Below are 142167 nucleotides of genomic sequence, written 5' to 3'. Positions count from 1 at the left end.
GATGGTTGGGAGAAGTTGCTCTTGGAGGAAGTTTTGGTACCATTCATGGCTGGGTTCTTAGGCAAAATTGTGAGTGAGCCTACTCCCTTGGCTGTGAAGCAACCCCACACATGAATGGTCTCAGGATGCTTTACTGATGGCATGACATAAGACTGATGGTAGTGCTCACCTTTCATCCTCCAGATAAGCATTTTTCCAGATGCCCTAAACAATCTGAAAGGGGATTCATCAGAGAAAATGACTTTACCCCAGTCCTCAGCAGTCTAACCCCTGTACATTTTGCAGAATATCAGTCTATCCCTGATGTTTTTCTTAGAGAGAAGTGGCTTCTTTGCTGTCCTTTTAGACACCCGGCCATGCTTCAAAAGTCTTCGCCTCACTGTACGTGCAGATGCATTCACACCTGCCTGCTGCCATTCCTTTGCAAGCTCTGCACTGGTGGTGCCCCAATGCCACTGCTAAATCAACTCTAGGAGATGGTCCTGGCGCTTGCTGAACATTCTTGGGCGTCCTGAAGCGTTCTTCACAACTATTGAACCTCTCTCCTTGAAGTTCTTAATGATCCGATAAATGGTTGATTTAGGTGCAATCTTACTAGCAGCAATATCCTTCCATGTGAAGCCCTTTTTGTTCAAAGCAATGATGACTGCACGTGTTTCCTTGCAGATAACCATGGTTAACAGAGGAGGAACAATGATTTCAAGCAGCACCCTCCTTTTAAATGTTGTTTTTGGGATAAAGTTCATTGTCATGGCATAAAGGGACTTTGAAATCAATTGCAATTCATCTGATCACTCTTCATGACATTCTGGAGTATATGCAAATTGCCTTCATAAAAACTGAAGCAGCAGATTTTGTGAAAAATAGTATTTGTGTCAAAACTTTTGGCTATGACTGTATAATCCATGGGAATCACAATCTCTAATCTGCATTCAAGGAGATAACGTATAGAGTTCTCTGTTCAGCGCTGCTGAATTAGTGGAGCTATATAAATAAATGGTAATAATAATAAAAAACACACTATAAAAATGCATTTATGTGCATATGTTCAGTCGGATGTACTAAGTCATGCAAATAGATGTCTTATTGTGCCACAATTATATGAACACCCCCTTATTAAACTTCCCCCTATGCTTGACTCCCTGTCTGCACCTTTCCAGGCATCAAGAGGTGCAAGTCTACCACACAAATCTATATACAGACATATGAATACGCATTTGCAGTGCACATGTGAAGTATGGAAATATGTATATTATAAGATGTCCATAAAACCACTTCTAAATGAGGTCTAATATGAGCTTGTGACAGGATGAACCTCCTATGCCCCCCTGTCTGTTGTATTTCTGGGGACCGACTGGGCTGGACTTGCTACTGTCCCATTAGGATGTGGCTTTTGCTGCTGCCATCACTAGTCTCCTTAGTGGCACCTAGAACTGCATCTTTCTGGGTAGCTCTCGCTGCTAGTGTACCTTCTTGCTGGTACACCTTGGCTGGTACACCTGACCTCTTGCTTTCAGATCAGGGTTGCTGTGGATGGTTCCTCCTGGTCTATCACACTGGCCAGAGCTGCAGGGTAGCGGGCAGAGCATTGGTATTAGACACTGTGTTCCAACCTCAGACCAGCCGAATAACGGATTAGATTTGGTCTAATCTGCAGTTCACAATTATTACAGCAGGTAACTAGGCGTAAAACAGCCTGGAGGGGTTGAACATCATTTTACATTGCTGCTAGCGGCACCATTACTTCTGAGAATTTCTATTGAATGTTTAACATCAGGATATGATAGTTCTCTAATCGTGCTTTGAGCGCAATTTAACTTAAAAAATTCACATTCATCTGTGATCACTTGTATAGAGAGTCTACCAGCAAGTATAATTACCTCCTCCTGTCTTTCAGGCTTAACAGACATTTTGGTCACTCAGCGATGAAAAAGTCTAATTAACATGAGATTACCTGTTTCCAGACAGTTCCAAATTCCAAACATATTACAATAGAAATGGGCCTTCCCCAACCTGTTGCCACAAAGTTGGAAGCATAGCATTGTCCAAAATGACTTGGCATGCTTAAGCATTAAGATTGCCCTTCACTGGACATAAGGGGCCTTGTCCAAACACTGAAAAACGGCCCCATACCATTATCCCTCCTCCACCACCAAACTTCACAGTTGGCATAATACAGGCAGGCAGATAACATTCTCCTGGCATCCGCCAAACTTAGATTCGCCTATCTGACTGCCAAACAGAGAAGCGTGATTCGTCATTCCACAGAACACGTTTCCACTGCTCCACAGTCCAGTGTCGGTGTGCTTTACACCATCCATCTGACGCTTGGCATTGGTCTTGGTGATGTGAGGCTTGCATGCAGCTGCTCGGCCATGGAAACCCATTCCATTAAGCTCCCACCGCATACTTTTTGTGCTTACATTAATGCCAGTGGAAGTTCGGAAGTCTCCAGCTATGGAATCAGCAGATCGTTGGCGGACTTTACGCACCATGCGCCTTGGCAGTCGTTGACCCCACTCTGTGATTTTACGTGGTCTTCCGCTTCGTGGTTGCTGTTGTTCCTAAACGCTTCTGCTTTCTAATAATATCACTTACAATTGACCGTGGAATATCCAGCCGGGATGAAGTTTCACAAACTGTCTTATTGCAAAGGTGGCATCCTATCACAGTACCACGCTTGAAGTCACTGAGCTCTTCGGAACGACCCATTTTGTATCACAAATGCTTGCAAATGGAGACTGCAGGGCTAGGTGATTTGATTTTATACACCTCTGGCAATGGGTCTGATTGAAACACCTCAATTCAATAATTAACAGGTGTGGCCAAATACTTTTGTCCATATAGTGTATTTTATACTATAAAAATGGGCATCCTTTTTTACTTTCATTGTATATATACAAAACTGTATCTGAGAAAGAGTTATCAGGTAGTCATTTGAAACACAACACACATCAAATACACAAGGCTCATCTCTGCACTGCAGTTCATTCAGATGTATATTTTATATCTCCAGTTATTTCAGATGCATGTGCAGGCTACTTGTATTCAGAATGTCATACAACTTTTATCTGGACTAATTGCAATGTAGGATATGGATATCACGTGTCCACTTTAAAATGGCTAACATGGAAAACCTAAGCCACGGAGAAGGGGACCGCGAGACAATGAAATGCAGTTTGTCAATTCTGTCAGATGACAACAGATAGCAGCAGCAGAGATACAGTATATCCAAAGTCTTTGTGTAGCAAAAGTGTCAATTACCTTTTTATTTTATCATACTATCATATAGTTCATAACACTTATCATGTCCAGAACTGTGACAGTTAAGAGGTTCTGTGGCAGCTGAGATCATTTTAGTTAGTTTAGAAAGTCAAGTGATTGCTTTGAAGAACTAGCACGTGAGAGGAGGCCAGACATTAGCATGCCTGAAATGTGCAATCCAGCTGCAGACACGCAGTTATCAGTCCATGTCACAGGACAGGTTGAGACTACTTTGTTGTCAGCACAGCCTGTGTGAAGGGCTTAGGCTGCCCTCTGAGGTGAAATTATTACCGTGAAAGGACACAAAGCCCGAGCAGTGTTACTTTGATACAGAAATAGACAAACACAAGAAAAAAAGGAATTCATGTATCATTAATAGGATGATGCAGATAATGCATATGCTTTGGGTTCTGGAAAACTTTTATTATTAAAAAAAACAACAAGTTGTATATGCAAGATGATCCTCGTATCTTGATGGTTTTGCCTTCGGTCAACTATGCAATGAATTTAAAACTGAATTATGATTATGGCCTGATAAGGCAGGCACGGTTTATTAAACACATGAGGTCAGATCTAGGAGCAGATGGAAAAACAGAGCTATGTGTGGATGTATTCTTACTGATTTGCAGCATATTACCTATAGTAATTATAAAGAGGAGGGCCAATTTCCCACATCAGATGCCTTATTTAGAGTTTTGTAAAATTTTGGTGTCAAAATTGCAGTCAAAACTGTGGATTTTGAGTTGTTATGTCAAACTACAGCAATATTACAATGTCAGTTGCTCAAATAAACTTGCACCCAACTATAGCATAGAGATGTGGACAATGTTAGTTATAAATAGGGATGTTCCCTTAACCTGGTGTTTTGGTTTTGGTTTTGGCAAAACTGCCCTCACGTGTTTTGGAACTGCATTATTTTGCAAAAATTACTAAAATATGCTAAAATCACATAATTTGGCTCTTTTTTTTGTTCCTACATTATTATTAACTTCAATAACATTAATTTCCAGTCATTTCCACTCAATTCTGAGCACCTCACAATATTATTTTCATTCAGTTTAGGCCAAAGACTGCAGCAAGCTGGGTGGTTACTGAGTGACAGAGCAACGTCACAAACACACGGCAGTTTATATCACATCTATGAAGCATTGCCACACAGCAGGGGCAAAAAAAAAGTGGTGCAAGGTGGAATTGTCCATGGGGCCTTCCACCCACCCTTATGTTGGATATTAAAAAGGACATGTACAGTTTAACAAACCAAGCACTTAAGCGACAAGGACTGCCACTTTTGTGGCTGAAGTTCTTGGTTTGTTTGGGCTCCCACAAAACAAGCTACCAATGGGCTTAAGGCAGCTACAGTGGCATGATGTTGTTGTCATCATCCTCATCCTCACCCTCATCATTGTGTTCAACATCCTCACACGATATTAATTCATCCCCGCTGGAATCCACCATTACAGAAGTCTCTGTACTTTGATGTAATTTCCGGTAAAGGCCTCCCTCACGGAATTTGTAGTTCATTTTGATGAATGTCATCTTTTCCACATTTATAGGAAGTAGCCTCCTTCGCCTATTGCTGACAAGGTTCTCGACTGTGCTGAAAACTCTTTTTGAGTACACACTGGAGGTTGGACAGCTGAGGTATTGCAAAGCACATGGCAGTTTATAACACATCTATGGAACATTGCCACACAACAGTGGCAGAAAAGAAAAGTGTCGCAAGATGGAATTGTCCTTGGGCCCTCCCACCTACCCTTATGTTGGATATTAAAAAGTACATGTACAGTTTAACAAACCAAGCACTTTAGCAACAAGGACTTCCACTCTTGTGGCTGAAGCGCTTGGTTTGTTTGGGCCCCCACAAAATAAGCTAACAGTGGGCTTAAGACAACTAAGCTAACAGTGCTTTCAATGAACTCTAAGACTGCAGCGAGCTGGCTGGTTACTAAGCGACAGAGCAACAGCACAAACACACGGCAGTTTATATCACATCTATGAAACTTTGCCACACAGCAGTTACAGAAAAGAAAAGTGTCGCAAGATGGAACTGTCCTTTGGCCCTCCCACCCACTCTTATGTTGGATTGACATAACATGAATGTAGACAGTATTTATTATTTTGACAATTGAAATGTAGACAGTATTATCCCGTACTCTAACCCTGTTCCTATCTCTAGACCTGTCCCTAACCCTAGACCTGTCCTTATCCATATCCCTATCCCTAGACCTGTCCGTATTCTTATCCCTATCCCTAAACCTGTCCCTATCCCTGACCCTAGACTTGTCCTTAACCATATCCTTAGCCCTATAATAATACTGTCCACATATGAATAGTCTAACTAATCATGCTGTCCACCATGTGAATTGGTGACCTAATAATACTGTTGACACCTGAATTGTCCACTGTTACACAAACTGTAACATAAACCAAGGTCAAAATGCAAAACAGTGCAAGATGGAATTGTCCTTGGGCTCACCGATCCACCCATATGTTAAATATGACATATACAGTTTAACAATCCAAGTACTTCAGCAACAAGGACTGCCACTTTTGCAACAAGGACTGCCACTTTTGTGGTTGAATGCTTGGATTGTTTGGGCCTCCACAAAACCAGCTACCAATGGGCTTAAGGCAGTTAAGCTAACAGTGCTGTATCACACGCGGGACCTCTCAGCGGGCTCTCTGCTGTTCACGATCCCTGTTCACAGTCACATCAGCAGTGCTATAATTAGCACGTGGGATGTGAGGACAGAATGCGGATGGTCTGTGGTGGTGAGAAGCTTGGTGCCAGGATAGCCTGCATGTCATTCTGGCTATTTGCAGAGCTCTGGAGACAACAGTGCAGCACCAGTGGTGAGAGCTGGTGACAGGGACCACTGATGATCAAACATATCCACAGCGCTTGTCTTGTCTTTTACAGGGGGTGAGGATGCACTCAGCATATAAAGGTGTCAATCACAGCAGTGATAGAAGCGGCGGTATACCAGCCCACTTTGAGCACAGATCTAAGATTTTCTTCATCAAACAGCAAATTAAATATGTCCAGAAGTCTGGAAACAAAAAAGTATTATGTTTTTAAAAATAATTCAATTTAGAGGCCATCCAAACCTGAAGTCTTTGCAATTGAAAAGTAATCACTTAGTCCAGCAGTTCCCAAACTGCAAACTGTGCGCAGCGGCTTCCTAGGGTGCCGCGGCAAGGTCCAGCAGTGAGCCAGGCAGACAAGGCTGGGGGTTCTAAGTGCTCCCCTCTGAATGCCCCCTCCCCCCCCCGCCCCATTGTCCACTGGACAGGCAAAGAAAAAACTTACATTTATGGCGCCTAACTGCTCTTCCATCTCCACCCCCTCCCTGCTCCATTCTCCTTGAATGTCATCACACCCAACATTTTCAGTGAAGAGCGAGGCAGTGTGAAGCCTGAAGATAGACGACCGAGGAGAACACAGAAGAAAACAAAAGACAGACGAAAGAAGGGCAAGTAAAAGGTAAGACAAGGAGCACAGAGTGAAATAGACAAGGGGCACAGAGTGAAATAGACAAGGGGCACAGAGTGAAATAGACAAGGGGCACAGAGTGAAATAGACAAGGGGCACAGAGTGAAATAGACAAGGGGCACAGAGTGAAATAGACAAGGGGCACAGAGTGAAATTGTTAAGGGGCACCGGATGAAATTGAGAAGGGTCACAGAGTGAAATTGAGTATGGACAAAGGGTGATATTTTGAAGGGGCACAGGGTGATATTGAGAAGGGACACAGTGTGAAGGGGACACATGGGATATTGCGAAGTGGACATTGTGAAGGAGCACATTGTGATATTGTGATGGGACACATTGTGAAGGGGCACTTTGTTATGGTGAAGGGGTGTAGTCAGGGTCGGACTGGCCCGCCCCACCGACGCCGATGACTTTGCCCTATTTATTGGTGGGGTGGGGTGGGGTTCTAAAAAAACCAAGAACAACAAAAAAACTTACCTGATCGCAGCGCCGGCGCCCCTCCTCCCTGCTCCGGTCACAATGAATTTCGAGCATGACGTCATCACGCCCGTCATTCAGTGAGGAGCAGCGCAGAGAGGAGCTAGCAAGCAAGAAGACAGAAGAGAATGAGAGAAGAAAAGAGAAGAAAGAAGCCAACAAAAGTAAGTAAAGGAAAGGAGGCAAGGGGGGAAAGCAGAATTGCATAGAGTGATGAAGTGGGCGGAGCAGAATGGCACAGAGTGATGCAGGGGGAAGCAGGAAGGCACAGAGTGAGGAAGGGGGGGCGAGCAGTATGGCACAGAGTGAGGAAGGGGGGGAGCAGGATGGCACAGATTGAGAAATAGAGGGAGCAGGATGGCACAGATTGAGGAAGAGGGGGGAAGCAGCGTGGCACAGAGTGAGGAAGGGGGGAGCAAAGACAGCATGGTGATGATGATGATGAAGATTACATAGATATGGATTTTACTGTTGACACAGTAGCAGTGGGTGTGTCGTCTGAATCCCCTGAACCATTTCCTTGAACAACTATGGCTGGAGAAATAAAGAATGATGAGGCCAGAAGTGTGGCTCAAAATGATGCACCTCCTCCCGAGGAAAGAGATGCTGGCGAACAGGTTGGGAGTATGCGTGATCTTGAAGTGAAGAAAGATATTTTTGCCTCTGAGCACTTTAGTAAAAGTTAGAAGAAATGTAAAAGTAATTAATGGGGAACATGTAGATTCTGACAGCAGGCTTGCGTACCCTTACATGGCAATATGACAAGATTTGTTGTAGCAGGTGACAAAAAATGTGGAAGACATTGTAGAATAACTGATAGTTTGTAAGCAATATAGGACAACCGTGTAAGACCTGGCTCATGGTCACATAACTGCAGGACATTTAGGGGCAGTGAAAACATTGCAGAGAAATTTACAGGAGTTTTTTTTGGCCAGGGGTTCATATTTATGTGAGTGTTGTGCTTGCAGTTCTTAATTCCAGTATCATAACCCCAGGCCACATTTTAGGAGTCCACTAGTCCAATTACCCATTATAGGTATCCCATTTGACAGAATTGCAATGGATCTTGTTGGGCCACTGATAAAGCCTGCTCAGGGTCACCAATATATTTTGCTTATAATGGATTACACTATCAGGTATCCAAAAGCAATCCCATTACGCAATACCTCTCTTACTCTACATTTATCTTAACAACATTTTTGTTCGGTGTGAGGATAACAGGTTTTCTGGCCCAATTCTATCCACTTCACTCTAGCTGGCCACCCATGGGTGCCTTCTATGCCAGGGAAGACTACCCAGTACCTTCTAAGGTTCTTATTAGTCACTCAGGCAAATGCAGTTAGAGAAGTACAAGGGTACATTTATTTAATAAAAACAACAGTAGAATATTATGTACACACAGTAAACAAATGCCAGGCAGGTTTACCACCTCATCTGTTCCTTACCCCACTAGCTTAAGGAGTTACAGACATCTGGCTGTCCAGAATTGACGACCCATGGATCTGCCGATGTATTTCACTGGTAGATAACGGCAACTCAAAAACCAGCTTTCAGCCATCAATTCCCAGAATGAACACCACTCCCCCCCCCTCCGGAGTGGCTCCTTATATCTAGGGTCAAATTTCCACAAAGTTTTCCCCTCCCTGGGCAAACTCTGGGTGAGTCCTGGACTAGGGGGTTAGAGAGGTCAGTGGAGATGAGCTGTACTTCCGCAGAAACTCCCCTGCAAGATTCTAGACAAAATGTCTGGACTAGTCATGTTGAGAACAATGGATACTAATCGTCCTCCCCCCTCACATGTATCCTGCAATCTGACCCTTACCCATAACCCACCTGGCTTCACTTTAAGCACAATGAATAACAACTTCACTGCCATATCAACAATGTACAATAAACAATATGCATATTTACAATGAGCTACAAAGTACCCTTATCCACATGTAATTAGACACTGCAGTTGCACTCTGTTGAGCTGGGGAACAAAAGCAAGGGCTATAAAAAGTACATGCCACAATCCACATATTGTGAGAAACGAGGGACAGGCTGGTTAAGGTGTTATGAAACTCGTTTCATCACATACGGTTATACATTTATGTAAATCTAAAGCCATGTACCTTCTAAAAGTACTAAAACCAATAAAGTATTCTGATGTTAGAAATGTAAGAACAGATGCTGTGTGGATTGCTGTGTGGACTATCTAGAGTAACTCACCTGATTCAACACCTAAAAGCAAAGCCAAGAATTCACGACAAAGATTAGCTGATGCTACAATGGACCAATCCCAGCAGCGCATCAGTTCAGCTAATAAGCAAGACAACGCGTTTGTTATCTTCTCTGAAGAAGTTGCAGTTCACAATGAACCAAGGGACTTGTAGTTCAAACATATTGGGATTAATATCCCTAAATCAGGATCTTTAATCATTGCGATATTATTGGAATTATAATTCACTAAACACACAATCAGAGAATTGCTTGTCGCTGACATAGGATATAAACTGTTTTGTAATAAGTGCAATCACTGTATGATATATTAAGTTTCCATTGGTAAATGTTATACTGATATATATGCCTGAGGGATTCATTTTACATTGAAAATGAACAGTACCGTGTAGAGGATTTGAGTCTACTTCACTATGATAGATATGTTTTAATTAACTGTTTTCATTATTCTTGTTGTGGATTAATGCATAAACTTATCTTTTTTTATCCAATGATATGTGGGAAACATATTATTTTTTAGCTCTGTGTGTTATGTCCCATTATGTTCTGTAAAGTGTATCTTTCTCTCTCATATGTGTGTATATATATATATATATATATATATATATATATATATATATATATAGGCAAATGTTCAGAGAATGATTACTGCGCTCCAATCAGGAGTGTATCTAACCAATTCACTGCCCAAGGAAGCAACCAAGATGTCTGCCTCCACACAATACATCATTCTGCTTTCATTCTTTATATTAATTTGAGGAGAAGTAGACAAATAGACAAGATGCTAAAAAAGATTAAGAAAGTCAAGGAGCATATAAGGGACTTTGTAACGGTAATTACAAAAATGCAAAGGTGCAAACCCACAGCACAAAAATTCCTTTTCTAGGGTGATAAGGAACAGGGGTGGAGCATTCCTTGCTAAGTAAAACTTAGGTGCACTGTGGTAGAAAAACAAGTTTTAATTTTGCAGGATAAGATTATTTAAATTAGATAAAGGGGTAGAGAGGGAGCACTTACGGTAAGTATCTGTGTGGCCACTAGAGTGCACTCTACATTGTATATATTTCCATAGAATACTATCTGTTTTGTTTGACTGTAACTAGTTTGTTTTCTGCATTGTAAATCTTCACTGTATTCAGATGTTCCCTGTTTCCAGATGTCCCATGTGCCACACTCCCCCTCCCTGCATCCAGACACCCCTTGTGCCATACTCCCCCTCTCTGCTACCACACTGATCCCTGCCACCAGTCACCCCATGATACCGTTGGCCCCCTCAACACATTTGTCTTCCCTTCTGCTAGACATCCCCTGTTACTATCCCTCACCTGCCACCATTCTACATACAAGACTCTTGGCTGTCTTCCTGCACCGTTTCATAGCTGCACAGGAGTGATGACAGAAGAGAGAGAGAGCAAAAGAAAGAGAAGAGATTACATTAGTTTTGATCTAGGTATGTGTATGTACAGTATATTTATTGTATATTATTGTTATTATGAATATATTATTGTTTTTATATTTTAGATTTAACAAACAGCCTTTTAGGCAGTGGTTGAAGTGGAAATTTAACAGTGGCAGTATTTTTTTGGTATTTAAACTTATTTAAATGAATTAAGTTTATCTATTTCTTTTGGTACTTGTTTATTATATGGATGTCACTTGAACTACTTTTTTTCAAGTCCCTCTGCCGGCCTCAAGACAATTAGTCATCACATCAGCTAGGCAGCAGATGATTTGAAAATACAAGTTCAAATGGAAGTGCTGACAACACCCCCTTCTAGTGGCTGGTCTCTCCTCTCTTGTGGCTGGACACACCCTTTTTTGGTGGCATGCACACACTATTTCATTGGCCCCTACCATTACATGCCCCAGTCCAACCCTAGCTACTACCAACAGTTGCAAAAGCACTTATGGAGCAGGTTGAGCTCAGAACAGTCTTTGCAAGATTGATTTTCCCCAGGTTGGTAACACCATTTTTACAGACATAGGGCCTGATGCTGATTTGGAGATACGCCCATCTGTGTAGCATAAAGTCTGAAGATTTGTACTGGGCTTATCCACGCAAAAAAGCTGCACACATATGCATGTATGCAGATTTGCTTGCATCTGACACTTGTGCCTGCTTGAGATTGCAGAGGCGGGATATATATCCTGTGAGTAGCCATATCAATTGTGGGTGTCTGAGGTCCTGTGCAAATAAACACTGTGACAAAAACACTGCAATAGTGTTTTTGAGCAGATATGTTTGTCCCATGTTTTAAAAACTTTAAAACTTGTTTGGTGGGGGAACGAGATTCCCAAAGTGTGTTCAGCTTTAGAGAAAAGCTAGTAAGGGTCCTGGGGTGTAATTGGAGAGAGAAGGGTGGGCTCCATTTACAAGGCCTATTCCGGGTCTTCTGTTCTGCCAGTCTGACAGTTGCACCTGAGCGAGGTGTATAATAGGATGTCAGTCTCAGTCTGACACGCTGCTCTGCCTGGAGGAAGGAACTGCAGAGTCTCTAAAAGAGAAAGCCTGATTGATTGTGAGTGACAATGTGCTGGAATTTCTTATGTTTTTGTTTAGTTTTGATAGTCGGGAATGACATTTGTTTAGTTAGTTATTTTGAAGTTTTCTTTATTTGTTTCTGCTTAATAAATCTGACTGAGGCCAGTTGTACCAAAACCTTGTACTTGTGTGACTTCTCTGGTGCTGAGCACTACCATCTACCCCAGGAGATGGCACCTGTTCCCCTAACCCAGTTACAACACTGATGATGATGACAGATTCTTCAAGTTGACTGATTGTGAATTCACCTCTGAAGCTTCTGTGGGCATATGATAAAATTAACTTTCTTGCTACTTTCATTCGTCGTGATAAGAAATATTTCATCTGCTGTATTATATATTTTTTTGATGTAAATCAAACCAAAATAGCAAATGTATTTTATGCCTTCAAAACAAATGTTCAAAAATGTTTCTTCTGCTTATGACCTGATTGTGTGTAAAAATACATCTTGCAAGGCGTACGCCTTATCATATATGCGTAAATACTATATTGTCACAAGCAGCTTTTTAAAGCTTAATTTTGCAGCCAATTCAGCATTAATACCATAGTATCTGTACATACATGAAGACACAGTTTACACATTATAATTAATATATTCATATTTGTGAAACACAAGTGGTGAATTTGAAGGAGTGCGGGTCCCGACGGACTTAATCTTTATTCCCACTAGCGTGGGAAAATCACCTAATACTATAAATAGACCTAATGCAATGAACTAAGCTCATTGTGTATCGGAGCTTCTACTGTGTAGAAGCTGTTTGCGGCGGTCCTGCACTTTTTTTATTATTCTTCAATCAAGCAAGAAGATTAGGGGATGTTACAAATATGGGGCCCCCTGGCTGAAGAACAGAAGACTGCAAGCAACAATGCCCCTCCCCCCCCCCCCCCTGGGCAGAAGAACAGAAGACATTACAAGCAGGACTTTTGAAATTACAAATTACAAATTTATTTTGGACAAGCATGGACTATTTTGGACTTTGGTGACAGTCATTTTTGGATTGAAAGCTGCTGACAACAGAAGAAAACTTCATTGGTGAGTATATTGGGGATTTATTATTTTTAATAAAAATATGTGGTGTAAATGAGGGTGTTTACTGTATTTATTGTGGGTTTATTATTTTTAATAAATGTTAGTGGTTGTAATGAGGGTGTTGTTATTTTGTTAACATTTTGGTTTGTAGAACTACAGGTTCCACCCAGCTGTGGGTGTCAGGGCATGTTGTCACTTGTGGTTCTCCAAGTGCCAACATGCCCTGGCTGCCGTGGGTATGCTGGTGCTTGTAGTTATACAAGTAGCAGCATGCCCACACTATTTAGGGCAACCTGGCTGGCTAGGACTTGTAGTTCCACAAAACAAAATGGTGTCTGTTTGTTTTTTAAACACTCATATCCCCCCTATTATCCTACACCCACCGCCCAGGGGTATAGGAAGTGCCCTAGTGCTATCAGCACTGGGCTGGGTGTCCCTAGGGGAAGGGCAGCTCATTTTTTTTCGGCGAGCCCCACTAATAAAGCCCAGCGCTGAACAGCTTGGGGTTGGTTAGTCATTATGGCAGGGTGACCCCTGCCGCATGTCCCCCTGCTATAGTGCCACCAACCCTGTTTGACATGGTTCAAATAGAGTTTGAGAAAGTCTTCTACTCAATACAAATTATTCGCAGAAAAGAAAAGATGTCCAATTCTGAAGATACAGCTTGTGAGTTCCAACCATGTAGTTTGCACCTCTTTATATTGGTCCATTCAAAATCTTACAGATTAATCCAGTGGCTGCTAAATTGAATTTTCCTGCATCTTTACATTTTCCTAATGTGTTTCATGTGTCTCTCCTAATGCCTCTAGTCGACCAATTCTTGGAATCACATAAGCAAGGTACATTATTTTACAACCCCGTGATGTACAGCCTTCAATTGCTGTATGGCCTCATCATTATACCACCATGCTAAGACACCATAATCTCTGTATGTAAGAAGGGAACATGGTGGTGCATCTCAAATGGATGTGTTTTTGAGAAGCTCCTATACCATGGTTCTATATTGTTAGCCATTCAGCTGAATTCTACAGCAAAGAACTTTGGTAACTGGGCAGAGGCAACCAACAAAATCATTCTGCACCAAGTGGTGCTAATAATGCCTATAGGACACTTTTTTTTATCCTGAGGAGTCAGCCCTTGATAGAGTATAAATAACCACCCAAACACAAAGGGTACCAAAATCTCAATACGAGAAGGTCAGACCTTCTCAGAAAAAGAGATTGATCCTCCGTAAAAACTGAAACAGTCCTATAATCTATCAACATTATCTGCGGGATTTCAGATGATTTTTAAGGCTCAGCAGGTTGGAGGCAGACAACCACGAGACATGGAGCGGCCTCTCCCTTCCCTGCTATTAAATCCAGACCAGACATGGTTGCCCAAAAAAATTTCATACAAAACTCACCTGTAAAATTCTACTCCTGTAAGAGATTGGAACAGAGACATAAGAGAGATGCAAATACTTGGCTGGGAATACAAGCATATTCAAAGAACAGGATGTACAGCATCTGCGCTCCCAGAGATGCATCTGGATTAAGGCAGCAATGCACTAGCAGAATCTTACCGTCTCAAGAGACTGGAGAGAAGGTGGGTGGACAGGTGCAGCATTCTAGCAAGAAGCCAGATGAGAAACCATTTTAAAAAAAAAGCATGAGGGTGGTTGCTATTAACACTATTAACCCTAGCGTTGCCAACAGGGCCGCAATCAGGGGGGTACAGGGGGTACTGTTGTACCGGGCCCGGGCTCACCAGGGGGCCCGGCGGCGGCGCAACACATTCTTACCAGGGGGCCCGCTGTCTTCCAGTCTCCGCTGGTCTGCACTGCCGTCTGTTGCTGTCTTCAGCCTGGCTGTCAGCGTGACAGCCAGGCAGCAGAATGCGATCGCAGGGGTGGAGGAATCATTGTGATCTGCCTGTGACAGCCAAGCAGCTGCCAATCATGATCGCAGGGGAATCATTGCTCCGCCCCTGCGATCATGTGATGTTTCCTTCACACTGATCCCGCTGCCGCAGAAGAAGAGAAAGCAGCTGCAACATCTCTGTAACTGTAAGTATATTTTACATGTTTTTTTCCAGGTTTTTCTGTTTGGGGGAGGGGGTGCTCATCGGGGGAGGGGCGTTCATCGGGGGGGGGCGGCCCGGCACGCGTCATTTGTACCGGGCCCCAAGATATCTGATGGCGGCCCTGGTTGCCAAGGTAAATAAGGTTGTAGTAACAACCTTTAGTAATAACAAGGTTAAATAAGTGTTGAACATTGTAGAGCCACGGGGTCCTCGCGTTGCCCCCTTAATGCCGGCAATGTGACTATTGCTGTTTTAAGTTCCGACAGTCACACTGCTGGAATTTTCTCCTGCCGGCGTTTATACCAGGGAGGTTGGAAATGTTGGCTGTCACTTTATCAGGGAGTCTGTATTTCCTACATGTCGCTATTGTAGTGATCGGCATTTTAGTGTCACTAACTGTTGTCGGCTTTGTGGTCATCGGAATGATGACGACCAGCGGTTTAGGGGAACCGTAAATTGCAAAACAAGAAACTCTTCCTCCCCATCAGGAGATTAATTCATTTGCACTGGGAGCAGTCATATTGCTTCAATTTTGTTTTTTCTTCTATGGATTACACTGGATCAAGAAATGAAGATGGTAGATAAGTATATTGTACACTACTATACAAAAAAACAGGGATATTATTTATTATTATAATAAAAAGGCGACAATATTTATTACTAAAGGGGGCACCATTTTATTCTTAATCACTAAAGGGGGCATAATTTATTATATAGTAATAACGGGGGCACAAATCATAAAATCATATACTATACACATATTTTTTTCCCCTGGTACTCACCGGTCAGGGGAACCAGGAGGGTATTGCTACTTAACATTGGGTAGGGAATACCCCTAGAAGACCCCAACCAATGCTAATTAGCATGGCCAATAACTGAAGGGGAGAGAGGTTTTTTTTAACAGATTTTTGTTTCACATTCTGACAGGTAACAAAGCTCAAACCACCTGCAGTCTCTTTTCTCTTTTTTTTTGCTTTTCTCTGGTGGGTTTTCAAGCAGTTTATGAACATGCAACTTAATAAATCTCCCAATTTGTATCTTTTACATCATTTTAAATCAGGCTGGTGACATGTAATGTGGCGCTTTGTAAAACTTTTTTGGTTTCTGGTGCTTTTCCAGCACTTTGGGATTAAGTTAATTGTGTGGTTTCCAAGCCAACAAAAATTGCCCAAAAAACAGTGTTTAAACAAAACCACTCTTTAGTAAATCTACCCCTTAGAGTCCAATACAAAATGCTTCACTGAGTTAGAACAAAGAACTAGTGATAGAGATGATTCTGTTTATAAACATACAGAACTTAAATAACATTCAAAGCACAACCACATCTTCTATGCCAGAAAAGATTGATGATTTAGAGAATAGGCACAGACATGATAGCCTTAGGGCTAGATTTACTATACTGCGGGTTTGGAAAAGTGGAGATGTTGCCTATAGCAGCCAATCAGATCCTAGCTTTCTTTTATTTATTGCATTCTACAAAATGACAGCTATAATCGGATTGGTTGCTATAGGCAACATCTTCACTTTTTCAAACCCGCAGTTTAATAAATATATATATAGATTCACTGGGGGTTCCTGAAGATGTAAAAGGTTCCGATTTAGTGGATTTTCTGATTGTCAATTTAGATAATATTTTTGTCCCAACCACAAATTGAACAGTCCAAATAGAGGGAGCACCTAGAATGGGCCCAGAAAGTAAGTCTAAATGCAATGTCCAAGACTTGGAATAGTAACATTTTTAATTTCAGGGACATCAGCTTATAGAAAGGTCTGTTCACTTACCTGTAGAAATGAGAAGATCCTGATTTTTCAAGATTTCTCTAACATCGCTACTCAGAAGAGGAGAGAGTTTTCTCCAATTTGCAGGTTATTATTTGAAAATAATATTAAATTTGCACTGCTCTACCCCACAAAATTACATCTTGCCATAAATGGTGCAAAGGTCACATTTAATAATCCTATATTGAGAGCCCCCAAATTCGTAATTTCTTTGCAAAAAGACCACTTCTGATTCCCCAAATCCCACATGAGGTCTACATTATATAACATTTCATACGCTGTGGTCCTACAATTAAGTAGTTATTGCTAAATAAGATTGATTGATGATGTTGAACACATATGTTCATCATAGTTTAATATGTTTTGTGTCAACTATTTGTTATTTTTATTGCGATAAAGCTTTATGCAGGTTCATTCCAACAATCAGAGCTGGATGAAGGTGGGGCCATTGGGGGCACGTGCCCCGGGCCCCCCCCCTCACTCTGGGGGCCACCCGTAGCCTAAGTCCCGCTGCCTGAGACAGTTATTAGTCTCAAACATTTTTAAAAGCGTGATGTCAGTCTTTCTGCACAGACTCCTCGGAACGCTCAGTCATAAATGCATGAGACTAATAATTGTAAGTTGGGCCATCACATTTGTCTCACCTGATAAAGCAGGATGGATTAAACACTGACGACTATAACATTGTCAAAAATGACGTGGTGCCAACCTTAACCAACCTATGTCAATCAATTCATAAACACAAGATTGCTTGTTCATAAATTATTTTAACTTTTAGGGGCATATTCAATTGTGCCATTCCCCCGCCGCGTAAAAACTACTACCGTTATTACGGCTCAGGGAGCTGCGAGCTGAAATCCAGCGAGAAAATTACCGTAGTAACGATTTTCCCGCGCACTATTACCGTAATAACGGTAATAGTGCGAGGACCGCATGATTTTCGGCGTTCCCGCTGACAACTGAATACCCCCTTAGAATCTAAAAAGTATCTTGAGTTGGTGATTTTGTACAGACCAGTTTCATTATTAAATCAAGATTTCAACTATTAGAGAAAATAATAACCAATTGATTACAAGTGCTTAAGTCCCAACTAATTAGACACATTAGGACATCATGTGGTTAAGGTACAAAGCTTTGCAAAGTACATTGTCCATGCCCATATAGTTACATTACTTCTTTCACAGCACCGATAACAGCGTTGCGGTTATCGGTGACGTCATGAGCTGGCTTCTTCGCTGATGGCGATGACTTCCCCTCGGTTTACACAGCAGTCTGGGTGGGGAAGGAGCCCTTTGATCTGAACACGTCGTGGTAAGTATTGTCAGAATAATGACTATCATTATTTCATACCCAACTCGCAGCCAAATACCAATACACCTGGCCGTATGGTGGAGATACTGGCAATTGACCATTGTGTCGTTTGCTGGAAAAGAGCTTACAGAGATGGGTGCTACAAGCGGATCCACAGTCTTATGAGGAACTCGCTATGGCGATAGACCATTATTCAGCACTATTCAGCACTATGACAACACATGTCTAAGGCTCCAGAGGCGAAAACAAAGCTATTGCTCAAGCCAAAGTGGACACCGCGGCTGGCGGAGCCAGTAAGAAAAGTTTCTCCACCTGTCTGTTTTGAATGTAATGAACCCGGGCACTTCAGTGCTGAATGTCCAAAGCAACAGGAACCAATGGACTGTACTATGGCTCAGCGGAGGTCAGCCTTTCCTAATTGCTGCGCTATGTCTCCCTCCATGGGGAGTCCTTCATCATTCCAAGTGACTATCCTGGTGAATCGTCGTGCTGCTCTGGCCCTGGTGGATTCGGGAAGCGAGTTGAGATTAGTCTCCAGCACATGGCAAAAAAGTCCTAATCACTAAGGGGATAAAATATGCAATTTTGAAATAGAATCCATACAAGTTGTCACCCAATTCCCCCCACCAGCTATTTATTTTAAAATGTCCTGACAAAGTCACTTCATGTTGTACAGCGTACCTGCAACATTTCTGACAAAGTAGAAAACATTTGATTTTGTTGTCATTGTTCTTTAGGCTCCATTATATAAAACAACTTGCAATGTAACTATTGCTTTATTTTAGATCTCCGAAATTCCTATTCATTGTTACTGTCCTTTTAAGAACCTGCAGGTGGGCTATGAACCATAAATAACAATGTAATGTAATAAAAGCTTCAGATTTCAAAAAGGCCGGGGGCGATTTGAGAATGACATTCAGATCCTGCTTTAGCCCAAAGTAGGAACTGCACAAGCTCTGCAGCTGACGTCTTTAGGTTAAGTAACATGTTCAGATAATGCTCCGTGCACACTATGTTACGCTGTGTGTTTATACATCCAGCGTACAATGTCTCACAATCCCTCAGGCTGTATAGGTTTTAATGCGCACCACCATAAAAGGCAGATAGAACAGAACAGTGACATCTGAAAGAGATGTGTTATTGTTAGGATGCTATAGAAACTAATCTTTATATAAAGGAGTTATTACAGGAAAATAAAAGCACTTATCCCTTGAAACAACTTCATTGCATAATTTGTGACAACAGTTTCATATTAACAGCCCTGCTGGGGCCGTTAGAGGATTGTCTTGTAATGAAATCCTGCTGCAATAAAACAGAGCCAATTAAAATATATATATATTTTTTTTAAATATACGATAATTGACTTCAGCACGTTTTACGACAAGTTGGATAGTTTTCATTGTTTGACTTATTGTCTTGCATTTACTTTAGTTGGCGGCTACAACTTTTAACAGAACAAGGCTAATAGGTAACACTGGGGCAAGACATGCACTTGGAGGGACAGAGTTAAAACAACAATGATATAAGATTAGGCTGAAGATGATTACAGCTGAGTCTCAGGATGAGATGCGTCATAGTAGACATCATTTGGGGTGCAGTTGCATAAGCAAGGTGACTTCTGATTGGATGCAACTTTGTCTATTGAGAAAGTCGTTTGGGATGGGGATTTGGCAGAACGTGTAAGATGGCATCCTAATAACCTGTTATTAATGGGCAGCATGGTGGCTAAGTGGTTAGCACTTGTCTCACAGCACTGGGGTCATGAGTTAAATTCCCAACCATGGCCTTATCTGTGTGGAGGTTGTATGCTCTCCCCGTGTTTGTGTGGGTTACCTCTGGGTGCTCTGGTTTCCTCCCACACTCCAAAAAAACAAAATGGTAGGTAAATTGGCTGCTATCAAATTGACCCTAGTCTACACTCTGTGTGTGTGTGTGTGTGTGTGTTAGGGAACTTAGACTGTAAGCTCCAATGGAACAGGGACTGATGTGAGTGAGTTCTCTGTACAGCGCTGTGGAATTAGTGGCGCTATATAAATAAATGGTGATGATGATTATGATGATTAATGGCCACCATTGCATTTCACGTGTAAAGTGTAAGACGCGGACAAGTGAATCTTATGGTCAGGAAGATTATGACAGTGGAGGGTGCATGGTTTTATACATAGTTGTGGGCAAGGTTGACTAGGGGTCATGTGCGATTGGTTAGGGTCACGTGGAGGCTGAGCATTTTCTGAGCCATAATTCATTGTGGTTGACCCATGTTGTCTTTTCTTTTTTCATTTGTTCAGCTTGTCAACTGCAGAAATACATTCATAACACACATAATACCACTTTTCATCAATACTCTGGGGGAGGATTAGAACACCCCAAATCTGCCCATCCCAACCTAACCCACACACATTTTCCAGAAACCATGGGCCTGATTCATTAAGGATCTTAACTTGGGAAACTTCTTATTTCAGTGTCCTGGACAAAACCATGTTACAATGCAAGGGGTGCAAATTAGTATTCTGTTTTGCACATAAGTTAAATACTGACTGTTTTTTCATGTAGCACACAAATATCAACTTTAAATTTCAGTGTACAAATAAGCTATCAAGTATTTGTGTGCTACATGAAAAAACAGTCAGTATTTAACTTATGTGCAAAACAGAACACTAATTTGCACCCCTTGCATTGTAACATGGTTTTATCTAGGAGACTGAAATAAGAAGTTTCTCAAGTTAAGATCCTTAATGAATCAGACCCCATGTCCCTAATTCAGAAGTTCTGTCCTCTTTGCCACCATAACTGGGACTATTGCTGCATGTGCAGAAGTCAGAGTCTGATTGTTTGGTATGAGTTACAGGACATTCATTTAACAGTTATTATATAGCAAGTACATTTTACGCAACTCTTTACTTAGAATACTGCCCTGCCCTAGTTTGGTTTGCAATCTATATTCTCTGAAGGTTCATTTTGTCAGAAGCCAATTTACTTACCAGTATGTCTTTGGAATGTGGGAGGAATCTTGAGCACCCTGAGGAAACTCACGTATAGGGAAAATATACAAATGCCACACAGATGGGGAACAGGATGGAATCAAACCCATGACCCCTACACTATGAGTCAGCAATGATAATCACTGTGCCACTGTGCTATTCATGTGTGTACACTGCTTTTAAATAAGCTTCAGTATTGCACTATGAGGTATATTTATGAAACTGGGGGTTTGAAAAAGTAGAGATGTTGTCTATAGCAACCAATCAGATTCTAGTTATCATTTTGTAGAATGTACTAAATAAATGACAGCTAGAATCTGAATTGAATCTCCAACTTTTCAAACCCGCAGTTTAGTAAATATACCCCTATGTCTTTTTAATCAGTCTCTTTTGTTCCGTTATTCGACAGGTGAATGGAGGAGTGATCAATGATAAAGGTCAGATAAAGATCACAGATATCTATTGAGAAACAGTAGTCCACTGCACACAAGCCCTTACTTGCCTACTCTCCCGGAATTCCCGGGAGGCTCCCGAATTTCGGGGAGTCCTCACGAACTCATGGAAGAGTAGGCAAAGTTCCGACACCACATTTGCAGAAATTCACTGCATTGAATGGAGGAGGTGGGGCTTAATTGTGTAATTAGGCTCCACCCCCTCCATTCAATGCCGTGAATTTCGACGGGGCCATGGTGACGCGACAATGTCACCACGCCCCCTCCTACCCCATGTCACATATGACTTCTCCCCCGAATCTCCCGGGGGAGGAATCTTAAAATCTTAAAAGTTGGCATGTATGCACAAGCCCTTTACCAAATCACGGGCAAGGAAAAATATGGTCTACTTTCTCACACCCTGCTCTATAACTTGCTTTGGTAAATCAACAGTATGTACCGCACAGGAGTCTGTCTATGGAGATCAGGGCGATCAGTGATCTTAATATGAGCGTCCATTTCACCTCATTCATTCGAAAAACAGAACAGAGGACAGATGACCTCAGGATTTTAATCAAGTAGAAAGTAATAGAAACATTACCTCCCTCAAACCTTCTCACCCACCGGAAGGGGAACAACAAGTTACAGATGTAGTATATTTATCTACAGGAAAAGAACAGTAATTAGTCATCTGGGCAGTGCTGCGACTCTCCACAACCCCCCACCCTACGTCAGTGGTTTCACAGCTATAAAATAGTAAGTTGTATTGGGGTAAACCATGGTGGGGGTAGTGGTGTAGGCAGCACAGATGAGTAGGGATGCTACTTGATAATCCTTTTACTAGGCAAACTGTTTTGGGGAGGGGAGAAAGTTTCGAAAAGTCTCTATTCCTATTTCTCTGGTCCAGTTGCTGAAAAGTTCTGTATAAGTAGATCTGTATGAAATTTAAAGTGAAGTGTCATAATACTGCTAAGTGGACCATTTACAAATACAAGGGTGCAGACAATACAAGCTGGAACGTGTGCGTTATTTGCCAGCCATTGCAGAGGTCTTGAAACATGCTCCAATTTTACCACAATTTCGGCATAGCGGTAATTCAGTACTTTCAGTGGGACACCATTTACTCATTGAGTGCCTGATTCATTAAGGGACACATACACCCAAAATCACCAAATAACTCCTAAATCAGGCTTTGAATGAGAATTATCTTTACAGAAACCAATAGAATTGTAAATATAAAATTAATAAATATGACTCTTGATGTAAAGGCAGCCCCAATGACTCCTTATTATTTGATACTGAGAATAAGCACTAAATTCAAAGGACAAATTAATTAGAAGAGAAGTCCAAGGGGTTTATTTATTAAACTGCGGGTTTGAAAAAGTGGAGATGTTGCCTATAGCAACCAATCAGATTCTAGCTATCATTTATTTAGTACATTCTGCAAAATGACAGCTAGAATCTGATTGGTTGCTATAGGCAACATCTCCACTTTTTCAAACCCGCAGTTTAGTAAATATACCCCCAAGTGTGCATTTTCAGAAGCTCACAATATTCCTAATGACAAAATTGGGACAAATCAGAACACACACTGATTCAGCCAGACCACTCCCCATCCACCCATTCAACACACATTTCCAATGAGGCCGCGCCACCTCTCTGCCTCTGAAAATGGGAACTGTTGAGTGAGATGATTTAGGCTAGGATTTGCCACGTCAGTTTTATTTTTATAATACAAAATACCACTGAGTGCAATGAACATGCAAATGGATCAGAACAAAGAGTAAATCTATAGCTCGCTGGGGCATGACTGAAGAATGCCAAACATGCAAACCCAGAAATAATCGTGTTAATCAAAACACTGCACCATTCTTTTGTACATGGCCATTAACATGTCTTAAAAAAGCAACTTGATTTAACATGTGACATATAATATTATACAATATAATAATTTAGTGGCTCAATCATTGTCTAAAAAGTATATATAAAGCATAGTAATCCTGAAATGCTTAACATTCATTTGTGAATTTGTCTGTCTCTACATTTACATGAAGCAAAGAACTACTGTATTATATTGTCAGTTGATTCTCCATGAACCTTTTGCTAATATTGTATATTAGATACCATCTGAGTTTGTAGCTATAAGAATAAGTAGTATATACTGGTGTTTTATTTATAGATTTCAGATAAGACACTTTTGCCCACAGCTGCATTTTTATGGATGATTTATATTGAACAAAGGAGCTTCGTTCTATATGTTTTATTCCTAACAACACATTTGGAATTATTGAATTAATACTGAAGACATGAGTAATAATTACTGAACACATTAGTAATCCAAACATTGTTACTCGATTTGCTGATAACATAGCATAATATTTAAAGAAAGTTATACAAAAAAGATTTTTGGGTCACTCAGATTATGAAAAGCTTGGTTAAGCCATCATGATCAGATTGCTCACCAGCAGTTCATAATAAAAATAACAAACAGCTGCATTTTTTGCTAACGTTATTTTTGATGAATTTGGATATTAAAGTTGGAAGTGTTGAATGTTAGATGTGCTTTTCTACTTTGATGTTCTAAAAATGTTTATTTTGAGTTATAATCGTTACTTTTAAAAAAAAAATGTAGATTTACATAATAATAAACTTATTATCATCATCACCATTTATTTATATAGCGCCACTGATTCCGCAGCGCTGTACAGAGAACTCATTCACATCAGTCCCTGCCCCATTGGAGCTAACTGTCTAAATTCCCTAACACACACACAGAGAGAGAGACACTAGGGTCAATTTTGAAAGTAGCCAATTAACCTACCAGTAAGTTTTTGGAGTGTGGGAGGAAGCCGGAGCACCCGGAGGAAACCCACGCAAACACGGGTAGAACATACAAACTCCTCACAGATAAGGCCATGGTTGGGAATTGAACCCATGACCTCATTGCTGTGAGGTAGGAATGCTAACCACTTAACCACCGTGCTGCCCCATTATCCTTATAACCCATACTTACTGACTTTCTTCAGCTCTCTTCCGGGAGCCAGCCAGTGGAGGTGGGCGTGAGGGGGCGGGGCAGCCAAAATCGCGTCATTTCGGCCCCCCGCTGCAAATGACGCGTTTGCGTCATGACGTCGCAGGGGCGGGGCCGAAATGCCGCGATTCACTGGGAATCGCGGCGTTTGGGATCTAATTCTGCCCACTTCACTAGGAAGTGGGGCACTTCCTAGTGAAGTGGGCAGAATTCAGGAGATTGCCACAGTCGCCCGGGAGTCCAGGAGACTCTCGCAAAATGCGGGAGTCTCCCGGACATTCCGGGAGAGTTGGCAAGTATGTTATAACCTGTATTAAGGACCTCATTGAGAGATTTTGTGTTTCAAATGTGTATATGTTCTGTCCTATGCATCTCTATATAGATTCAACTCATTTTCCAAGTTTTGATTAGGGAAGTACAGATCCCTAGCGACTGACAGCCTTGCGCTGAAAGGTTTTGTTTTATATTGATTATTTCAACTCAAAAACAGCAGTATTTCTGCATCAGGTATAAAAAATGAGTATAGTTGTTTCCCACGATAGTGTAGCAATGTGACAGTGTTAGTAGCAAATTTGAAATGTGCTTTACCCTATTCATTCACAATATAAATTATTTATTATCATTTATTGATATAACAGCAATTATAATACACAGTGAAGGTCAGTGAATATGTAGTCAATCGCATCAGTCCCTGCCCCACTGGAGCTTACAATCTAAATTCCCTACCGCGCACACACCAACACGGCAAGGGCAAATTAACCTACCAGTATGTTATTGGACTCTGGGACGAAACCCATGCAAATATGTATCTGGAGATGCATCCAAATCTCCTTAGGTACCAACTTCATGGAGAGTGCTACAGTTACGTATACACTCCCTTACTATACCCATTACACTTATACAACCCAGTTTCACCCGTCCAGTTCTAAAAATCTAGGTACAGGTGCATTTTGGAACCGTTCTGCATGTGAACGTAAATGTATAAATTTACACAACAAAAATTGAAATGCACCAAACTGTGAAAGAGCCTCTAAGGGGTAAATGTATCAAGCTGCGGGTTTGAAAAAGTGGAGATGTTGCCTATAGCAACCAATCAGATTCTAGCTGTCATTTTGTAGAATGTACTAAAGAAATGATCATTAGAATCTGATTGGTTGCTATAGGCAACATCTCCACTTTTTCAAACCCGCAGCTTGATAAATTTACCCCTAAGAGTGTAGCTCTGTTAGAATGACCCCATGTGACAGCATTAGATCAGATATTTCATAATAATTTAACATTTACATAGCAAAATAATTTCCTATAGTGGCAAATATCTCAAATCAGTTTTTAGGTCTGACCGTCCCTTCAATTGCAGTGTGTATTTCTGTTTCCATAGGTGAAAAAACTTTGTGCATGGATTTGTTTAGATTGTCCTGCCTGGCACAAGTGTAAATGGAAAGACAATTGGTGAATATTTATGGCACGGACGCAGAAGGACTAAATTATGACTCTTTCAAAACATGAGACTGTATAAGGGATGCACCCACAAGAATAGACTTATGTAAATCAATATATCTAAACATACATTGAGAAATCTATGAAGTCTCTCTGTGGTTTCTTCTTACTTTCCACTAGATGGCGCACTATAAAGTTCTTCTGAACCCTGCTTATTCCTATTTGAATGTTGCTTCTTGTGTGTTTGGGAATTTAACCTTATAAGGATCCCTGCAGCCTTCTCCCAGCTTGGTCGGATTCTTCTCATGTGAAAGCACAGCCTAGTCCCAGCAGTGCAGCCTTTTAAGGCATATAGTGGCTGGCTGTTTATTGTTCCTTAGGTGGCTGCCAGAGAAAGGAAGCGTTGGGGGAAGCAGACTCTTCTTTTGCCTGGAGGGGGGTGCAAGTAGAGCCATCTCTAGCAAATTGTTGCTAAATGTCCCAAGGAAAAGTCAGACTACCTCCTGCACCCCCACCCTGTATTTCTGTCTCACACACTGAACTTTATAGTTTTCAGAGCCAAATCAACGTCTCTTTCTGTCACAAATCCAAAGGAAGCCTACTCAGATCAAGCTCTCAGAAAGTTTTTCCACTAATTGTTAATTGTTAAGTGAACATGGCAGAAAAGCTGACAGGTACACACCCCTCTGCACGGATGAAGCTGAGGAAAGCAATAGAACTTAATAAGCAAAAACTGTGACCTGTATCCCTAGCAAGAGTGACTGTTTCCCTTTCATTGACCCTTTTACAAACATCCTTTTACAGATTAAAGCAACATGTGGCTCTCTGTTTGCTACAACTCCTATCACATTCTGCTCCATCTCCTATCAGATTTTGCTACAACTCCTATCATGTTCTGCTACAAGTCCTGTCATTATCTGCTACAACTCCTATCATCTTCTGCTACAACTCCATCATGTACTTCTACAACTCCATCATGTACCTCTACTACTCCTATCATCTTCTGCTCCAACTCCTGTTGTGCTCCTACAACTCCTATCATGTGCTGCTACAACTGCTATCATGTTCTACTACAACTAATGTCATGTACTTCTACAACTGCTATGTTCTACTACAACTATATATAATAATATTCTACTACAACTACTGTCATGTACTTCAAAAACTACCATCATGTACTTCTACAACTACTGTCATGTACTACTACAACTGCTATCATGTTCTACTACAACTATATATAATAATATTCTACTACAACTACTGTCATGTACTTCAAAAACTACCATCATGTACTTCTACAACTACTATCATGTACTACTACAAACACTGTCATGTACTACTATAACTACTATCATGTACTACTACAACTACTGTCATGTACTACTATAACTACTATCATGTACTACTACAACTCATGTCATGTTCTACTACAACGTCTGTCATGTTCTAACAACAAAAGGTCATATCTGGTAAATATCTGGAGCCATCAGTTTTCACAACTCATCTTAGTATGGCATGGCTATAAATGTAAGTTTTAGCCAACTGGGAAAAGTATTTTGGATACCCCTTCTGACAGATGAATTTTCCTCTTTTAGAAAACACCCTCTTGAATAGATATCTTCATCCTTCAAGATTTGTGAGCATGAAAAACAAAAAATTCAACAAGATTCCAGGGCTGACATTTTATTTTCTCAGTATTTTCTAAGTTTGGATACGCTAAGCTTAGATGTACACACCCATGTGTTGCAAATGGCTCATTTGGGAAGTTATGTAGCTAATAAGAATAATATTAATATTAACTTATTATAAATAGATCCTCCAACTTGACCCATTTCATATCATGCAAATTGTTCTCCGCCCAAACAGCTTGTTATTGCAGCGCTGAATTAATTGATGTGATGTAATTGATTATTTCAGCACAGGTAAATGCAATAGTAAATTAGGTAGCAAGATCAGGAGCTGCATTTTTTCTGCTAGTTGTTGGGTCTGTAATAATAATAATAATAACAACAAAATACATGTGATCTTACGATTCATATATAGTACTAAATTGTTACAGTTGTTTAGATGTTTGTAGGACATTTAAACAAACTATCAACATACCCTGTCACATGACCCCTCCCACTGGGCTCTGAATATTGTGCTCTCAAACTTCCCACTTACCGTATTTCCCCATGTATAAGACGCACCTTTTTCCCCAAAATTTTGGGTCTAAAACCTGGGTGCGTCTTATACAGGGGTAGCGGGGATGCAGGGAAGGGGGCAGCGTTACAGTGACAGCGGGGGGGATCCAGGAGGAGGGGGACAGGCACAGTGGCAGCGGGGATCACGGAGGAGGGGGACAGGCACAGTGGCAGCGGGGATCACAGAGGAGGGGGACAGGCACAGTGGCAGCGGGGATCACAGAGGAGGGGGACAGGCACAGTAGCAGCGGGGATCCAAGGGAGGGGGGGGACAGAGGCACAGTGGCAGCGGGGATCATGGAGGAGGGGGACAGGCACAGTGGCAGCGGGGATCACAGAGGAGGGGGACAGAGGCACAGTGGCAGCGGGGATCACAGAGGAGGGGGACAGGCACAGTGGCAGCGGGGATCACAGAGGAGGGGGACAGAGGCACAGTGGCAGCGGGGATCACAGAGGAGGGGGACAGAGGCACAGTAGCAGCGGGAATCACAGAGGAGGGGGACAGAGGTACAGTGGCAGCGGGGATCATGGAGGAGGGGGACAGAGGTACAGTGGCAGCGGGGATCACAGAGGAGGGGGACAGAGGCACAGTGGCAGCGGGGATCACAGAGGAGGGGGACAGAGGCACATTGGCAGCGGGGATCACAGAGGAGGGGGACAGAGGCACAGTGGCAGCGGGGATCACAGAGGAGGGGGACAGGCACAGTGGCAGCGGGGATCACAGAGGAGGGGGACAGAGGTACAGTGGCAGCGGGGATCACAGAGGAGGGGGACAGAGGTACAGTGGCAGCGGGGATCATGGAGGAGGGGGACAGAGGTACAGTGGCAGCCGGGATCACAGAGGAGGGGGACAGAGGCACAGTGGCAGCGGGGATCACAGAGGAGGGGGACAGAGGCACAGTGGCAGCGGGGATCACAGAGGAGGGGGACAGAGGCACAGTGGCAGCGGGGATCACAGAGGAGGGGGACAGGCACAGTAGCAGCGGGAATCACAGAGGAGGGGGACAGAGGTACAGTGGTAGTGGGGATCACAGAGGAGGGGGACAGAGGCACAGTGGCAGGGGGGATCACAGAGGAGGGGGACAGGCACAGTAGCAGCAGGAATCACAGAGGAGGGGGACAGAGGTACAGTGGCAGCGGGGATCATGGAGGAGAGGGACAGGCACAGTGGCAGCGGGGATCACGGAGGAGGGGGACAGAGGCACAGTGGCAGCGGGGATCACAGAGGAGGGGGACAGAGGCACAGTCAGTGGCAGCGGGGGGGATGGTGGTTTGCAGGGAGAGTGTGCGTTTTGGGGCCAAAATTAAGGTGCGTCTTATACATGGGAGCGCCTTATACATGGGGAAATACGGGTAATTTACTCTGCAGTTTCCTGGGCTGACTTAATGGATCATGATGCTTTTTTTTTTTAAGATCTTAATGAATTAATTCAGCACAGGTGACGGCAACGGTAAATTAAGTGGGGAGTTCAGGAGCATTTAGGAAGATGTGCAGCACAGTGAGTTTATCAGTAAGAAACAAATGGTTTTTCACATAATATCCTGCATCACTTATGTCTTTCCACGTCGTCACTTCTTGTTCCACTTCTAGAAAAGGAAGGAGACGGCAAAACAATGTTCCACTGTTCAAAGTTATTTGGGATTAGAGAACCGATGACGTCTTAAATCTAAACAGACTAAAACCGACCTCTCATATCAGCATTTATAATTGGTGAGTGCAGGTCTCTCCCTTTATATATGGTGAACCTATACGTTATAATGCAGTACTCAGGAACCCTAACAGTGCAGGTGTTCACTACCATGGAGCACAGGTGTATTCATTACTGTCTGAACCACAGGTGGTACCTATTACTTCACTTGACACCTGGAAAACTGCACTGCCAGTCAGTAATGACTTCACCTCTGCTCCAGCAAGGAGATATGGAAAACATGCACTGTTAGGGAGGTCTAAGGACTGGGTTTAGGAAACACTGTACTTATAAGGTACAGTATAAAGTGAGGTGGGTCTATCACAGTGTTTCCCAAACCCTGTCCTCGGAGTCCCCTAACAGTGCAGGTTTTCCAGGTGACAAAGTAATTACCACCACCTGTGGTTCTGCTACAATGTATCAGTCAGTAATAACTACACCTGTGCTAAAGCAAGGAGATATGGAAAACATGCACTGTTAGGGGGGCCTGAGGACTGGGTTTGGGAAACACTGTTATAAGGTACAGTATTAAGTGAGGTGGGTCTATCACAGTGTTTCCCAAACCCTGTCCTCGGAGTCCCCTAACTGTGCAGGTTTTCCAGGTGACAAAGTAATTACAACCACCTGTGGATCTGCTACAATGTGTCAGTCAGTAATGACTACACCTGTGCTAAAGCAAGGAGATATGGAAAACATGCACTGTTAGGGGGCCCTGAGCACTGGGTTTGGGAAACACTGATATAATAGACAGTATAACTTCAGGTGGGTCTATCATGAGGCAAAATGACTCACTGGGGCGTTTGTTTAATAAGCAGATGCATCATATTATTAAATAGACCCAAATGTAGGTAGCAGGATTTCTGGGGCAGCAAAATGTAAAGAATCAATTTATATATTGGAAATGAGCCTCTTGGTAAATGTAATTATGATTAACCCCGTCAGGACCTTATGTGTATTTCTCCAGACCAATTTTCATGCTTCTCTAGAAGATGTTTTCACTGGTAATCCCTTTTTATATTGTACTCTACCCAAGTGATTTTATGTATCTGGATATCACCTGGGGGAGGAGGGGTGCACATTTCTACATCCTTTGCTATTGTTATGCAGTTCAAGCATCCTAACAAATATATTGCTGCCTCAACTCTACAACTTCTGATGTTTATAGGATTACCACATATGTGTACTTTTATTAGAGATTATGTTTAGTTTATAACCCACTTTATTTATTTTAACCTACTCCGAGGAGACAATTTTTTTGGTGTTTTAAGTGCAATAGCTTGCGTTTACATGCAAAGTCATAGGCTTCGGTGTCACAGACACAAGTGCAGAGTCTGGAGAGCCTCTTGGTCTTACTAAATCGAGAGGCTCTCCCTCCTCTATGGAAACTTCATTGATGACTTCACTGAGGGGAGGAGTGACCTCTGCCTGTACAGTGTTCTACATAGAATTCTGTGCAAGGGTAATCTTACAGCCATGAGCCATTTGTTATAGTTCTTGTCTGTTACACAGGAGCTGTACTTGACTACAATTTTGATTTTCAGGGGCCAAAAGGATTGTGGCCTCTTGGAAAATGGACATCTAAAACAGGCCTGATTTAGGTGGCGTTTAGGCAAATCAGAGGCCTAGAATAATTATCCTGTTAATTCTGAGGGGGGAATTCAATTGGCCATGTTAGTGTTAAAGTAATGCGGCATGCACACTATTACAGTTATTACGGTAATAGTGCGCATAATTACCGTCATTACGGTAGTTGTAACGCCGGCTTTTTGCTCACAGCTCCCTGAGTTAATATTCCAGTAATAACGGTAATATCTTTACCGAGGCGGGACTTCGGGGAGAATTGAATTCCACCCTGAGTGACATATATTGTAGCTGCAGTTCAATTTAAGGCGATTGACAGCACTATGGGGACAATGTATTAAACTGACATCACAGTGATAACTGTTCATTTTTCATGCTAGCAATTTACCAATATCTATTGCTCAGCGATCCTCATCTGCCTGGACGGAAGCTATCCAGAGCAATAAGAGTTACTTAGTGCTCTACTGATGACATCATTAGTGTTGCTGATTGATGCCCTGTTATTATGTGAATGCTCTTATGATGACCATTTAGAAATGTTTATTGCTTTCTTGTTTATTATGATGATGACATTAATACCTTTAATGTTTTGTATATACTTAACTTGCTTCTGTCTTTGAATTCCGGGTCAAAGGGTCAAGGCTACCTAGGTCAAGAGGTGGATGCGGAGAACACTTGGCTTATGTCAAGCTAAATCTGTATAGACAGGAGTGTAATTGCAGAATTGTTTCACTAGCACAGAGAGGATAGCCTGCCCTGCACAGGCAGGGGGTTATAGTGTCCTATGACTACCAATTCCCCCTGGGCACCCTCACTTAGCCTCCTGGAGGACAGAATTTTGCATCCTTGCTGTCAATACTGAAACTATAATTTGCACCTTAACATGGAGTGCTAACAGTACAGTATATTCAGCTTCAATTATGGCAATATATGAAGTAGAGGCATCTGTTATAACATCACAACACCTATTTTTTCTGCACCTCATGGCTGGTAATTGCCATTGGCTCCAGCCTATATATTAGGTACTTGGCTGCTATCATGACTTCTTGTGGAAGTGGGTACAGTAGCTCTTATTAGGATGGTGACACATTTATATCTGTTCAGTGGAGGCACAATATTTATTATATAACAGTCATGTTTACATTTGGATAGGTTTAAAGTGAACTATAGTACTTCGCTTTTTTTCTATCGAGGAAAAAAAATTGCGCACATTTTATTGTAGTAACGCTAAAAATGCACAGTTCGTCCTCAGAACATCGCGGCTAATTAAATTGCCCCAAAGAGTAGCCCCCTGTTCTTTAATGACAGAAATGGGATGAATTTTTTTTTTTTTTTGGGGGGGGGGGTTTGCAATGTGCACATTGTTGATTCAATGTGTAATACAGGGTGGGGTTTGGGGGGTGTAAATTTATTATTTATGGGGAAAAATAAATATTTTTATTGTTAGTGCTAGGGGCATAGAAAACTTTTAGAAAGTTTTAGCTTTCTTGTATTGTGAGTAGCTAACTTATCAGAGACACATTAACACTTCACCACCATTTTGTGTGTTGGGTCGGGTAGTAGGGGGACAAATACCGCCCACCCCCCCCCCCCCCACTTCGAGCCGGGTATAGGCAGCCACATTGCATATTACTGCATAATTAATAGGGGCGTATTCAATTGTTGTCGGAAACGCAGAAAATCCCGCGGTCCGCGCACTATTACCGTTATTACGGTAATCGTGCGCGGAAAAACAGTGAATACAGTAATTTACTCGCTGGATTTTACCGTATTAACTGTACTAGTGTTAACGCCGCGGAACTTTCGGATAATTGAATATGCCCCATAGAATCCACAAGCTGTAGTACAATATTCTATTAATAGATGATGCGCCTGAAATGATTAATAGTAGACTACGGGAGCCCTGTAGTACCAAATTACAGGGCCTCATTCCCTCCTCACTCTTCACAGTGAAGATCTGCGATGACAAGAAAAGAAGAACACAGAAGAACACAGAAGAAAAGAAGAACACAGAAGAAAAGAAGACCATAAGAGGATAAGTAGAATAGAATGGTGTGATGGAGAGGGCAGAAGTGTGATGATAGGACAGCCATACAGTATCTGTTATTGGTTACTCTTATTGTTGTGATTTTATAGCTATATAGTGTTATATACCAAAATAAACAGGCAATAATATTGCATTATTTACTTTCATTGTTTAGGATTTGTCATTTATAATAATAATAAAGTATCACTGGGTTAAGTAACACTAAAATAGGCTCTTTTTATATTGATAAATATGTATTGTATCAAGAACTGCCCTTTAAGGATGGGCTGCTACTTATGAGCCAGAACTGTGTGCTTGCCCCCCAGGCTAAAGTCTGCCAGCCAGCCTCTGCCCTTCACCTACTCACCTAATATTTTAGGGGAGCCTTGATATTTGTCACCTAAATAGTTAAGTTTCGATCACCTTGATTTCCCATAGACTCTCTAGGTAGATATATTTTGTTGTGCATTGCTGTATGGAGACAGATCCTGCTATTGATGGCTATATATATACAGTATATATATATAAATATATACCACCTCTGTATAATAGTGCCACCCGCACATTCCATTGATAAGACTTTCAACACTCTGTGGGATAAGGTGATTCGTGAGCTTCACGAGCCCCTGTTCCCGTGGTGTAGCCAGTCTTGCTCCCTTTGCCTTCTTGGTCTCTCCTTGGACCTGTTGAAAGCATGACATCAATTCACAGGCCAACAAAAAAAATAATTTTTAGTTGATAAGGATATTTGAACGAGTTTAGGGTATTTTGTGGTTGCTGAATTAAAAATGAAAGTATTTTTTTCGAATTGGCTCTTGTTTTTGAGATAATGGGTACCCTCAATTAATAGGGAACTAGTGCAGTTGTCTCAGTTGTTAATAACTTCTTGGGTAACCACAAAGCAGACAATTATGAAGAACTGGTGCAAAACATGCTCACAAACTTGAGTACTAATATGAGCATAAAGGTGCGCCTTCCCCATGGCTACTTACACATTTCCGGATAATCTTGGTGATTTTACTGAGAAACAATGGGAAAGGTTTCATCAAGTTATAAAGGTGATGGAGGAAAGGTATCAGGACACATGGGGCAGACACATGATGGATGACTATTGCTGGAGCCTCCGTGATTGTACTGAGACCCTAAACTTAGGGGCTTCTTGTTCTCAGACAATACAGCGTTTGGTGTGAATACCAAGTTTTTTCCCACACGTTCCAGCACTGAATCCTGAAGTCATCTTCCTTTGCAAGCTGATCCTAAGTTGGGACTCCGCCTAGGTCCCCGCAAAGAGTTAGCTTCCGGTGCTATATATCACTCTCAAGGGTGGCGTACAGGGTCAGGGTATCTTAACCCTTCTCTTCGAGGGATCTTCGAGGGTTGGCCTGTCTAAACCATCTAATCTAGTCTGGGTGATCAGAGCGCTTGTTTTGACCACTTTTGACGTTCAGACAGGGAAAATATGTTAATCCCAGGGTAGGGTTGCTCCCTTGGATATCGCCCCTACCTGCAGGGGTTCGGTGGCATTGTGTGCATTGCACCCCGACATTTAACTCTTCCTGGAGGATATAGAAGTAGGTCACTCCAGCCAGGTTTGCTCCAGAGGATAGTATCTGTATTACTCTTGGTTTTAGAGCTTGTAGGCAAGCTTGTAATGCGCTCTCCTTTTGCGTGTGACTCTCTTCTTTGAATGCTCATAATTTGTGCTCTCCTATCCATGAGACTAAGGCCTCTTTGTCCTTTTGGACGTGCAATAGCGGGGCTGGTCAGTTCCCCAACATTCTTATGCCACTGCACCCCTTCCACCATTTGGTGGAAATATCAGCCCCCCTTTATCCTGTTCTGGTGACTTTACAGCTCACTCTCCGGGGCGATTGACGTTTCTTAGATGGCACGTCCAGGTGCTTCAGTAAAGCAGTCATGCTGGTGTACATTGGCTGGTACTCCTGACCTCTTACTAGCAAGTCAAAAGGTCTGTCTGACATGAATACCTTCTTCAGACAGTCGCGGAATACACATTCCCACAGAACAAAAACCCAAAACAAGCCATTTCCCCCATCACAATACACCAAAGTCTTTGTAAACAAAGGCTCATTGTATCAGATATATACATCAGACACAATGCATTTCCTCTAGAGAGGCTAAACAGAAAAAAACACATTTTCTACCCTGGTCTCAAAATATACACAATATTAAAAATAAGTGCATTAGGAATTTATATAAATAAGCGCCCCATGCTATTTTCTTTAAATAAATTCATACCATAAGTTATTTATATGTGATCCAGTCACACTCCTCCCCCCCTTGCCCATACGGCAACCAGCATGCCATGTCGGACGATTTGGCTCCTGGTCTGCAGTCCACTAGGGTTACCGGAGTTGACCTGGAGGATCCGGCTCTTCCTGCCGAGACAGTCCATCAGCATTGCTGTGAGCCTTTCCTTGCTTGTGAATTATGTCAAAATCATAAATTTGAAGTGCAAGGCTCCAGCGCAACAAATGTCCATTTTCCCCATAGGTGTGTTGTAGCTACTTTAAAGGATTATGATTAGTGGTTAGCACTTCTCCCTCACAGCAGGGTCATTGGTTCAATTCCTGACCATGGCCTTATCTGTGTGGAGTTTGTATGTTCTCCCCTTGTTTGTGTGGGTTTCCTCTGGGCGCTCCGGTTTCCTCCCACACTCCGAAAACCATACTGGTAGGTTAATTGGCTGCTATTAAATTGCCCTTAGTCTCTCTCGATCTGTGTGTGTGTGTCTGTGTGTGTGTATGTTAGGGGATTTAGATTGTAAGCTCCAATGGGGCAGGGACTGATGTGAGTGAGTTCTCTGTACAGTGCTGCGGAATCAGTGGCGCTATATATATAAATAAATAGATGATGATGATGATATGGCAGTAGAAGGGGGTAAATAGTGGAATGGATTCTGTAACATATCTGCATGTGAATATCTTATTTTTACTTTAGCATATGGCCAGTCCAGCATACTGAGATGACTGTATGGTAAATCTTGCAAATCTAAGCACTGGATGTATTTATGCATCACTGTCCCACAGTAAATATCTTAAAATTGACATCTTTAATGCTAGAGGAATGGATAGCAGCATGTGTGCCAGTGTGGGCTGTTCAACTGGACTTCAACCACCTTGCTAAGTTAGGCTCATTGGGTTGGTTGTACTATGAAATATTTTCCGATCAATCCACCTAATGATCATGTAGTGTATATGATTTTCCAATTGATCCACGACCAAGTGCCTATAGTCCCTCGAACTGCGACTCCTTTGGGGGCGTGTGTGTATGTTAATTTCTGATGCCTGAACCAGTCCCACGTGGTGTGGTGTTATTATCAGCCCCTTATTTAAATGTCTTGGGGATATCGTTACATAGTCGTTTAAGTGGGTACAAATTTCTAATCTTTGCTCATGACAATATGACGGTGAAAAGTCGTTTCCCAGACTAAAACATTAATCGTCTAAAACATAACTATTGTGTACACATTAATCGTCCGAGCAATCGAACCTCCGGTCGAAGGGAAAGTCGTTGTAGATAACACGTTGGTCGAAAAATTCTTCAGTGTGTACCTAGCCTATGCTCAAACACTTCTCTGCATTTGCACAACCTGGGCACCTGGTTAGGTGACACCTTCCCATCAGAACTGTATATTGTTTCCTGGAATCCCATCCACACCAGTTCTAATGTTCTATTTATATCAGTAGGACAGCACAGCTTAATTTGTTGTTAGTGTCCTGTCTCTTTTAAGAGGACCTTATCCTTGTCTGTCTCCTCCAATGATTGATAGGGAAACATTATGCGTCTGTCCTTCATTGTTTTCCTATGCAGTTACAATACCTCCCTTCCCCACTGAAATCCCCTCCTATCCTATCATAACAGAAAGCTAAACTTCATTCCCACAAAATCATTTTGTGTAGAGCAACATGGCCGAGCAGGGAAGAAAATAGACTGTGGGCTGACCCAGAGTATAAATAATCATAGAGAGAGGGGTAGAGTTACTTTCTGTGCTTATCTCCTGCACACAGACATAAATATTATGTTTATCTCATGTATTTATGTGGCACAGACAGTAAAGAGTAAGTGTTGTTATTGGTGATGGAGAATGAAACAAAACATATTGTGGTTGGAATAAGGTTATCAGAAGACTATGAGCACCACGTTCAGGAAGGTGCACTGGCTGACTGCCTAGACTATCTGTGCTTAAAGACGATATGAAGCCTGTAGGACTGTCAAGGTCAAATGCTATGTCGGGCTTAACCTTCAATGGGGACCTCTGGACAAATACAACCAGAAAGTCCTGCATGCATATTGGAAGAAATTATATTTTGTATTATAATTGATGTTGATGATGATGATAAATGTTATCATGTTAATAGAGATACTTGCTGGAAGAGAGTGGGAGAGAGGGCAGTGTAGCAAGAAGGCCGCATAACTTTGCAATGGGGAAGCACTGGAGTGAAATTTTCAAAGTTGATGCTCGGCTTTACAGGAGTATAATTCATCACCATCATCAACATTTATTTATATAGCGCCAGCAAATTCCGTAGCGCTTTATAATTGCAGGTGGAGAGGAATAATAATACAGCGCAGAGCGCAGTCTACGCATACAACCAATGCAGATAAAATATCAAATTACTTTTATTAGTAACATTATAAGGGGCATATTCAATTGTTGGCGTTACAGCCAAAAGTAACGCGCCCCGCACACTATTACCGTCATTACGGTAATAGTGCACGTAAATACCGTTATTACGGTACTTTTCACGCTGGATTTCAGCTCGTGGCTCAGGGAGCCGCGAGCTGAAATCCGGCTTAGTATTACCGAAATAACAGTAATACTTTTTCCACGGCGAAAACCGCCAACAATTGAATATGCCCCTAAGATCCTTAAAAATATAAAATATCACAATATATAATATCACTGTAAAATAATTACATTCACATTATCCCAATGAAATAGCATAGATATTGTTTTAAATCTCAATTACTTCATAGGATTGTAAGTGACAAAGTTAACCAAAAACAACAACATAGGAAGTTGGTTATTTAAATCCAGGGTCAGGTCTCAGTTATCGCCCTGTTCCTCGCGCTCGATTAGGTAGAATAAGTTGACATATACATACCGCACTGACTCAATGTAGAGATATGACTCAATTCATGCTGTTAGCCTTATAACAAGCCAATATTTCCACACATTTGAGCATGGGTTACTATTTAGAAATCAATCACGAAAGGTAGACTCATTTTGCGTACAGCAGCGAGAGCCAACAGCTTATCCCTACGACCCGTCATCAGTTGCAGAAATGTTGGCGGTACCAAATATCCAAGTGATGATAAGGCCAATACACTGGAGAGACTGAGGGGTATATTTACTAAACTGCGGGTTTGAAAAAGTGGATATGTTTCCCATAGCAACCAATCAGATTCTAATTTTCATTTATTTAGTACATTCTTCAAAAAGACAGATAGTCTCTGATTGGTTACTATAGGCAACATCTCCACTTTTACAAACCCGCAGTTTAGTAAATATACCCCTGAATGTTAATCACCAAATGTCATACTGGATTGACATTCCCCAGTGAGAAATAAATGTAACAAATTCAGCTATTGAAGGCACAATTTCTAAATCCAATAGGATGTAGCAAATGAATCTGAAATATTCCTGACGCATTTCCTTGACCATTCAGCGATGCCATCAAAGGAAAAATATCTATGAAACAGTTCCATGCAGCGAATGGCATATAATTTCAGGTGGTAGGTCTCTTTGGTGCACCAGTGTTGGGGTTTGGATTGCCGAGGACAATTTGTGGTTGCTGAAGCTTCCTCATCTAGGGCTGGGGAGAGTGTAGCTTTGCCAAATGATGCCGTAGCATGAGGGCAGGATGGGTAGTAACAGGAGAGTCAAGTGAAGCTGGGAAGAGGATCAGGCTGAGAGGATTAGGTGTTCTGTGCACATGGATTTGGGTGTACGGGGCCTGCATAAGGCAAGGCGTGGCAGAAGGAAAGGATGTTGTAGTCTGAGAATCAGAATGACAAGTTGGAGAAGCTGGAGATGGAGCAGGGACAGCAGAAGATGAGGTTCCAGATAGGGTCCATCATGATGGGTGGGATGTGACAGCCACACGGAAAGACCAATGGAAGACATAAGCAAGAGATGTTTATTTGGAAGCAATGTCAGGGGGTTGTCAATGGGAATAGTGAAATCTCCTAGATTGAGAGTGGGAAAGTCAATGGATAGAAAGTGAGAGAGGCAGTACACTGAGTTGTCGAGGAATTGGAATATTTGGCCTGGGGGAAGGCTGAGGGATTTGTTGAGAAATAGGTCACGGATAGATGTGTTTATTCTTGATGGATCCAGTGTTCCAGAATGCACAGTCACAGAGGAAGGTGTGAAGCAATGAGAATGAGGCTGAAAGAGTTTGAAGTATGTGGTGCAAAATGTTGGTGTTAAATGAGGAGTGTGAGTGGATAGTGGGGATTGCATGTGGCAGGAGAGTAAGGGATTAGCGGGGGGTAGTAATGAAGGGAAGGGTATATCTGTGATGTTTGAGAGAGGGAAGGTGCAGGTAAAAAGGTACGTGGGATGAGATGGATGAGAGTAAGAGAGATTGGATAGGAGCAGCTGAATCAAAAGATATATGGTTGTGGAGGAAGGCAGACGCAGATAGAGAGATTGCTAAGTATGGGTGATGGAGTTTGTGATTATACTGAATAACTACCAGAAAGTGGAAAGGTTTGTAATTGACAGAACGTGTGCACCTGGGAGAAGCGGGTTTGAGGTGAGTGTTTATAAAGGGTTGAAAGTGCGGTAAAAGGAAAGAACATTGTGAAAATGCAATTTATAGTATAAGTTGTACATAGGTCAATAGAGAGTGCAAGTTAAGAAGAACGCACAGGCTAACATTGGATATTATCCTATTATGGCTGTTTTTCCACCTACATAGAATGTTCACCTCCTCTATACCTCATATCATCCATAAAACGCACTTAGATCTGCATTCTAGACAGACTGAATTTGTACAGGTCTCAGGAACAGGTTACCCCTGCACTGCAGAGTTTTGTTTATGGCGATCTGTCTTGAATAGTTATAAAACACTACAGAGATATAGTAGAGGTGGTGGCAAATTAATAGTTATGTGAATTGAGAAAAGTCCTTCGGTGTGCCGAGTGAAAAAAGTGTTCTCCTTGACCAAGAGTGGGACTGACACTGAGGAAACTCAGTGAAACATCTTGGTGAGAAGTGCATTTACTCTTCCTAAAGATCTACTTTCCTTTGTACTAAAGGACCATAAGGACGCTGTTCCTATATCAGGAATCTGTATGAATTAAGTATAGTGTCCTGAAATTGTACATTGTACTGATTCTGAGAAGAAACACTGAACGTAGGAGTGTACTTGGGAATGCCCCTGGGACCAAAGGTCCTGACATACCTGGGAATCGTTTCCTATGTAATTATTGCAATAAGAGCAGAACTGGAGACATCTGGGTTTGTCCTTTTTGTCCCTTAAGTACAACAACTCCTATTTTTTTGTGTGAAGCTATTAATGTTGGCAATTAGGCACACTATTCGTCCACATATGGAACAAACTAACTAAAGGGGAATCAACAATGTGAATTCCCCAGAAAGTTACCGTTGAATCGGGCACATTGGAGATTCTCAATGGAGTCATTAAAAAAAGATATTTATGTCATATATCCACCATTTATATATATATATATATATATATATATATATATATATATATATATATATATATATACATATATACACATTAGTACTTCATTGTTCACATCATTTGCCTATTTGTATATATTATATATATTTTTTATTTACTTTTTTGTTTTTTATATTGTTTTATATTTTTTTCTATATCTTCTAAATTGGCTGTGCGCTGTAATGTTGTTGTTGATTAGTTGTTTAAAGCGCCTGTTGATATGTTATCTTTGATTAAATGTATTGTTTTAACTTATTACTGAGATTTAGGGTAATATGCAGCCCTTCTGAAGGTTAAAGGGCTCCTGAAGTGTATTGGGTTGCTGAATTAGAGAGACTTAAGGAGTCCCAGGCAAATCTCTCCCTTTGTCATAGATGCTATTGTTAATATTTCTGACTACACACACAGCAGGTGGGCTGAAAAAATGATCATGGACTAGAGCCAAAGAGTTGAAGAAAACACGAATATATCTACTGTTAGTCATTTCTGTGTCTTTATTTGCTTCATAAACAATGGAACTTGCCCAATGTAATGTCTCTGTAGGGACCAATCCAAATGTTACGTTTTATAGTCTTGATTTAGCACATGGAATAAGCACTTTCCAGAGATACTATTTTGTGGTTACTCATAGACTGGCCAGGAAGTTGTTGTATAGGGTATATACTTCCTGCAATTAGGCAGGTAGAAAAGGAAGAGAATGGAACAGCTAGTGCACTATAAACATACTTACCTACTCTTCTGGATCAGCCAGGTGACTCATGTATTTTGGGTAATTTTGTTGGATCCCGGACTCTTTCTAATAAAGTAGGAGGGGTTGAAGCCTCAATGGCACTTCCCGGCTAATCATCATCATCATCATCTATTTATTTATATGGTGCCACTAATTCCACAGCGCTGTAGAGAGAACTCATTCACATCAATCCCTGTCCCATTGGAGCTTACAATCTAAAATCCCTAACATACACACAGACTGAGAGACTAAGGGCAATTTAGTAGCAGCCAATTAACCTACTAGTATGTTTTTGCAGTGTGAGAGGAAACTGGAGCCCCCGGAGGAAACCCACGCAAACACAGGGAGAACATACAAACTGGTCGGGAATCGAACTCATGACCCCGGTGCTGTGAGGCAGAAGTGCTAACCACTAAGCCACCACTTAATATTGGCCTTGTCCCATGTGGCCTGATAACACGATTGCCACAGTCTTTATTCTGCTTCACCTAAACACTCTGGCTTGACTTCCTCTTGATGATTTCAACTACTTACCTGCTTTGTATGCTATGAAATCCTCCTAATTAGACCCAGAATAATTATTTGCGCCTTGAAATCAAGTGGTTCTTTCTGGTCATCTTTTGCCCTATTACTATTTTAATAACATTGTCCACCTTCTAGCCAGGGGGTAGACAGGAAGGAGGCATCTCCTGCTCTCTTCAGTCTGGCCGTGCGGCACTGGCAGGGCCGGATTAAGGGAATGGAGGCCCCTGGGCTAAGGGGGCCTCCATTCCCCCATGAGGGCCACCCCCCCCAGTGATTCCAGCTGCCCGCGCCCCCTCCCCCCCGACACTTACCTCCTTCTCCGGCGCACTGTATGCTCTTTATTGAGGAGATCTCGTGAGAGTGAGACTCACGAGATCTCCTCAGTAAGGAGACTACAGCGCGCCGGAGAAGGGCCGCAGTGAAAGTGCTCAGCAGCACTGATCGCGCCGGGGGCTCCCCCGACCGATCAATACTGCTGCTGAGCACTTTCAAGGGCCCCCTGGATGCCATAGGCCCCTGGGCTGTAGCCCAGTTAGCCCTATGGTTAATCCGGCCCTGGGCGCTGGGCAATGACATCATAGACGAGCACCACTCCATCCCACCGACAATGAGGAACAGCTTCTGCTCCACGGCATCCTAATTCAACTGAGATGGTCAAAGAATAAATTCAACTGCCCCAGGTATTTTTTTTTATTATTCATAACATCCCTAATGAATTCCTGTCATTTCAAATATTCAGGGTATCTTTAGATTGTGTATCATGACCCACACACAGGTTATTAGAAAAAAGGATGTCTACAATGGGGCACTCGGGGATGCTGAATTTAAAAATTCACTTTTTTTTTAAATTTGATATTCATTAAAACGTATAAGTATTACCTGATTCTCAGCAAGTAGCGAAATAAAGGTAAAAAAAATTGTGTTTTAGTGATGTGATGTGAAGTGTAAAATAAGATTGAATTGAGTCCTGCAATTGCTTTGCCACGACATTTATTTATGTCAATAACCAGTTTCATTAGTGTGTTTGAGAATTTTATTTTGTTAAACAATGTGGGTGCTCAGAACATTGTTTATCTTCATAATAGGTTCTTCACGATAATGTGAGAAATAGATAATGTTACTGGCAATGACCTGCTCTTAATGGTTCAAATATTGGTACAGTAGCTGTGTAAATATTAATCATTTGTCAACATCCCTGAGTGCCCTGTTGTACAAATCCTTTGTTGTTCTTTACTTCTAATGGTCTACGACAGTGGTTCCCAAACTGTGCGCTGCGGCTCCCTGGCGATCTCACAGGGGTGTCGCGGCCAGGGCTGGTGGTAAGCAAGGCATGGGACTACTTGGCAACTATTTTGGAGACCCTAAGGGTGCCTCGAACTGAGAAAGTTTGGGATCCACTGGTCTATGAAATCCTATAACGATTAGTGGTGAGCAGCTTAGTGAAATGTCTTTTGCCACTTGCAATGGAGGGAGAATGAAGTTTAGCACACAACTTACTTGTTCACAAAACTGCTGTGTTAAATCAGAATTACAGAAAAATGCATTTCAATCCCTTACAATAATGAAGATTTTAGTTGTAGCACTTAAATGTTAAATATGCATCAGAGCCGTAACTTAGAATTCTAGTGCCCTGGGCGAGAAAGACAAATGCCGCCCCCCTAGCCCTCAATTTTAACCAAATTAACCTAAAATATTCCTAAATTGCGCCCCCCTTCAGCGTTGCGCCCTGGGCGGTCGCCCCCTGTCGCACAGCCCTGATATGCATATAACAGGCTTCTCAACACCAGCATTACTTAAGTATCAAGATCATATAGATTTAACAAAACTTCTGTAGCAGAAAAGATCATGTTGCCCATAACAACCAGATTCTAGCTGTCATTTTTTTCTAGAATGCAATAAATGATAGCGAGAATCTGATTGGAGGTGTTGCCAATAGCAACCACTTTTTCTTGATAAATGTACCCTATCACTTCTTCAGGACAGGCTGAAGAGCCAGACTCGTTCTAACAGAAGAAGCAAAGATAGTTTTAATGTAGGGAGGAGGCCCATCACAGGCTAAACCTACTTGGATATGCCTAAAGTAAACAACATCTGGTAAAAGTGCTAAAACCCAAAACTGGAAATGATTAAAATACATTCAAAAAAATTGTGTTCTTCACCAGGAAATTACTTCAGCTGATCCAAAGGTCAGAAAAATCTCCCTTTAGTTTCCATCACATACAGAAGAAGGCACTCTGGGAAACTCTGCGTTATCTGTCTCATGAACTAAGATTAGCAACAAGTGTGGTGGGAAAGAGATGTAGTTTCATGCAACGTGCAAGGACAAACAAATGGAAAATCTGTGTATGCTGGTGGCCAGGGACCCAAACGGGTAAATGGGAGTCGGCAAATCCGTACAGTAAAGACACTGCTTCCGTCATCAACTCTGTGTATAAACCTCTTTTCAAGATCAGTTTTTAACCTAATTAGCCAAGATGTGACCAGATTCACATAGAGGTTGATACACCAATGAATTCCGTGTAATTGTAGCATACTGGGCATAATTTATATTAAAAATATATTTTGCTGGAAGATGCTCTTTCACTTCTGAATTGCGTTAAGAAACAGGCAGAGAATACAGGATTTGTACCCTTCCCAGACATGACTCTAAGGTCTGCTTATATTGCTACTAAGAAGGCGATTTATTGATACAAAATAGTGACCTGGACTTGGGACAGAGGGAACTTTGGAATAAAGATAACAGTTTAGGACCTTCACTTTCTTCTGACATGACAAATATTTTTTGGTAATGTTAGTGCACTTTAACAGTACATTTGTGGTTTTTGTAGACCAGGCAATGCCGAGGGCTGCTTAATGTGGGCATTGCGGGGTGACACCAATCATGTCAGTTCAACCTGCCCACAGGTGTACAATGACCAACTGTGCATGGGTGGGTGTACACGGTTACTCGGTAGACATCACTGCAGGCTTCAACCACTGTGCAATGACCTCGTTTCGCATCATGATGCAGCGATAACACAATACCAGTCAATGTGCCCTCATCCCTGCCCACCATATCCACCCATCTGAGAAAATCGCCAACTTTCTCAGGAGTCATTCCGAACGCACATGCAAGTTGATTAAGCAAGAACTCCATAAAGGATAAATTTCCCCATGAACTATCTGCCACTAACTAGAACCAGTACACCAACATGTAAACTCCCCACCACACTGTACTGGTACTGAATGACATATAAATAGTATAACGGTTTTAGGTCAGTAATGGGCAACAGACTGCCCTTCGAGCCTTGACCTGCGACCTCCAGCGACCTCCTGCTTTGTCAGATCTGTTTGTTATAACATGTAACACTTGTTTAAAATGTGTGCTGATATGCTGTTACAGCTAAGAGTCTCTCTCTTTGATTAAATATACTGCTTTAACTTATTACTGAGATTAAAGGCAATATGTAGCCCTTTTGAAAGTTAAAGGGTCACCCATGAGACCGCTAAAAGAGCATCAAAACGTCTACACAACATTGTTAAATTCACCTAATACAGCGACCTACAGACCTGTGCAATGTGTCCTTATTTTGTTTAAAAAATTGTTTATAGTGGAGAAATGTATTATGGTGCTAAAACTAAACTGTGTATATAGCAATTAGCATGTTCATAAAAAGTAGCAAAAAAGCTGGTGAGGCAATTAACATTATAGGCAATTCAAAAATAAACACTGAAAATGTCAGAAAAAACACAGAGCTCAGGTAGACATAATTTGCAGAGTGCAATTGCTCAGCATATTTAATAAACCTACTCAGCTTCTAAACCTGCGACTGCGGAAATGTACTAGATGTGGAGAACTAATATGAACTTGTTTGTGCTTAGCTTTTTCATTGCTCATTACTTATGTCTTCAGTGTGGTAAAGTGGTCTTTCAATGTACCAGAAAATGTCAATTAGATTTAAAATGTAATGGTTATTTCCCCAGTTATATATTAAATTGGGATCATTGTGTGAGGGCAGGGTCACTATCTCTCGATAGCAGCCTTGCATAGCAGTCAGTTTCACTAAGCAATAGGGTATCTTTTGGTTCATTCAATCAAGTTACCATCTTGCATTTTATAACTTCATTGTTAGTCCGGGATGTGGGCAAATTTCCGACAATGGAAATGTCGACAGTCACACTGTCGATAGTTTTAAGCCGACCCCAGAACGGAAGTGTCACCATTTAGACTGCCAACATTTCCATTGTCTACTTTTCGTACCAAACCTGTTAGTCCAGCGACCATTAGAACACATAGAATATCAGTTATTAGATTTTTGGCTACAATAAAAGACTTAGCTACTCCCACTAATTGCTCAAACAGCGTTTTATTACCCTCTAAAACCATTCATTATGAATTGGTCAATACAGTGATTCAAATGGTGGTAGTCTGTGTTAACCAACGCGTTTCACCACATATGTAGAGGCTTCCTCAGGGATATATCCTGATATACTACCACCGTTTGAATATGTCTCTGTGTTAGACTACACTTTATTGCCCAATTCATCGTGTCCAGCATTTATCTCACTCGCACTGCACCCATGGAAGGATCGCCCGCCTACGGGACGTAAGCGGCTGCAGACTGAGAAAAGAACAGCAGCTGGAATCAAAGCATACACAGTGCGCATGCGCAAGGACTTCACTCGAACGGCACAATATACCTCAACACTGCCTCCAGCACAACGAGGAGGAGATGAGGGAGTGCCGAGTTAGCCACGGGGACGAAGACCCCTCAACAAACTAAGTGTCTCTTCTTACTTTTGTAGGATCAATCAGCGTACCACATGGCTACCACCTCCAATATCCATTGGGATTTATTGTGAACTGCGTCTCATAGGACGCTGAGACCACGGATAACCAGGATCCATCACACCAGAGCCCTTGCACCTTCCCAATTGGGACTATTAAAGACAATTTTATCTGGACTTACTTTCCTTTATTAAATTGTCTTTTTTTCAGAACCTTTAGTTATGTAAATAACGATCTGGCCAGAATCACATATGATTTGTGTTACATGGTTTATATACTGCAGTACAATCATGTTTGTAATAAACAATGTGAAACGGCAACATTCATAGACTATATTACATTTAAGAACGGAATCAGTAGAGCGCCAGGGGCTATTGTACACAATCTGTATCTTTTGATGGTAGGAATACCATTCACTTCTCAAAGGCACCACTTTCTTTTCCGCCTAGATATTTCACCAACTACAGTTAGTGCTGGGTTTTTTCTTTGACTATGATTATAACAGAACCTAGCATTGCATGCTGGGAGTTACAGCTTAGCAGCTGAGAGCATGAGGCCGATTACACAAGATAATTTATTGATCCAGAAACAAAACAAATCTGCAGGACTTAAGGGGGTGACTGCGCCTTATATTCGCAAGGTCTCTTTGTAACCTTTAATATTGAACTCCACCAGATTGAACCAGTAAACAGGTAACAAGATACAGATTTCAAAGTGAGTTTATTTGTAGGTTTGGTGTAATGAGAGAATATCCCATCACCAGTAAGACACACAAGGCTGTTTAGAAGGACAAACTTACACCAGAGAATACTAATGGAATGGGACATGAATCGGAGGTTACGCGAGGGATGGGCATCCCTCGCCACTCCACATGTTAAGAGTACATTTTTTTTTTCCCATTTTACAAGTTGTAGTTCACCAACAGCTGGAGTGTCAAAGTTTGCCAATTCCCTGCGTTTGACACGGAAGGACAGAACTGGGCATGGTCACATGACACATGGAGGCAGAACGTTGGCAAAATGAGCAAAAACACACACAAATTAGTGCCTTGGAAAATAAAACAGTGCATTTATAAATTATATAAACAATATCAAAGCAAAAAAGGCAGTACTGCACCTTGAACAAAACGCAGTGTTTGGTAAAACAATTTATAAATAGAATATATTGCACAAAATATTAATAACACGTGAGTGAAAAAAAAATAACACAGGCAGAAGTAGACATGGTGCACACTGATTGAGGAAGAGGGAGATTGGGGATTAGTTTCAGAACAGGCTGGAGAGATAATGAGAGGTGGGGGAGCCTCTCATCGCCTATCCAGGGCTTGCGCTTACAATGTCAGCTCTGCAGACCCTGATGTCTCTCAGTTGGTTGAATGCCAGGAAATGTGTTAGATTCCAGCCTCCTGTTTTTATTTTTTTTTCACTGCTCTGCTTCCTTAAAAAATTCCTTTCCCTCTATGCTTAAAGAACAAGGACAAAGTTCTGCCTTGTCACAGATCAGCCACTTTTCTGCTCAAGAGTTGCATCCATTTGCACATTACAGTATAATTAATAAGGGATTAGAGGTAATGCAAGGTCCAAAACAGAAAAAGGATTTAATAACCCACATAAAAAGTAGGAAAGGGTCACTGAATGTTGCAAAACGGTGAGTGAGGCAATTACTAAATCAGGAACGTTCTTTCATGAACGTTCCTGATTTAGTAATTGCCTTTTCATACTGGCGCAGAGAAAAACAATGTATTATGACCTATAGATCAGATGTCTACTTTAATTTTCTAAATTGTACTGGAAAAATGACAGATTGAATTGTGACCTTTTTTTTCCCCCCTGTGAATTAGTTTCCTCAAAACACACTGCCTGGCTGCCGACACTCTGGTCTTATCTTATTGGCATTTTACTTGAGTGCAATGTTTTATTTCTGCTACTCACTTAGCACACATCTATTTGCCCATTTTGTAAAACTGTGTGCTGCTGCTAAGTTTGGGCTCCTGTCAGCAGATCATTAGGATAAGGTTCAGAGAAAGTGGGGGGGGGGGCGCCGTCAGATTAAAAGGTATGAACTTGGCATAGAGCGAGTCAGGCCATTGTAACAGCCTTGTTCCTTACTTGCTTGGATCTGCGATCGCACCCCTCTTGCAATCTCTGCCAATAGGATGGGCCTGGTATTTAACCATTTTACAGATACAAGGAAAACTAATTATTACTGCCACTCTACTAAAAAAAAAAAAATATATATATATATATAATAAATAAAATCCTCTCTCCCTGATCAACAACAATAAAACCTAACAAAAGTGGGGAAACAATACATTGGAATTTAGTGTTTGCAAATGTGCTCATGAAACAGAACATACTGTGTTACCTACCCATACCCGGCAGCTTATTTCAACAACGTGACATCAGTTGCAAAAGAGAAAAAAGAAAAAAAAAAAACCACTTTCGAAACAAACAAACCAAACCAAAAACACGGTCGTACAAATTTGTGCTCTTCCCAAACTATGGATCTGGATGGTCAAAATGTTGCTCACCCCAAACCAGACCTCTGTGCTCCATCCTGTGACTATCTCGCTGTGCACATAAAGGGTAGGACACAATAAAAGCAGCCACCTCCTCACATCGGAGGTCCCAGTCACCTAAGAAGCATTCCAATTATGACCCGCTGCCTCAGCCTGTGTCCCTCTCCAAGAATTCCACAGTACTCCACAAGAATCAATGGGGTCGTCAAATGGGTGGTTATTGGTCTGTCCAGCTGTGATTTGTTCCAGCACTGCATTTTTGATCCTGGGTTCTCCAGTGGTTACACAAATCTGCAAGGAACACCTTGTGAAGTGGGCATCTTTTAAAACAAGAGGACATAGTTTGAAGGTAGTTTTGTGTCCAACAAAAGCCTATACAGAAAATATATTCTTAAGGGTCAGCTCTCATCATTCTGTATCGCCGGGAGAGCTGCGGTAGATATTGTGCCCTCTGAGATACCAAGTAAAAATCCCTTTGAAGATATTTTAAAATTTCTCCAAACCAAAAAAGGGTCATAGAAGGTAACGAAAACAGACCGGGAGGGCCTTGAATAGCCTTGTTCTTTTTTTGTGTGTAAAATACAGGTATGATATCGCCCTCTCTGAAGATGGTCTTTCGTGTGTTACCAGCAATGCTCCAAAAAGGCAACATGGCCTCCGATGTGACAATACCCAAGACAGTCTCAGAGGTGGCTCTTTGGAAAAGGGGTGAAGTGGTAGAAGGGAAGGGGCTGATCACACATCCTTTATACCCCAGCTCCCTGTAATATTCTCCGTACGTCCACCTGGTCTGTTCCAATGGGGTAAAACGCGAGAGTGCAGGTAACGGAGCAGTCCTGAGGCAGCTGTGTTATTTAGACAGCTTACTGATAACTCTGATCAGAGCTCCGTTCTCATCCTTCAAGCGCTGGTTATCAGCCTTCAGATCTCCAAGAACCTGTGAGAAGAACGATGGAAGGTGGATCACTAGATCGAGAGCTACATGCACCGTAGAAACAGGATCAACACTTAACTTATTATCCAAACAAGGAATGTTGGTTCCCTACAAGAATAAATCTACTAAACATGTTAAGGGAACATAACAAAATATTTTATAATGAACATTTCATATCAAAACTCTTGCCTAGCTAATTACATTTATTTACTGTTTTACCTAATGACCCTCTTGTTTGGTATGTTTCTATCTTGACAATATGCAACCACAGGACAATATCAAATGTGACCTATCAGGCCACCTGTGTCTGTCTGCTATACAACCATGCTAATCTTGTAGGCACTCATTAGGGGACTGGTAAACTGACAGGTTGAGTGCGATAGTATCCAGCAGTCACATGTATCACAGTCCCAGACACTATCGCAAGCACAATCTACCATTAACCTCTGGATGCACAGAAAGAACAAAGTGCTGGAACCAGACACCTGCAGATCAACTAAAATACTACAGCAGATGTAGCATTAAAACACTACAATACAGAAGATAAAATCTTTCTCATAAACAAACAAAGCAAATATTTAACCAATGAAAAGATCAAATCATGAGCCAAAACATCCACACAGTAAGTGCTGCCATCCCAGTATTTACTGAAAGCCATTGCCTGCGAGGGAATTGCCAGTAGAGGGGATCCCATTATTTTTACTTAAACAAATGGGAGACCCATTACCAGACAAATGTTTTGGATGGAAGATTGAGGACTGTACTGGAAAAACCAGGACGCATGGGGACCTTAGTGTCTACTCTCACCTTTAGTTCTTCCTGAAGTTCAGATACTCTGCGCTCCAGGATAACCTTTTCCTGTCGCAAAAAAGGTAAATATTTAAAAAAACCAAAACATTATAAATAAAGAAATATCACAAGATGAATAGATCTAGCATCATGTTTATATGTAGAACCTCACCTTTTTCTCCGTGTCAATCAGAAAGGACCTGTCAACACTTCTTTCCTGTCTCTGAAAAAAAAGATTGGGAAAGTTTATAGTACAAGTGTGTGTGTGTGTGTGTGTATAAGTGTGTGAGAGTGTGTGTGCGTGTGTATATAACTGTGTGAGAGTGTGTGTGCGTGTGGGTGTATAAGTGTGTGAGAGTGTGTGTGTGTATGTAAGTGTGTGAGAGTGTATAAGTGTGTGAGAGTGTGTGTGTGTGTGTGTAAGTGTATGAGAGTGTGCATGTGTGTATAAGTGTGTGCATGTGTGTATAAGTGTGCATAAGTGTGTGTGTGTGCATAATTGTGTGTGTGTGCACACATTCTGGAGCTCTGTAGTGGGTGGTGATTGGCCCTCCGGGCTTCTTAGATACAATCTACAGCTAATGCGCTGAAACAGTAGAAAGCAATTTTATGACATCTCTGCTGAAGTTGTATTACCTGTCAATTGAATACTGATTGCTTCCTATTGTGATGGGCTTTCTGCCCACACTTGTAATAAGTAACACTATAAAATGCAAATCTTCAGCTACTTGGATACATCCAGGTAAATACAGCTCTCCAGCCGTACATTATAACTCACTACAAGCTATATGTGCTGCATGTGACCCCTGGCTGACCTGTCCCATGTAAACTAAATGCTGCACTTACAGGTCTTTGCTCTCTTACCTGGGTGGCTCTTTCTAACTCTGCTTTTGTTTCATTCACCAAGTTCTGGGTGTTTAGCAGCTGGGAGCGAAGACGTCCATTGTCTCTCATTAAGTCTTCATACAGCTGGAACAACAGAACATCCTCAGTGCCTTCCATAAAGCATACTTGACTACTCTCCCAGAAGATGCGGGAGACGCCTGAATTTCAGGTAGTTCTCCCGGAACCTCGTGAGAGCAGACCACCCTCCAACCTGCCCATTTCAGTTACGTAATCTGCAGGGGGGTGTGGGCCACATTTATGTTATAGCACATTGACATATTACAATTCAGTTACAAGTTTGGTTGTCTATAACTTACTTTTTTGAAGTCCTTAATGGCTAGGGCTGCCTCTACCCGGCTCGCAGTGTGCGCATTGGAAACTGTGTCCGCTCTGAAAAATATGTACAGGCCAATGACAGATACAGATCCAATTCCCACAGCTTCATTTTCCATTGAGGACAATAATAGGTCCACAGGATGGTCTCAGTGGGGATTTAATTTCACCGAAATATTAATATTCTAAGTATAGACAAACATATATGATATACAGTATATATACAGGGGCAAATGCAGGATTTGTAATGGGGGGTTTCCACACCAGGCCGCCAGTGGGCGTGACCAGCATGCATGGGGGCGTGGCTATAATTTTAGACAGTGCTTGGCTGCTCTCCAACTCTTCCTATCCCCATAATATACACGGGCAATGCTGTGTGCACTACTGTTAGGTGCACGCAGCTCTCCCTTTTCAAGCAGAGCCGTGTGAAGCGGGGGCAGGGTCCAGCCACCTCAATTATACAGTGCCCCGGGCTTGGAGGGGGGTTTCCAGGCACTAGAAAAACCCTCATCGGTTTGCCTATGATACAGCAAATATTATATATACTATATGTTATGCTCTGGAAATGTCTTTAAGTCACATAACTCTTCTAAAATGGGCAGTGTTACAACCTTTATTCAGGTTTTAAATAGCATTTCTGATCTAGAGGGCTGATTCTAGACTTATATATATATATATATATGTATGTTATTATTATTTTTATTTTTTTTTATATGTGTGTGAAGATATACAGCAATAAAATTCTTACCGAGAGCTATGTCCATCTACCTAGGAGGAAAAAAACAAGAAACACGTTGTGTCACACAACACATAGGCACTAATGATATATATAGCACTAACACCCACGGTCCCTGCTTATAGCAATAGCAAAATTCATTTAAAATGAGTTAATGAACTTACTTACCCATTTAAAAAGAGCACCAGAGCCACGCAGCACAAAACAGATATAAAACCAATGTTATAAAATATTACCAAGTCCCTTCTGAATACATTTATTTCCCACCCTAAAAGTACACAAGCCACAAAAACAGTGGATGCTGCATCCACATCCAAGCACCTGAGCTCGCGAACTCTCCTCCGTTCCCTCCTCTTCTTCTGAATCCTCTCCATCGCTCTGTAAAAAAATAAAAAAATACCAATTAGGTTGATAAACCAACACACTTTTATTAATTAGCAAAATAATTCAAACCTTCACACACTTTCCTTACTAGATTAAAATACACCCAATACTTTTACAGAGCGGAGGCGGCCATTACTGTGGGTTGAACCAAAATTCATGAGGTGCAAGTCAATCCAGTCAAAAGGAACTAGTGATTTCATTAGTTCATCATGAACAGGCTATATTCGCGTGAGTATTAGTCCAGCAAACAAAATGGCGGATATCATTGGCTTTCAATGACTGGATAAGCTGTATTCTAATGAACATTGATCCAGAACACAAAATGGCTGCCTTACTGATGCAATTGGTTCCTAGTGAATAGATAGGTGGCTATTTTTATGAATATTGGTTAAGCTCACAAAATGTCTCTAAAGTGTCTAGGTAATGGGGTGACTGATGTCCTTTCAATGCATATTTGCGTGTAAGCTGCCATATTGCTTTCTCAGCAAAGGTCAACTATTATCCATAGAGTCCACTGAAACAGTGGTCCCATGTTTATCATGGAAAATGGTCAAAACCTTGCTCAGCATTAACAATTTGTAATATCCACTACCCTTATTTTAGCGGTGGTAGTCACTAACGCGACTACCACTACACCGACAAGGACTTACCCGACTTGATAAGGTAGAAGGTGCCAATGACGATAGGATGGGAACAACGAAGCTTTGAAAAGAGGACTTTGCAGAACAATGATCAATACAGAAGCCGGCACACAGAAAGTCATGCGACTTTCTCGGACTGAACTATTATTAGTGGGGTTTAATGAGTAATGCAGGGAGGCGCACAATGTAAAACATTTTACAGTAACTCTTCTACTTGGTACATTTTCAAACTGCCCGAATTACTCATTAAACACCCTTAACATTAGTACAGTCCAAGAAAGTCACATGACTTTGCGTGCCAGCATCTGTATTGATCGTTGTTCTGCAAAGTCCTCTTTTCAAAGCTTCGCTGTTCCCATCCTATTGTCATTGCCACCTTCTACCTTATGAAGTCGGGTAAGTCTCTGTCGCTCTACTCAGAGTCGGGGACCCCACCCTATTTTACGAGACGAGTTCTACAAATTATACATGTTTTTTTAAAACTAAGTAATGCACCCTTTGAAGATACCATACACGATCCTAACAAAAGACCACGCCTTCACCACCACCTAAAGCTTTATCATACAGGTTTCAGCTATGCCATAACACAGATGGCCAACTTACATCTCTAGTGGTTAATGGAACTCCGGTGGATCTCCTCTTTCCTCGTGGCCGCCTCCGATCCCGCACACCTGCCTTGTTCCTCCCACCTTTCTCATCACTTTCTTTCTCGTCCTCCTGGGACTTCTGCATCTCTGCGGATTATATTCAATTCTGAAATCTGGTTGCTCATAATTATTCACCACAAATTATCTTAAAAAAAGACATCAAGTTTAAAACTGCTACTGCCAAGAACTGACCTTTACTCTCTAAGCTTTGCCCTCCAGCTCGTCTCTGGGACCCTGAGGAGGTCGGCGTTGGGTCTGGAGTGGTTATTCCTAAAAGATCAGATTTCTGCAAATTAGCGATTCGAGCCCTCCAGCTGACCTCTGCCTGCAAAATCAGAACATAACCACTGTATGCACCAACCAGAACTATTCATTCTTACCTCAACTCAATAGAAAAACATTAGGTTCATGATATTTGTATCCCAGAAGACCACTAACCCCATCATCACCAGTCGAACGACTGCTCCTGGCTTTTGTCTGGTTGTCTTTGCTGGTCTCCTCCTTTTGGTTCTTTGCTGGTTCGGATTCTGCTACTTTATTGTCCTGCTGTCCTTTGATGACCTTCTCAGCCTCTTTCAGATCTGTGAGAGTCACTCCCTTCAGAAAGATGCATTTAAAAGTCAATGTGAAGGACCACATGGTGCAAACAGTGCCAGCGAGCGAGACCAGGTTTATTTGTGGCAATGGAAGAAAAGTGCTTTTGTAAGGACTCACCTGAGTGGATCGACGGGATTGTCGTGCATGACGAGACCTTGCCTTCCGTTGAGCCTCAGCCTCTTCATCTCTCACAGGGGTCAGGTAAGACCTGAAGATACAACACTCCATAAGACTTTTCTAGCAGTTCAGTGTGTGTATAAATATATCCTTATATAAATAAAAATCCAAAAAGCTATGGAGAGTAGAGGCCTCCCACAGCTTGCTTCTTACCTGCGCCTCTCTTTTGTCTCCGGATTGGTTACTGGCTCTGAATTTGTACTCGTAGTCTTGGCATCTCTAGAAGAGTGAGAGAGTAGACGAATGAAACTAAAACGTATTTGTCCAAGTTAGCTGTGAGAGGCAGGTGCTAGCAATCCCAAAAGTCATAAAATTACAGTTTTAGGGTTAACAGAGATGAACAGAACAGCTAGTTCATGACTGGCAAGTTTATCTTTGTGGTCAAGGTTGCAGGTATGGTCTACCATACCATACATATCAGCAAAATCTTTGAAAAATTGTAGTCTGCCCTTAATGACTGACGTTACCTCATTTTTGTAACAAAAACTAAAGCCCACCTACAAGGTAATGGTTAGTATTTGAGCTCCCACTCAAGTTGTGATCATGCTTTTCCCGAGTGGTATTCTTAAGACATCTGTTTTGAGGAACCCTTGATTACATTTGTAAAAGAGTGGGTGTCAAAGTTATTACCTTCCAAGCGAATTTAGTGCTGAAATTGTGGTATCTGATTTAGCAGGCACAGTATTTTCCCTTGTCAAAGTTGTCTCTGGTTTAGTTGTTAAGGGCTCTCTTTTAGGCAGGGAGGTTTCTGTCCTTGTTGTCAGAGGATCTCCTCTCTGCCTACGTAGCGAGCCAAGTCCTTCGTCTTCATTATTCCGTTGCCGAGTGAAGGACCCACGGCCTAACAGAGGTTCCCTTTGGAGAAAGAAAAAGTCATATAACAGTAGAATCTCTATCATCATCATTTATTTATATAGCGCCACTAAGTCCGCAGCGCTGTACAGAAAACTCACTCACATCAGTCCCTGCCCCATTGGAGCTTACAGTCTATATTCCCTAACACACACACACACACACACACAGACAGACACACACACAGACTAGGGTCAATTTGTTAGCAGTCAATTAACCTACAGCTATGTTTTTGGAGTGTGGGAGGAAACCGGAGCACCTGGAGGAAACCCACGCAAACACGGGAAGAACATACAAACTCCACACAGATAAGGCCATGGTCGGGAATTGAACTCATGACCCCAGTGCTGTAAGGAAGAAGTGCTAACCACTTTGCCACCGTGCTGGCACAAAATCTAAACTCTACTTGGCCACATTTAAACCTCTATCCTTACCTCACATTTTCCTGGTTCGTGAGCGGTTTTTGACTGGGAAGAACCCGTGCTAAACGCAGTTCAGCCCCGGTCTTCTCCTACAAGAAAGAAATTCAGTGTCAGGAGACTGTGAGGAGTACAACTAGAGAAAGAATATATGGTGGATAGGTGGGAATGAAAGGAGACTGCTAGAGAGACGGCGGAGTCCATCAAGAAGAGGGAATACATGCAAGGTGTGAAGAAGCTGAAAAGAAATAGTTATGAAAGAGGAACAAAAGTATTATATGGTAATAGATGATCTAACTAGATACACACTCTGTCTGCTAGCTGGGAGCTGGAGGCAGATTTAGGTAATGCTGCTCTCCTGCCCTCTTCGGGGGCCGTGCCAGAGCTCAATGTGCCAGAACTACCCGTCTTCCTCAAGGAAGCTCGCCATGAGCCCAAGGATGTGTCAGACTTCTCCTGATCCTGGACAGCAGGGGTCTAAGGATAGCAGTATACATGTAAGGTGTGTGTATAAGTACGACTGTCATCAGCTGGTCCCGATTTATAGGAAGACTATTAGAAATGCAAGATCAGATCAATCCAACCCTTTCTCACCCCCCCTCACCTTCTTTGCTGCTGTTCCTGAAAGGTTCCGCAATTGATTATTCAGGTTATTAATTCTTTCTTGAGCTTTTACTTTCTCTGTAAATGAAAACAAGTCAAATAACAAAACTATGGGTAAAGAATAAAAAAAGTCTAAAATCAATATAAGAATAATAAGCCTTATAAAACATGATAAGGAAGGGTAAGGGCATCTCGAATGGGACCCCAGTTTTTTTTTCCTTACAACTGAAAATACGACAATTTACTAATTATCATAATTAATTTTCCTGCTCTCTTATAACATAGTAAAAACAAAAGATAAACGTAGCTTTCATACAGCACTAAGGGTTATCCTTTTTCCCAGAATGTTGTAATAAAGTTTCAAGAAAGTAAAAAACGAAGCGTAGCCGTAGCTGCTTGCCATGTTCTAGCAGCGAATTGGAAGGGAGATTTAAGCGTTCACAATATCCACTTATTAAACTCACTAGATACAGGTCAACTGAATCATCCAACACATAAGTAGACATAAAAATAATTTTAATATGTAATTTTACGAGAAGGCAGCAAAAACATAATGGCAAATGGGGGAATAGGAAATTTTAAAAAATAAATAAAATTAAACTACAAAATGTGTGGATATCCCTTTTAGCATTAAGAGCATCATGGGAGAAAGAAGTAGAGGAAGGCATTGTGTGTTCACCTGACTCTGCATCAGAACCAGACTCATCAGAACTGGAGGCGATGGGTTGGCTGGTCGGCACAGTAGTGGCAAGCGGCTGTGCGCTGCGCTCTTTGTCCTGCACACGTAGTGCAGTCTTCTCCTGGCTGCTCAGACGAGAAATAGAACTCCTATTTGAAACAGGGGTGGAGCAGGGAGCGTGCAGGGGTCAGTGCACAGAGTGCCCGGGATAGCACACCACGTGTCACTCGTCACACACAGTGAAAACAAAAACACCAAGCTCACGCTGTGAGCGAACTATGCAGTGCACCACAATCTCCCTTGTGACACAGATCAGTGCATGACACGGCCACAATCTAGTGGTCCACAACACCAGTGACACGCTCCATGACCCAAGTGTGACCTTGGCTCCCATGCAGCACACAACACAACCACCATGCAACACTGGTCATTCCAACACACTCTGCACTCAACACACAAACACAGCATGTCTGACACAGACCTCCTGGTTCTAGTGGCATTCTGGTTGGGAGGACTTGTCTGAGACATAATCTGCGGAGCATTCTTCATCTTCTCCAAGCGTAACTTGAAATAAATAGAGAGGCAAAATGGTGAGAGAGGGACAAACCAAAATTAAACTATTACAGAGGTAAGACAGTGGCATAAAGAAGAGATAGAAAAGGTGGGTCACATAACTAGACTCAACGGGCCTGAGTCAATAAGGAGAGCAAAGCATAAAAAAGGAGTAACTTTGCACCTGGGAAAAACCATGTTGCATTAGAGGGGGGTGGGGGGACAGATTTATAGTTGGGATAAGACATGTCCTAGATCAACTTTATATTTCAATGTACAAATAAAGCTATCAAATTTTTGCGTGCTACATAATAAATCAGCCAGTATTTAACTTATGTGCAAAATAATAAACTAATTTGCACCCCTTGCTTTGTAAAATGGTTTGTTCCAGAGTACATTTACTCTTTTTATCTTTGCCTTACTTTCCTTAATGACTCAGGTCCAATATGTGCTATATCTCATCCCCCAAAACAGATCCAACGCTCTCTCACCACACTCTGTTTCTTCTTCATCTCCTCCAAAACGGACTCCAAACTGTCATCTGCAACATCAAAGGGCGTCTGACCCTACAAGAGTTGAGAAGACATTGCAAGATTTGTTTGAACACAATAGACAACAAAACAACAGAAAGAACACCCTGCAAGATAAAGCCATTAGCTACAAGAAGCGAGAGACAAGACAGTACAAGAGCGCTATAGGGCAGCACAGAGAAAAGTCAAGAAATGCACAAGAAAGATGCAAAAGAGAAAACAAAATAGAAAATAGGATAAAGGAGGCTCAAGCAAGATGTAGTAAAAGCAGCCAGGAGGACACCTAGACCGGACGTACATGAGATACATTGCATAAGTGCCAAAAACCAGCAAGGGCAGAGCCAGGGGGCAAAAGCAGTCAGTGTATAGTGTGAGGAGACCGCTGACCCCCTCACCACTTTGTTGACAGCCTCCATGTCACAGAGAGCCTCACACAGGAGACGGCACGCGTCCTGCTGGCCCCAGTGAGCAGCTGCGTGTAGAGGAGTCCAACCATCTAAGTCACGGGAGTCCACGTCAAACCCCAATTGTAGGAGCAGCCTGAGATAGACATGAAGAATGAGAGAGGCAGGAGAGATAGTAGATGTTGATATACAAAAGGGGTGAGAAATTAGAGAAGTAACGAGGACTGGTGGATGGACAATACTGGAGAATGACATATGATACATGGATTGACAAAATGATCTGTCCAGTCCCCTTCATTTCATATTCCACATCCTAATTTCTTCAAAATATAAAAAAGAACATCTGCCCTTCATCTTATAACTATGACCACACATGCATTAATGATGCCCTCTTAATGTACATACAGATCCTCCACTAGCTCACTTAATGACTTCAGTATAGCCCTTTGCTGCAGCTACATGCAGAGGGGTAGCCCCAGTGGTTGGATGCCTGACGTCGTCATATTTTCCATTGTTCAACCAGCGCCGTACGTCTCTCAGCATAAGCTCCTCCTCCTCCCTCCTCGCGGAGTCTAGATCCACACCTGCAATGTAGCACACCAGTCACATGTCAGATGATCGGATACCAGTTAGCAGATTTGCAGCATGTGCATCCACGTTCTTGCTGCTTAAAACTTACCCCCTTAAAACTGTCAGAAAGGAACTAGAAATTAATACCTTTATTTCATTTCTTCTAGATAATCTTTTAGCCCATTTTAAAGCGTTCAAACAGCACCTGGCACACATCTACACTATGGATTCCCTGGGAACCAGCGCTTCAAATATTGGTCATGGCTCATGAAAATTGTTCATTAAGCACTTCAGTGATGTCACCAGTTCCTAGTGAATTTCTAGGCAGGATCCTCATCAAGATCGCCCCCCTTTTCTCCTTGGTCTCACCTCTTCAGTCACAAGTGTAGATTTGTGCAACTCTGCATACGCATGCTGCTGTTTTTGTGGACATGAGCAATACAAATTTGCAGATTTTAAGCTGAGGAAACGGGTGTACGTCCAACTCTGCACCAGGCCCAAAGAGTGAATCCACCAAACATCGCTTTTCTACATTGTTCACTCCTAAGACTAACAAGAGATTGGTTTATTTACTCTAGTTCAGAAGTACACTTTTACCTTGCTTCTTGACCTCACTCTTCAGCAGTTTCTCCATAGCACTCTCATGAGACACATCCAGAGGAAGTTCCCCTTCACTATTCACTATAGATACACTGGCATCCTTGGAGATCAAGTACCTGCCCAGAGAATAAATCAATTGTATTAACAGTAGACAACTTAATTAAACTGCTTGGAATGGGAAGGAGTTGTAGAGCTCCTTGAGTATAAATTATTTTGGTAAGAAATGTAATTAAGGAGATTTGGAATGATGATGGTGTTATTTCTGGAGTCAACATATCCATAGCTAATAACAACATATTTACTCTTTATAATATAATATATATAGGGGCATATTCAATTGTTGGCGAAAACGCAAAAAATCTCACGGCGTGCGCACTATTACCGTCATTACGGTAATAGTGCGCATAAATATCGGTATTACGGTACTTTTCTCGCTGGATTTCAGCTCGCGAGCTGAAATCCAGTTTACTATTACCGTAATACCGGTAATAGTTTTAACGCCGCCGGGATTCTAAACAATTGAATATGGCCCATATTAACTAATATAGTCTCTAAATAACATAAGAAAATCAACAAGGATGATCCAATGACATGATATCTTTCACATGATGACTGAGGCCTGATTCATTAAGGAAAGTAAAGCAAAAAAAAATGAGTAAACTTGCACCTTGGCAAAGCCATGTTGCATTGGAGGAGGAGATAAATTTAAAATGTGGGGACAGATTTATAATTGGGGTAGAGAATTTCCTAGATCAACTTTAAATTTCAGTGTAAAATAAAGCTATCAAGTATTTGTGCGCTACATGAAAAAACAGCCAGTAGTTAACTTATGTGCAAAATAATAAACTAATGTGCACCCCCTTGCATTGTAACATGGTTTGCCCAGGAGAAAACTTACTCATTTTTTTGCCTTACTTTTCTTAATGAATCAGGCCCTAAGTGTTTTCCACAACTAAGAAAATGCAATGATTGTGATAATACGTTTTCTCTAGTTTTCATTGATTTTACAAGACACACTCTCAATATTCTTATTATAACAATACAAACATGGCTGCTGACTAGGGCAGCCATGTTAGGTACTGTATAAGTATGTTGTTGTATAACGTTATGCTATGCAACCAGTCATTGTGTGGAATCTAAGATTATCTATTATACTGTTACAACGTTTTATGTGCAAAAAACGACATCACATAATAAAAAACAAAATGGCTGACAATATATATTATATATATTTATTTTTTGAACAAAATTATGTAAATTCTCGTGCTACTGTAATACAAATCGGGCATGTTTAGACCCCAACAACAATATAAGCAATGTTCAGCTTTGGCTTAGTGACAACAAAGTTTGGAATACATCTAATCAGCAACTGGCTATATCGCTAAGCAAGATTTTTAGGTGTGTATTGCTGTGAATACCAGGCTGTCACAGGCCTGTCAGTGTGCTCATAGTGCACCCCTGGTAAAACCTGTTCCAACCACATACCAGCAATCATTAAGAAAGAAAAATGTCCTAACTGACATTCTGCTTTGGAGTGTGATCCTTAGTCATGTATTTTCAAAAGCCATTCAGAAGATCCACAGCCTAATTGCAAACGTTTTAACTTTGCACATCTTAGAATGCTTTGGCCAATTGGACCAAGAATGCAAACATGACAAATAACATTAGTTCCTAGCAAAGTATTCAAAGAGGGACATATTTAAACCAATTACTCTAGGTACAAGAAGAAAAGTCAGTGAGTATATTTTTTAACCAGGAAAATGTGTTGATAACATTTAACAATAACAGGAGCTAAAAGTGAAATAAAGTATATTATATACCGGTATATAGCAATTTAGGATATAATGAACAATACAAAAATGGGTGATGTGGCCACTCACTGTGCAATGCTCACAAAGCCACAGGATGCTGCAGCGTGGAGTGGGGTCCACCCCTCATTATCCTGTTGGTTCACACACGCTCCATTCTCCACCAAAAACTGAACCATTTCTATATTTTCATCAATACAGGCCTGGAGGAGGGCAAAGTGTAAAAAGTGACAAGGACATTTTGAAAGATATCAATAACATAGCTAAACATAGAAAGAGTAGAATAAACAGTAAAAAGAACTGTGAATATAAAAAGGAGGTTGATAAAAGAGAGCGATAGCTAAAATCCAATTTGAGGCGTATGAGACAAAATATAAGGATTAAGAAGAAATGCAAACACAGATGTTATATATGTTTTTAATAGAAAGTTATAGTTTGGGGTTTTTTGTTTTGCAAAGTGACAGCTGGCCTGTGGTCAAACATTTACTTTTTATTACTGGAAGATGAGAACCCCTATTGTAATAGGAATAAATTGTCAGGAATTTAGACTGGGGTGTGTGCTGTGATGCTGATGGTAATATGCACTAAACACTACTCAATATGGATATATGTGGTTGTTATGGAACCTTGGAAACTGCTCTAGTAATACATGGTATTTGCAGACTGGGAATCAGTTGTGTTGTTGGAAAGTCTCCTCTATATTAATAGTTGCTTTGGATGCCCCCCACTAAAAGTAGGATCGCAATTAGTATAGAAGTGTATTAAGGGTCCCACCACCACTAATGTCACAACGTTCTATTTGGAACTCTGGAGACTCCAGTGTTCTAAGGATAATGGGATACCTGGTGCAGAGCTGTCAGTCCATCCACATTGGTGCCATTGATCGGGGCTCCGGCCGCCAGCAGTTCCCGAACCTCCTCCCGGTCTCCAGACGAACAAGCGGCCATAAACACGGCTCCTTGGGCAAAGCGTACCCGGGGAGGGCGGCGGACGGAGCCGGGGGGCATACATCGTTCAGTGTCCGAACCCAACCACCGGCTCAGCTGCTCCCGGCGCTTCTCCTTAGCCGAGTCCGACCGGTGCCGATCATCCGCCGCCATCTTCCGAGTCCTGCCCGGGGACAGGCGGTAGGAGGGGACCGGGAGAGGCCGGGGGAAGGAGGAGGGAGAGAGAGAGAGGAGGAGGCGGAGAGGCCGAGGGAGGAGACGGAAGGAGGACAAGGGATATTATGGGGGGCACAGTGGAGGAGATGAAGTGGGACCCAGGGAGCAGCCGGTGATGACAGGACGGGGGGGAGTGGAGGGGAGCTGAGGGCTGACACCAGGAGGAGAGGATGGGAAATGTCAGGAAGTGAGGAGGGAGAACATGACAGGACACCAGACCACAAGTTGTACATGGAAGACTCAGGATTGCCACACACCAAAGTCACTCTCTCATATTGTCTGTAATTGTACCTATTGCTGAAGTGACATAAACATTAACTTTCTGTGTAAGTCAGGTAGATACCCTGCATCAACTCTGGTGTATGTGTGAGGGAATATAGATTGTAAGCAGTGTTGCCACTTTCAAATTTCAGATCTCCTGCTCAAACTTTGTACTTAAAACGTAAATACATACAATTATACATTTAACAGGAAAACTAACTATGGGATACCAGGAAAAGACCAGGGAGAACCTGCTGGTAAAAACGCTGCATGGAAACTGGGAAAAAGAGGGGACTAAGTAGAAATGCTGATTGTAAGATCCACTGGGGCAGGGACTGATGTGAATGTTTAAATATTCTCTATAAAGCGCTGCAGAATATGTAGGTACTATATAAATAACTGTTAGTGATAATACTGTAAAACATATAACAAATTCCACTAGCATCATGTTATTTATGGTGTTTATTCATATTAGTAATGGCAGTAAGTCAGTGAAAAACAAGGAGTGAAGGGTACTGGGCTGAATGATCTGATAAGGGTCAGACGCTGAGAATTCTCAGCCATGCTCTTTTAACTGTTAACATTGTTTTGATTTCTTGTATAGTAGAATTTAGCAAACATTTTTCTTACCCAAATTGGCTTATGTATGTAAGGGAAGCCCCTTGGGTCTATAAATGCTTACAAAGTACTTACTACCTTATGACTGGGCCTTTCGTTTTAATGGCTGAGTCCATTGTTTTAAAACTTCATTTGCTAATTTTTTATTAAAATCCACCCAAAACTGAACATTTAAGTTTAACTTTATTGCAAAGTATTACTTACCTATGTGCCAGATCCTTGGAGGATGTCCTTGCTTCTGTCAGCATTGTGTTGGCGGTAGACAACACTCTGCCTGTTATATAAAGATAGGATTTTTTTTATAGTTATATTAAATCCATTTCTCTGATTCCATTTAGGGGACATTGCTACCTTGGCTATAGAGAGCTCATGCTGGAGTGCACACCTAGTTTGAATATTTTAAAACTACAAAACCAAAGCTCCTCCACTTCTGTACTCCTCAACCAATAGTGAATCAGTTTTTGTCTTTACTAACAAAGTCCTATTCGCTAGAACAGGAAGAACCAACCCGAACAGACCAGGCCAACCTGTGGCTCTCCTGGTGTTGTGAAACTACAAACCCCAGCATCCTTTGCCAATAGATAGCCAGTCAATAGCTGGCAGGGCATGTTGGGACTTGTAGTTTCACAACACCTGGAGAGCCGCAGGTTGGCCATGCCTGAACCAGAATAAACATTCTTAAATAGAACACACACAACCTTAAAACAGATTGGTGGGGACTATGGTTCCTCCAAATGGAATGAGGGAAATGGGTATAAAACAAGTGTAAAAATCCTGTCCAGACACATCTGTGCGCATAGCGTTTTGGCCAAAGCAGCTTCTTTAGATACAAAAATATAGAGGTGGTAGAATGTTGTAAAAGTATGGATGGAGGACCAGGTTTGCTGCCTTACACAACTGCTTAGACAAGGCTCTGTGCCACCAAGAAAGCTCACACCAATCTGGTAGAATGGGCTGTGATGCTCTCAGGAATTTATTTCCATGCAGAAATATAAGCCTGTCCAATCGTAGCCTTTCTGTCAGGCAACAGTTTGTTTTCTTGCTGGCCAGCCCATATTTTGCACGTCGTAAAAAAGAAGATGGTTGAAGCTGTAAGGATGAAGTATGAATGACATAGAAGCCCAAAGCTCTAATCACATCTAAGAAATCTTGCCCTAAGGCAGGAATAACAGTGTTCTGTTTCAGGTGAAATTTTGACACAAGTTGAATGAGCATTTAGTACACTTGACAGCTCTGTGATTATGGAAAATAAGGAATGGTGACATGCAAGATAGGGCAGCCAATTCAGATACCCTTCTTCCTGAAGCAATAGCCAAGTAAGAATGTCACCTTCCAAGTAAGGATTTTAAAATCCACATGTTCGAAAGGCTCAAATGGTGATCGCAATTTAAAGTGCCACAGAGCTGTCGGTGGAAAAATAATGCAGCTGGAAATGTAGAAGTCCTTGGAAGAACGTTGTAGGTTGAGGAATAAGGTGAAATTTCTTTTGAAAGAAGACTGACAGGGTCGCAACGTGGACCTTAAGGGAAGCCAATCTCAGGCCATTCTTTGGAGAATCTTGCAGGGAGGACAAGAGGAGCACCAATTTATAGGAAGAAGTGTTATAAGCTTTCCACACTCTTTGTGGGTATAATCCTTAGGCTAAGGATGATGGCCTCAACAGCCACAGCATTAAAGCCATCTAAGACTTGGTGATAAGTAAGTAAGGCTCCACAGTAGTTAAAATGTCTACATATCATGATCTTCTTGCACAGTCTGGACATACAAAGATTATGGGAACACCCTTTCTATTGGTCTTCTTTAGTACCCAAGGTAGAATTGCTTTGTGGGGGTAAAGATAAATCAGCTGATCCACGGGACCATCATGGCATCAACAAAGAACACCTTTGGATCCCTGGTTTTCATATAGTTCTCAACCACCATAGCCGTGAAGCCATCATATCAACCTCTAACTGACCCCACTTTACGAAGACTTCCGGGTGAAGACACCTTTCCCTGGGCTGAAGGGCACGACTGTTCAGAAAGTTAACCTCCCAATTGTGTCAGAAGAGAAGCAGATATTACCTTTATCAGATTGTCCAAGTATGGTACAAAAGTTACCCCTCTTGAGCTTAATAGTGCTGCCAGCATTTTCGTGAATACTCTTGGTGATGTGGCCAAACTGAAGGACAATGCTCTGAACTGAATGTGTAGATCTGTTACCACAAACCTGAGGAGACGGTGATGCCCTTCCCAGATTGGGACGAGGAAATATGCATCTTTTTATGTCCATAGAGGTGAGAAATTCACCTCGATCCATGCCATTGATGACAGATCCAAACGGTCTACCCCAGATGAAGGATTAGGATTTCAGGTTCAAGGTGGACTGGTTTTGTACCAGAAATAGGTTTTAGTAAAACCCACTTGCTTCCACAGTACTGATACAATGACTCCCGAAGAAATTAGGGACAGGAAGGCTTTCTGTAGAACCTCATTGTTCAATCTCTCGGACGGGCTGTGGGAAAAAATACCTCAGAGGAGGTTACAAGAGGTCCAATTTGTAATCTTGCAAGAGAAAGAAGTGTTATCCCACCACAGACTTTGGTTTGGGTGGGTGACAACCATGTGGTTTGCTATTCAGCAGACTTGGGGGCTGGACATTTATCTAACCAAGTCTGCTTGCCCCTCTGCTGACCATAATGAGGAAAGAAGCAAGAGAACCGAAATATCTTGGCCTTAGGTTTCGGAGGACTTTGACTAGGCCGCTACAAAACCTTAGTTATGTTTCTTTTGAACCATTCAGAGGTGAACTTCAGATTGGTGTCTTGCTGCATAACCCAACTGCGCTTGAGCTTGAGATTACGGACTGATAACCGGTCATTCTCCGTCAGAATTTTCTGGTAGAGAGCAGAATTCATGATTCTGTCAATTATGACAAGTCACCCAGGTCCTGAAGCTGCAGAGCGTCCCCACACCATCACACTACCACCACGTTGGACTGTTGGGATGATGTTCACATTGTGGAATACTGTGTTAGCTTGATATCATCTAACAAGACCCATGTCTTCGAAAGTTTTATTTATGACTCATCAGTCCACAGAACATTAGCCAAAAAGGCTTGCGGTCATCAAGTTGTTTTTTTGGCAAAGGCGAGAGATGAGCCTTATTGTTCCTCTTGGCTAACAGTGGTTTCCACCTTGTAACTTTCCCATGGATATCATTCTTATGGTGGGATCATGAACGCTGACATTAACTGAGGCGAGTGAGGCCTAAAGTTCCTTAGAAATACGTCTGAGTTCTATTGTAAGTATTGGATAATCAGGTTGCATTAAGACGCCATTGATGCGCTCTTGGAGGAATTTTGGTAGGTCGTCCTCACCTGGGAAGATTCACCACTGTTCCGAGTTTTCGCCATTTGAGCCTTAGAAATGGATTTGTAACTCTTTCCAGACGGCTATATCTCAATAACTTTATTTCTCATCTCTTCTGAAATTTCTTTTGATTGCGGCATTCTGTGCTGCTTGTTGAGACCTTTTAGCCAACTTCACATTGCTAGAAAGGGTCCATTTAAGTGATGTTTTGATTCAACAGGGCTGGAATCATACCTGAGTGTGTCTAGCCAAAGTGAACCCAATTATCAATGCAGTTTAGTTCATTCATTGAATGACTATGGTGCAATAACTATCCCACACAGGGTCAGTTGGTGTTGGTCAAAAAGTATAAAGTTGTCTGTTTAAAAATTGTATTTTGTGTTTATTCAGCTTGTCTTATATTCAACCTGAGTTTGTGTTTGAAGATCTGAAACAAGTGTGGCAAATATGCATAAATAGAAGAAATCTGGGAGCCAAAAACTGTGTATATGTATAATTATATATATATGTATAATTATATATATATATATATATATATACACATATATATATATATATATATATATATATATATATATATTATACATATACACACACACACACCCCCCTGGCCATTGGAGACGCTGTATGGCACCGTGACCCAATGACCAGGACTGAACACAGCATGCCCTCGTCTAACCAATCGATTGAGGACGACATGGGCTGTATAAAGATGAGTGCGACCAGACAATGCAAATTAAAAAGGTTGCTGTTGTTGAGTTCCCTTATAACCGATGCAGAGCCAGCCTTCTTCTCTGGGATCCATTTCACAAAGGTAGTGGGGGAAGCAGCAGCTAAAGGTGCCCGATCCAGCGCCTGGCACCACTCTCCAATACTCAGCACTGCACTGCCTACAGCACCACTGACAGCTAGCGAAGGACATTTTAGTGCTGCCCTTGGTCACCCAACATAAAATGATCCTACTCCATGGGCATTTGTTTCAAAATTGAATAACCATTGTTAGAGTGGTATAGAAGGGGAAGGAGCCTCCAGCAATGTTCCCCTCAGTAGAAAAAGAACAACATATCTTGGGAGGAAGTAGTAGAACATTCGTAGACCATGGAAGACACTGGTGGGCTCTTCTCACTCCTACAGAGACAGCATTTTATTTATTTGTTACAAAGTGCCTCATCTCTATTTCAACATATATTATTAAGCTTTACTAGTATTGTAAACTGTTATTTTGAGTTAAATGTAGCAAAGTACTTTTTGAATACCCTTAGCTTGGCACACCGTGACATGTCTGCAGTTTCAGCTTCTTGTGTGGTTTAAGCAGCAGTTTCATTGCAGGAACAGCTACTTGAAGAGTTACATGTATTACATGAATGTTCTAAAAAATGATAACTAGAATCTGATTGGTTACTATAGGCAACATCTTCACTTTCAAAACCCGCAGCTTGATAAATTTACCCCTAAGGCTATTTCAACGTTGTACATGTGCAAACAGTTTTTTCAGTGTATTGAGGTTGAGCCTTGAGATAAAGAAACCCTGTGTGTTTCATAAACACTTAAATGCCCATCTGGATGCTGCATACTTAATTTTCAGGGAGCTAGCTTGGGTTAAAACATACATTTATTATGGTCAAAACACATAGCGAAACAAAACAAAAAAAATCCTCTGGTCAGCAGCTGGCTTAAACAAAATATATGTAACAGTTATTACAAGAGAGGAGTGTAAGGGAGGGCAGCATCAAGACATACCACCCGTCGACATTTTCTTATGATGACTCAGTTCATCACGCTGCCAGTAGAATTTTTGAAAGTCTGCCCATGTCATGTGTTTGTTGTACAGCATATTGATCATAGTTGTATTGGTTCGACATTCCTTGATTTTTGTTCAGTGATACTATTTGCTCTTCTAAGATGCCATACCAAAGGAGGAGGACACATGGCGAACTCAGAACTGCCTGATAAAAATCAACACATCCACACAATCAGGGCATTAGGTGTATGTGGGTCCCTATTTACAGAAACAGTATACAAGGACCATGCCATATACATTAAAAACTTACAGTACTTTATTAATGTGACCGAGGTCTGTCATAAGTCCAAATAAGGGAAAATACAGAATTGTAATATTTACACTGGCAAAAAACAGAGTGTCTATGTAAAACAGGGTGGCTACTAGCTTTCATCATATCACAGCCCAATATAATCATTTATGAAGAATTAAAACAACCAAAATCAAAACGTAGGATCCTCCACCTCTCTCATTCTCGATTATTAACTGACTTGTGCACTTTCTCCACTCTCCTCAATTGGCCTTGCCTCAACACCTAATGTAACCATCTCATACTTGAAAAGCTACTTAGGAACTGATCCAATATTAAAAAGCATCCTGAAACTACCAACAGAAGGTTTTAACTATAATACAAAACAACGCATTAGGGTGATGTATTAACAAAAATGCCTTTTAAAAGGAGGGAAGGGGAGGGGCCATACTTTAAAAAGTGGAATTGGCTTTTAAGATATCTGACCTCAGGACCTATTTCATAAAATGGTGCAATGTGCAGACATGTTCTGTAACCAAATCCAGATACTGATTGGCTGCACATTTCTCCACATAGCATGTTATTAACTATTTAAATGCCAATAGTCATGATGTACTCGCAAGCTCTGCAACGAGTTGGGAAGCTAGCCTGGAACTCTAAAATGGAGATGACCAAGAGATGTTCCTGTTTCCTGGCCCCATAATCACATAGTGATACACAGTGCTTAATAGAACACAGAAGACGGAATTCTGTATCTCGATAAACCAAGCTAACTTCCTTTCCAGCGTCCTCCTCTACTGGAGTGAGAGCTATTGGGTCTGAGAAGGTATTTCACTAGTTACAACATAAAGTCAACTTGTGTGTGTGACTACGGTAAACTACTGAAAATGACTGTAGTACACCTTGCTGGCATATTGCATAATAATTTAGTTATCCCTTTGTATTAGCCCTACCTAGATAAGTGTATCTCAACAGTTTCATGACAGTATTAAAACAAAAACAATTTAAGACTAGGACTATGTAAGACAACCAGAGTGAACTTAATTTAGGTGCTTTACTTTATCATTAAATTATTAGTTCACATAGAATCCATAACGTATGTCTTGTTTATTGTCTAACTGATTTTAAGAATTTTCCAGTTACCTATAAATTCTTGTGACACATCCAGCTTTGTGTTATAAGGGTGCGTACAGCATACATTGCCCCTCCACTTCAGTTCATCTGCCATTGAACGTAAAGGAATGCAGCTTAAAACGTTAGCTTTAAAAAGGGATCCTTGAGGACTCCAGGGACTGCTCAGACAGCCGTTTAGGGCATGGTGAACGCTCATGGAATATAGACATAGCTCAGAGTAATTTATCCATGTAGCATTAAACTAGTAATGCAGTAATTCTGCACAGGGCAATTGGAGGGACAAGGCAGACTAACGCATATTCGGTGGGAGTCACTGATTTAGATCTTGCTTGTAAATAAACATTCCTATTCCTTGTAAATGAAATAGCCATAAACATATTAAAGCATAGCCGTCACCCACACACAATGGTATATTAAACATAAATGAGCACATAACATATTTACATTTGCTGTGTCACAGCTGTATATTTTATTATATATGCAGTTTTACATGCCTGCATGAAACTAGCTTCTGAGCAGTTCTGACTATTAGGTTGAACATCCTATGTACCAGCAGGATGCTCACTGTGACATCATTAAGCTGTCAGCTATTAGCACATTATTCAGAGCCAATCAGGTTAGTGTTTCATGAACCTCTGCCCACGCCAACAGCTACAATAAATAATGCCTAAGGCATTTATGATACAAAGAGGGAGAGGCAAAGTTTTATAGCTGATTTTTAGAAATGGTGTGTGTTGACTTTGCAATTTATTTTACCCAGGCTGTACTATTAATGTTAGTTTTCAAAACTGCTTTAAAAAAAAAAAAAAAAGAAAGAAAAAATGTTTTCAACACTAATAATAACACTAATAATGATGTCACTAGTTTATATTAAATTTACAAATGCATGCAGGTGACAGGCACACGTTAAGGTTGAATTGCTATCATGCAATGGGAGAGGAGCACTTTTTCGTAAGTTAACCAACTCACTACAGGAGTGGTTCAGCTCTTATGAACACTGGGCTTTTCTAACTGAAAGTGTTTTGTACAAATGCTACCGTGCCACACCTGCCTAAACCCAAGAGAGCATGCGAGAACCCAACGCAGCTCAGAAAAGGATAGCGTGGTAAAAAAAACATACAATGTTATCTCAAATTCTAGGAAGTTTTACATTTGTGAACATCACAGATGTCTTATAAATCAACTTGTGTTTTAGGTCTAGTGATTCGCTGACGGGATGCAGTATGTTTCCTTAACCTGCCGTTGCCCGTACTATGAGGTCCCTTTGAATGACATCATTCCCAACAGCGCCACATGCAGCTTACATGGAATCTCTCCATATATTGCAATAACACAGGACACAAGGTGGTACTGCACTTCAATGAATATATAGCATATTTCATAGCTATAGGTCACCTTTTACTTTTAGCGTATTTTCTTTAACGGATGAGATTATGGATTCATTTTCTACACCCCTATGTAGCAGCATCAAGATTTATCAGAGCATTTGCAGCATCACGGATTACCTGTAGTATAAGACAGACAACTCTGCTGGCTGCCTGCCAAGCTACGGTACAATGGATAAATCAGCTAAGGAAAGCAGAAAAGGTGGTGGGGGGGTGTAAAAGCCCAGACAGCTGGGATTGATTGGATCTTGCATCAGACCAGTAGATGTTTTAAGGAGGATCTCACTGTGCATTATATAAGTGTACCCCCCTCCCCTTCCAGATCTTGTTTCTGAGCTGCAAGCTTTAGATTTTTCTTCATGCCCGCTATGGTAATGCCAGGTTTCCTACTTTAAGAGAGAGGAGTGTCAGCTGTGGGTGGTCTTTCAGTCTCTCATTCTACCCTGGGTCTCAAACTTGTGCCATTGATACCAGTGCTGGGAGATTCATGAGTATTCATGCGACCAGTGCTTATATCATCAGCATGTTGTTGGATTCACATGTGTGAGCACCTTTTATTTTAAAATGAACTTTAATGGAGGGGGAGGGGTCATATGAAAATGAGAAACAGGACATTCACTTTACAGTTACATTCGTATATCATTTATTTCCACCAAAAGGCAGCAGGAAAATGAGTAACGATAATTTGCTAATTCTATGAAAACAGGCAGATGCCTTGAAGAAAGCTTGTGAAGTTATGTCTATTCAGGAGTTTAAATATCCCATGTACTGGCAAGTCGCATACTCTCTGTGCTCCTGAGATGTCATAAAGCTGCCAGCTGCACATTGTACAAGTACATATGTTATTTTATTTCCGAATCATGCATTGCCAATGTGCGAGAAACCTAGTTTAAATCAACAGCGAAAGCATAATCTTAAAAATAAATAAATCAAGCATAAAGTTAGGGTGTCAAATTATAATTTTCATTAAATCTTTCATGAAACTGCAGATGTTTCCAACATAATTATCTAATACAATACAATGTCAGCAACCACAAAATATCCTCAAGCAGGTCATATGATATACTAGATGGCCATTTTTATTTTTGAAAACTACAAATTATTTTATGCGGCCTGCGAATTAGATGAATATGGGAACCCACTTTTTTTTTTTTTTTTAAAGGTTCCAGAAGTAGGCAAGCACTTGGGGTAGTTACTCACTAACTCACTTTGCAAGATCCAGAATACCTTACCAGACACACGTTAGATTGCCTTACGACATACATGATATTATCCACCAGCAAGTGGCCACAGTGATACTCAAATATGAAATCAACCTTGTACCTAGCTTGGTAAATCCAGGTCTAAGATTAGGTAATCTATGACAATTTATAGTCTCTGCAATGCAGGAGAAAGCACGCTTCCACTACAAATAATCTCACACGCTTCCACACTACAGGACAAAATTACCAAACTCAAATACTCGCAGTAAGAAGTTTTGGGCAGTTTCAATTCCAGTCTAATTTATTTCCTAAAATGTCAGAAAATAACCTCCTCTTTTTACCCTTTTGTAAAGAGAAGACCGGGAGCGAAGGGTACTGCACCATAAGAGCATAAACTAGCACATAAAACACCCCACCGTCGCTGCAGATGACATCACATGCCCCATCTCCTGCACAGGTCATGATGTCATAGCTCTCACTGAGCTATGCAGAAAGTTCATAGGGTGGACCCTACTTTCACAATGTTATATATGAAAAAAATACATATAATATAGGAGAACAGCAATAAGAATGGAGCATAGGAGTTGGGCAGGGAATAACCTGTATAACCACACATTTTTCCTTTTGCTGGCGTTTGAGGCCGGCAATGCACTGTGGCCACCTCTGGAAGCAAAGATGTAAGTGCCAGTGGGAGGGCAACGCAATGTATTCCATTCCTAGGCACAGACAGGATTTATACAAGCAGATCTCACTGTCCATCAGGCCCGTGGGAGGATGCTCCCCCACAGTCTTGGGAGGGTATTGGGGAAGCCTAAGGGGTAAGCACGAAGGATGGGGTAGAAATCAGTGGATCCTGGTCAACTCTTCCACTATCTTTATCAGGTCGTCAACGGTGGTCTCTCTCTTCATGCCGCTGCCATCGTCAATCTGTAAGATAAGACGTGTTTAGAAGACACCATGATCTGCTTGTACACAAAAGTGAGAAGCCCAGGAAGGCCAGAGAGAAGTGAATTTCTCCTTACCTGTAGATTTGCTACCACCTCCTGCATCTTTGACCGGCTGATGTCCAGGAAGCTCTCAATAAGATCTCCATCTATAAATCCTGCTGCAGATTCAGTCTTCCTCTCGGTGTGGAATGACCTCCAGGTGACAGAGTGGGTAAAGGAAAATGACTGCATGGATTACACAAAAAACCTTTCACAAAACATGAATGCACCACTATCAAGCTGTACACAAAGAGGACTTCTACTGAACAGAGCTATTTCCCATCATCATAGTAACATAACAAAGGATATAAGGAGTGTTCAATCTTGCCGACGCTCTTGATGACTTTGTTGAGTCTGTTCTGAACGTCTAGGAGGAGATTGTACCAGCTCTCAGATACTGATGTCACCAGACCTGAGGGACACAAAGATTAGGTTTAATGGCCAAAACAAAAAGACAGAATGGTAGGAAATGAATAGCACCTTTTACACCTACCAATCATCCCATTAACAGTCCCAAAAAGTACCGAGCCTTGTGTAGGTGGGGACGTCTCCCCTAGATTCTGCATCACCAGAGATCCATGACAGAAGACATTGACAAATTCTCCTAGGTGGAAAAGACCAACTTCCTGCAGGTGCTGTCGCTCCTCGTCTGTTGTGGCGGCACTAGGCACGAGAACAGAGAAACCTTACAGCTTCCAATCCTGCACTAAATAGTTTTGTAATCCACAAAAGAGTAAAAACTGTTCTAGGTTCTCATCAGCCTTGTGTACAGTTTAACTTTGCCCCTTAACCATCTTTACTTATCAGTAATGGAAAACTTTATTGAGCAGTGCACATACATAATTATTACCTATCTTTCTGGCATACAAATAAATTAAATGCATTCTCCGCTCCCAGGAAGTTATCGTCATCTAGAATCTCCACTGCGCTCATCCAGTTGGGGTTAAAATCTCGTGCGATCTGTAGGGATACAGAATAAATATGAATTTCATCAACACACAACAAGGTAGCTAAGCCACGTAAAGTCCAAAGGGTATTGAAAAAGTGGCTGGTCTCCACTTTTTCAAATCTGCAGTTTAGTAAATATACCCCAAGTCTACATTTCAACTTCTCAAATAAGAACTCCTGCTCCCACAAAGAGTTTGTACAAACACTAAGAGGTATTCAATTGTGCACAAAGTGCCGCCGAAGAACGTGTCTGCGTACATTTCCGGGTAAAACGGTACCCCAATATCTTGCATTTTCCTGCACACCTCTATGGGGTGTGAGGAGAAATCTGCGATGTTACATTACCGTGGAGTGCTCCCGCGACCGTTCCCGAGGCATTCTGCTGACAACTGAATTCCGCCCACAACTGAATTCCGCCCTTACAGTTTTCTAATACAACTGTTGCCATAAGATCACAGAGCCTTTCTGCTCACGTCCCACGTTTCTTACCTCCTCAAAGTTTCCTTCCATTGGTTTGTAAGCTAGTAGCAGCACTGAACGCATCAAGTCTCCCACCAGAATGAAATCACCCTTGGTTTTCAAGTATAAAGCCATGATATTGTTGTAGTGATTGCATTCTGTACGCAGCTCCTTTTCGGCTGTCCATTCATACAGGCGCACCTGTGTATAAAAGTTATCGTTAACCATGCAACACACTGATCGTAAAATTCTAGGATTCTGGCATACCAGTGTAAGCCACTAGTCTTACCGTGCTGTTGATGCTGGCCAACAGCTTCCCATTAAACTCCACCATAGAATACACTGCTCCTTTCACTTCCTTCTCTGCAACCGTCTGCAGCTTCCCTGTACAGAGTAGCTTTGAATTAGTATTGTCCTACACATTTTCAGAACAGTGGTATTTTACCTTTTACAAAACCAAAAATGTAGCTTTGGATGGAATAAGGAGACATAAAATAAAACACAAAATCCCTCAAAGCATCCAACTGTCCGAGCAGGAGGATTGGTTTGTCAAAGCCCCTCCCCCATGAACTACCCATTCATGTCAGAAGCTTGCAGTGAAGCAGCTTTCACAAACGCAAACAAGGCCTGCCAGACCAGGAGGATCTCTTTGCTCAGTCCGTTACATAATTTGGGTGACTGGCTAAATCGCCCAATCTGCCAAGCGCTTGTGAGTTTATTTTAGGTCATCTAATTCCACCCAAATCTAAATATTTAGCTTTGGATGGAATTAGACTTTAAAGCATATTCAATGTCTTCCAACATTCCCGTATCGGGTGACTCATGGCATTTGCCCTTTCTCACCATCACAGTATTGGAAAACCACGATCCTCCCTTGCTTTGGTTCTGCCTCGTCTGGATACACCATTGCTGTTCCCACTATGAAATAAGTGCTTGGATCCTTTCCCAGCTTACAAGACACCAAGCTCAGGGTGTACTCATTCTGCAGGAATTGGTGAGTGTGCAGGACTGAAGGAGACAAGATAGAAAGAGCAAAAGGTAAGTTTTCTGATCAGAGGACACTTCACTTGTACCTTTTATTTTAATCTCCTTCATCCCGACTACCTTCAAAGGTGTGTTGATCTATGATGAGGAGATTGTGAACCTCTACTTCTTCGCCAAATGATGTTTCATGGGGAGATGTGCTCCCTGAAAACAGCTTACTGCTACTCACACTGGAAGACAATGCCTAGCAGAATACCAGACAAAGTGTTTGAAAGCAGAATAAAAAGCGATGAAAACAAATATAAAATTAACATGTTGATCAATGTCTGCACTACATTCATAGACACCCTTTGTCTTTTACACATGTAGAAACCTTTTCACTCACCTGGGTGCTGGCGCTAGGTCTGAGTGGAGAGCTGCCTCCGCTAGCGTCTTGTACCTCAGTTCGACTGGAGAGCACCCCAAAACACTGGGAGACCTCTTGATAGCAAATCTTCCTACAATAAACAGAGGATTCTTGGTGTGAACATTTCATGAATTTTCCATGTAATAATATCACCTGTGTCTGACTCCACTGGCACCTACCTGGGAGATTCGTACAGCGGTACTGTGCGGATGTGCAGTTTTTGGATTTCATCAATAGTTCCAATGGTTAGAGTGCTGTTATTAGCTAGAGCCAAACTGTAAATAAAAGAATGTGGTGAGGATGCAGTTTGGAAGGATAACGAGTAAAATTTGATCCACACAAGAAATAAAAGAGGAGAGGAACAACAAAGCTGAAGCTTCGATGATGAGTGGTCACTATCCTCTAACCAAGTTAAAAGCATAAGTGTGACTTGCCTATCCGGGTAACCCTCAGAGTTCAAAGGGCACATATAGTTGACCTCTTTCAGATTGACATTGGAGAAAACTAGCTTATGGTTGCTGCTGTAGATGACAGTCGGCCGGTCAGAACAGGCGAACACATTTGTTGTGGACAGAGATCGGAAAGTCCTAAGAACAGTGGGCTGTGTTCCCAGGGTCACCTTCTTTCTGTCGCTCAAAATACCTGTAAAGCAGGGAGATATGAACTCTATGGCAGCGATGACCAGGCTTTGACCAATTCATGGCAGCAGTGGCTCATGGTTTATACTTCTTTTGGAGAATGAAACACGGATACATTTACAGTCTTCACTCACCTGTTTCTGTGTTGAGGCTGAAGTAGAAGAGAGCACCATCTCCCAGCGCACAAAGTAAGTAGTGGCTGCTTTCAAATGACGTCATGAGGATGGATCTTGGGATAATCTCTAAGAGGAAAACAAGAAAGAAGTCAAAGAAAATATGTTCTTAAATCTTCCCTTCTACTGAGCTTAATTCCATAAAAGACAGTACAGCTCTTAATAATTCCTCTGCACCAAGCTCTATTTTAGCTTACCTCCACCCAGCATCTCTTTGTGCAACAACTGAAACCCTGGTAGGCTAAGGATTCGTGCAGAGATATCAGTCCATAGGCCGATAGCACAAAGTGTGGACAAAGCTTCGCTGCCACCCAATGGGGTGACATCTAAACAGGCAACTTCATGCTCCATTTCAGTACAGCTGTGGGGTAAAAGCAAGTGTCATAAGTAATGATCAGCACTAATGTCAGAAATAGAAAACCAGAGAATATATTATACTGCTTTACCTGGTCTGTCTCAGCTCTCCTGGGTGGATTTCCAGGTAATAGAGAACTCTGCCCACTGCAAGAAGCACTTGGCGACTGTTGCAGGAACAGACGCTGACTTTACGACCTTGCGGCTCTTTCCATTCACTAACCAAGGTTTGTGGATCCTGGGACACAAGTCTCACTGAAGCCGATGTGATCTGGTAAATAAATAAAAATATATATTTACAACTTGCAAATCTGGAACTAAACATGTAAAAGGTAATAGACTATAGATAATGCTATTTATTACCTGAATGAGCTGCTGATGTGCCACATTCCCACAGAAAAAGGTTTGCTGATCATCAACAAAGCCAGCAAGGTCTGTCTCTTCCACTTCTTCCCCCGACAAGGTCAAAACTCTGCAGAACAACCATCATTTTGTATCACAAAATACATTCTGTTAACCTTTAAATCCTATATTGACCCTCACCTCAGCGGATAACTCACCTGGTCTGTCCCACAAAAGACAAGACCAATGTGTCATCTGTTTCGCGGTTGGCAGTAACTCTGAGAGGCCACAAACCTGATGCAGAACAAGGAGTATTATGTGCAGGAAACAAAAACCTTCACTAACTAAATCACTCACTAACCACCAGCTGATACACAAAGACATACATGAAATAGTGGTACTGTTACTCTCAGGAAATGAGGACAACAGCAAGGAGTATATCCTTCACAAATCCCCACCCACATCCACCACCCGGAGCCTGTGTACCTAAGCCCTAGTATAAACCATTTCCCTGGATATTATTATCAGAAGCACCTTTGATCCCTGGTAGGTCAATGCTGGCATGCTCATGGATGCCAATGCCGTTTCTGATGATTCGCAGAGAACCTTCCTTAAAGGCCCCTGAGCAGGTCACGAGCTGTGACAAGAGGAAACAAATGTAAGAACCAATGCACAGAAGTTAGAGAAGGTATGTGAGGAATCAAGATAGGTCATATCTCACCTGTCCCTGCCCCTGCCTCTCAAGATCCACTACACACATGTCTACAATTGGACCAAGGTTTGTGAAAGTCTCCATTGCCACAACATATGAGCCCTGTTCATTACTGTCTGCGGTAAGCTGTGAAGAAACAGAGAATTAATTGGAAACGAGTAGTATGAAAGGTAACGGAAGCAAGAGAAAAATGCCACAATGTAACACAGTGTAGTCTTAGGAAAAAAATAGACCATTGGAATAGAGGCATAGATGAGTAAAAGAAGCCAGCATTGCATAAATAAAGAGAAATTGTACTTGGCAATAAATCATGTTTTCCAAAACCAGTGGAGGATACAGACTAAATTAAAGGGGTTCAGTTGCACTCATAGCAGGCAGGATATTTCTTGATTAAAAACAGATATGAGTATCATTTTCTTATTAATCATTTTTCCAGCAGGGATGAGACAGTTTACATAGAGAACCTTAATGTCCAAGAGTAACCACCTATGTATCTGAAATAAAACCATAATGGCCACATAAGACTAAATAAGGTAAAATAAAATCAGAAACGTCATCTGAGCCAACAACCAGGGAGATATCCCAGGAGAAGAGGTCTGTATCCCCAATTGGCTTAGGATAATTGTATATTATAATTCCATACAGTGAACATATATCAACCTTACAAAGCTATTCATACTTTAAGGCCCAGGAAGCACTCTCACTGCTGCCCAAGTGGAATTAAAAGTGATCTTAAAAGACTCAGGCCCACCAGCTTAGCTTGTGCATGGAACATGTAAATAAACACACAGTTAAATGGACTGAATACAAGTGACCTGGCCGTTCCCATCACGTTTGAAAAAGACAGAGACTGAGTCCTAGATATAGGATGAACAGCCATGTGAAAGTGCTACCATTTCTTAGGCAATGGTCCCAGAACAAGGATAACCACCAGAATCCCCTCAAGCCTGGTCATCTGCAGAAACCTCTGTCTGGAGAAGCAAGATTGGAAAAAAAAAATAGTTGGCTCAGGTGATAATTAAGCAAGACAAAAACGACAGGGGTCTCAAAACTAGGACAAGCAGCCCCTTGTAAAGTCCAAACGAGAAGCCAAGAATGTGCCCCCAGGAAGATCTCACAAGCAGCTGGGAAAAGACTGGTACAATCACTCCCCCACCTGAGAAGGTCACATTACCAATTAAAAAAAGATTATTCACAGATCAGTTTAAATTGTTCATATTTGTACGGAGTTTTCAAGTAGATGATGATAAGGGGTTAACAAGTTCCTTTAGAATGCAGGTGTTTCCTTTAGAATGCAGGTGTTTCCTTTAGAATGCAGGTGTTTCCTTTAGAATGCAGGTGTTTCCTTTAGAATGCAGGTGTTTCCAATCAGATTTGCAATGTGTGCTAGTATGTTTAAAAGCACTGACTGGACTTTCTGATATCCACACTCATCCTTCTGAAGAAACCCCATATTTGATTGGAGTAACATGCCAAGGAATATCTCTTGATAGTTTTATTGTCAGGCACATGAACAGTCTGTGGTTAATCAATTGCATTCATACAATTGCAATGTGCTCCATTAGCCACTGCAGGGTTTTCATGCGACTGTAGATGAGACCTGCTATTCACTTAGCATCTCGCTGGGAGCTAGTCACGATTAGCCTTATGAGCTGCAGGTAAACAACATACCGGCTTTGCTGAGCCACAGATATTTAGATGGCACATATTTATTAGTGCTCATTGGAACTTATCTTTTTACATTATACTATTTATTTGCGCCCCATCAATGTTCCTGTGGGAGGACTTCGACTTTATATAATTTGTATTAACAAGACTCTATGGGGCGTATTCAATTGTTCCTCCGGCCGCCGGAAATACGAGCGCGTTAAAACTATTACCGTTTATACGGTAATATTGCTCGTAAAAACCGTTAATACGGTAGTTTACTCGCTGAATTTCATCTCGCAGCTCCCGTATTACCGTATTAACGGTAATAGTTTTAGAGCGCTCGTTTTTCCGGCGGCCGGAGCAACAATTGAATACGCCCCTATAACTTGGAACATTTTAGTCAGCAACTTTGCTACTCTGTATCAACCACTATGTGGTCTGTATACTGCTGCTAGACAGTAAAACAGACACAGACCCATGTATTCTACTGTGGTAATATTCTCACTTAAACAACGCTAACTCACAGAAGCAAGTCTACCCATAGAGAACCACACACATGCCTCAGTGCCAAGATGTCTATCAATGGTTGAGATGTCTGGTGATGATATCCTAATGGAGGATCAAAATCGGTTGGCCTTGGGACAAAAATGTTATAGTTTTCCAAAGAGCAAGTCTCAAGTAGAGATGGAGAAGTGGGGTTTCTGGCACAACCAAAGGTAGGACCTGTTCCAACCTAAATAGAAAACGGAGCGAATGGGACCACTTCAAAATGGAAGCCCCTGTCCAAGCTAAATTACAAAAATACAATGACAGAATGAATTAATGAAGGAACAGCGTATAGGTATCATGAGGCTCTAGAGTATCTGAACAGTCTCATAAAACTTAATATACAGTGAAGCGCTAGTTGAACTAATAGGACTTTGATAGCTGACAGGCCAGCCATGTTCCTGTATGACCTGTAACAGTGTGTGTTTATGGGTTAAGTTAGGTATTTGAAAGAACCCTGATCAATAGGGTGTGGAGGCAGGTAAGGATCCTCTAGTGGTGTAGATGAGCATCAAGTGCTGCCTATCCTTGGTCAGATGCCAAACCAACAGAGAATGCGCAGACCTAGTAGTGACTTGTTCACATTGAGAATGAAAGGAACTACTGATTCCCAGATGGGTAGCTTTATTTCATGTCTATTAAGGCAACAGCAAGCACCTGGTGACATGGTCATAGAACCCAGATCTTCAACCAGGAGGAAAGAGATTAGAATACAATTCACAGCCAAGTAGTAATGATGGACAATATATCCTGAGCTGCAATAGGGCCTGAGTGCACAAGGCTTTAGTGAGTGAGGTCTCAAGGAGAGAGACCTGAGAAGCACAACATGGGTTATATACTGCATTGAGTTCAAAGACCTTGTTAGGAACTATGCATTCCCTATAGGGGATGCTCTGTTCAAGGAAACCAATTTCAAAATTAAGAGCCCTGATGTAAGCTGTATAATCCAAACAAAAATATGACCTAGGAGGGAGAAGGGGCTATTTAATGTTTAGTCCCAAGACAATACTTTGCTCACAAAAGTTAGTCTTTTCAGCACTGTGCTGAGACATAAAACTAACTGTTGCCAGAGAGGTTCATTTATTACAGCTTGGTCTCAAAAAGTGCTTCCCCGAAGGATAGTCAGGGATTTCTTAAAGTTAACATCCAACTGCTATGCTAAAGCCAGAGAGCTCAACCACTGAATCTTTACAATGTCCAGAAAAAAGGCACTCCGATGTTGCTGCTGCTGCTATGGAAGTCTTACCCTCGAGAGAACTACAATGCAATGAGGCCACCTTCTGGAAGAACTAAGATACTGCATTAGTAAGAACCATGGCTTGTTCTGATTCAAAATGAGGTTGAGAGACGGTACCTTCACCAGGGTTTATATGGGCATAGCTGAAAGTGATGGCAGCATGGAAGCTCACTCTGTGGGTTCCATGAGAGCATCTATTTGAGCCTGTGGGTGTTACCCAGAGAGGAATAGTAGCTCGGCTTCAGAGGAACAGTGTCACCACAAGAAGAAAACAAAATGTTATTTCACACCATTGCAATACAATGAAGACAAACAGAGCACCTAAAAAGCAGCGGCAGGCTGGGCTGGGGGGCATCTGCCCCCCCGGGGCGGCCCCATAATGGGCTACATTGGGCTTGGTCCCTGGGCCATCTGCATTTTTATTTTCATTTAAATTGTTCCTAATAGGCTGTTGAGTCGAGTCTTGTCCTCTAAACTAAAATTTGCCAGCCTTCCCCCTACCTAAAAGGAAGAGAATATGTAATATGAAAGGAATCTTAGATCAAGTCTCTGCAGCCCAAGATGTTATAACATGGAGACACACACTGGCTGCACAGTCCAATTCACTCTCTCACACAAATACATTATCTTCCTTCTCAAGGGGAAAGATAATAAGGGGGAAGAATTCCATGGTGGCGGCGGTAGGGAGAGATCACAGTCTCTCTCCTATCACACACTTTGTAAATTATTCATGTCTATCACATTTTACCCACATTGCCAATTGCAAAAATATTTAAAACTAAGAGTGGACAAAAGTCAGCACTTAACTCCTGTGTTGAAGGCAATTAAAAACTGGTAAGTTTCCTACTGGAACAGAAGTCCTTCTAACAAATGCCCTGTCTCCTATGAGTGGGACTTAATGCTATTAGTTATTCTTTGTCCTGTTGATGGAGTAAAATGGAATTCTAGAAAAGTGTAGAAATATAATAACGGAGAGGAGCTAATGAAATAAGAATTAATGGATTATAAACAATAGAGCTTATAGACAGGTTTATTTTCAAAGCATAAGCTTACCTTTACTAGCTGGGAGTCTCCAAGCCGAGAGCCCACAAACACCACTCCATTATCCAGGTAAGTGAGACATTCTGCAATGGAGGTCTACAAAAAATTAGAGACATTAGTGGCACGCATCAAATGTTTTTAGGAATGTTTCAGTACAGTGTGTGAATATGTCCATGTGTAAGCTCGTTTAAAGTGGTCGAAGATACTAACGACCTATAGTGAATCAGTGTCAGTCTCAGTAAACAGACAACTGTTAGATGTTTAAGAAGGGCAAAGACAAGTAACCATGTGTTTGTACAGGGTAGTAGTATCTGCGCTGTACTGAGCATACACAAAATTGTTGCACAGCTCATAATAAGTAAAAACAGCAACGTCAAAAAAGGCTAAAAAATTCTCTAAATGTTGCAAGAGCAAGACAAATCTTTATCAAACCAACTTTCACATGAAAAAGAAAAACAACAGAAAAATGCTGGTCTTGAAATAAGCTCTACATGTTCTTTTTATATTAGCTCATGTATCGTAACATTCAGGGTGTCTCCACCATTACACATGTTTTGGTAAAGTGTATGCAAGGGGCCACCTGACCTTTGTTCAGATTCACAATTTGATAAGAAACCAAAAAGGGAAAAGCCACTACAACAAAATGGGCAAACAATTTAGGACCTCACCTCCCCCAGCAGCTCCACTCGGAGGTCCTTCAGAGTGACACTTCCATCCATCTGCTCCTCCTTTTCCAATAGCAACATGAACAGACGGCCCTCCATGTCCCCGAGAAGATACCGCGATCCATTTACATCTACACGATTATGACACACAATGGTGCTTTGCTGAAAGGAAAGAAACAGTCAGCGGCTAACCGTTTTAGAACAATATCCTGAACCAAGTTCTCATGTGTCTTCACCCTAATAAAATACCTCTGTAATTTAGAAAGCAATAAGCACACCAGCCCAGAACATACAAAAGGCAACTCATACAATGGCCTAATGCCGTAAATAATAGAGGAAGGTCCAGATGCAGGCTACAGGACTACAAAATGCTCTAGACACACACACACAAGCTGCAGGGAATGTTTTAATTGTTCTACCGATGCAGCGCTGTAATAGTGGGATTTTTGATACTTCTGTAAAAGCCTTTTCTCATAATCCATGGGAGACGCTGGAGTTACAATGGGTTTATAGATGTGGTGAGAGGATCTGGCACTTTATATAAATCTTTAATGGCAAATTCCCCTCCTCTATACCTCCAGTGGTTACCAATATCAATTTATTAACAAAGCCCTCAAAGTGAAAAAACACAGAGAGGGAGAGAAACGTAACAAAACAGCAAAAAAAAATCCAAGGTCTCCCATGGATGATGAGAAAAGGCTTAGGTAAGTATGGGGGACACTGAAGTCACAAAGGGGACATATCAAAGACGCCCCTTGGGGAGGAAAAGCTTTATAACAATACATATTTTGTGATCAAAAGTAGCATCTCTGGACGCAACAGTGTCAAACCTGTAAAATTTGGCAAGTGTGCACTGACGTCCTGCACAATTGTTCAACAGAGTCAGTCAGCAGGTAGAATGTGTGGTCAGTGTCCCTGGAACAAGTAGACCCGCACTGGTGTAAGCCTCATGGATCACAAACTTAATCCACCTGGCAAAAGTCTGATTAGAGGCAGGCCTGCCTCTCTTCTGCACAGCATATAGAACAAAGATCCGAATCTCTTGTTCTCTGAATGTAAATCAAGTACTGTGTCCAGTTCATCAGATGAGGAATCCCCAAACTACCCTGGGGAAAGACAGTAACCATAATTTCCTGGTTCAGGTGGAACATGGAAACTACTTTTGTTTGGAATGAAGATTTCATTCTGAGCACAACCCTATCCCTCATGAAACACCAGGAAGGGAGATCTACAAAACAAGACTCCATATCAGAGACCCTGCCAGCTATAGAGATTGCCAGGAGGAAAGCTGTCTTTTAAGAACAAATATTTTAACTCTACAGATTGTAAGGGCTCAAAGGTCAGCTGTTGCAACGCCCAGATCACAAGGTTGCGGGACCAGCGGATGTATATGGGAGGCTGTACATGCAGCAAAACCTGGAAGTTTGGACCTCATTAAAGGATGCCAGCTCCCTCTGAAAACACAAGGACAATGCTGAGACCTTATAATACTCAGTCAAAGGCCCTGATCCAAAACCCTTGTAAGAAGGATAAAAGACAAGACAGTTTAAACACTGATGTAGGGAGGTCCTTATGCTTACACCAGGAAAAGTAAGCCTTCTAGATTCTATGATAGTTCCTGGCAAAAATGGTCCCTCAGCATGGTCTGCACAAAACTGCCTGTTAGCTTTTAGGATAAAGCTAGCTGTGATAAATGATGATGCAGAAACAGGCCTTGAGCAGGTCTGGATGCAATGGAAGTCTCCACAGAGATACTGCCAGCATGTAGATCAGGTTGGAATACCAAGACCACTTGGTCCCCCAAGACTGCATGGTCTAGCAGGAAGTCTCTGGACCTGGTCCCGTAGTCTTTTGCCTTTAGCTGACATGCTATCATGTTGATGTCTAGCAGTCTACACTGATCCACTATGTGTTGGAAAATCTCTGGGTGAAGTGGCCACTCTCCTAGATGAACGTCCCGATAGTCCACCTCTCAGTTGTTCACCCAGGGAATGAATGTGACCATGATGTCCAGAAGATTTCTTTGAACCATCACATTATGCAAACTATCTCCTCATGGTGCCTCCTTAATTGGTTCAGATACGCTACTGTGGTGGGGTTGTCTGATTGCATCCTCCTAGAAGGATGGGCCGGGCCTTGGCCAGTGCCTTCAGAATGGACCTCAGTTCCAGTCCATTTATCTGGAACCTGACTTCTCTGGTATGCACCAACCCTGGAAACACTGAGGGAGGACAACTTCCTCCCAACCCCATAGACTGGCATCCGTGGCGAGAAGGATCTAATCCCAGATGGTGAATGGACGTCCCTGGTGAAGATGTTTCTCTTCAGACACCACAGGAGGGACTGGTGTACAATGGAGTAGAAGACAATGCTGTAAGCGGGACCTGATCCACTTCGAGAGGATGTTCTGCTACTCCGAGTGGAACTGGGCGAATTGGACCATCTCCCAGATAGGTATGCGCAGGTAGGTGTCTTATGTCCATGGACACCAGGGCCATCCAATCACCATCTGGAATTGAATCCGCGGTCACCACCTGTGTCAGCAGTGTCCGGGTCCCCTCTGAAGGTGAATGTGGCCAGAAACAGGCTGTCTAACTGCTCACAGCCCTCTCTTGTTCCAAGAAAAAGAAATAAAAAAATAAAATAATCAAAACTGATATTAGTAGCCACAAGAGGTATGGGGGGGGGTGGGGAGTTTGTCAATAAAAACTTAGTTAAAGTGTCAGATCTCCTCACACCACATCTATACTTCATTGTGACTGAGTGTCCAAATAGGATGTTAGAGATATAATTCAGTGCATTACGGGGCTAGTGCAAAACATATTCAAAATTTAAATTATGATTTATAAAAGGTGTTAAAGCTTAACATAGAACAATAGTGCAGTGCGTCGATAAATTGGGTCCCGACATCTTTTGGGTTGCCATCATGTCTCCCAAGTGCAGGAGGGGGAGACAGTGCTGGTAGCGCCACAGTAGTTCCAGAAGTCCTGATACAGTAAGCAGATCAGGAGTAAGATACCCCCTCACCAGATAAGAAAGTGCTACAGCAGTACTGTGTATAGTTCAAGCAGAATCTTGACCACTCACCTTAATGATCGGAGGAGCTATAGCCAAGTATTTTTCACCATTGTGGTAGGTAATAGATTCTTGACCTATTATAATGGCTCCTCCAAAAGGCTCTGGAACTGAGACACAGAAACATGTGCTAAAATACTTTATTGATACAAATGTTGTCTTCCTTTAAACAGATGGAAAAATCAAATGGAAAAATATTACAAAGGTATATAGACAATATTAACATGTTTCCTCTTGTACAGCTTTATTCAAAGAGTGATGCATCATGTCATAATGGGGGACATTTACACAAAAAAAATGGGAAATATATGTTGATTTTTGTTAAATGTTTTAATCTCTCTCTCTAGACTTGCACTACGTAAATATTCTATATTTGGCTTTTTTAGCAGAAAAGTGACATTTTGCCTACACTACTTTACATATAAAGGTGGGTATACCTGCCAGTCACTGCCTTATGATGTCACAGTTCAGGGAATTACAGATTACTTTGAAAATTGTACAGTACGTTACAAATTTGACCAAGTACATGAAGTCTCACTGCAACGTCGTAAGTTGCTCTGCAGTGGCAGGGGTAAAAAGAAGACGACTGATAAAGGACCCTGCATTCTATGGGTTCAGCTTAAAGAACACATGCACATAGGGGTCATGTTTCATCCAGTAATGATAAATTACCAGTTGAAAAAGGACCAAAACAGCACAGCACAGCTCTGCGTTCCTGTGTTAATGGAATTCAGCGATGTGTTTGCTTTTAATTGTTTTAAAAACTTGTTTGGACAGCCATGAAAAAGGTAAAGTCTACCATCTTCTTCCTCTATGCCAGGGATGGAAGGTCAGGGTCCTTTCCCTTCAGCAATACTTTACATGCATAGAGCAGCAAAAGGGTTAGAAGAGTATAAATAACCATCATTAGGTCCACTGTTTGCACCTCACCAAGCAGACATACCCCAGGGAGTCATAGTACTAGGAAGTCCCAAAAGCCCCTTCAAAAAAATGAGAACAGTGTTCCAACAATCCTGGGCTTCTACATGTTAAAACAGCAGCCAAATGCATTATTACACCTGGGAGAGCAGTTCCAGCCAGTAAATACATATTCAGGTAGAGTAAATACGGTGGAAGAAATCAGATTACTATCAGTCTCTCTCTGGCTGCTATTTCTGCTTTGGGATGAGCACTCAAAATGTCCTGGTGGTGGCTCTTTTAAATGACTTCTACAACATTTTCCCATTTGATAAAATCCCTGTTCACCCCTGCCAGGCAAAATGGTCTGTGGACCAGATGTCCTCAGCACTCCTTCCAGTCTCGTAACTTCTAACTATAATATAATTTAGCAAAGAGCAACCATATCACATAGCGAAGCTGAAAGTACTGAAATCTCATGTGGTGTGACAGATAGGATTTCAACTATTCACAAGCACAGAAACAGCCTTAGAAATATACATCCTTTAAGTCAGGGCGTCTCATCAGGTCGTATGTGTACCCCAAAGGGCTACGTTAACCAACCAACGTTAACTCAAAACACAGTTGACAAAAAATACAGGGCTTCTTGATCAGAATGTACACACAGTAGGGGGTACTTGGATTACATTTACACACTATTGTGGGTACTTGGAAAATATTAGCAATCAAATACTATATAATATATTTTTTTTCGGAAAGCACCGATTTAAAAGTACTTGACCCCTTATGAAGTCCAAATTAAAACATCAGGGATACTGAGCAACACTGGCAGAGATTTGTTACATCATAGTGGGTTCATAGGAGACCATGAATAAAGAGTGACCTCTAGACCAGGCTCTTTCATAGGGGTAGACAAGGTGACACCCAGAGGTGAGGCATTATGCAGAAGGCTATTTGCAAACAGCTCCAAAGGCTCATACATTTCTTCATCTAACATAGTTGCAAGATTATCAAGGGATCTAGCTAATAACCAATGAGCAAAAACTAACTATCCAGCTTAAAAGTATAGCAAAATATTAGGGTAAGGCCAACCTCCCCAAATCATTACTTAAAGTACTGGTACTCAAGATCATATCGCCTCCAAAATCTGTCCAGGTGGATTTAAACATGTAAAGGCTTAGTCACACCGGTGAGTTGTGTAAACACAAATATAAATATAGCTGTAGAATTTTCGTCTTACAAAATGACGCTCCCCTGTATAAACGGTAGCTCCACTACTAATAAGCATGTCCCTAGGCTGACGGGGATTTCTGTACCATTCAAAAGGCTTGACAAACCCCAGGTGCCCGATTGGCATGGCATCTAAATATTGGGCCTGGGAGAGGCCTGCGTGAACCAGGACATTTGGTGCACACAGCACCAGTGATCTCATAGCCGTCTGCTCTAATCCACGATAAGTTTCTCTCTGATCAATTGGTCTCTGTCGAGACCCTTCAGAGGGGAAAATGATCACATCCCTTCTGAGTAAATGCAGAGGTGAGAGAGGAGGAGAGGCTAACAATAAAGGACAGTGATAATGATGGTGGGAATTAATGAGTAGCACGTTAATGATGAAGGATGAATAATGATGCAGAATGGAGGGGTTAATGATAATTGATGCATGGGTTAACGATAAGGAAGGAGGTGTTAATGATAACTGAGGATAGGAGTCAATTAAGATGAGGCGATGGGGTGAATAAGGGGATGGATAAGGCAATGATAATGCTGAGGCGGGTGAATGGGTTTGAGGAGTGAGAGGGAGCACATGATATGCGGATAGAGGAGTGAGATGAAGAAGAGGATTGAGGTGGCGGTAAGAGAGGATTTTAGATTTTTTATACAGCAAGTAAAAAACAAACCCTCAAAAAACCCACCCTTTCTCTATCTGCAGAAAATGATCACAGGCAGTGGTATGTCTCAAAGCCACTCTCAACGGGAAGAGAGGAATAACAAAGCATGAACTGTCTAGAGTTCCCATCCATCCAAAGGCAGCCTGCGTAGAGCAGACGATCACAATATAAAACGTATGCAATCGAGGGACCACTATTCAAACCTGGTGCACCAACAATTTATAATGTATCGCCCTAAAAGGACTGATCACCCTGGTTGAGTACACCATCAGCCCAGAGGGAATCACTATCCCCTCCGTAGATCAGCATCAACAATGCACATTACACTGTGTTTTAGGCTGACTAATGACACCTTTCGTTTAGTACAAGTTTTACTTAATACACTGGTTCATCTTTCTAACTTCCTAGATTCTGTATTTCTCACCAAGAAATTTACATTACCCAAATAATTTTTTTTCTTGCCTTTCAACAAGTAAATTTAGCTGTACATGGAACAATCGTATTCGTAGTTCAAGGACAGTGAAATTAAACTCAGAATGCTAGTAGGCCTTGGCAAGAAAAGCAGGAATAACCAAAAAAGAGAAAGCTATGTACTTACCAAAGGTTGTAATAGGACATGTACATAATAATAAAGTAAAATTGCTAAAAATATGGAACCTCCTCTTTAAAAAAAATAAATAATTTTTTTTTTAAATTAAATCCATTTTGTATCCCTAATGTTTGGAAATATATTTCAAATGCAAAGAACCATAACTTGAAATTATATATATATATATATTTGTGTGTGTTTATACCTGCAATCACCATAGATGCCTCAGCCTCCACGTTTTCTTGCTTCCAGGGACCTTTGCTAAACTCCTTTTCCCTGAGGGAGACCTCATAGGTCTTCACATGACGGCCCTGAGGATCTTGGTAAACAAAGCAAATGGTAGGAGCCTGACAACTATAGAGGAACTTGACATCAATGACATGAAGCTCCTCCAGTCGGATGTTGAAAGCCTTTAACTCCTTATTGTCTCTCTCCAGTGGGATCACTTTGAATAAGCCATCATACAGACGCAATCCAATCATGCGACAATCTGGGTCAATAATCCCAATGATCCCGGTTTCCGAAGGGCGGCCAATGCGATCCTGACACAAAGGACACAGTCGGAGATGGGTATTAATGGATACAAATCTGAGACATGCAATGTAACAGAGAAGAATCACATAGCAATCAAAATGTGTATATAAATATAACTGTAAGAAGATTGTCAAAGTCTGATTAATGTGTGTGAAGCTTCTCCTATGACCCGTACCTGAACATTGCCATGTGCACGGGTGAGGATATCGATGCTGTCCCCAGTTTGTTTATATTCCAGGATACAAGCATTGTATTTGGCTGTCAGCACAAACAGAAGGTCTTTACTCTCACCCTGGACAGGAGCAGACAAGAAAAAAAATCATTAAACAACCCAGTATAACACAGCAACATTTTTACTTTAATCAGCGAAATTTACGCTACCCATATTTGGTAACATACGCAATATTACAGATAACCTATCAGCAAACAGTAAGGCTGACACTGCCAACTTGAAACAGCACAATATTATCAAGAAAGATGGAAAAAAGATCTCTTGCATCTCTAACAATTACTACTTAGATTAATACGTCCCTTGCCCAATAACGGAGAACCTCAAACCAGAATCCACATGGTTACCTTGGGTCTAAAGAGCTCCATGACTGCAATCTTGCCGTACATTCCGACCTCTTTTACAGGGCGCAGTCCCTCTGGTGTCACCACGTAAATCTCCAGCCGCGTGTTCTTGGCTATCAGAAGATTCAAGTCATCCTCAGATGTGAAGTGTCCTGTGAGAGTGTGAATTAAATGAAGATTATGACGGATATGCAAAACCACTGGGAAGAAGTAACCTGCACTCAATTTATCCAAGTCTATAAAAGAATGATGATGAAATGCTGGCTATAATAGCATATCAAGGTGTACAAATGAAATGTGAACTATCTGGGTAATAAAAATCACTCTTCTTGGGACAAAACTCTTACACAAACAAAAAAAAGAAAATAAAACATAATAAAAGTGTTACATAAATCTTAATGTGAAATGTAAACATTTGTATAAATGTACATTTGCCTACAAGTACATTAAAGCAGTATATTCTCATTATTAAAGTGAACCAGTTAGCTACACACAGTGGGAGAAGCCAATCAGTCAAAAGAATGTAGCCTATAAATTCAATAGGAATCAATACCACATGAATAGAAGTCAGGCATCACAATTATTAATCAGGCAGTGATACTGGTTACCTGCAAATTGGTAGGTTACTTCCTGGTTTACCCAACAAAATTGATGTCTACACTGTATGTAGTTGACAAGTTCCCATTAAGTTGTAATACTCTGTACAGCCAATTTAAATATGTTTAACAGTTGTCAAAGTATGTTACCACTAAAATAATAGGTCAATAACTATTATAATTTTTTCTCTAAATCAACATGCGAAACAAAAAGCATATCAATTAACATTCATTTTGAGAAAAAAATAAATTGATCCCTAAGTAATACTGAAAGATCCCAGATAAATAAAACAGGATTATCCATCTATTAATAAAAATGCACCGACGGTCTAGGGGAAAGCTGCGGTCTCCTTGTGTACCAGTGCAGCGCTCTCCTTTCAGAAAATGGTTTGGATACTATAGTCCAAACCACCTCCAGTTCACGATTAAGCTTTACAGGCTTGGTTTAGCAACAGAGGCTCTGCACTCTTGAGCAGTGACCAAAAACATAAGGAGACAGCCAGTTTTCATTTTTTCCATAATTGCTGCAGTTATTTGGACAACTCCTTTAATAAAATACACTAAGCACTTTTGCATTGTACAGCTGATGTCCCAACAGACAAATAAAGCTGCAACACAATTCTTTTGGAGGAACATTTTCCACCAAGTGTGACCGTATAGATTAATTTCATCATCTACTGTACGTTCATTAAGATTGTATTGAATCTACTGCAATCTGCATATGTTGATTCTTTCACAATTCACTAAAATTCAGTTATACTGAATGACTGGATTGTAGCTAGCCTACCGTAGCTAGCTTATGATTTGTGTTCCCACTCAACCAAATCTAATTTTTTTTTTTGTCAAGGGCTGCGAGAGGAATGGAGTGACATGTAGGAGCTAAGGGAAATACATAATACATTTTCAGTAGCTGGTAGTGAAGCTTTTAAGGTACAAGAACCAGTGAACACATGAAAATAAGCAACAAAGTTCCAGTAGAATGCACCCTTAACATAAAATACATCCTCTGGGCAATTCCTGTGGTGTAAAATATAGAAACAGTGTAAAATTAGGGACATGGATTCACTGAAATAGCATTAGGGAATAAGAGAATCATGAAAAGAAAGTAAGTTCTGGGACACTGTAAAACCAGGAAATGTAAAATTGAGGTTTGACATTGGCATTAATTCATGCAAACTGTCTTTAAGATATATTTGAACAATGTCAAACAGCTTGCTGCAGCCAAGTCAGCTGTGGTTCTGTGATCAGTGGTACAGTCTCCCAATATACAAGCGATGGGTAGTGGCCAAACGTGCTTTCACCTGCGGCCCACCAGCCCTTTCCTTAGCTATAACCCCTGTATGTCCCGTGCACAATGCAGGAGTTCACACTGTTCCAGTAACGCATCTGAGCTCAGAGGTCTCTCCCATTCAATTTCCCTCCTTTCTCCACGTTAAGCAGCTGGGTGATTCCTGATTACTTTGATGAAGTAAGGAATTATAGGCAGGGCCTGTTATGCACCAGACTGCTACACAGGTGGCGATACATTCTATATCATGGGGTACATTAAAAACAAAATCACAACAGGATGGAGGATGGAAATCTCCCTGCAGAATTGTTTTATGCCTGTTCCAGTCTTACAGTTAACTTGGCAGGTATAAAATCCGGTCAACCAGAAGTCAGAATTGCTTGTTAAAGCTTGTAACACTTTTTTTATATTTCAATGAAATGTCTGCTGATCCCAGGACTCCCAGCTCTCCTGAAAGAACAATGTAATATGCCATCTAGAGATACTTACAAATATTTACAGAATATGCACTGGATAACTGACATCTCTAAATCCCAGCACTCCTTACATTTAGCCCCAGCCCAGATACTAGACTCACCTAAGGTCATAGCAGAGGATGAATAACATTTTAGTATCTTTATCCCTTGCAGCCCCCTTCCCTCCCTGATGTACCCCCAAACCTACCCTTTTGAATAAATTTCAATAAAAATGATGGACTATAAAAAAACGTCTGCTGATATGTTATTAAAGGTAGGCATCTCGTTTATTAAAGGATTTGTTATAACTTATCAGAGAATAAGGTTAATGTGCATCCCTTTTCAAGGTCAGAGCGTTGCACATTTGAACCTTGAAGTGTGTCAGGTTGTCCATCACTGCTCTATACAGGCTTGTCCTCTACATCCTACACCCAAGTACCTTGTTAAATAGTGTATAATTAGGAACATGTAAACAGTGGTTGGTGTTTATAAATTATAAAACGCCACAATATATATTCGAATAATAAAACACATTTATTCATACATTAAAAAAATTTAAATTGCATATAGAACACAAAAAAACGTTTAATACACAATATGGATACAATAAAATAAACCATTGAATAAAAATTACTTTTTAACTCCGGTAAATTGGACTTATAAACAGAATGACCTGTAGGATGTCTCTGATGAAACCATAGGTGTGCAGAAACGGGTACATCTGTTTGGAGTTATGACATACAGGATTTCACTGTGATTACTGTTTACAAGAGTGCTATGTGAACTAAAAGACCTGGGTCTAAAGAACTTGCGACAAACAGAGGATAAGGACATTAAAAAACTGCTAGCCGAAAGGGAGCAGTAAGTGTTATGCTGGAGAAGAGTTCTTAACTGCTATCTGCTGTCAGTGGTACAAAAAAACTATGAGAACAAAGTGTTTAAACCCTAATCCTAACAGGTCTCCTGAAAACTGGCTCTCTCTTATAATGCAATGAATAATGTATTTCCTAGTATGTGCATGTTTGCAATTAACTATTTCCACTAAGTATATGTATAGTCATATGACTAAAGGACAGACTGCCAATCTTTTTACTAGTGAAATCTCCCCTGTATACATGATAAAAAGGGGAGGAGTAATAAAGCGATCTAACAGGTCATTTGGTTTATAAGTCCAATTTACCAGAGTTAAAAGAAGTGATTTTTATTCCATGGTTTATTTTATTTGTGTCCATATTGTGTATTAAACTTTTTTGTGTTCTATATGCAATTTGAGAAAGTTTTAATGTATGAATAAATGTGTTTCATTATTTGAATATTTATGGTGCGGTTATGTAATTTAAGCTTATTAAAATATTTGGAAGTTGTTTTGTTATTTTGATGGGTGATGTAGGTACACAGACACCCAGTAAGAAGCAGCAACAAATCATTATTACCAAAAGCAATTTTTATAAATATTTAAGAGAGCATCTGTATAAAGAAAAATATATTTTGGGTTAGCACCCTATTGATATCCTTAGTCTTTGGTTATCAATTTTTGGATTTTTCTACTGCAAAAATGTATACAATGTAACAAATTACTTTTCATAATCTACTTCTATGCTGTGGATGTTAAAGTTATGTAGACTGCCTCACTATGGTGCATTTTCCTTAAATGCTGATAAGTAAATGGAAGGAGTGTTACTCGGTTGAAGGGTGAAAATTTGTCTGGAGAATTCCAATGCACCAGTGGTACCTTAGTATTTTACATTGGATCTGTGCATCAGCTTGCTCCATTATGGATACCAGATCTAGCTTTAGTACAGCAGCAATGAGAATCTGAATATATTGTTTTTTACCACTATGTACTGGAGTATTTTTTAGTTTAATTTTATTTTAATGGTTTTAATAATCTGATTACCAATATTAATTATCTCAAATACTTTATTTTATGCTTGTCTTTATGTAATCCACCGTTCAACTGTAGTACTAGAAAACTCACAAAGCAGTATACCTCCAAAGGTTGTCATTCCCTTAAAAAGCTATCTAAAAATTGCACATTAAAGCTCACACCCCTCTGTGATGTCAAATGGGGCAGGGGTGAGTATCTCATGGATTTTAGAATCCAGCAGATGTTCACCCAGCCCACTGCTGTCTATAAAAAGTACAAGTGACTCTAGTACACTAATGTCTCCTGTCAACTGCAGCAGAAATATATGACAAAGCATGTTCAAATGTGGGTGCACCTATACAGCTATGTGCTGAAGACATCTTTACATGCAAACATATAAGTTTATCCATACAGATCTATACAGCAGACACAAGAGGCACAATTTGTTCTGGGTCCAATAGAGTAACCAGTAGGAGATACTGTAAAAATTCTGTATAATAATAATAAAAAAAAGCATTATAATTCTAGGTTGATCTCGTTATTACATGGTTCAAATCTGAGCACTGGACTTTATACTCAGCCTTCATTATAATAAAGTACTAGTTCTAATTTATTTTTAGTTGGTTTAAAAAAATAAAACAAAACAAACACGGCATCCCTTTACAAGTCTTAAGGTCAGTTTATTGCTCTTTTCCCATAAATAGAACCAATCTGTCTACTTGATCTGAGACACTAGGAGCTGGCCAGGCAGCCTGTGTGTCTCCTGCACATACACACACAGTGGGAGCTGGCCAGGCAGCCTGTGTGTCTCCTGCACATACACACACAGTGGGAGCTGGCCAGGCAGCCTGTGTGTCTCCTGCACATACACACACAGTGGGAGCTGGCCAGGCAGCCTGTGTGTCTCCTGCACATACACACACAGTGGGAGCTGGCCAGGCAGCCTGTGTGTCTCCTGCACATACACACACAGTGGGAGCTGGCCAGGCAGCCTGTGTGTCTCCTGCACATACACACACAGTGGGAGCTGGCCAGGCAGCCTGTGTGTCTCCTGCACATACACACACAGTGGGAGCTGGCCAGGCAGCCTGTGTGTCTCCTGCACATACACACACAGTGGGAGCTGGCCAGGCAGCCTGTGTGTCTCCTGCACATACACACACAGTGGGAGCTGGCCAGGCAGCCTGTGTGTCTCCTGCACATACACACACAGTGGGAGCTGGCCAGGCAGCCTGTGTGTCTCCTGCACATACACACACAGTGGGAGCTGGCCAGGCAGCCTGTGTGTCTCCTGCACATACACACAGTGGGAGCTGGCCAGGCAGCCTGTGTGTCTCCTGCACATACACACACAGTGGGAGCTGGCCAGGCAGCCTGTGTGTCTCCTACACACACACACACACACAGTGGGAGCTGGCCAGGCAGCCTGTGTGTCTCCTGCACATTCACACACAGTGGGAGCTGGCCAGGCAGCCTATGTGTCTCCTGCACACACACACACACACACAGTGGGAGCTGGCCAGGCAGCCTGTGTGTCTCCTGCACATTCACACACAGTGGGAGCTGGCCAGGCAGCCTCTGTGTCTTCTGCACATTCACACACACAGTGGGAGCTGGCCAGGCAGACTCTGTGTCTCCTGCACATTCACACACAGTGGGAGCTGGCCAGGCAGACTCTGTGTCTCCTGCACATTCACACACAGTGGGAGCTGGCCAGGCAGACTCTGTGTCTCCTGCACATTCACACACAGTGGGAGCTGGCCAGGCAGACTCTGTGTCTCCTGCACATACACACACAGTGGGAGCTGGCCAGGCAGACTCTGTGTCTCCTGCACATTCACACACAGTGGGAGCTGGCCAGGCAGCCTGTGTGTCTCCTGCACATTCACACACAGTGGGAGCTGGCCAGGCAGACTCTGTGTCTCCTGCACATACACACACAGTGGGAGCTGGCCAGGCAGACTCTGTGTCTCCTGCACATACACACACAGTGGGAGCTGGCCAGGCAGACTCTGTGTCTCCTGCACGCACAGTGGGAACCGGTCATACAGTCTCTATGTCTCCTGCACATACAGACACTGAGGACTCTGAGCTGTGGCTGGCAGCACTGGCCGCTATGTGCTGTGTTGCCAGGACTTGGAAGCACACAGAGCCGGACACTGACCTGTCACGCAGGCATTGACCGCTGTGGGTTTCTGCGCGGTCACCACGTAGTTGCAGGACATGTTGTCGCCGGACTGAGCTCCTGTCGCTGCGAGTCGTAGAGCGACAGGCGCGAAAACAAACAGCAACACTCAGGCCGTGCACCAGCGGAACCGGAAAGAGGAGATCACTGAGGAAAGGCAGTGTGTGGGCAGAGCGGCCCTGGGACCATAGAGTAGATGGCACTGGGCTAGAGGGGGCACAGCTGCAGGGAGAGCGACAACACAGACTATAGCGTTAGGAAGAAATAATGACAGAGAGGAAACTATACAATGGGCCTAGACACAGGACGTGCTGGGATTTGTAGTTCCACTGCTTGACTATCTCTGCTTACTGACATAGAGCCACAGACTATAGTGCTGTAAGGCATCCGTGACATGACCAGACAGCCTGTAATATAAGCTACAAGGTCCTGAGTGCAACGTCCTGCTTCTTGGATGTAGCTGTTATAAGTAAAGGTATTAACATGTAATGTGCTTTGTAGATTAGTTATTCATGAGGTCTGATAAAGTGGACCGTAGTGTGTGTATGTTAATTAGGGAATTTAGATTGTAAGCTCCAATGGGGTAAAGACTGATGTGAATTATAACATATTCTCTGTACAGTGCTGCATTATAGGATTGGTTTTATACCATACTTGCCAACTCTCCCGGAATGTCCGGGAGACTCCCGCATTCGGACTCCCGGGCGAGTGTGGCAATCTCCCGAATTCTGCCCACTTCACTAGGAAGTGCTCACTTCCTAGTGAAGTGGTTCCTAGTGAAGTGGGCAGAATTAGGTCCCAAATGCTGCGATTCCCGGTGAATCGCGGCGTTCGGCCCTGCCCGTGCTGTCAAATGACGCGTTTGCGTCATTACGTCACAGGGGTCGGGTCCAAAAATGACGCGATTTTTGGCCCAGGCTCCCGGAAGAGAGTTGAAGAAAGTTGGCAGGTATGTTTTATACTGTACAGTGGTTGAAGTGGAAGTTTAGAAGTGGCGGTATGAAAAATGTAATGGGAATGTAAGTGAATGGAATGTATAGTCTAACATTGAAGGCAGTAGAAGTGGCGGTATGGCATACCACCATATATACCCCCACTTCAACCACTGGTTCTATATAAATAAAACAATAATAAATAATAATTTACGAGGCTGAAGTTAGCTTCTTATTTGGCCAGTTTATTCCCTTCTTATTTATGCTCTAGCTTCTTAGTCAGAAAAGCTTATTTTTAAAGGATTAAATCAGTATTTTCACATCAGATTAACACTAAAGGGGATCCCTTATACAAACTGCAATAGTATTTAGCCTGACCCAATAAGGTTTTAGGTATGAAATCAAGGGGAAAAGTCACTATATTTTATCATTTTGAATAAGTAGCTGCAGTTTTGCAGGGGTTAAATGCTATTGGTCCACCAATTTGACAGTGGAAATCAACACAGGGTGTTCAGTTACATATAAAACACCTGTCTTTTGCCTGGCTCAATACTGTTTTGGACATGCAATGAGGTGGCAAAATGAGCAAGGAAAGTTAAGTAAAAAAATTTGCGTAAGTGGTCTCCTGGACAAAACCATGTTACAATGCAAGGGGTGCAAATTAGTTTTCTATTTTGCACATACGTTAAACACTGGCTGTTTTGTCATGTAACACACAAATACTTGATAGCTTATTTGTACACTGAAATGTAAAGTTGATATTTGTGTGCTACATGAAAAAACAGACAGTATTTAACTTATGTGCAAAATAGAAAATTAATTTGCACCCCTTGCATTGTAACATGGTTTTGTCCAGGAGACTACTTACTCAATTTTTTTTACTTAACTTTCCTTAATGAATCAGGCCCAAAGGGGTTCAGCAATACTGAATTTGATCAGCCTTAGACAATCTGTGTCTTTGCAGCTGTAGTGATGTCTGTGATATCCAAGTCTGCCGTACGTCACATTACCACTGATGGGCAACAGATGGACCTCTGAGCCTTCACCTGCGACTCCTGAGTCCTTCCTGCTTTACTGGCAGATTTGTTTGTTATAGCTTATAACACTTGTTTATCTGACATTAAAATGCCTGCTAATATCTTATTAAAGATCAGTGGTTTTTTTCATTGATTAAATGTATTGTTTTAACTTGTTACTGATAGTAAGGGTAATGTGTGGCCCCAGGCCCGGCGCTCCCATTAGGCAAGGTTAGGCAATTGCCTAGGGCGCTGGGCTCTGCAGGGCGCCTCAAAATCGGAAATCCACGGGGAGGAGAGGAGGGAAGGGGCTATTGAATCTTACCTGCATGAAGCTGCTCCTCTCTGCTCTGTCTTCTCCCCTCCGCTCACTGACAGTGACAGTCCCTGAGGGGAGGGAAGCGCAGCGGCGATTTTTAAAGGGGGGGGGGCGGCGATTTTCACACTGTGCCTAGGACGCCAAGGACCCTAGCACCGGCGCTGTGTGGCCCTTTTGAAGGTTAGAGTGCTCCTGAAGTGCATCAAGTTGCCCATTAATGTGCTATACCAAATAGTGTTAAATAAAAAAAATAGTTAAGTAAAACATATATAGAAACACAAAGACACAAAAAGACCTTATTCCCTAATTGGTATATTTCATGGGTTAAATTCATTTTGTAAAACTAGCTAATTAAAAGAAAAACTCATTTGAATGCCCGTAAACTAAAAAGATATTTACTCAATTACCTGAACAGAAGAAATCCTATATGACATGAAAAAATAGTATCAAATTCCCTTGGGTACACTTAAAATAAAAAAATAAAAAGATTACTGGTGAAGCTGACGCAGCATAATAAATGGTGTGACTTCCAGTTGTGTAAATTTGGCATAGACCTTGGCAGTGAAAGGGTTAATCAACAGTGTATGGATTAGATATTAATTACAAATCCGAGCCATGGATTACTGATATAGTCCAAGCACTTAAAGTTACTACAGCAGATGAAAAAATGCAGTTGAAGCAGTCCAATTGTTTTCAAGGTTTCATTACCATGTATCCATCTGTTATTGAGTTATAATTTCTAGGCATAACCTAATCATAGTAATCATTCTCCCCTCACTAACTAAGTTAATAGATTCCACATAATGAACATAGCCAAAATGTTATTGTTTTAATGTACATGTTCCTGCTTGCTATCAATGCGGTGTCTGTTTGCCAGGTTATAAAGTACCCAGAATGCACTATGGCCAGTTACACAACCCCTGGCATCCTTTAATACTTTGAACTGAGTGTAAAGTTCTGCCGCCTCCACTACTTTATTGCCATCCCTTGTGTTAAGTGTGAGTACTTAGTGACAGCATTCTGTAAGTTTTCTGTATTACTGCACAATAAGTGTGCACCTATTCTGTCAGTCATTGTACATCATATGTTACTGTGCATCCTGTGCTGTCAGCTTCCAGTCACTGTGCATTTTGTGCTGAGAGTTTTGTGCTTTAGTCCTGTGCTACCAGCCTTCTGCCACTGCACAACCAGTATTTAGAGCTTAATAAGGCTTTGCTTATTGTTTTGAGGCACTTCTGTCACTGGGCATCGTGCGCCGAGATCCCTCTGTCACTTGGCATCCTGCAACGAGATCCTTCTGTCACTGAGCATCCTGCGCCGAGATCCCTCCGTCACTGGGCATCCTGTGCCGAGATCCCTCCATCACTGAGCATCCTGCGCCGAGATCCCTCCGTCACTGGGCATCCTGTGCCGAGATCCCTCCGTCACTGAGCATCCTGCGCCGAGATCCCTCCGTCACTGGGCATCCTGCGCCGAGATCCCTCCGTCACTGGGCATCCTGCGCCGAGATCCCTCCGTCACTGGGCATCCTGCCCCGAGATCCCTCCGTCACTGGGCATCCTGCGCCGAGATCCCTCCGTCACTGGGCATCCTGCCCCGAGATCCCTCCGTCACTGGGCATCCTGCCCCGAGATCCCTCCGTCACTGGGCATCCTGCCCCGAGATCCCTCCGTCACTGGGCATCCTGCGCCGAGATCCCTCCGTCACTGGGCATCCTGCGCCGAGATCCCTCCGTCACTGGGCATCCTGCGCCGAGATCCCTCCGTCACTGGGCATCCTGCGCCGAGATCCCTCCGTCACTGGGCATCCTTCGCCGAGATCCCTCCGTCACTGGGCATCCTGCCCCGAGATCCCTCCGTCACTGGGCATCCTGCGCTGAGATCCCTCTGTTACTGGGCATCCTGCGCTGAGATCCCTCCGTTACTGGGCATCCTGCGCCGAGATCCCTCCGTTACTGGGCATCCTGCGCCGAGATCCCTCCGTTACTGAGCATCCTGCGCCGAGATCCCTCCGTCACTGGGCATCCTGTGTGTCTGTGTTTCCTCTGCTGTCAGCCTCCTGTCACTATGTATCCTTTGCTGTCAGCCTCCTGTCACTATGTATCCTTTGCTGTCAGCCTCCTGTCACTATGTATCCTTTGCTGTCAGCCTTCTGACATTCTGTACCCTATGCTGTTACCATTGCATTACTTTGCATCTTCTGCTGTCATCCTTCTGTCATTGATCTCAAAGAACTGTAATAATCCTGTAACTGTGTGTCCTCATAAAGCCATGAGTTGTTATATTATATAACACATTGTCTTTGTTTTATATTTATTCACACAGGATACGTTATTGCTGCATAGAGAAGATTGTAATATGGAGGTTTGTAGCTTATTACCATGACATATACCCACTATTTCTATTCATAGACCATCTCTGTAACTCTCCTTTCCTTTGATTCTGTTTATCATCTCACCCGCTACATATCACCTCCATAGTAATGTACCCTTTCATCTATTTCTTCATATATTCTTTTACCATCACAGTGCTCCTTCCCCTCCTCTCTGCCCCTATATTGTCATTTCTGTCCTGTGCAGACTCCTGTGTTGTTTTCTGTCCCTAGGTCAGTAAGAAGCTCCTGAACTCCATCCCTGGTTGTGTTGATGACGCTCTGCATGGCATCACATGTTGCTCCCCAGGGCTACGTGTATTGCAGGGACATCGTGTCATACTACGTGCAGATCTTGATCGCATAAAGGGACGTGTAGCACTGCTGTCTGGAGGGGGTTCAGGACATGAACCAGCACATGCAGGTAGTCATCCTTGTACAATAATACATGTCAGACTTTATTCTTTTCATCCACATTATATGTTTTTGACCCACTATTTCCTTTTCACAGGCTACGTAGGTCATGGCATGCTCACAGGAGTCATTGCTGGCCCGGTGTTCACGTCACCTCCAGTTGGAAGCATTGTAGCTGCAATTAGGACAGTAGCTCAAGCAGGAGCAGGTACAGTTACCGCTTCTTCTTTCTCTGTTTTACTTACTATGCTAAACCACCTTTACTGTTGTAATATTTGTTATATGGTTGTTGTTTTTTCTGCGTTACTCTTTTGCATCATTCATCTCATTCCCATTTTTTGACAATAGAAAATGTAACTGCCTGCCTCTGTTACATGTGGTAGGAAATGTTTTGATGTCCCCCGATTGAATGGATAGGTGCTTTACTGCTGTTTCAAACAATGACCACCGGTTCCTGAACTGTGCACTGTAGACAAAACTAATTAAAGAATTCTGGTGGATGAAAATTAAAATAATTTTACTTTTATTGAGACAGGAAAGAAAAGAGACTTTAATAAAGAACTAGGAAGAGTGATATATCATTGTAACATGTGAAGCATCAAAGTAGGAATAGAAGATTACTAGGCAAGTGTTTGTAATTGTGCATCAAAGATTTTAACGCTAGTACAACATACAATAACTTGTCTGAAATTGGAACCATTGTTCCAGTGGTCCCAGGTCCCATATCTGTGATACTTTTGCTCTGGCAGTGTTGCCGTTTTCTGATTTCTCCATTGAATGCAGTTAACGCAAATTAAACACATTGGGCCTGATCCATTAAACCATGTATGTGATGATTTTGAGCGTATCATTCGCAAAATCACTCTGCGCATGCCCAGAACCAGACCATACATCAGTAAACGCAGCCCTGTCCGCTCTGTCTTTGAACGCAAAGGTCACTTACTACAGCCTACACTATCAGGGAGTGTATGGGGCAGGGAAGGGGCGTTTGACTATAGTAAGGGCTTGCCAAACTCAAACGCACGCAGCCGCGCCCGAATCAAGCGCTGAGCATCTCTCAGTTACTTATTTTTTTGTGCCATATCTCTTGCTCCAGCAACAGGGCTAATCTAAGTACTAGTGAAGACAGTCTTGCATGCTATAACATGTGTTTGTAATCAGGAGCAACTGTAAAATGTATTTTATGTTCAGTCGACATTAACAACATACTAATAAATGTATTTCATGTGGAAATTAAAAAAAATAAGCTTTTTTTTTAACTGTTGCATCATTAATGTTCATCACTATTAACTGTGGCATTATTTCTATATATTTAATTTTTTTCTGTGAATTCCTTGGCCACATAGGTATTGGACGTATCCTGCAGTGTCTTGTGTAGTAGAGCACAGCAGATCTACACCCGAATTCAAAAGTTCATGGGCTAGATTTACTAAGCTGCGGGTTTGAAAAAGTGGGGATGTTGCCTATAGCAACCAACCAGATTCTAGCTCTCATTTTGTAGAATGTACTTAAATAAATGAAAGCTAGAATCTGATTGGTTGCTATAGGCAACATCCCCACTTTTTCAAACCCGCAGCTTAGTAAATCTAGCCCCATGTATCTTGGGATCCATGCTTTGATAAATTTGGGGTGCACAAAGACGATTTATGTGCGTTTCAAAGCAAACACACGTTGTGCTCAGTATGAACAGGAGTAAAACCACAAGTTAACAACCACATCCAAAATATGGTTTCTCTGCCATTTGAACTTGTGGAAGTGGTGTAAGTGGTTTTAAGTTTTTAAATTAAACGAGTATATCAATACTCCGAAACAGGAGGAGGGAGGCAGCAAGACATAGGGCCTGATTCATTAAGGAACTTAAATTAAGAAGTTTCCTATTTAAGTCTCCTGGACGAAACCATGTTACAATGCAAGGGGATGAAAATTAGTTTTCTGTTTTGCACATAAGTTAAATACTGACTGTTTTTTCATGTAGCACACAAATACTTGATAGCTTATTTGTACACTGAAATTTAAAGTTGATATTTGTGTGCTACATGAAAAAACAGTCAGTATTTAACTTATGTGCAAAACAGAACACTAATTTGCACCCCTTGCATTGTAACATGGTTTTGTCCAGGAGACTTAAATAAGAACCTTTTTAATTTAAGTTCCTTAATGAATCAGGCCCATAGAGTGAGGATGGTGGTACACAAATTCAAAGCTCATCTCACCACTTCTGTGACATGCATAGAGTCCTTTGGCAAATGCAGTCATGGGGGTGAATTCATTTTTACTCTTAAAGCTGTTTTTTTCAGCACAATTTATGTTGAAGGTATACAGCCACTCATGCGCCCAGCATGTGTAAAGTAGGAGCCTCCAGCACACTACATCTACTTTCTATTTCCTGCTGCAGGTATGACACAATTAATTCATTGGTTGTAACATTGCTGTCATGCTGGAAATCAGCCAATAGGAAGGCAAGTTGGAAACGAACCTGTCCACATTTTTGAATGTACTGAACAATTACCAGCCCTGGAGGGCACTGACAATCTCATCCATCACTGCATGTATTAGGCCCAATAGAAACAAGTATACTACTCACTTCCACAAGCCAGCAGTGTATTGTTCTGACTGATTGATAGTTGTTAAAGCCTACCAAACAAGTTGAAAACAATTATATTTGAAACTTCTGTTGGACCCATTTACAAAACAAAAGGTCCCATGTCTAAAGTAAATAACATTTACAAACTAGCCCTATCTTTACAACTACTGCTTTATGCATTGCTCTGCGCTTTAAATTGTTTAGCAGTGCTCCTCACAGTGTTAAAGAAATGATTCAAATTTATGTCTGTGTGTATGACATCACTAAGCACCAGAAATTATTTACATTTTGCAGTCCAGTTTTCTGCATTTTCTAGATTCTGTGTCTCCAGATAAAAGATTGCATATAACAAAACCAGTTAGTATAACTAAACCAATTTTGAACCATTTTAATTTACTTCTGTTTATTCTGTTCAAGAATATCTAACAGGTTACATTGGTGCCTAAATCGGTCTTCTTTTTCTTTCTGCACAGAGGGTGTTCTGTTGTTAGTGAAGAATTACACCGGCGACCGTCTTAATTTTGGTTTGGCACTGGAGCGTGCTCGGAGTGACGGGGTGGAAGTGGAGATGGCAGTGATTGCAGATGATTGCGCTTTCATCTCGCCTCGCAAGGCCGGACGGCGTGGCTTGTGTGGAATCATCCTGATTCATAAGGTAATGCTAAATGGTGGATTTATAAAATTCAACCCATAGGTGGGTAGATGTCAAAATATATTATGGTGCATTTCAGCTTATAGGATCACTAAACCTTAGTTGCCTGTTTATAAAAGAATTGATAGTGACAGTCACAAATGTATGTAACCAGAAGTTTAAGGTAATTAAAATAAAGCTGCAATACTGTGGGCGGCATATTTTGTTCCCATGCACAACTGGCTTTCTCTCTGCAAGCCTATTGAAGGAGACTGAGAGCTTCACAGACCCTAAATTGGTGATGACACAGGGGAAAAAGCATGCACTCCGCTGTATAATGGGACTACAAACACGCGAGAACGTGTGTATATATATATATATATATATATATATATATATATATATATATATATATATATGTTTGTTTAATGCATGGCTGTCCAACCCGCGGCCCAACATGCCTGTAAATGTGGCCCAGCAGGAGTTTTGGTTGTGGCAAGGGGGCAGCACTGAAAAAAAAATATCCTGGAGAAAAAAAAAGAAAATACTTACCTTGCGGTCACGTCAGCTGGCGCTCCGGCTCCCTCCCTGGTCTCCTCCTCCGTGTGGCGCTCGCAGTGAATGTCGGGGGGAGACGTCATCACACCCGACATCTATTGCTAAGCGCAGCACAGGGGAGTCACCCGCGCGAACTATCAGCAGCAGTGAAAGATTATCCAGTATCTTATTGTTGTTACTCTGAATTTGGACTTTCTGCACCATGCAATTATGAACTAGCTGTGTTTTCTGTATGTATCTAATATAAATATTAAGAGATAATTGTATGTTTGAAATTTAAACCATTTTAAATGTGCAGTGCTGAGTAGAGTGAAATTATCATCCACTGTTACCCTCATCGGAGGCTGCTCCATGAGCCATTGTTCCCGCCACCCTATCTTTAAATCTCTGTAAATTTCTATTAGTCCTCCTGATGCTACCTATATCAGTGACCATTTCAAACTGGTCAATAAAAAAAATGATTCATGGGTGCAGAAAGAGAGGAAAAAAAAGCTTTTAGCATTTAATTCCCCGAACCCCACTAAGGGGCAGATGCAGGTAAGTTAAATTGTAGCTGGTAATGGGAATACTGCTTTAATCATGATTCTGCAACAGGTTTCCTAACTCTTACTAACTTCATTTCCAAGGAAGTTTAATATGTTAACTCTGTTTTCTATGGTTTTTTCGATGATCAGCTATCGTTAGTGTTAGTGTATTTTATGTGCAGCCCAAACCAACTCGTCATCTTCCATTGTGGCCCAGGGAAGCTAAAAGGTTGGACACCCCTGGTTTAATGTTTGGAACTTGTATCAGATTATAGCCTTTTCTTTCAAATGCAGCAGACTATGGAGTTCCCAATGGTAGGAAAAAAGTAATAGTAAAATTTGAGATAAAATAAAAAATAGAATCTTACCTTCCAGAGGGTTACCCAATGGCTCTAACAGTCCAATACTGCTCTTCACACGCCTCATCCCACTCTTCCTATTTGAAACAAGTGTCAGTGCCCCTCCCCAGTGAATTTACCATTAACTTGTACACCCATAATGCCCACTAGCTCTCAGTGAAAGACTTCCTCAGCCTGAAGTCTGTCCCTGGCAGTGGTATAGTGGATATTCTGACAGGGCCATCTTTTCAGCTGGGCACGATGGGCAGGTGCCCGGGGGCCCAGCAGGAAAGGGGGCCCTAGGCAGGATGAAAATAAAAAATCCTGTTTAAAAAAAACAAAACTTACCTTTTGTGGTCACCTGACCATTCAGGTCAGGTGGTCAGGTCATGTGGCGATCTGGCTCCCTCCCTGCTCCCCTCTTCCGTGCTGCTCGGTGAATGTTGGGCATGATGACGTCATCACGCCTGACATTCACTACGAGCGAGGACTCGAAAAAAGAAGAGAAGGTAAGTTAAGGGGACACTGAGGCTGAGTGAGCACATGTAAAAAAAAAGTGACACATATATATATATATATATATATATATATATATATATATATATATATATATATATATATATATATATATATATAATGTCACTTCTTTTTTACACACGTATATGGGCCCCGGTGCACTGCTTTGCCAGGGGGCCTACAATGTTTTTAAGATGGCCCTGCATTCTGATGCCTACGGTGAAGGGGGAGGATTGTGTCTCTGGTCCTTGCATCTCTCTGATCATCCTCTACTGTTTCAGCCGTCACAGTGTTATGGGCAGAGCGGGCTGAATGGCTGCAAAACTTCCCTCTAGGAACCTGGTGAATCTATAGCCTATGGTCCAGGGATTGCTGGAGGGGGAAAGCTGCAGTAATGGACCGCACATCGCGTCACCGGAGTACAAATGCAATGCAAGCAAACACTGCAAGCATACTGTCTAACTTTTGCATCTCTGACATATAAGCTGCCTGTCACAGCCTTTTGACTGCAACATGCCAGCATGTCACCTTCTTTGGCCACAGCTGTATTGCCCACAGACTCTGACACCTGCTCTTAGTCCACTTCACTGCCTCTCTCCACCCCTTTAGAGCACTTCAGGGTAGTACAGACACTGCTCTTCTTTCTTCTGGGTATGTTTCCTGGTACTAATATCTCTGATTTTCAGGCGTTTGCCCATTGTCTCATAAAAGCAGTTCTCTCTGTCCTGGATATGCAGGACCACCACCGATTTAAAGGCAACTTCCATATTTGCTTTTTAGTTTTTTTTATTTCTGGACCAGCTCTTTAATGAACTAGGGGTAGGCGTGGACCCAAAGAAGCTTTGCAATGCTTCCATGCACTTTACCCCTTCTTCCAGGGCTACCTGAAATCACGGAAACTATTGTAAGTCAGTGGACACTCTGGTGTCATGGCTGTCAAGAGGCCCAATTTCTTCTCCCAAATGCAGCATTTTTTGAGGACTCCTCAGACAAGAAGCTGGTGGACCTCCTCAAAAAGCCTGTTTTCCACCTCCAGTTGTGGTCTAAATCTGGTGGCCGAAGACACTTTCAAGTGTGCAGTGCAACTCCTGGAGGGGTTGCAGGTGGGTATCCCCATGGCGGAACTCATGCGGTAGGTCTCGTATATTCTGGACAGGAGGTTTCAGCCTCTGTTAACAAGGTTGTGGTATACAGGGTCCTGAGGCTTAAATCCTGGACAGTGAACAGTACATCCCTGAAGTACCTACCTGTGTTACCTCTTTTAGGAAAGGCCCTCTTTGTATTTTCGTTCAGCAGAGTAGACATAGTTTCTGATGCAAGCCTTCCAAGAAAAAGTCCCTTTGGGCTTCCAAATGGGCAAACATCTCAGACAACAACAAGATGTCCTTCTTGCCAGCTCAGCCCTATGGGCTCAGAGGCAGAGGGAGCTTGCACTCTCTGCTTCAGTGACTCCTGGAGGTAAATTTATCAAGCTGCAAGTTTCCGGCGGGTTTGAAAAGTGAAGATATTGCCTATAGCAACCAATCAGATTCTAGTTATCATTTATTTAGTGCATTCTACAAAATGATAGCTAGAATCTGATTGGTTGCTATAGGCAACATCTCCGCTTTTCAAACGCGCCGGAAACTCTCAGCTTGATAAATTTACCCCCTAGTCTCCCACAGATCTTCCCCACAAACCATTTAATTTATTTAAGGTTCCCAGGGATCTGAAATGCAAAAAAGTCTCCCATTCTGCCATTCAGGTATTGTTAAACACCTAAATCAGCTGTCCTGTCTTAGGACATTCGAGAGGTTTGGGATATTTTCCAACATCTTTATGGTGCCCAAGAGGGATTGGTTCTTTTGAAACTATTTTGGATCTAAAGGCCCTCAACAAACTTCTCACATGGGAGAAATGGTGAATGATGACATGAAGTGGAGGCGGCTTCTTACTGGCTCTTGATTGGGTGAAGTCGCTTTGAAGGGGAGTCGTCAACGCTGGTGGTCGGGAAGGATCCCTTCGGAGTCCTCATGTCGGGGTAGTCGGTATCGATATACTGGCTACCACCGTTTTTTAGAACCTTAAGAAACTGACTTAACTGTACTAAAGATGTGGAAGCCTAGTTCAAATCCTGCCGCTTCCAGCTGCGCAACATCGCACGCATTCGGCCCTTCCTCTCCCAAGATGCCACTAAAGCCCTTGTCCACTCTCTTATTATCTCCCGCTTGGACTACTGTAACCTCCTCTTTACTGGCCTCCCCCGCTCTCATCTCGCTCCCCTTCGCTCCGTACTCAATGCAGCCGCTCGGCTCATTTTCCTTTCTCGCCGCTCCTCTTCTGTCTCCCCCCTCTACCAATCCCTCCACTGGCTCCCCATCCCCTACAGAATCGTGTTCAAGCTCCTCACTCTTACTTTTAAGGCCCTCTCCAACTCCACTGCTCCCTACATCCCCAGCCTCATCTCCATTCACGCTCCATCCCGCCCTCTTCGTTTGGCTAACGACCGCCGCCTCTCTTCCCCCCTTAGTTACCTCCACCCATGCTCGCATCCAAGACTTCTCCCGCGCTGCCCCCCTCCACTGGAACCAGCTCCCCCGCTCCATCAGAACTTCCCCCAACTTGTCCAACTTCAAACGGGCCTTAAAAACCCACTTCTTCCTTAAAGCCCTTAGGTCCCCCACCCATTGACCCCCTCCCAGTCTCCCCCTACCCCCTCCCTCTCCTGTCCCCCTCCTACTCCCCTCCTTTTCATTCTCCTCTCCCCCCCCCGTCTCCGTCCCTGCCTCCGTTCTCCCCATTCCCTCCTCCTACCATTGTGTCTCTGTCCGTCCTACCCTCCCCTTAGATTGTACGCTCCTCCGAGCAGGGCCTCCTCTCCTTCTGTTCTCCACCACCTTAACTCTGCTCTCCAGCTCCTTGTCTCCTCTGTGAGGTCCTCTGCCCCTGTCTCTACCCCGCTGGGGGCTCTCACCTCTAATCTAGCTGTTCATTGAGCTTCTGAGTTACTGTGATTTCTGTTAACTGTACTGTGCTGTCTCACCCTGTATCGTGTTTCTGTCTGTCCCTGTACGGCGCTACGGATACCTAGTGGCGCCCTATAAATAAAAATTAATAATAATAATAATCTATAACAATGTTTGGAAGACCTACCTTGTTTGTTGTAAGGAGGTTTTCTGTCTCTCTGATCTACTGCTATTTTTCTAGGGTTTTTAAAAGCGGTTGGCCATGATCTTCCTCAAGGTGTTGTTTATAGGGGAGAGTCGGGATCAGTTCTTCTCACCAGGGCCATGTCTCCTAGAGAGTGAAACTTAGCCCACCATCTGTGTGTCCCCCTACAGCATCAGAGAAAGGGATTTAAGGTTAAATACATACATTTCCTATTACAGGAAATACAAAGTACAGTAAATACAGTTATATTTATTATTACAGCATGTATATTTCCTTTTATACTTCTTTTCTGTACTATCCATCTTAGATAGCTGGAGCTTTGGCAGAGGAAGGGAAAAGTTTGCAAGAAATTGTTTCAGTTGTGAATTCAGCTGCTGCTGGAATTGGTGAGAAAATATTATATTTTTCTGTACCGTCATGTTGAAAGTGCTGGGCCATTGAGAATGTAGATTTCCACTCTGTGCACTGTATACAATGCGAAGTCAGTTGCTTAGGTATCAGTGTTGCTTTGTTTTTGCCATGGTTATTAAACCTGCTGTAATCTTTATCTGTCTGGAGGTGGTGCTGCAGCTCATATACTGGAGACAGCTTCAAATGCAACATTTTCCATGACATTCCATGGCATGTGCATTCACTGCTGGTGTTGGGATATTAGCAACAGTAAATCACTGCTTGTAGCTTTACAATATATAATTATTGTAGCAGAAGTTACCGATAGCAACAGCGATATACCTTTAATGACCCAATTTTATGTTGTTATTTTGACATTGTTATTGAAGTGCATAATACTATCAGAGTTATTGAGTTACACCTCTTCTGCAGGTACACTAGGCATTAGCCTCTCTCCTTGCAGCGTGCCAGGCTCTGGACCCACCTTTCACCTCGCTGCTAATGAGATAGAACTGGGACTAGGTGAGAAGAATGATTCCATTGTTATCTATTACAATGGTTCTTAACATATGGGTTGGCCTATGAATTAACTGTTTATAAATCATATTCTACTACTGTTTTGTACAAGTGCTGCAGCACAGTGATGTTTTTTATTGTAAAACATGCAAAGTGACACATGTAATATAGTCCCAATGTCCCCTCACTTAGGGCTATAATATAATTTAACTTAAGACATAAATAAGTGTGATACTCAATTTACACAGCCCTGGCAACCCGGGTCGAGGCTTTAATATGAATGTGGAGACCTGGGTTGTTCAATGTGAACACGGTCTACCCAGGTATTTGTCGGGGTGGTAGGCTCTGTCCCCCGTCAATATCCATATATCCGTTATATTGCCGGGGTGGAAATCTGAAAGTGGTATGAGTAGCGTTTTTAAAGACAAACAAAAATGTTGAAGTGAATGAAGGGTGGGAGGGGGTCCTGGCTATAAAGTGTAATGGTTGGGCTTTGTAGCAAACTGCATACACCATACATAGTTTGAAACGGATCCAATAAGCTAGGCGCTAATTGATCATCTGGGAACATTTCCTTGTACATTTAAATGGCATGCAAATTAAAATGCACTTTTTGGACAAATAAGTGCCAATAAAGGTCATTAGACAGTCATGGCTCTATTCCAAGTAGTTTTGGCTGTTCAGTGGCAGGAGCCATGAAGTGGTTCATACAGAACGCTTCAATGCTGCCATTAATAAGTAATAGCAACGTTTCCAGTGGTTGGAACACATCCTGATTGCTATTTAGGGAGAAGTTTTTCTGAATGTAGACCAATTATCCACACACAATGGAAACAGGCAAAACTACTGTTAATGATAATGACCTGTTGCTGTTACTGACATGAAAAGTGTTCTTATCTTTACGGCAGTACGTTACTGCAATAGCTTAGATTTTGCACTATAACCCATGTGAGATGGTTTAAGACAATTGCAGAGAACTCTTAAGACTCTTGTGTACATTGTACCTCCCTAACTGTTATGTCGCTAGTTCCAAGTGCATTGATAGGCCAGATTCTCTAGAATATTGGTTCAGTGCACATACTGGCTATTTATGAAGCGCATTCAATGCACACTCTAAAATGATTTTTGAACCCTACCGGGGCACATTCAGATGTATGTCTATTCTCCAGTCTTTGGAAGACACCTCCTCACAACGAAAAGTACAGAGAGGTGGGGGAAAAAGTGACATTACAACAAAAGTCCGACCTCCTACCACACTAGAGCCATCCCTTTCATTAAGCTAATGTATACATTTTTCCAAAGAGGGTTTTGTGCTGTCCCTCGGACGTTATGCACTCTGTAAATGACCTGTGTAGGTGAAAGCTGCACGTTAAGGATTGAGATTGATGGATAGTATCATAGTTTGTGGGTTAGAGTTTTATAACTAATTTGTGTGGACCCCTCAGCTCTGTGTTCATCTTAGTCCAGGCTGGATTTTATGTTTTGTGTTTGTTGTCTGTGCAGGTATACATGGTGAGGCCGGGGTACAAAGATACAAGGTCTGTAAAATCAATTTCTGACACTCTGATCTGTGCGTACATAAATCAGTTACTTATTTGCTGACATATAATTGTTGAACATGTCCTTTATGTGCATGCATTAAAGAAATCTGTGTGTTGGGAAACCATTTAGAGTGGGTTACCATGATCCTCTCTTGCAAATCTATATAATTAACTAATAATAATATTGTGTACTACCTTTGATTATAGGCCCTATATCTCCATCAGCAGTAGCTAAAAAGTATGTGAAATGGTATAGAACCCTTAGCAGTGTTATCAGTGGTGTGTGATAGATGGTATGTGGATCCCTTAGTGGCTGTATTAGTAGTATACAGTAGTGAGATGGTATGTGGAACCCTTATTGGTTGTACGGGTGGAGTGTACAGTAGTGAGATGGTATGTGGAACCCTTAGTGGCTGTATTAGTAGTGTGTGCAGTAGTGAGATGGTATGTGGATCCCTTAGTAGTTGTACAGGTGGAGTGTACAGTAGTGAGATGGTATGTGGAACCCTAAGTGGCTGTATTAGTAGTGTGTGCAGTAGTGAGATGGTATGTGGATCCCATAGTGGCTGTATTAGTAGTGTACAGTAGTGAGATGGTATGTGGAACCCTTAGTGGTTGTATTAGTAGTGCACAGTAGTGAGATGGTATGTGGAACCCTTAGTGGCTGTATTAGTAGTGTGTGCAGTAGTGAGATGGTATGTGGATCCCATAGTGGCTGTATTAGTAGTGTACAGTAGTGAGATGGTATGTGGATCCCTTAGTGGTTGTATTAGTAGTGTACAGTAGTGAGATGGTATGTGGAACCCTTAGTGGCTGTATTAGTAGTGTGTGCAGTAGTGAGATGATATGTGGATCCCTTAGTGGCTGTATTAGTAGTGCACAGTAGTGAGATGGTATGTGGAACTCTTAGTGGCTGTATTAGTAGTGTGTGCAGTAGTGAGATGGTATGTGGAACCCTAAGTGGCTGTATTAGTAGTGTGTGCAGTAGTGAGATGGTATGTGGATCCCATAGTGGCTGTATTAGTAGTGCACAGTAGTGAGATGGTATGTGGAACCCTTAGTGGTTGTATTAGTAGTGCACAGTAGTGAGATGGTATGTGGATCCCTTAGTGGCTGTATTAGTAGTGTACAGTAGTGAAATGGTATGTGGAACCCTTAGTGGCTGTATTAGTAGTGTGTGCAGTAGTGAGATGATATGTGGATCCCTTAGTGGCTGTATTAGTAGTGCACAGTAGTGAGATGGTATGTGGAACTCTTAGTGGCTGTATTAGTAGTGCACAGTAGTGAGATGGTATGTGGAACTCTTAGTGGTTGTATTAGTAGTGTGCAGTAGTGAGATGGTATGTGGATCCCTTAGTGGTTGTACGGGTGGAGTGTATAGTAGTGAGATGGTATGTGGATCCTTTAGTGGTTGTACAGGTGGAGTGTACAGTAGTGAGATGGTATGTGGAACCCTTAGTGGTTGTACAGGTGGAGTGTACAGTAGTGAGATGGCATGTGGAACCCTTAGTGGTTGTATAAGTGGAGTGTACACTAGTGAGATGCTATGTGGAACCTTTAGTGGCTGTATTAGCAGAGTGTGCAATAGTTAGATGGTATGTGAACCTTTAGTGGCAGTAAGAGTGTGTACTAATGAGGATAAACATTTTTTTTAAAAAAAAAAAAACCTTGTCTTTTCTCTAATTGCTTATTGTACCATTACATCTAACACTTTCCCTGCTGTCCCAAGTATCAGACAGCACTTATGACTCATGGCTTACATGTCACAAGCGACCAAAGTTCCCACAGGCCCCCACAGAATCAGAGTCAATTTATAAATATAGCAAAAAAATTTAAACCAGGCTGCTGGGAACGGCCATTCTGCTTTATAGCAATCCTCATGTCAGATCGGTTGTTACATGTGTAGTGTTATCTAAATAGGAAAAAAAACCTCAATCATTGTTCACTGTTTGTTCTTGCGCTACATCGTCACCTTGCCGATCTCTAAACTACAGATGATGTCTTGTGATGAGGTTGTGAAGATTATGATAAATCACATGACTGACCCAGCCAACCAATCAAAGGTGGATGTACAATCAGGTGAGCACAAATAGTGTTCATCCCTGTGGCTTCACAATCCTTGGTTTTGATTTAATGTGTTGTTAATAAACCACACTGTCTCTCACTTGTCATTCATTTGACGTATTTATTTTTGTGTCTTGTCAAATCCTCTTCTTACAATGTTATCTCTTCAGGTGACCCCATTATCTTAATCGTGAATAATTTGGGTGGTTTATCGTGTCTGGAGTTACAGATTGTAGCCAGCTCAGCTGTACGTTGTCTGGGTTAGTAAAACAAAAATGACACTGTCCTTAGTTCATCCTTCATATAAATTAATAATTGAATTGGCCTGACACTGCCACTAAACCTCCTGGGTGTTTTTCTAGAGGCTCGGGGACTACTGATAATGCGCGCTATGACCGGATCCTTCATGACAGCCCTAGAGATGAGCGGAGTCTCCCTTACCTTAATGAAGATGTCAACAGACCTTCTACGGCTCTTTGGTGATGATAGAGAAATATATGCATTTACCCTAGCTCTATACAGTATACACTGTGTCTCCTGTTTGTCTTGTTACAGTGACAGTTGTGATTGTGTTTTCTCAGACACGGACACATCTGCTCCTGCGTGGCCCAGAGTTCCACGTGTGACTGTCACAGGTCAGACTCGCACCATCTCATGTGCTCCTGAAAGTCCACAGCCAGAAGAGTCTCAGCCTGACGGTGTGTCCAGTGTTCTTGTGAATTGTGTATTCAGGTTATCTGTGGTTATTACAGAGCAGTCTTCTGTATCATGTTGCCTATGAGTCATATGCAGACTGCATGGATCAATCAGTCTAACATTGAGCAGATTAGATGGACCAATTGGTTCCTTTCTGTCCGTAATTGGTTCTTTTCAAAGACAGTAGCCTTATGGTCACAGACCAGTTTGTGCACCTAAACACACTGGTCTCCACACGGTAAGCTCAGATCTTCGAACATAAAAGAGTTGTAATTGGCTTTAGCACTGTAGGCAATATTAACTATTTTCAAGAAAACAACAAACACCTAGTCCCCAGGGTTCTATCTCACTCTCCTAGCTCCAGCAAGAAACACCAAAACTCCGATTGAGTTGTCCAAAGAGTCCTCCCCTCAGCACCTCACGGAGATCCCAAATTACAATATGTATACATATATATATATATATATATATATATATATATATATATATATACATATATATATACATATATATATATATATATATATACACACACACACATATATACATACACACATATATATATATATACATATACACATATATATACATATACACATATATATACATATACACACACACATATATATATATATATATATATTTATATATATATATATATATATATATATATATATATATACAAGTTAACCCATGCATGATACTCATGCATTCTAGTCAAATCAAGCTACTTAAGGTGTTAAAAAGGTTCTTGTCATGCATTTGGGCCATAGCCCAGGCCTCCTCAGGGGAAGAGCGTTACTACCCGACGTAAGCGCCCTTTTTTAACGTGGTTTTGTCCACGTCACCACCTCATCATTCTTCTCCATCACCTCATCCTTCATTTTCATCGCCACATCTATCCAGATGTCTATCCAGACACAGGGATCTCTCTCAGCGGTCCTGAGTATCACACTTCTCTCGCTCTGTCACCCCCGGCAACCACTCCCAACTGTCACCCCCAGCAACCACCAACCACTCTGTTATTATAAGAATTGGTTATTTATTATTGTAAAATAATTATCATAAGTTTCTAGTCTTTTTGCCAACAACTAAAATGGCCGCTATGTTACTTACCTATTAGAAGTCATATAACATTAAGGATCAACATTTATGGTGTTTATTTATTACTGTGTATTAGCGTTTTTATGTAAATTAGACTTGTCTGAATATTTATGTGGTTATTAACCAATGTAGGACAAGCTGAGCAAGCTGGAGCTTTATTCCGATATGGCTCTGTTCAGGAACAATAAAGTTCGGCATGCGCACGGTGCGGAATAAGCCTGTGCGCAAGCGCGATATAGGCGCTGCCGATTATAAAAAAAACAGCACTGGTAATGTTTACACATATTTTCCTGATGAAGTCTTGGGGCTAGATTTACTGAGCTGCGGGTTTGAAAAAGTGGGGATGTTGCCTATAGCAACCAATCATATTCTAGCAGTCATTTTGTAGAAAGTACTAAATAAATGAAAGCTAGAATCTGATTGGTTGCTATAGGCAACATCCCCACTTTTTCAAACCCACAGCTTAGTAAATCTAGCCCTTGATGTTAAAGAGACGAAACGCGTTGAGATGGCCTGTTCTTTATTGGCCTGTTCTTATTTGATGCTGTCTGATCGAAACCTATGGAAACGGTATTGGCACAGTGAGCAGTGGATATTTACTTTTCTTACTCCATGAGATGGTAACTGCAATTACCGGAAGGTCTACCAGATAAGCACCTTATTTTATTATTCTTGTGAGTGCATTGTTTGCATTATATTGAATACATTATTTTTTACTACATACTACACCACCAGGATCTATAAAGAAGCTGTATCCAGGTCTGAAGGACAGTCATCAGGCTAGGTGACAGATAAGCTACTTATATTCTAATTGTTGGTGCACCTAACACCAATAGGTGATTAATAAACACGGATATCTAACATCACGGCTTGTTCGGGTTTGGTGGTTAACTGTGTATGGGATTGGTCAGTGGACCTTTTTTTCACTAAGGTTTATTGGCCATAATATATGCTATCACTGGGTGTCAAAAAAATATATTAAGATACTACACTATTACTGGTTTCCTCTATTGTTTTTTGGTACATACTGTGAGACCCTGGAGGACATTTTGACAGATGTGAGGATTCATAATTTGATACTACTGACAAGTCATTCTTTCGTACGCATAATAATATACCATATTTATAGGTCCCTGATCCCTATAATATTACTATTTAAACATGTACTATTATAATAGTACATGTTTAAACAAGTGTTATAAAGGAAGGCATCTTTAAGTTGGCATTAAGAATATTAGATGGGAACATTCTAATTCCCATTTACTGCATGCTTTATATGAGAACATTCTAATTCCCATTTACTGCATAAGTTATATGGGAACATTCTAATTCTCATTTACTGCATAAGTTATATGGGAACATTCTAATTTCCGTTACTGCATGAGTTTTTGATTATTTATGAGCATTCAATTGTTGAACTCTTATTGATTTCCATTTTTTATAACTATTTAAAACCGCTCTATCACAATTTTGTATTTTTCACTGCATACAAGTAAAATCTTGTGTAACATTCTTGTGTGCAAGCCATGTGTGTGCAGGTCTACAGCTGCGTGCTTGGATTTGTGTGCAGTTCCCTGCTAGCTCTGGAGGAGGAGCTAAATGATTTGGACCGTGCCGCTGGGGACGGCGATTGTGGGAGCACCCATGCGCGAGCTGCCCACGGTGAGTGCTGTCTTACCATATAGTGATGATGACGTTTGATGTTTGTTCTTCATTATTACTAAGTCTTGGATCTCTACAGCCATCAAGGATTGGATAAGCGGTGGACGGCTTCCCTCTAATCCAGCACAGCTCCTTACAGCTTTGTCACACGTACTGCTGGAGAAAATGGGGGGGACTTCTGGCGCGGTGAGGGCACTTAATAACATGAATGTGTGACAAAATATGAGCTCTGTCCCTGTATAATCGTATAGATTCAATTATGAACCTATAGTCTTAGGTGGGAATGAGAAAAATTACTTCAAAGTACTTGTCACTGTTCCAAATTTATTTTAACACTGTGGGAACTCCAGCCAAGTGGTAGGGATGAAGGAGATTGCATTCAAATTGTGTAGTAGTAGTTTAAAACACTATTTCATTTTAAAAACCGTAGGAACTGCACTAACAGGAATGAGAGGCATTTACTCTCAAGACAGGCAGGCATCTCAATGGGAAATGTTGTATTGGGAAGTGACATACAATCCCATGACTCAGTCTGTTTTTCCACACTCTAGTGTGAAGACACCGGTGGATAGGTGACAGAACACACAGAAAGTGGCATCGGGGGTTTAGGGTGTCTGAGAGAAATCACAGCTGAACAACTACACCCTATTCAGCCTACTTCTGGGCTGCGTTCCGGATGCTGCCATTCCCCCCACATAGCATCAACACCTGCTTGTGCCTTCTTAGAAGCAAGCACTTATACCTACTGTTTCTAAAATTAGATAAAGTGTTCCACCCAGGGAGCAGTCTTCCAACAAGCGTTTCCAACTGTGAGATCTGCTGCCCAAAAAATTGTAGCAAGAACATTCAAATTCCGTATCATTGAATTGGTTTGTTTTCAGCACACAGTATTTATAATATATTGTACTTGTATTTATATGTTTTCACCACTATCACACATGGCTTTTATTTATACCGCATATCCAGCATCTGTCGTCTTCCAGGAAAAAAAAAACACCCTGCGTTTTGATAGGAACACAATTGCCCAGAATATATTGATAAATAAAGAGTATTAGTAGTTATATGGATTATACACTTCTTACCAATCACTGCCTTATCTGTATCTTGTCTTACACTTTTTCTGTATTGCTTTGGTCTTTCTTCTTCACTTTAGCTGTACAGTCTTTTTCTGATGGCCGCAGCTCAGCCCTTGCAGGATGAGTCGGGACCCCAGGCTTGGGCAGCAGCAATGGATGCTGGGATAGAGGCGATGAAGAGGTAAAAAACAGATAGAGATTAAAGAACCAATAAACCCTTCTAAAAACAATGTTTTTACGCATCCCAATTAATATGTTCTACCCACATTTCCCCCCGTTGTGCAGGGCTTCAGTGAGAATCCCTATTGGAGTAACATTGTCACCCCTCAGCAGTAGGGATCTCCTCTTGGGCAGCCGAGTGTGCGAGGTTGGACTTGAAGGGAGGCGATGGTGATTGAGTAGTGTTTAATAACAGACACACCTCAAACACTTCTTCGGGAAGTGCCTGCAAAGTAGTGACTCCCTAGACCCCCCTTACAGATTAAAAATATTTTTGGAAGAAGGGTTATGAGTCCTTTAATAATTTGTGGTTTTGGTAGAGAAGAAAACTATAAATTGAAGGACAGCCTTGGTGGATAGCTTCAGGGCCTTTAAAGGGAAGTTAATGTAGATGCCATTTTTCAGGAACAATAGTGTGCAGGTATTTGTGGTTACAATCTGTAGGGTCTTCATTAATGCTTATTTTTTGACTGTTTAGATATGGAGGAGCAGAGCCTGGTGACAGGACAATGGTGAGTACCTTTCAGTTCACTACCAGTCATCGCCAATTCTTGAGTCATCATCATTTATTTATATAGTGCCAGCAAATTCCGTAGCGCTTTACTATTGGGAACGAACAGTAATAAAACAATACTAGGTAATACATACATACAGACAGAGAGGTAAGAGGGTCCTACCTGCAAGCTTCCAATCATCATCTCCAACATGTCTTGCACTGTTCTCTAGGTGGACTCTCTTTGTGCTGCTAATCCTGTCTTGCAAACACTGCGGGTCCCACAGGCTGATGTGATGGAGATCCTTGGTTACGCAGCGAAGGTAACATTTTATTTGTAGAGTAAGTTTGTAAGGGCTGGCATGTGCAGGGCCCTCTTTCCTTGTGTGCTCCTTCTACTATTCCATCACCCCCTGTACCTCTTGGCCTACTTCCCTAGCCCTGTTTTCTTAAGCTTCGGCCTACTTATTATTATTATTATCCTTTATTTGTTAGGCGCCACAAGGCTTCCGCAGCGCCGTACACAGTACAAACAGTAGACTATACAGGGTATAACAGTACAGAACAATAAACAAAAAGTACCAATACTTCAGAAACTCCAGGCAGGCTGATGCAAAAAACACGGAGCAGAAGAACAGGTGAGGAGACAGGAGGGAAGAGGGCCCTGCTCATACGAGCTTACATCCTAAGGGAGGGTTAAACAGACCAGGCACAAGAGGAGCCAGTTGAGGCAATGGGAGAGAGGGGAGAAAGAGCGGAGGAGATGGGGGTTAAGTGGATGGTTAGTAGGCTTTAAGAAAGAGGTGAGTTTTGAGTGCACGTTTGAAGGAGCACAGAGTAGGAGAGAGGCGGATGGAACGAGGGAGGTCATTCCAGTGAAGGGGGGCTGCACGGGAAAAGTCCTGGATTCTGGAATGGGAAGAGGTGATCAGAGTGGAGGAGAGGCGCGGTCATTGGCCGAGCGCAGGGACCGGGCGGGAGTGTGAATGGAGAGGAGGTTAGAGATATAAGGGGCAGTAGAGTGGGAGAGAGCCTTGTAAGTGGTGGTGAGGAGTTTGAAAAGAATTCTGTAAGGGAAGGGGAGCAAGTGTAGGGCAAGGCAGAGAGGGGAGGCAGAGGAGGAGCGGCGTGAGAGGTAGATGAGTCTTGCAGCCGCATTGAGTATAGAGCAGAGGGGGGAGAGACGGGAGTGGGGGAGGCCAGTGAGGAGGAGGTTACAATAATCGAGGCGGGAGATGATGAGTGCGTGGATGATGGTTTTGGTGGCCTACTTCTCGATGATTTCTACCATCACTTTGACTCATTGTCCCAGAAATAATTTTATTTGCATTACCATGTTACCTATGTGTGTGTATATATATTTTGTTGTTCATTTTTTGTTCTTTCTGTATCATGTTGTGTCATGGGTCACTGTTTTCTGTATATGTCCTGTACGGTGCTGCGGACCCTTTGTGGCGCCTTATAAATTAAAGATAATAATAATAATGTGCTTTCCCCATGCAGAGTGCTTTGGATGCAGCAGAAGAAACCAAACACATGACAGCTGGAGCCGGGAGGGCCAGTTACATCGGATCGTCCACCCTCAGCCGCCCAGACCCTGGCGCTAAAGCTGCAGCTGCCATCTTGCAGGCCATATGGGACGGCTTGAAGGAGAGTTCTCATAGTAGAAGCTAATTTCTACACAAATTATATCCAAATTCTGCTTATGTGTTCAGATATAAAGATGGCCCAAGCACCTTACCATGTATGCATTATGTTCAATAACGTCTTCATCTATTCTTTTGGAGCTAATTTGCTTAGTCGCTGTGCAACTTGAGGCTAGATTTACTAAACTGCGGGTTTGAAAAAGTGGAGATGTTGCCTATGGCAACCAATCAGATTCTAGCTTTCATTTATTTAGTGCATTCTACAAAATGACAGCTAGAATCTGATTGGGTGCTATAGGCAACATCTCCACTTTTTCAAACCCGCAGTTTAGTAAATATACCCCTTTATGTCTCTTTACCCAGGGAAAACACCTTTCTATTACATTCCTGAAATAAAGAGTTACATGAGGTAGAATCATTATTGTGTGCATATATTTGAGAGAAATTGGTACAAAATAACTGTTATAAGAATATAAACTGTATTGTAAGGCCGCCACATTAAAGAAATAAAGTCATGTTTAATAAAGGTTTATACGTATAAAGAAGAAAAAAAGCAGACACAGCACATAATCATGCACATATGCAGTAACCCAATTAAGTCTAGCAAAGGTAAGGTTATAACAGTGAATTTTTGGATACAGGTTGTTACTGCATTTATTCTAGTAGATAACACACACTGTTAAAGCTAATCAAGGTTACTTATGAAACTAAAAATATGGGTTGAGTTGAAATAACTTTTTTTTTTTTAGGTTTTGAAAATTTTTAAATAGGGGTCCAGAAGAAAGAAGGGTAAGGGAAGGATGTTACGGTACGGGAAGGGGAAGGGGGTACATAATGGGGAAGGAACACAACAGTAAATCATAAACAATTGCATGCATTCCTGAAAATACTGAGGTACCGCTATAGATAATTATGCTTGCATACTTAAAACCTCCTGAATTGGCTACGCATAATTAGTGCATTCTGACAATACTACAATAATCATTACAGAGAGTCAACCGTAGCAACCTGCCCAGATGTCCGAGAAGGAGCCCCCGTCCCCTCTGTTACAAATACGTGCCAACTGCGCCATTTCACCAGCGGAGAGGTAGCTGCTGTGCCATAGGGTACCCTCAGAGTCAGTTTAAATAACTTTTTGTGCAAATTTACCTATTTTACATGATGCGCATGGATCTGCACATTAAGATGGGGATATCTGTGGGGGTAAGGGGAGTGCAAAAGGTTACATCATCTGAGTAGGAGTTTGGTGGAACGCAGGTGGTCCTAGCTAAATCAGGCTTGTCGCACTCCGGTACTATTTATATTATATTTTAAAAGCACTTTTATAGATGCAATTCTACAATGTAATAAAAACATTCAAATGTACGATACTGACACACTATTAAAGACAGTTCTGACATCCCATTACTTTCCTGATGTATTTACCTCAGAAATGAAACTAAAATGACTGTTCAGCCATATTTGTTTCTGGTTCATAAATCTGGACTTGTTTACCTACAATTCAGACCGCTGTTGCTCCTATAATAACAGGCTCGGTGAAAAAATAAATATAATATTGACAGTATTTGACAACCAAGAGGAAGTCGGAGCTGGCAATTACTATGAGTAGTGATATTTTGAAGTGAGTGCCCTTTGGTAAATATTTGGGTATTTGATGAAAGGTAATGAACAGCTGAAAAAGTAGCTGGGTACCTATATAGATAGAATAAAGGTAAAGATAAAACAAAATTAGTGTATAGCAGCTCAGAGTTAGGCGACAGTGTCAGAGATCTGAGCCCAAAATAAGAGATGAAGGCTCATACAGGAGAAATAGTACAGATTTGTATGATCTGACCCAATCTAGGTAGAATTCTCCCGAGGAAAGTTCAGATATTTCAGATTATTTTAATTTGCTGTAAAGTAACATGTATCAGTATTCACATTGTAGAAAGTATGTCTGCTCTTCCACTACGTCCCATTGTTATTTCACTACCTACTCACTTATTGTGACATAAGTACAGCACCCCCTCACCCTCACGTAACCATTTTTAAAAAAAAAAAAAAAAAAAACATATTTGGTCACTAACCTTTATACATTTGAGAAAGCTGCGTTAGATTCTGGTGATAAATATAGCTGTATTAATATAGACTCCCACTCAAGTGCTTTTCCTTTTTCTCTAACATCCTTGATACCCAGCTCTGCTAAGGTCTCCCCACAATGAAAACAATGTGTGTTCATCCTGATTACAGATGGTCGAACCAGCCGCATATTGTTTCTGAAACCAGTTTGTCAAATCAGTACAAAAATTTGACGACTTGTCTATTTTTTAAAAAAAAAAAAATATATATGTATATATATATTTTTTAAATAAAAAAATCTAGCTAAATTCAAAAACACTGAACCAGTTTAACCATGTACAAACCGATTCACGCATAGGTGAGCTGGCTTGAACACTTTCTTAGGTTGATACACTTTTTTTAATTGTGAACAGCAAACACAAACTTCAAATAGCTCAAACTAAAAATGTTAAAATACTTTTTTATTATTAAAAATATTTTAAATGTTTAAATATATTTTAAAACGCTAATTATAAATCAGGCTATGTAGTCTATTGACGATTCTACTGTAAACATATTAGTGGCCAAACTGTTGAAATTTGATCCAATTTTCTAATCAGTTCACAATTTTCAAGCCTTGATTACAATATGTCTCAGACAGCAAACTCTTTTCAAAGGATTGTGAGGCTTTTGCAATTTTGTCTAATATACCCGTGATGTCTAAATGATTTCTATTTGATGCCAGAAGCGTACCTACATTCTTAAAAAAAAAAAAAAAAAAAAAGAATCTGGGGCCTGATTGATTAAGGATCTTAGCTTGAGAAACTTCTTATTTTAGTCTCCTGGACAAAACCATGTTAATGCAAGGGGTGAAAATTAGTTTTCTGTTTTGCACATAAGTTAAATAGTGACTGTTTTTTCATGTAGCACACAAATATCAACTTTAAATTTCAGTGTACAAATAAGCTATCAAGTATTTGTGTGCTACATGAAAAAACAGTCAGTATTTAACTTATGTGCAAAACAGAAAACTAATTTGCACCCCTTAACTTGAAGTTTCTCAAGTTAAGATCCTTAATGAATCAGGCCCCTGGACTCTACTCTTCCTGAGACACCCTGCCACCGTCAAACAACAAGATTTTGTTTATTTTCTTTTAATAGCAAACAATACAATTATAAACAACAAATATAAAGTATAAAGATGCTGGATATTATGTTCTTTCTCCATGGTCTGCTATATTCTAGGGCTTGGGCCATGTTAGAGCCATCTGGAAAAAAAACTAGGAACACTATTGTTCCATGAGTAGCACAAAATAAGGACATTTACCTGCAGTCCTATTCCTATGGATAGTGTAAAGTGATGCATTTGTAGCCATTACAGACCCTCACCACTGCAGCTGCAGACACAAAGTTTGTCTCACAACAGTGCAGCCTGTTATACGGAATCTGTACATCAGACCGATAATATTTTGTATAGGAATGTAAGCAGAGTATATATACCTCTATCTATCTATCTATCTATATATATATAGATCGATAGATAGATAGATAGAGATAGAGAGATATATAAATATATAGATAGATAGATAGATATATGTTGTACCTGGATGGATTTATATCGCCCATACTGAAAACTTACAGCCCTCTCCTCCTCTTCACCTATTAGCAGCACAAGCTGAATGACTAGTGGCTCTCCCTCCATATGTTAGTGGATACCCTGCTTCTATTCTACACACAGCGATGCCAGGCCGTGCATTATACTGTACACTAACTGTTCTGCTTTCCCCTTTGGTATTAAATATTTAAAAAAAAATATTCACTATTTATAAGTGATGGAGCTGCCCACATGCAATATGGCCGCTGTTGCTTATGACATCACAGGGGATCCTTTCCAATTGGAAGAGGAATTATTATCACAACGGACCCGCAGAGTGTCAGATGGATTCACATAATCGTTGTCATGGCACCAGGCACACCAGGATCATGGCGGTGGTGTAGATAGACGAGGCCTTCGGGACGTCGCTAAATCTCAGTAATCCTCCTGTGTGTATTATTCCTCTGCTGATTATCTCCAATGCTTCTCCGATCACCTCTATGTATAGCGGTGGTTCTCCAGTGGCTGTGGAACTAGATATCCCAGCATGCCCTGCCAGGCTCTGGGAAGCCACAGATTGTCTACCTCTTATTGTACCCCGTGTGCAACAACATAATTCCCCTCTGCTCCATGCCACTGTAGTTTTCATTGTTACCCCCCTCCTCCTCCTCACTCTTGTCCCTGCCTCATTACTTCCCCCTCCCTCTTGCCCCTCCCTCTTTAGCTACCCCTCACTCTTGCCCTGTCTCTTTAGTCACCCCTCCCTCTTACCCCTCACTCTTACCACTGTCTCTTTAGTCACCCCAAACTCTTGCCCCTCCTTCATTAGTTACCCCTCACTCTTGCCACTTTCTCTTTAGATACCCCCCACTCTTGCCCTGTCTCTTTAGATGCCCCCCACTCTTGCCCTGTCTCTTTAGTTACCCCTCACTCTTGCTCTGACTTGTTTTGCTTTTATTACTTTGTTAATGTGTTTTTGTCTCCCCCTGCAGGTCAGTATTAGTAGAGGATGCTGCAGCCTGGTAATTACAGCCTGGTCCTTTCTCTACAGTTCCTGCTGCTTATATTTGATTTATTTGTGAATTCATTTTCCGAGCTTTTGCGATCAGCTCCAGTTATTCAGCTAGTACTTTTTATGTAAGTAATATTTCCTAGCCCTTAGCCATAAATGCATACTTACCGACATGTTAAAATAATTTCCAGGACACCTTGTTACTGAGTAGATCCATCTAAGCACATGTCTGTCTTGACAGAATCCACATCATTATATTTTTACTGGCAGTGGTTATAATTTTAAATACTTTTATTCAATAAATATTAAAATATACCGGGAAAAGGAATAGTGACAACTGCATTCATTATACAGAAAAAATTCTGAGCAGTGATATTTCCAGGCAAACATCTTTAAAACTCTTTATAATAGGAACAGTTGGCAACTATGTAAATGTGTATTTTCTTCATGTAAATAATTTTTCTCAACCACCATCAGTGTGTTTGACTGCTAGATAAAGTAATAAATCACTTTCTGGGTGCAGATGTGTTTGGTATCTTAAGGCAGTATGACATAATAGCCCAATATATAGTTGTAAAGGATGTGAGAGGGTAACACACATTTAATGTGGATATTCCTCATCAGTAACATCTTACATGTGTTGTCTATGTTGAATGAACACAAGAAAGTTCATCAAGTATGGATCATGGTCTATTCAGCATTCTGTGTACTTCCCCCATACGGTCACAGTGCAGACATCATCATCATCATCATCAATTTATATAGCGCCACTAATTCTGCAGCGCTGTACAGAGAACTCACTCACATCAGTCCCTGCCCCATTGGAGCTTATAATCTAAATTCCCTAATATAGACACACACTCAAACACAGACACAGACAGAGAGGGAGACAGACAGAGACTAGGGTCAATTTTTTTTTTTATAGCAGCCAATTAACCTACCAGTATGTTTTTGGAGTGTGGGAGGAAACCGGAGCACCTGGAGGAAACCCATGCAAACACAGGGAGAACATACAAACTCCACACAGATAAAGCCATGGTCGGGCAGAGGTGCTAACCACTAGGCCACTTTGCTGCCCCAGAACAGTATCTCTGTGTCATAGACTTTGGGTGTCTGATTGGTTTCCACTATTTTCATTACATGCTTCAATTTATTCTTATTTACCCTCCTCTTGTGTGAAGACAATTATTCATTCAGTGGTGTCTGCTTCTGTTTCAGATTGCAGGATGTGGGCACTTTATTCGCAGCCATTGTCCTGTTTCTTATGCTGTTTAACACCTTTGTCTTCCAAGCCGGGCTCCTTGGTTTACTGTTCCACCGTTTTCAGGTCACCGTGTTCCTCTGTGCTCTGCACTTGGCCCTCAGTGTGTCATTACATGTGTGGATGATGGTAAGACCATATCCGTTAGATTGTTCCTCATTGCTGTTGCAGCTTCCGTTGTTTGTAATGTCACTTTCACCTTCTCCTCCTCTAGAATCTGCGCTGGAAAAGTGTAAACATTTTTATCTGGTCCGATGGACTGCAGGCGTTGTTTGTTCTGCAGAGGTTTGGTGAGTCTGTTTGCATGTTGGTGGTACCTCTCTTGTATATATGTCTATGGTTTGAACACTGGTTGAGTTAGTTTGCTGCATTGCTGGTACTGGGAAAATATTTCCCCTGTTTAGAGTAGCAATGGGGGTGAAGCCATGTAAAAGCAAACAGCTTGAGCAGGGGCAAACACAGGATTTGTAGAGGGGGGTTTCCACCCCACGCCACCAGTGGGCGTGACCAGCATGAATGGGAGCCTGGCTATAATTTTAGAGAGTGCTTGGCTGCTCTCCAACTCTTCCTATCCCTATAATATACATGGGCAATGCTGTGTGCACTTCTGTTAGGTGCACACAGCTCTTCCTTTTCAAGCAGGGTCCAGCCACCTCAATTATACAGTGCCCCAGGCTTGGAGGGGGGTTTCCAGGCACTAGGCAACCCCCCTCGGTTTGCCTATGTTGAGGAAATCTGCAAAGGAGATGGGAACACTTGGCTGCATCTTATCCTGATTGGTCGGAACACAGCAGTGGGGTGATGTGACTGCAAGGGCTGTTACAGGGTCCAATGTTTGCAAATCACGTGACACATCCAGTCCTGGGGTGCCCTCTTTGGAGAGTTATATATCGCAGAGGCAATTATGACAAATGGTCAGATACTGTCAAGTACTTCCAGACAGATTAATCCCTGAACACCTCTACCGTTATTCCGCTGGAAAATTCTAGGGTGATTTTCACAGGTTCAGGCACAAATGTCAATTATCAGAAATATTTTATCGTCACAGCCTTCCCATTGTTTTTGCAATTGCGGATGAAACAACAGTATCTGCATATGCCTGTACTTTGTGTATGTTATATTATTTGGTATATCTTTCACATTCTACTTGCCTAGTTAAAATTTTTCCCCTATGAGAGATCCCAGAAGGGAGATTGAATTGCAGGTGTGGGATACCTTAAATAGATTCTTTGTCTTGGAGATCAGAGCCAATTTGTTGCAATTCACAGTAAACCACTTCATTGAAGCCCCTTTACTGCAGAATATGGGAGAATTACCTGCTCTCCCGGTAGTCTTCGAGACCTACCCAGAACCCATGAGTGTCCCGGACATTTCGGGAGAGTGGACATTTATGTTGCACAGTGTTTCAAGTTGTAAACAACCATAATATATAAGTAAACAAAAATGACTGAAGCTGATGGATTCGATGTCCATAGACAAGAGTAAAGTGTGCAGTAAGTCTTTAATTAAGCCTTTCCCTGCTAGAGACCAGTTCCACGTGCCCTGTGATGAACTTGTTTCACATAGACATGGGAGGTTTTGAAACCGTGCTATTCACGAGTACTAGTCCGTTTTGGTTAGTGTCATCCTAATATTCCTTTTACTGACACTTGAAGTTCCTGAAAGAAAATAAACCCATCATCATCTATTTATTTATATAGCGCCACTAATTCCGCAGCGCTGTACAGATGTGAATGAGTTCTCTGTACAGAGCTGTGGAATCAATGGCGCTATATAAATAAATGGTGATGATGATGTATGTTTATATTTAATAATAGTTGCAGGGTTGCTATGCATTTGCTGAAGAGTTGCATATAATGACACCATAGTATAATCATCATCAGCTATTTATATAACACCACTAATTCCGCAGCGCTGTACAGAGAACTCACATCAGTCCCTGCCCCATTGGAGCTTACAGTCTAAATTCCCTAACACACACACAGACTGAGAGAGACTAAGGGCAATTTAATAGCAGCCAATTAACCTATCAGTATGTTTCTGGAGTATGGGAGGAAACTGGAGCACCCCGGAGGAAACCCACGCAAACACAGGATGAACATACAAACTCCACACAGATAAGGCTATGGTCGGGAATCAAACGCATGACCCCAGTGTTGTGAGGCAGAAGTGCTAACCACTAAGCCACCGTGCTGCCTACCCCCATAAAATCAGCACACCTGCCTAGGTTTGATAGGCCGCACGAACATATTTGTTTCTACTTGTAAGACACCTCTGCCACATTTGACCTCTTCATGCTCAAGTACATCCAGAATTGTGACTCAAGTATTTTAATTGGGACCTGCCTCATTTAATTTTGCTTTTATCTACCAACAGTGGCTGTGTTGTACTTTTACTTCTACAAGAGGACTGCTCTAAATCTGGGAGATTCTTGCTACTACCGAGACTCTCTATGGCTACGCAATGAATTTGCACAAGTGCGGGGTTAAAAGTAGGACACAGAGAAAGAAGCGTCTCTCAATACCACAAACAGTGGTTAAAGGCTCTCGCCACAGGTATACGACTCGCACCGCCATGGAGAACATCTCAGATGTTACTTGCTTTCCTGGGATAAGTTATGAATTGTCTCCTGGAGTCCTCGGTGAACAGAACAACCATCCTTGTTGTTGAACTGTTAAGTGAACCTTCTTGTAAGATTTTGCCTTAAAATGGAACCTCTCCCGTCATGAAATCACTTTCAGTATTTTCAGAGATCTAGATTTGTAGACTATATTTTTAGAAAACCTAAATTGTGTTTGAAATAAGTGAAAAGTGCATGTGTGAATATTTAAAAAAAAAAAATCATTTTCTAGATTTTTAAGTCTTTGTAACTATTGCAGTTACAATGTGGCTTTATTTATTTTTTTGTATTTTTTTAAAAACTTTATGAAGATCAGGTCAGTAAAACAAACAAAAATCATAAAAAAATAAACATTTGCTAAATTAGAGAAACATGAATTCTCTAACATGGTTTTATTATTTTAATAAAACCTAGATTTTAAACAATTTTTATATATTATATATGCATGTAGCGATTAAAAAGTAGCATCGAGTTTGTTTTTCTTTCGATTCATTTGTGTAACTGGCCCAGTTTTTGGGTGGGAAGAATTATACAGAACTTAGAAGCCAGTCAGGGAATTCTAGGAGCCAAATAAGATTCCGGAAAGTGACACTGTCTCTCTCTTTCTTCTTGAACTTAAATTAAAGGGGGAGAAACACTTTAATGCACATTTGTAGAAATGTCACTTACAAACGTGGAGGAAAGTATTCTAGGCTCAGCGATCCTCAGGGCATAAGCCCAGAAAGGGACCTACAAACCCTGAGTATTATGGTACCTATGGAAATGTTCTATGTGGGGTGGCTGCAATGCAATTAGTAATAAATCCCTGAAATAGATCTATGATCTTATAACTGACATAGCCGGGAACACAAGTTGGTGTAATCAACTAGTATCTAAAATAGTGATTGTGTCCACTTACATTTTACAAACAGACATGATTGCCCTCCATCCTACTACAGAATGCTGGCAGGTTTACCAGCTGTCACTAGGCTGTCATGTGACTTACATAACAAACAGTGTTTGTGATGTCACCCAGCCTGGTGATAAATGTTCTTGCTGCACACAGAGCAGTCCGTTACCAGGTGCCTGTCAGCAAGTGTGTACTGTATATATATATTCCCTGTTTATTTCTGTCACTACGTCTGCTTGATCTATTGTCACATAATCTAAGGTAAAGTCATTTTATATATTTGATAAGTTGCATGTATGAGCTTCGTTTCATATAAAAGTGTGTGTCACCCCTGCACTACATAAATCTCAGTCTGTGCTGCTGGGTGCCCCAGACTGTGTAACTCTCAGTCTGTGACTTCCAGCACCCCTATCCTCACTGACCTAATCACACCTAGTGGTGGACTAAGATGGTTTGGGGCCCTTGGCTGTACATACACCATGGGTCCCCACCTATCACACGGGTCTCAACTGCAGGTGCGTGGTGTGCACTTGGTGCATGGTCCACCCGCAGGCTGCTCTATTCTGGTCACATTATAAACACTCCCACAAATCTCCACTTATCACAGATTATGCTCCCACCCCTTGTTATCTGATTGGCTACAGCTTATTTGATCCTTGCTCATTTCAAAATGGAGGACATCCCAGACAAGCATCAGTTACGGTTCTTCCCAGAAAAAATTCACTATAATAATGTTATTTATGATGAAGTAACTAATGTTTTACAAAGTATCTGGGGAATAAAAACAATAAAATATATATATTGTGACAAGAACACACTTCTGGTGAAACACGCACGCAACTTCTTACCTTTGTTTTAATGTCAGGATGGCAAAGTACTTGACACCATAAATGGTGAGATCGTTGTAAGACTGAATCATAGGCAACAGTTTGGTAAACTTCTACAACTATATTGTTATCTCACTTTGATTTCTGCACTGTCGTTCCTGGAGTACTTTCTATTATTATATAGACGTTTTTCAGGGAAGAGTCAATATTTTGACTGAAATTATCACAGCTTATTGGATCTGACCTTTTGCACACCTTACAATAATCAGAGTGTTCTTTCATAGAGAATACCTTTTATGTGTGATTTTATTTATGTGTTTAATTGTTTTTGAATAAATATTACTGTTTATTATAAAAAGAATGCGACTACTATCACATATTTGTTTAATATTTTATATTTAATCAACAATACTGTTTTTAAGCGCAGTCGCATATGTTTCTAGTGTATGTGTCTGATCTGGGATGTTCCACAATCCCTAGTGACCCTAGTATAATTAGCGCCTATATGGATTAATCCTTTGGTGTCAGTGTGTTGCACAGACTTCAATTTACATCTTTGTCTGCACCAGGGACAACTTTAAGAGTTTTTCAATACTTACCTCCCGGTTGTTCAGCATCCACCGCAATGGTGCATGATCTGTTACTAACGTGAACTCTTGGCCTAGGAGATATTAGCACAGAACTTCTGTAGCCCATTTTATGGCGAGACATTCCTTCTCCACGGTAGAATATTTTTGTTCCCTTGAAAGTAACTTGCGACTTAGGTACAGGACAGGGTTTTCTACTCCATCCTTGTCTTGCAACAAGACTGCACCTAAGCCGACATCGGAGGCATCAGTTTGAAGGAAGAATCTCTGGGTAAAGTCCGGTGCTTGTAGAACGGGAAAGGAACAAAGGGCTAAGCGAAGATCTGACCAGGCGGCTTCTACAGAGTCAGACCAGTTTTAACATGTCGGTAAGTGGAGCAGCTCTAGTGGCGAAATGGCTTCTGAATCGTCTGTAGTAACCTACTAAACCTAGGAAGGTTCTTAACTGCAATTTCTTTTCCGGTCTTGGCCAATTTTTGACTGCCTCCATTTTGTCTACTTGGGGTTTTACTCGCCTTCGTCCAACAACGTACCCCAAATACTTGGCTTATCTCATGGCTATGGCACATTTTTATTGTTCTTACTGTCTTGCATCCCAATACATCCCCTATGTTCACTCTGTCTTTCCAGTTAGCCAGTATTCTCTTGATCAACCTCAACCTTCTCCATATATGCACTCAACCATACAATCTGTTGTTACCCCTGTTTTGTTCCATATGCTACTTATGATACAGAAGGTAAACATCAAAACAGTACATGGTATTACAGGACAATACAGTAAACAAAGAACAATACAAGTCTCAGCACAGCTAAAATAGCTTGAATGGGCAATGTGGTGCAAGGATATATTCAGCACAAGCTGAAACCTGTTCCCATGAGCGTGGGCACGACTAACAGGATCAGAGTCACTGATAGAGGTGTGACAACAATGGAGGAGTGGGGAGGAACTTGAGGGAAGAGGGCCCTGCTCATGAGCGCTTACAATCGAAAGGACAAGGGGCAGATTAACGGTTGACACATGGGGTAAGTTAGAGTAGGGAGATGGAGGATTAAAGAGGATGAGGTGTACTTCGTAGGGTAATGGTAGGCTTTAATGAACAGGTGCGTTTTCAATTAGCATTTGAAGCTTTGCATGATAGAGGAAAGACTAAAAGAGAGAGGAAGATCATCCCAATCGTGTGGCTGACCTGAGAGGGCAGGAGGGAATATGTATGGAGATTGGGTTGGAGATGTAGGGAGTAGGAGAGATGGTTTTGTATATGAGGGTGAGAAATTTAAATAGGATTCTGTAGGGGAATTGGGAGCCAGTGTAAGGCTTGGCAGTGAGGGGATGCAGAAGTGGAGCAGCAAGACAGGAAGATAAGTCTTGCTGCAGCGAGGGAGGCCAGTAAGGAGAAGGTTGCAGTAGTCGATGCGGAAAATGATCAGTGAATGGATAAGAGTTTTGGTGGCTTCATGAAAGAGGAAGGGATGGAAAGGTGGGGATCGGTGGAGACTCTTTAGGGAGGGAAGAGAATGTGTTCAGTTTTGACCATATTCAGCTTGAGAAAACAGAGGGACATCCCGATGGAGGATATGGCAGAGAAGCAACTGGACACCTAAGAGAGGAGGGAAGGGGAGAGATCAGGTAAAGAAAGGTATGGTTGGGTATCTTCGGCATAGAGGTGATACTGCAGGCTGAAGGAACTGATTAGTTCCCCCAGGGAGGAGGTGTACAGAGAAATGAGCAGAGAGCCGAAGACAGAACCCTGAGGGACTCCTACGGGAAGGATGGATGGGAGGGGAGGAAGAACCAGAGGTAGAAACAGATAAAGAGTGGTTGGAGAGGTAGGAGGTGAGCCACAAGATGACAGTGCCAGAAAGGCCAATGGAGTGAATGGTATGCAATCTGATTCACAGTGTCAAAGGCCACAGAAAGGTCCAGAAGGATTAGAAGGGAGAAGTGGCCCCTGGATTTAGCCGACAGAAACTCACTGATGCCTTTGGCCAAGGCAGTTTCTGTGGAGTGGAGGGGACTGAAGCAAGAGTGGAGAGGATCAAGGAGAGGGTTGTCAGAGAGGTAGCTGCTGTAGACAAACCGGTCAAGTATTTTGAAGGCAAAGGGGAGTAGAGAGAGTGGGAGGTAGTTAGGGAGTAAAAAAGGAGGCAAAGTCATTGGTGTTGTGGGATGACAATAGTGGAGGGGGGTGGGCAAAGGAGGGAGCTGAAGGTGGCAAAAAGGTGGTGAGGTTTGGAAGATTGGGAGGAGATGAGAGATTTGAAGAAGGATTGTTTAGCAAGAGAGAGGGTGGAGCTGCAGGACGAGAGGATGAACTTGAAATGTAGGAAGTCTTTCAAGGAATCAGATTTCCGCCAGTGGCATTTGGTAGTAAGTGAGCATTTTTTAAAGGGATCGGGTCAATTTGGAGGACAGAAGAGGAGGATCAGCATGCATCCTACATGCCAGGTAAAAATAAATCAAGATGTGTTTGATACCCTAACAATAAAAGATCCCAGAGAATTACAGATCCGCATCCTGTGATCTCCATCCTTCCTCTGCGGAAAGACCTAAATCTTGAGTGAGGTCAATATATAAAACTGTATGTGACACATTTATGCTGTTTCTTGTACTGCACTAACAACTGGGACTGGTACCTGCAGAGCAGAACAGCAGATATTGTTTATTTGACCACTATATTAAATCATTCCATTTTCCACACAAAATGTATTGCTTTATTGCATCTTAGATGGCAGGTCCACCAGTGATTGGTAGCAGGTTGTAATAGTATCAGCGCAAATCTGGTGTCGTAATAAGTCACATTGAATTATCAGTTCTTTGCTATAGCTTGTTATACTGTTTATATTATTATAGAACGTCTGTTAATATGTTATTACTGCTCGAAGTGGGCTGGTATATGGAGGTATGCCATACCGTCACTTCTCCTACTGCCTTCATTGTACAACTATCAGATTACATTCACTTACATTATCTATACCGTCACTTCTAAATGTCCTCTGTGACCACTGGTTATTATAGGGTGGTGTCTCTTTCTTGGATTAAATTTATTGGTTTAATCTATTACAATTAAGGGTAATGTATGGCTCTTTACACCCTACATACAAGGGAATATTGTGTTTGTATGTTATGTATTTGTGCTATGTTATGTATTGCTGCAGAATGTTCATTTCCACCATTTGAAATATTGGTATTCTTTTATGATTCCTTGGCACCACAGTGATGTAGTGTGAACATGGCCTAATTGTCTGTCTTCTTATCCTACTGGATACTGCATGGAGCTTCAGGTTTAATAATATAACAACAATATAACAATTGAGCATATGGACATCCGATTGCCTTCATTTCCACTAGTACATAGATTTTTCTGGCTAACACGGTACTGCTATTACCTTGTCTCCCTCAACAAGACTCACACTTTCTGCCTTTACTCTTATTATTATTACCTTTTTAGCCTCCTTCTGTCTAACAAGATACCCATCTTTGTCTTCATTATTCTGAGTCTCTCTTTACCTTTCTTAAGGGCCTTTTTTTTTGCATCCACAATACTACTTTTGCAACCCACACTAGCTTCCTTTTCCTAACCCGATTGATACAATGTTCAGTTGCTTTAAAGATTACACGTCTTAATTTTCCAACCTCTCCTGCACTCCTTTCTGTTGGTTATACCTTTTGATATTAATAAAGGTGTTCAGTAGTGTTAATGTGGATATTAAGCCACAACGCTTTTGTTTCTTAAACAGGTTGCTGTTTATTAAGATAACAACAGATGAATGCAGGTACTCACATCTGCTTGTAGTACAGCAGACAATACAGTTTATGGAGTCTTATGTATATGCAGTATACACTCTTATTCAAATATGCCTATGCAGATGGATTTGTATGTTTGCAGGCACAGACTCTCTAAATTATTATACTGAGCCTCCGGTCACCTACTGGGCGCTTATAAGGGCTTTATATACTGGTTGAACGCAGCTATTAGAACCAGGGGTGGATCTAGAGAATTCTTCTACCCGGGGCGATTTAGGGGATTGCGATTTAGGCCCCACCCCCTTTTTACATCTGAGGCTGCCGGCGGCTGCATACTATGTGCAGGTCCGTTCGGCAGTGACAGGTAGGGACAGTGTGCTGCCCGGATGCTCTGATTGTGTTTAAAACACAATCAGAGCAGCCGGGCAGCACACTGTCCCTGCCTGTCACTGCCGAACGGACCTGCACATAGTGTGCAGCCGCCAGCAGTAAGCCCCTGCTAGGGGGGGGGGGGGGGCGATCGCCCCGATCGCCCCCCCCCCCCTGGATCCGCCACTGATTAGAACTGTGACTTGTCAGTCTCTGTCTTTATACTAAACCATACTGCTTGATGATCACTGGGTCCTAAGTTCTCACCCACATTTACATCAGATTATGTCACCATTTGTAAATCAAATCAAAACTTTGTATTAAAGTAATATTACTCCCCCCGATTATCCCCCTTGGTCTTTCCTAAATAAAGTATAGTCCGGTATAGCTCTGTCCCAGTCATAATGTTCATTGCACCATGACTCCATAATAGCCACAATATCCAAGTCATCCCTTGTCATTATCACACTTAGTTCTGGAATTTTATTTCCTAAGCTCCTAGTATTTGTTTGTGCATTTCCTATTACTAACTATGTTCATCTTTCTCTCTATGTTTGTGTTGCTCTGATCATAGTATTCTGTTGCTGTGGATATGTTTCCTGTTCTATTAGTCTGCAGAACCAATACCTCTTGGTTGGGGGAGCAGATTGCTTTGTTCCTATTTAATTCCTTGCCCCCCTCTGCTAGTTAAAATAGTTCCTTAAGAACCTTTCAAACTGCCCACTTAGTATTCTAAATGTTCAAGTTCAGTTAAGTAGCTATTCCCCCATCCAACAACCAGCGCACCAATCTCACCATTTCCTTCCTTTGGAAAGAGCATCATTTTGCACCCCTGTATTCTTAAGTCTAACTGTGCATTGCTGGTTTGTTAAACACTTACCTTTCCCATGAAGACTGGTGCCTTGGTACAAAGATAGGTGAATGATGTCACAAAAGGGGAAAAGAACATTTGCTCTCTAATCTCAGTTATGTGCATCATATAAAGTGTCAGATGAATGTTTTAGAAAACCACTGAAGGATAAGAAGATAAGAGATAAAGCTTTAGAGTAAAGGCATGAAGCCAGCTGCCCAGAAGATATAAAACCTATACTACAGGAACATTTTCAATCCAGTTCTGGACAGATCTGATAATCTTTTTAGACCATGCTGCCATTAGGCCAGAGTCTTGGACCTAAAAGGTGTGTACTTCTTCTTAAAGATGGAGATATTCTGGGTAGATAAAAATGTGCTTCATCAGACTGTACCTTTGGACACCTGTTATGGGATTGTGGAAAGGTACGTACCTTCTGGACAGATGTATGGACCTGTATCAGTAATCTGGTGCTCCGTGTCCCTCCTCTGAACCCTAACATATGTCCCTGGAAGAGATCTTGAATAAGTCTATCTACCAGTACATTTATATTCTTACTACTTTTGCACAAGTTATAATAGCCTGTACATGGCTTGCTGCAGATGGACCTGAGAATGGAGGGTCTTGGTGAATGACACGATGAACCCTGAATGGTATATGTTTACTAGGAGAAATAAGCTACATAAATACCACAAAATATGGTCCCATTGGAATTCTACACTATAGACTTTGCATTGATGATTCCAAGCCACTCTCCTACACCATAGGTTTTATTTATTTTATTTCCTCTGTATACTCTGCTGGATTCCTGGATCACCTGTCCCTGCCGCCTCTCAATGTATTGATTCATGTATGCTATTTTAGTTATGACATGGATTCTCTGGGGTGAATTCAATAAACAGTGTTACATATGAGAATAACGTGGCCCGCGCACTATTACTGTTAGTGCAGCAATTTTAAAGCAGATATCTGCTCACGGCTCTCAGAGCTGTGACCAAAAATCAGCGTTGAAATGACCGTACTAACTGTAATAATGCGCACTAATACCGTAGTAACGTTTATACTGTGCGGGCAGCGTTATTGTCACGAGTGACACTGTCACTGGAATACCCGCCTCTGATTGCTAATTGAACATTTTTGCCGTCTGAAACTGCTGCATGTTATTTGATTGCTCCTCAACTTACATATCTGATAATCAGTTTCTGGATAAATATTATGCTGGTTGTATCTTTATTTTCTCTTTTCAGCACAGTACATGACCACATGTAATCAGATTAGGAAGTTAATTTGAGCCCTCATTACAATAAGTTATGAAAGGTTTTCTTTTGTTTTAATTTTTCTTATTTCCTATCCATGGAGATTTTCAAATTATAAAGTGACAGCCCAGACTTCCCCAGACACACATTGAACATGAGAAGAACGTTGCAACACTTTTTTCTTCATTACGGAGAAAAGCTTCACATACTGAGCGAGATTTATGTTCTGTATTTGGATGACTAAAGTGCAGTCTTTTGTTTATCACCTTGGTATGTTCCTGGAGGTAATATACTTTGACCGGGCAACCGTCATAATTTTGGCTACGTTACTATAGAGCTGGTGCTCCAAATCAGCGGTTGGAGATAGATGAAGACCAGAGGTGGATTGAGACTCCAGGGTGCCCTAGGTACAGGGTCATCTTTTCCATTGGGCACGATGGGCAGGAGCCCGGGGGCCCCATGGGCAAGGGGCCCCATAGGCAGGGCTCTTAATTAGAACAAATAATCAAGCAAAAGAAAAAACCTGCAAAAACAACCTTCAAGGGTCACAGATCAAGTACATCTATCTCTATCTCTATATATCTATATCTGTATCTCTATACATCTATATCTATATATATATATATATATATATATATATATATATATATATATATATATATATATATATATATATAAATATGTAGGGGCCCCCGGAGCACTGCTTTGCCCAGGGGCCCATAATGTTGTTAAGATAGCCCTGCCTAAATAAGATATTAGTTCGGGCTATCTGAATTGTAAACTAAACTCTTCTCTAGACAAACTTTCTCTCCTCACCATCACACAAGAAGACGTGTATGTATGATATATATATCTAATATATAAATGTCTAGTGGCGTGTGTTAGTCTGTCTGTGTGTGTGTGGAAAAAATAAAACCAAGCTGCAGCGCCACCTGCTGGGTGGAGTTATACACTGACCTAGTAAATTCTTAGTGTGTGTGTAAAAAAAAATTGAGAAAGGGCTGAAATTTGGTATACTAAGATGTTTTTAATTTGTTAATTTAATTTGTTAATTGTTAAAAGTGTTTATAAAGATTTAAAAAAAATATATATATATTTCTTGAAGGAGAAGTGACAGTTGGGAGTGGTTGGTGGTTGCCGGGGGTGACAGTGGGGAGTGGTTGGTGGTTGCCAGGGGTGACAGTGGGGA

At 41.6% G+C, this 142167-nt stretch overlaps 4 protein-coding genes across 11 annotated transcripts; 2 read left to right on the top strand and 2 right to left on the bottom strand.

Moving 5' to 3' along the window:
* Positions 1-47985: 47985 nt before the first annotated feature.
* LOC142103774 (protein phosphatase 1 regulatory subunit 12A-like) lies at positions 47986-64242 on the bottom strand. 3 transcript variants are annotated; one of them, XM_075187969.1, is made up of 24 exons: positions 63783-64242; positions 63013-63143; positions 61130-61248; positions 60387-60546; positions 59954-60098; positions 59520-59594; positions 58958-59040; positions 58477-58601; positions 57799-57875; positions 57504-57671; positions 57210-57286; positions 56554-56778; positions 56077-56142; positions 55864-55954; positions 55588-55746; positions 55342-55474; positions 55106-55236; positions 53799-53855; positions 53490-53509; positions 52726-52798; positions 52388-52492; positions 51696-51746; positions 51542-51592; positions 47986-50737 (listed from the first exon to the last, which is right to left on the bottom strand). In XM_075187969.1, the coding sequence occupies exons 1-24, from the start codon at positions 64038-64040 to the stop codon at positions 50651-50653; spliced, it is 2667 nt and encodes an 888-aa protein (XP_075044070.1). In that variant the 5' UTR covers positions 64041-64242; the 3' UTR covers positions 47986-50650. The 3 variants fall into 3 exon arrangements, with proteins under 3 accessions (XP_075044070.1, XP_075044069.1, XP_075044071.1); XM_075187968.1 differs by having other exon boundaries at positions 58477-58625; positions 63783-64241; XM_075187970.1 differs by lacking the exons at positions 47986-50737; positions 51542-51592; positions 51696-51746 and having other exon boundaries at positions 53490-53505; positions 58477-58625.
* Positions 64243-73500: 9258 nt separating this feature from the next.
* DDB1 (damage specific DNA binding protein 1) lies at positions 73501-99312 on the bottom strand. The gene is made up of 26 exons (XM_075187959.1): positions 99152-99312; positions 92785-92933; positions 92384-92500; positions 91880-92216; positions 88312-88409; positions 85228-85386; positions 84572-84655; positions 80095-80211; positions 79908-80010; positions 79592-79667; positions 79395-79503; positions 79124-79302; positions 78875-79038; positions 78639-78746; positions 78301-78508; positions 78046-78141; positions 77846-77957; positions 77581-77704; positions 77320-77484; positions 76766-76860; positions 76507-76677; positions 75920-76029; positions 75563-75732; positions 75379-75481; positions 75106-75229; positions 73501-75010 (listed from the first exon to the last, which is right to left on the bottom strand). Exons 1-26 carry the CDS (start codon positions 99210-99212, stop codon positions 74927-74929), a joined length of 3423 nt encoding a protein of 1140 aa, XP_075044060.1. The 5' UTR covers positions 99213-99312; the 3' UTR covers positions 73501-74926.
* Positions 99313-99329: 17 nt separating this feature from the next.
* On the top strand, positions 99330-124121 carry TKFC (triokinase and FMN cyclase). Of its 6 annotated transcripts, none has more exons than XM_075187963.1 (18): positions 99335-99647; positions 103764-103802; positions 104044-104233; positions 104321-104431; positions 107281-107462; positions 112832-112910; positions 113347-113436; positions 114934-114968; positions 116966-117050; positions 117206-117295; positions 117398-117514; positions 117617-117733; positions 120360-120497; positions 120577-120683; positions 121651-121754; positions 122271-122313; positions 122519-122608; positions 123789-124121. In XM_075187963.1, exons 2-18 carry the CDS (start codon positions 103797-103799, stop codon positions 123957-123959), a joined length of 1755 nt encoding a protein of 584 aa, XP_075044064.1. In that variant the 5' UTR covers positions 99335-99647; positions 103764-103796; the 3' UTR covers positions 123960-124121. The 6 variants fall into 6 exon arrangements, with proteins under 6 accessions (XP_075044061.1, XP_075044066.1, XP_075044063.1 ...); XM_075187964.1 differs by having other exon boundaries at positions 99338-99647; positions 122271-122304; XM_075187960.1 differs by having other exon boundaries at positions 99330-99647; positions 117398-117733.
* Positions 124122-127857: 3736 nt separating this feature from the next.
* TMEM138 (transmembrane protein 138) lies at positions 127858-132819 on the top strand. Its single transcript, XM_075187958.1, has 5 exons — positions 127858-128011; positions 128555-128699; positions 129793-129964; positions 130050-130125; positions 132212-132819. Exons 2-5 carry the CDS (start codon positions 128572-128574, stop codon positions 132322-132324), a joined length of 489 nt encoding a protein of 162 aa, XP_075044059.1. The 5' UTR covers positions 127858-128011; positions 128555-128571; the 3' UTR covers positions 132325-132819.
* Positions 132820-142167: the final 9348 nt, after the last annotated feature.

The sequence above is a fragment of the Mixophyes fleayi genome, chromosome 10 (assembly GCF_038048845.1).
Source record: "Mixophyes fleayi isolate aMixFle1 chromosome 10, aMixFle1.hap1, whole genome shotgun sequence".
NCBI classification, from domain to species: Eukaryota; Metazoa; Chordata; class Amphibia; order Anura; family Limnodynastidae; genus Mixophyes; species Mixophyes fleayi.
The sequence above is the reverse complement of the archived record's forward strand: the minus strand, read 5'-3'. Positions and strand labels throughout refer to the sequence as shown.

Coding starts and splice junctions, on each gene's coding strand:
- LOC142103774 (XM_075187968.1), bottom strand. CDS start 64,040: ATGGCGGCGGATGATCGGCACCGGTCGGACTCGGCTAAGGAGAAGCGC. Junction 60,099..60,386: donor GGCTATACTGAAGTCATTAA/GTGAGCTAGTGG, acceptor TGTCTATCTCAG/GCTGCTCCTACAATTGGGGT. Junction 55,237..55,341: donor GCAAAGCTTAGAGAGTAAAG/GTCAGTTCTTGG, acceptor TATAATCCGCAG/AGATGCAGAAGTCCCAGGAG.
- DDB1 (XM_075187959.1), bottom strand. CDS start 99,212: ATGTCCTGCAACTACGTGGTGACCGCGCAGAAACCCACAGCGGTCAAT. Junction 84,656..85,227: donor GAGTGGAGCTGCTGGGGGAG/GTGAGGTCCTAA, acceptor AATTTTTTGTAG/ACCTCCATTGCAGAATGTCT. Junction 79,668..79,907: donor TGACCTACCAGGGATCAAAG/GTGCTTCTGATA, acceptor GTTCTGCATCAG/GTTTGTGGCCTCTCAGAGTT.
- TKFC (XM_075187960.1), top strand. Junction 117,296..117,397: donor CTCAGCTGTACGTTGTCTGG/GTTAGTAAAACA, acceptor GTGTTTTTCTAG/AGGCTCGGGGACTACTGATA. Junction 121,755..122,270: donor GGGATAGAGGCGATGAAGAG/GTAAAAAACAGA, acceptor TTGACTGTTTAG/ATATGGAGGAGCAGAGCCTG.
- TMEM138 (XM_075187958.1), top strand. CDS start 128,572: ATGCTGCAGCCTGGTAATTACAGCCTGGTCCTTTCTCTACAGTTCCTG. Junction 129,965..130,049: donor CATTACATGTGTGGATGATG/GTAAGACCATAT, acceptor CTCCTCCTCTAG/AATCTGCGCTGGAAAAGTGT. Junction 130,126..132,211: donor GTTTGTTCTGCAGAGGTTTG/GTGAGTCTGTTT, acceptor ATCTACCAACAG/TGGCTGTGTTGTACTTTTAC.